General features: G+C 41.9%; 4 protein-coding genes, 1 long non-coding RNA gene and 4 other non-coding genes across 12 annotated transcripts; 2 read left to right on the plus strand and 7 right to left on the minus strand.

The window, feature by feature from the left end:
• Positions 1-17,305: 17,305 nt before the first annotated feature.
• On the plus strand, positions 17,306-81,972 carry gatad2b (GATA zinc finger domain containing 2B). 3 transcript variants are annotated; one of them, XM_078266996.1, is made up of 13 exons: positions 17,306-17,499; positions 20,464-20,516; positions 54,680-55,060; positions 58,894-59,023; positions 60,020-60,151; positions 65,249-65,377; positions 68,729-68,899; positions 70,327-70,512; positions 72,557-72,917; positions 73,011-73,213; positions 73,848-73,958; positions 74,485-74,692; positions 75,904-81,972. In XM_078266996.1, coding segments are annotated over exons 2-13 (2,151 nt in total). In that variant the 5' UTR covers positions 17,306-17,499; positions 20,464-20,514; the 3' UTR covers positions 76,041-81,972. The 3 variants fall into 3 exon arrangements, with proteins under 3 accessions (XP_078123122.1, XP_078123123.1, XP_078123125.1); XM_078266997.1 differs by lacking the exon at positions 20,464-20,516 and having other exon boundaries at positions 17,307-17,499; XM_078266999.1 differs by lacking the exon at positions 70,327-70,512 and having other exon boundaries at positions 17,309-17,499.
• Positions 81,973-99,305: 17,333 nt separating this feature from the next.
• Positions 99,306-103,227, minus strand: txnipa (thioredoxin interacting protein a). The gene is made up of 6 exons (XM_078267347.1): positions 102,848-103,227; positions 102,252-102,327; positions 101,988-102,135; positions 101,516-101,875; positions 101,112-101,414; positions 99,306-101,002 (listed from the first exon to the last, which is right to left on the minus strand). The coding sequence occupies exons 1-6, from the start codon at positions 103,101-103,103 to the stop codon at positions 100,955-100,957; spliced, it is 1,191 nt and encodes a 396-aa protein (XP_078123473.1). The 5' UTR covers positions 103,104-103,227; the 3' UTR covers positions 99,306-100,954.
• Positions 103,228-108,886: 5,659 nt separating this feature from the next.
• LOC144529014 (uncharacterized) lies at positions 108,887-114,907 on the minus strand. 2 transcript variants are annotated; one of them, XR_013502949.1, is made up of 8 exons: positions 114,819-114,907; positions 113,842-113,913; positions 112,532-112,556; positions 112,325-112,366; positions 111,400-111,462; positions 109,811-109,873; positions 109,401-109,447; positions 108,887-109,089 (listed from the first exon to the last, which is right to left on the minus strand). It is a non-coding gene; the product is annotated as an uncharacterized LOC144529014 (long non-coding RNA). The 2 variants fall into 2 exon arrangements; XR_013502950.1 differs by having other exon boundaries at positions 112,532-112,571.
• LOC144529499 (small nucleolar RNA SNORA18) lies at positions 109,641-109,774 on the minus strand. Its single transcript, XR_013503005.1, has one exon. It is a non-coding gene; the product is annotated as a small nucleolar RNA SNORA18 (small nucleolar RNA).
• Positions 110,361-110,486, minus strand: LOC144529490 (small nucleolar RNA SNORA8). The gene has a single exon (XR_013502997.1). It is a non-coding gene; the product is annotated as a small nucleolar RNA SNORA8 (small nucleolar RNA).
• On the minus strand, positions 112,015-112,152 carry LOC144529491 (small nucleolar RNA SNORA8). Its single transcript, XR_013502998.1, has one exon. It is a non-coding gene; the product is annotated as a small nucleolar RNA SNORA8 (small nucleolar RNA).
• Positions 112,430-112,500, minus strand: LOC144529488 (small nucleolar RNA Z40). The gene has a single exon (XR_013502995.1). It is a non-coding gene; the product is annotated as a small nucleolar RNA Z40 (small nucleolar RNA).
• Positions 114,908-128,388: 13,481 nt separating the features above from the next.
• chtopa (chromatin target of PRMT1a) lies at positions 128,389-137,736 on the minus strand. The gene is made up of 6 exons (XM_078267047.1): positions 137,459-137,736; positions 135,298-135,387; positions 134,096-134,246; positions 130,130-130,301; positions 129,844-129,993; positions 128,389-129,702 (listed from the first exon to the last, which is right to left on the minus strand). Exons 2-6 carry the CDS (start codon positions 135,360-135,362, stop codon positions 129,500-129,502), a joined length of 741 nt encoding a protein of 246 aa, XP_078123173.1. The 5' UTR covers positions 135,363-135,387; positions 137,459-137,736; the 3' UTR covers positions 128,389-129,499.
• Positions 137,737-137,812: 76 nt separating this feature from the next.
• Positions 137,813-141,781, plus strand: snapin (SNAP associated protein). Its single transcript, XM_078267048.1, has 4 exons — positions 137,813-137,982; positions 138,375-138,421; positions 138,613-138,731; positions 140,614-141,781. The coding sequence occupies exons 1-4, from the start codon at positions 137,867-137,869 to the stop codon at positions 140,719-140,721; spliced, it is 390 nt and encodes a 129-aa protein (XP_078123174.1). The 5' UTR covers positions 137,813-137,866; the 3' UTR covers positions 140,722-141,781.
• Positions 141,782-143,594: the final 1,813 nt, after the last annotated feature.

A 143,594-nucleotide genomic window follows, 5' to 3' on the forward strand; every position in this document is an offset into this window, starting at 1 on the left:
CAAATATTCCCCCCCGGAATGTTGTGTGGACTAGCCAGACCTTCCGCCGCAGCGCTGTGGAGATAGGTGTGGTAATACAAGACTATAACAGTATTAATAGTAGTAATAATTAAATCAAAGGTTATGATTTCAAATGAATTGCTTTTACAAGATGTGTTCTGCAAATAGCTGGATATATTTAGACAATGTGTTACAATTGTTAATTTCTGGTACTTTTTGAATGCAATTCAACATTTCAACTTCTCTGTTTTTTTGTTGTGGGCATTAGCGGGAAAAGGGGAGAGCAGTGGTGGCTGCAGCTGGAGTGAAAAACAGTGTCATTTTTACTTTTTCAATAATCATGGATAACAACTTCTGTTCAAGTGCTTGTGGATGCATTATTATGTTATGGTCCAAGTATGAAAAAGATGGTAAACTTGAAGGATAAATATTTTTATAATTTCCTACATCAGTATCCTGACGTGACTGCTTGCCTTCACCTCAGCTAAAAGTTTAGATGAGCTGCTAACCCTAACCCTAGGCTTTCACTACGCTTTATATACACAAAAACACAACCAAATGTAGAAAACAACCAAATAACCACCCTCTGAAGTAGGGATATACAATGTTAGTCATGTTTTAATGAGCCAGACTGGTGAACAAACAATGATTATTTCCATCAAGGGTCAGGGTGGCGCTGGTCTCTCCCTCTCCCCAAACTGATCAAGGCAGATGGCCTCCCACCAAGAGCCAGGGCCTGAGGTTTCTACCTGTTAAAAGGAAGTTTTTCCTTGCGACTGTTGCCCCAAATGCCTGCTCTTGGGGGGAATTGTTGGGTCTCTGTAAATTTGATGGCAGATCGATTACAGTACAAGTTGGTGTGATTTTTGTTTGTAACTTAAGTTACTGTAACAGTTAGAAGTTTTGGACCTATAAGTGAGTACAATATTCTAGTACTCTTTCCACCTCTGCCATTTGGTTACCTCATTCGGCGATAGCGACTTAACAGACAGTTGAGAACCTAACGTAGACAGAACAACCAAATACACACAACACAGCTTAATACAGACAACACAACCAAATATACAACCAAATACAGAAACATGCTGGAAAACAGAAGACCCTGCTTCATCCCACGCCCTCCCTTTACATTTTGTGGACATGTGCACAAGCGCACTTCCCAGTCACGCCTCATGGCCATTAACATATATAAAATGGACAGATCCTGTGTCTCTGGACGGAGACCAGTGAAGTCACTTCTCTGGTGATGGCTGAGCGTTACTGAGCAGCCTCCAACTGAGCTTGAAGACGTAGATGTGACGTGAGCAACCTGTCTGAAAGTTGGAAGTCTTCTGGTAGCTGTGCCAAGAGAAATCTCAATCATTCCCAATCTAGCAGAGACGGAGAGCGTAGGTATATGTAAGGAGATAACATAGACACAGGCTCATTATTGATCACTAAAATAATAGTTAACATTAGTCATTACACTTAAACAGCTGATGGAAGTCCAAACTGCCTGAGAGCTTCTCCTGTACTATACGGTAACTCCTCTACTATGAGACAGGAAGTCTCGTGGTTATGACCCAATCGTTAGCCTATTGTTATAAAAACGTCTGCTACGGAGCCATAACGTGAGCTACAAGGTAATGGAGCCTTTTATACATTGTCGTGTTTCTTTAGAAATAAACAACGGACAAATAGAGTCTTTAAACGCCTCAGATGTAAAGGTATTCTCTGTCAAAGTGACGTCAGAATGAATGGGAGTCAATGGGATGCTAACGGGAGGTGATGGCTTGGTAGCATCAAAATGGCGCAATAGGAGCTACGCTTTCCGACGAGAAGCTTACCCCCTTGCTCATGCCCCAGTCAAGCTCTTCTTCCTCTACAAATCAACCCATATCTCTATCTGTTTTCTTCAAGAGCGCCCCCTTCAGGCCCCTCTTGTCTGACTGCTCAAATAACTCTGCTAGCCCACAGACCCCCCCTATCATTCCAGTTGGAATCAATAATAGACCATAGAGAGTGGTGAAACCACTAAGTAATAAGAACCACTTAACTGCAAACACAGTCAATTTAGCATCCATTCCTTGTCAGCCACAGTCTGTCCCAAAAAATGAGAATGCTAATTATTTCAACACACTGACATTAGCCTTACTAAACGTCAGGTCTTTGGCGGGGAAATCATTTTTAATCAATGAGTTTATTATTAAGCACAATCTTGATGTTATGTTTTTAACTGAAACCTGGTTTGACTATAATAACAGTGATGCTGTTCTTATAGAATCAGCTCCTCCTAACAGTTTTATGAGTGAGAATAGAGCGAATAAGAAAGGAGGTGGAGTCGCCATTTTGTTTAATGACTCATTCCAATGTATGCAAATATTTCATAGCTTCTTTTGAATATGTGGCTCTTCAGCTATGGTCCTGCCCTTGAGCTATATTTCTAAATATCTACGGGCCACCTAAATACTGTGCCTCCTTCTTTGATGACTTCACTGAACTGCTGTCTATAATCTGTATTAACTTTGACTGTGTAGTTATTGCTGGTGATTTCAACATTCATGTTGACAACCCCCAGGATAGAGGGACCAAAGAACTGTGTTGTATTTTTGAGAACTATGGACTGACTCAGCATGTGACGGAGCCCACACACAACAAGGGGCACACTCTGTACTTGATTATCTCGAAGGGTCTGAACATTTCCAAGGTTGTGGTGACTGATGCTGCTCTCTCTGATCATTCCTGTGTTTTCTTTAACGGCACTATCTCTGTGCACAAAAGTGTCCAAACAAAGTTAATAAGAAAACGGTATATCACTGACAACACCAGTGAAACATTTATTCAGCTTTTCTCCTCCACACCCACCCTCTCAGGGGTCTCAGTCACTGAGCTTGTAGACAATTTCAACTGTAAAATTACAAATGTTATTGATGCCATTGCTCCCATTAAGGTAAAAACTGTCTCTGATAAGAAAAGATCTCCATGGAGAAATGCCATACTGGTAAGAACAGAAAAAAGAGAGTATCGAAAAGCAGAACGCAGGTGGCGAAAAAACTAATCTCCAGGTCCACTACAACACCTATAAAGAGAGACTTTGGAACAGAGGAATGCAAGGCGATCCTTCTTCTCGGACATTATTGCCAAAAACAATAATAATTCACGTGCTTTGTTTGCTACTGTCGATAGGTTAACAAACCCTCCAGTAGCAGTAGCATCTGAACTTTTATACACCAAGGCCTACAATGATTTTGCCACCTTCTTCAAAGACAAAATTCAGAAAATTAGACAGTCAGTGCTTCCATATCGAGTACAGGGTATGTGTTGTCACAGTGTCCAGGCAAAACATATGCCAATATGACCCAATTTCATATGATTAACCATAAAAACCTGGAGGACATTATACAACATCTGAAAACCTCCTCCTGCTGCCTTGATATTCTACCAACGGGCCTTTTCAAAAATGTTTCCAATTGTTTGGCTACAGATCTTCTACAGATTGTAAACACGTCTCTTCTCTCAGGTATCTTCCCACAGGCCCTGAAAACTGCAGTCATTAAGCCACTCTTAAAAAAGAACAATCTAGACACGTCACTAATGAGCAACTATAGGCCGATATCAAACCTTCCATTTTTAAGTAAAATCATTGAAAAAACAACTCAACCTTTTCTTGTCAGTAAACAACAGTTTTGATGCCTTCCAGTCGTGTTTTCGACCACACCACAGCACTGAGACGGCTCTTGTTAAAGTCTTTAATGACATCCACATGATTAAAAATCCCATATTTTATCAAACTAATAAGGTTTGTCTCTCAGTGCTGTAGAAAAGGCTGGATTAGGTATTAAACTAGTGTAGGAGACGTGTGTGCAAAAGGAATGGGGAAACTCCTCTTTAATACCCAGTATACATACCTTGAGGCAGCGCTATAAAGAGTTGCCACCTACTCCAGAAAGTCTTGATTTTCACTACGTTACCAAAGCAACATATCTAGACGTTGGTGTTAAGTGTAGTGGTGTTATGTCAAACATAGTTGCACAACACGTCATGAAGGCTTTCCTCTCAGATCTTTCCAGTTTACCTCCTCAACGGGAGTGCCGAACTCAGCTTCCTATAGTGCTCTAATGTATGTCATTTTGACATCCATAGCAAGTTTCAACTCTGTCAGTGTGTGGGGTTTGAACTGTTTTAATGTATAGAAGCTAATGACTGCTTCAGAGAACAAACTGAGAAAAATGAGGAAACAGACATTATGCTTTGTAAGGTGATAAGCGGTAATGTAAAGTATATTGCATTTAGCCACCACATGCACCAAATGCTGGTCTGGTCAGTGGAAGGCGGCGCAGGGGCGCCCTCTGCTGGTAGACCCCTGCACCTCTGCATGTGTCGTTGCACCAAAGAACTCAGTACAGGCAATGGCTCTGTCTTCTTTAAGCCCGCTCAAACGTACACGCATCCTAACACGAACACGATGTTAATGTCACGCAATAAAACCAACATAACTCTCCTGTTCTTTTTAGAATGACGTTGTGAGAGTATGCATTCTGCTCTTTCTTTCACTTTTTCCATATTCTCATCTCCTAGTTTAGACTGTATATCGAGATTGGGGGGAGACGCGCCCTCACCCCGTCCACGCCGGCCTGCACACACTCATGCTGACTTAAACGCACTAAATCATATTTATTAGCACGCTTTAGAACTTTGAACTACAAAGACACACGCAGCAGTATTCTTACCTGGAGAAGAATCGTGTCAGCCAGGCTACTGGTGATCAGATGCAGAGAGAAGCAGAGCAGAGCTGTCCAACGTGCTGAAGCATCACTTTGCCTGCGCTCTTTCCTCCGGCTGCTCCGCATGCACACTTTCAGTATCTGATTTAACGATTTAACCAGATCGGGGTTTTATCTATTTTACCGCATCCTTCTGCTCGCTCCATCAGCCCGCCTGGACGCGCACACGCTGCCTTCTACAGTGCACGTCTATACCGCGTTAACAAGGCGTGTGACGTGCAGGGTGTTGCAGAGGTAGCCACCTTTGTGTGAGAGACACGTCCTGGGAAATTTCCAGTACTACAATATAGGCTCTTGGTGCAGAGGTGAGGACAGGAGCGCTGCTAGGACATGCTTTACCTGCCTGCTTTGACTGACCTTAGTTCCTGTCAGTATTCTGAACTGTGTATGACTGTCCTTGTTATTATTATTTGACTTTTCAATTTCAAAAGAGCATATGCATAAAATATATAAATAGATAAATAAAAATCTGCATTGTATCCTTCCATTCTATAAATCCATAAAATCTAACTAAGTGCAACTTGCACAAACATAGGTTTTTACTTACATCTTCATGAATACTATTTAAGTAGTTATACATTTTTTTTGTATTCCTAACTTGTATATACGTTTGTACATTCTTTCCTTTGTATTTTTTTATCTTTATTTTTTGAATATATGTTCTTGTATTCTATCCTATTTATTATTTCTTGTATATTCTGTATGTATATTCTGTATATATGTGCTGTGATATTTTGCTGCTGTAGCACTAAAGTCTATCTAATCTAATCAATACAGCAATGGACATTCCAAATGTAAAACATCTTGTTCAAGATATAGCCCTATACTAGATAAAAGTACTACAGCCCATTGACATGCTCATACTTAGTAAGTGCTTACCAGATCAGGGTATATGGATTCCATTAGATGTGTTTTATGTGATATATAGACATATACATATAGGCTAGTGCAGTAGTTGATGGTTTGAGTACCTGCTTACATGTATTCATCAAAAGGACTGCATTTTGGGGCTCTTTGTTTCTGAATAGCAATGAACAGCACAACAACATGCCTTTATGAATGTATTTAGCTGTAGAAAATGAGATAGGTAGGAGGACTGGAAAGGCAGCCAGATATTTCTGGTCTGGGATCTGCTCTGCTCAGGACAGAGTGGCAATGAACTGTTCTAGCCTCTACGCTCTAACACCTCAAGTCCAACACACAGAAACTCAGAAAAAAGCTTCTCTCCTTTGCACCGCCTTTGTATATTTAACTTTGACATATATTTGTTATCTTGAATTTGTATCTGTTGTATGTCTTTTTACTAATCATTTTTACAGTCAGTGATAATTGAATTGAATTTCCTCACAATCAGACCATGTGTACTGTAACTGTTTTGTGGAAATATTTATTCTGTTTACTGTTAATGCTTGTAACATATATTTTTTAATTGTATTACTACACTCAAAAAACATTCAAAATAGTTAAAACAACCAAGTGTCTTCAGTAACAAGAGTTGATTAGTTGCACTTCCATCATTTAGGCTACAGGAATAAATACATGTAATAATGTAATGTAATTCCAGAAAATATATACTATGCTGTTTTTTTATTTTCAACATTATTTCCATGCAGGCACATCTCCTGGTTATCTACAGAGCATCCAGTGTTGATGCTATTTAGCCTAATAGATAAAAACCAGGACTTCTCTTCTTTTAATGTTCTCCCTTTCAGTTCCTTTTGTCTCCTTCTGTCTTTCTAACACGCTGTCAATTTCTTCTGCACAGTGCTCAGCCAATGAACGTTGATGTGTAACCAGTTGTGTGTGATGACAGGCAGAGATCATACCATCAGGTTAAAAGCAGACACTATTGTGGAGCGCTGCGTCCCGTCCGTTGGCTGTGTGGCTTAGTTGTCTTTGATTTAGAGCCCGCTTGAAACGCTGTAATGATCATAATTTCATTGGCCAGTTACTGTGCCACTTGCACACGTTAGTGCACGTCAGCGCACGTGTCCACTACGTGACAAACCCTATGGAGCGTACCACGTGTGTGCATATTTCGACAGAGTGACAGTGTAAGTGAAGAAATAGATAGATACAACAAAACGGAACAAATCAAAGAAGAGAAAGAAAAGTTGTGTCCTGTTCTCTTCATATTTATATTTTTTTATAATTAATTAAATTAATATCGATATCACAATATTCATAATCGATATCGCAATATCACATTTTGTCAATATCGTGCACCCTACAGCAAACTTAAAACCAGTGATGAACCTCAGAGATCCATGGTATACAGTGTCCACTGTCCAGTGCATGTACACTTTGAGATGAAGCATGCATGTATTAAACATCACCAAAGTCAAGTACAGACGTAAAACCGACCAGCCTCTTTCTAGATTCGAACCAAAGGCAGGGTTTGATCCTGAAATAAAAACCTAGATTAAGTTTTAATCTTTTTGCCAGCTTCTGAATATGCAGTGTTGGGGAGTAATGGAATACTTGTACCGGCGTTACGTATTTAGAATACAAATTATGAGTAACTGTATTCCGTTACAGTTACAAATGAAATACCTGCTGGTTGCTGTAAAGTGCTATATAAATAAATGTTGATTAAATTACATTGTTTAGGAATTTGTTTCTATCTTGGAAATTCAAACAGCATTTCACATTAAAGAAGAGAAGGGAGAACAAAATATATATATATATAACTGTGCAGTGCAGCCTCTGCTTGTCAGCAACCAACTTCCTTTCAGCGTCCAAATTCCTTCACTTCCAACCTGAAGAAGCATCTTAAAGTAAGTTGTTTTTAGCCCAGCGTAGTCGTCTGCTGTAGTGTTACTGGTCACCTTGCTGTTTTATAGTTGACATGTGACTTTACATTCTCCTACGTGCTGATTTACTAGCCCCAGAGCCGTTGAAAGACTAGCCCCGTTTGACATTTTAGCTAACGTTAGCTAAAATTAGCTCATGGTAGCTTAGACTGCGGTTAGATTTTTGTAGTATGCAGTTCGCGACTACAAATACAACTATCTATCTGCTTGTTCAGGTACTTGTTAGTAATGCTACTGTGGAATAAACAATATAACATTGTTTCATGTGGATAACATGATATTTGGTGGCATAGTTTAAAAAAATATTATTTTGCCATCATCACATTCAGTTTGAGTTTCTGTTTTATATTGATGGACCGTTATTAGTGTGTCATTCTTAATGAAAGAACATTCATTTGAATATAGGCAGCTGTAACAATCTTGACATTTTTTATGGAATGTTTCATATCATCCTTTTATGTTTTTATCCTGTAAAATCAGGAAAAGGGTAAGGGAAAATGCTAATGTTAGATGTAATAGCAATATATGTAATAGCAAATTCTGCACAGAAAGTCTAAAGTCTCAGTCTATTTTCCCACTTTTAACAGTGTAAATAAAGAAACTGAAAAGGGAAAATTGGTCAATTCTTCTCTTTTTTAACCAAGCAAAACATCTTTTGCATAAACATACCCTTATAGTCTTTGTTCATCTACAGCAAATTATAATATATTGCACTTACAGGGAGACTTGGGCCGAACACATTCAGCCAGTTGGAACAGCAGAACACACCAGAATAGGCCTGTTTAGTAAGCAGGATTTGAGTGCCGCATTCCTACACTTATAAAATGGAATTCAATGTGGAAGTAATCCAAGTATTCAGAATACGTTGGGTCTAAGACATTTTTTTCTTTTTTGGCATTCCATCATTAGACTCACACACTGTCTGTTAACGTTACCGATAGACTTCCAAACGTGACAAAGAATAAAAGAGGTGTTCGATGGCTTTACGTCATATCATTATTCATATTTCTGAAAATCCTAGACATGGTTGTGCCCGTTAGTGCTTTCTGATTAGCCTGGGTTTGTATTGAAATAAGAGGCTGCTGCGGCCCGTCGTACAGGTTGAGCAGAGGCTGCACAGTTTGACCAGCGGTCGGGAAGCAGCCGGGCAGCGGCAGGGAAGCGGCCGCACACCAGGCCGCCGGATGGTGTTGCTAAGAACTTGCAATGTATAACTATTATCAGACTGGCCCTCGCGGCCTCGAAACACTACCGGCCCACCAGAAAAAGTCCCGACTCTCCCGATTGCCACTCCACCTCTGGTACAGAGTCATCAACAAATGAAATTTGACATTAGACACGTTATGATCAATGTTTCTGATATATAGAGAATGAATAGCAGTGGCCCGAAGACTGACCCCTGAGGCACGCCTTTTGTTATTCAGAGAACTTTATTGTAATTTTTTTTTGTTTAAAGGTCCAATATGTAATACTGACAGCTAGTGTTTAAAATAGTTACTGCAGTACAAATTCTAAATACTGCAGAGAAAGAGTCGTCTCCCCCGCCCCCTCCTCCCAGACTCCAAGTTCACGTTGGTTGCCAGGCTGAGACCGCAGCATCCAACAATGTTGCTAGACGCTTGTCTCACATAGCCAGACATTACTCCACTGTACAGCGGAGTAGCTAACGTTAGATGCTGGCTATATTGACAGTCATAAAAGCCCGTGATCACACGGAGCTCTGTACCTAACTGACAGACACGCTTTTTCGGCTTAGAATTACCGTAGGAACTGCTAAAAATCCCACAACCTCGCCATCCTCTCCACACGCCAGACAGACACACTTCCTCGGCTTAGAATTACGATAGGAACCACTAAAAATACTACTACCTTGCCGTCCTTTTCCAACCCGACTGAACACACTTTATTGGGTTAGAATTACGGCAACAATCGCTAAACACACTGCAAACTCAGGGTCCTCTCTTTCCGATTTACAGCCCCCTCTCTTGGCTTCAAATAACTCACCGTTGTCAGCTACAGCCGCTGAACAGGCTACAGCCGTGGTTGCTTGCCTGGTCCTCCGGTAACGTTAGCATGATGGCGTTAGCCAGGACCAGTCGGGATCACTTCACTGGCTGTGTCTCAGTTGTTTTTGCGAGTAACCAACTCGGGTACTCTAGCTATATAATTCAATGTGAGTAGCTACACGAATGTTGAAATATAATATATGAAAAAATAATGTAAGACATTTTTGTGTATTTTAATGTTTAAATGCATCAATCTGGTGCACTTTGAAAAGAAATTCAGAGGTTAGACTTGATTATTCATATATCTATGGATGGACATATTTGTGCTGTAGCCTGAACTATTTTGCACTTCAGAATTTTAACCAAGCACACACAGGTGGAATAATTTTTTCTTCATATTTTTGCATTAATGTCACTAGGAAGCATACCAGTAGAAATATATATTTATATTTGAAAGTGGGATATATATAAGTAAGTGGGATTGTCTGGAATCTGGCAATATAATAACCATCATGGTGGAATACACTAGCTAAGCAATTTACAAAAAATATCTGTGCTGACATAAATAGTTTACATGAGAATACATTATAATTTGTACCCAAAGCTGGAGACCATGTAGAAATTTTGTTGCAATTTCAAAACCAGATTACCCGGGAACCGCTTGTTGTACTGATGCATGTGTTGAGTGAAGAGTTTTTTTACAGAGAGTAATGGGTGTGTAGAGATTTATGCAGAATGCAAATATGATAACATTTCATGTAAGTTCAATGTTAATTTTCTTGCAATTTGTCACAGCAATGGGGTTAAGACTTTTTCATGCGCCATATCCGTGTCACATTCTCATTAGGGGCTGAGCCCCCCTAAAGGTCTGATCCTAGAATCGCCCCTGCTGCTACTTCATACTTGTACTCCACTACACCTCAGAGGGAACTGTTGTAATGTTTACTGAACTACATTTATCTGACAGCTTTTGCTTTATTGCTTCACGCTGGGCTTGTTTCTGCAACAGCTCATTGAGTATCAGATACAATTAAAACTATTGAGGAAATATTTTCCTTTGACATTGGTCCAGTATTAAATGAGATCGCTGCAGTCGGCAACGCTGAAACAAGCTACAATGTAAGTTAGTAGGACGTCAATTGTCCAGCTTGTTTTTACGTTCATAAAAGTGCTCGTTTTGCCGCTGACAGGCTCAGATTAATATTCTAAGTGTCTGACAACATTATGGAAAGGATTTCTAAGGAGGTCGACCTTTCTGTTAAAGAGTAAGATCCTTTTTTTAAAACATAAAAAGTCCGCGAAATTGCGTTCGCTAAACCCACCAGACTCCATGTAAATAAACAGTGATTTTAGCATCATAAAATATGGGCATTCTAGAACATCTCTGAGCTCAGAGCAGTGCTTGCTCTGGCTGTCTTGAGCCTGTGCGTGTAGGGTGCACGACTATTTCATTCCAATTTCGGGTCTGTCAGTCACAGTGAAAACCGGGAACATTTCTGGGGACAGCTCCAGCCGGGGACAGGTCACCGAAACTGGGGACTGTCCCCGGAAACCGAGGACGTCTGGTCACCCTACTCTAAACTGTCTCCATCTTTCAAATACATCTCCAGTATTTACCCAGACGGGTTTGTTACGTCTCTGGTCACGCAACTATTAGAAACATGCCGTTTTTTTTAGGTTGGGTAGAATCTATCTCCGCTGATCCGTTAGTTTGTGTGCTGCTTTCATGGCTGTACTAACCCTACAGCTGTAGCGCGCTGGGTTTATGTGTTTACAGGTATATCTGGCTGTCAAACTGGGCAGTTGATACCAACACACAGGCCAAACCTCAAACAGACATTATGGACATTTCAAAAGGAGAAAATACTGGCATTAGCATTGTTGTCAGAAAAGATAGTATTTCAACTTAGCATGTTTCCTTAATATCTGATGACATATTGGGGTCATTTTTGGATTTATTACAGTAAATATATTACATATTGGACCTTTAATGTATGAAGGCTACCGAGGACTCCGCAGAAAGCAGGGTTGATACTGAGTGGCTGGTAAAATGAAAAGTTAATTTGCAGCACACATTTTTTTGGGAGGATTTTAAGTCATTCCAAGTCTAAGTCTAAGGCTAAAGTCCAAGTGAAGCCACAAGTCATTGGTCAAGTCATGTGACTCAAGTCCACACGTGCGCTCAACAGAAAATAAGGCGGAACTTCTGCTATGTTCTGCAGAGAACTCATTGTCATTTGTTTTTTATCTCCTCCTTTATTCTAAAAGCAGAGCCTCTTCCTTATTTTGAGGATAGCGTGTGATCCCTGGTCTCTTCATGTATTAGTTTTCTTTTTTCATTTAATTTGGAATTGAGACAGTGATTAGAAATCAACTACAACAAACTAATTATGAATGCTTAACTTAATTTATTGACATATATACGTATATATATATATATACATATATATACGTATATATGTATATATATATATACATATATATATATATGTATATATATACAGGTGCTGGTCATATAATTAGAATATCATGAAAAAGTTGATTTATTTCAGTAATTCCATTCAAAAAGTGAAACTTGTATAATGTATACATTCATTCCACACAGACTGATATATTTCAAGTGTTTATTTCTTTTAATTGTGATGATTATAACTGACAACTAATGAAAACCCCAAATTCAGTATCTCAGAAAATTTGAGGTTCAATATTGAAGACACCTGGTGCCACACTTTATCATAATATAATCAGCTGATCAGCTGATTAACTCAAAACACCTGCAAAGGCCTTTAAATGGTCCCTCAGTCTAGTTCTGTAGGCTACATAATCATGGGGAAGACTGCTGACTGGACAGCTGTCCAAAAGACGACCATTGACACCTTGCACAAGGAGGGCAAGACACAAAAGGTCATTGCTAAAGAGGCTGGCTGTTCACAGAGCTCTGTGTCCAAGCACATTAATAGAGAGGTGAAGGGAAGGAAAAGATGTGGTAGAAAAAAGTGTACAAGCAATAGGAATTACCGCACCCTGGAGAGGATGGTGAAACAAAACCCATTCAGAAATGTGGGGGAGATTCACAAAGAGTGGACTGCAGCTGGAGTCAGAGCTTCAAGAACCACCACGCACAGACGTATGCAAGACCTGGGTTTCAGCTGTCGCATTCCTTGTGTCAAGCCACTCCTGAACAAGACCCAGCGTCAGAAGTGTCTCGCCTGGGCTAAAGACAAAAAGGACTGGACTGCTGCTGAGTGGTCCAAAGTTATGTTCTCTGATGAAAGTACATTTAGCATTTCCTTTGGAAATCAAGGTCCCAGAGTCTGGAGGAAGAGAGGAGAGGCACAGAATCCACGTTGCTTGAAGTCCAGTGTAAAGTTTCCGCAGTCAGTGATGGTTTGGGGTGCCATGTCATCTGCTGGTGTTGGTCCACTGTGTTTTCTGAGGTCCAGGGTCAACGCAGCCGTCTACCAGGAAGTTTTAGAGCACTTCATGCTTCCTGCTGCAGTGAGACGACACTCAATTATACATACCTCTCTCATCGAGTGACTTTGCCCCCATAGACTCACTGGGTATATGCATTGCCCAAATCAGTGACTGGATGTGCCAATATTTCCTGCAACTCAACAAAGACTAAGATAATTGTCGTTTGCCTCTACTGTCTGGTAAACTCTGCCTTAATTGCAGCTGGTAAGTTGCACTAAAATGATGTGACCTATTGTTGTTTTTGTACCTTTTATACACTTTTTATTCTTTTCACTTTCTATGCTCTTCTTGTATATTTTTTTGTAACGCACTTTGAATTGCCTCTGTGTATGAAAATGTGCTATATGAATAGACTTGCCTCGCCTTACATAAAATGCAGTATCAACATGATTGCTGCTATTGAGCCACACACACTCCTGTTTTTAATATACTAGTACGGTGCCTGTTCTAAATGTGCCTGTTTGGAATGGGCCGATTGCTTGACCTGTGGTATTGCCGCTTGAAGCTTTCTCCTGAACCATTGTACCCCAAAATTACTTACAGAAGGACCTCAAAGCACTTAATATACAACTCCACTGTATAACCTACTACTGACTTACAGTGTAGGCCTACTCCTACTTCAGAGGAAAACACTGTAGGCTACTACTACATTTACCTGTTACAGAACGTTGAATGTACTCACAAAATATCACAATTAAAATGTGTAGCAATCGGGCGCCCGGATAGCCCATATATAGAGGTTTACTCCTCGAAGCAGCGGCCTGGGGTTCGACTCCAACCTGCGGCCCTTTATTGCATGTCATTCCCCCCCCTCCCCCCTTCGTGTCTTCAGCTGTCCTATAAAAACAAAGGCCTAAAATGCCCAAAAATAATCTTTAAAAATAAAAAAACAATAAAATGATCACAGACACTTGCCTCATGGACCGTGCGCCACCCAATCTGCCTAGTTATGAGAGCAATCAGCAAATATCTGCGTTAATCAACCACCAGAACCGGACCGATTAGAGAGACGGACTCACAAAAAAGTAGTCAGTCGGCTCCAGAATGTGAGTGTGTGTGTGCTGCTCGAGAGAGGGAGAACACATTAAAACTACATTTTACAGTAATATGGTCTTTTTCGTCAACAATATTGCATGTTGATATCGCCACAGTCAGCATTAAATGATGGCAGTGCTGTCTCGTCTCATCACATAGCCTATTGTTAATGAATTTAACACTTCCAAACAGGTTTAGTGGCTTAACGGTTAACGTTGATGTATGGAATTGATTTGCGGGGGTATTTTGCCGATGGTAATGTTATTAGTGTTATAAGTTAGCAGCACACTTAAACAACTGGACTCAGGGTGAGCATAGTGGGTGAGTCTGAGTGAAAAGGAAGAAGTGGTGAATTTACAGCTCACAGCAACTTAATAAGATATAGTTCCTATAAGATGTAGTGTTTGCAAAAATGCCTTTTTACTGAGTTTCCTCTAAGCAAAATGATCTGAGTGAATTTCAGCTGGGCTTTTACTGTGAGGGGTAGAAATGCCTTTATATTAGGTTTCCTCTTAACGAAATGCTGAGTGAACTTAAACTGGACCTTTATTGTGAAGGGTAGACACGGAAGAGCCAGCGTTATGGTCAACCTTTTTCCTCAACCTTTATTGTGCGGTCATTTAGTTTTTAGTTCTTAATATTCAATGCTGTCCAAAAACTGCTCCAAATTCAATTCACACACACACACACACACACACACACACACACACAGGCTTTTGTCGGGACTCTAAAATGTCCCGGTTTACACCAACCACTATGAAACTGTCCCGGTTGTCAGCGATTACATAGCTGACGTGGTCTTATTATAGTCTGATCATTAACTAAACCCATGTAGAAAGACTAATAAAGCGTCCAGTGTATGATTTTAACAATGTGTGTGTGTGTCAGTCAATCATAGCGGTCTGCATAATCTGTGCAGCCAGGGGGCTTAAACGTATTTAACCTTCTTACATGTAAATATATCCCAACAAATTCAACCTTGAACCTTGCAGCTCACAGTCCCTCCGTCTCCTTTCTGTCTCCGGGAAATGAAGCTGCCTCAAGTGTGGTCGGACATTTCGACATCTTTAAACGATCTGACGAAAAACAATAATTGTGTCTACCTGTGCTACATTGGGGGGTTAAAGAACACAACAGGAGCGTGAAAAAATAAAATAAAGATAGACTTATTTAGATTTAAAGATTAGTTAGTTTTAGTAACAGATTTGTTGTTAAGATGTACATGTGTGACGTGCACCAACAACACCAAAACAAATTCCTTGTATGTGTTCAAAAACGTACTTGGCAATAAAACCCATTCTGATTCTGATGATTCCTAAAAAAAAAAACATCCCGTGACACGTAATGATGATTTAAATGTGCAGAAAGTTTTGAACAATACAGATGAAGAATCATTTTCTTAACATAAAAAAGACATCTGCACCACAAAGTGTTGCAGAAAATGTTACCCAGAATGCAGGAAATGAAGTGCTTGACGATCTAAATTATCTGGGGGATGCCCCCCAGATATAATGTGCCCCCCCTACTGTTGAAACAAAACCTCCGCCCTTGTGTGTATGTATATTTGTGAGGCCCTGTTCAGACTGTGAAAACAAATTTTCCCAGTGGACAATAAAGACTATTTATCTATGAACAAAAGCAACACAATCCATGCTGTAGACCTTTCTAACAAGTGATGTTAAAACCTGTGAAGCCACTAGAGGGCTCAGTCTCCGTGGTAGTCAATATGAACAGTTGCTACAGCACATTCTAACTTCATTCAGTGTACAGCCTGAAACCAAGGTTATTAAAATGTGTATTATAGCATGGACTGACTGTGTCTCCAGATAATAATGTCCTACCTGCAGGTCACCAGATAGTGAAAACCATGGGGAATACACTGCTTTCTATTTCATAAATCAGCTGTGAATGATTTTGATCCTAATTAAGGCCTAAACAGAGCCATATATGAACCACATGACATGCACAAAAATATTATAATAGGCTACTGTAGGCCTACCAGTAACCTATCACAATCCCTGCTGCACGACAGGGCTAAAATAAAAAAAAAGCTAAATGATCACCTATAGTTGGCATTGCCTTTGCCTAGGTAGTAGGTGATGCAAAAAAAAAATGGGAGTAAAAAATGTCCGATGCCAAGTAAATGATAATTAACGTCATTGTCAATATGCAAAGTAGGTCAGCAAGTCCACCAACATCAACATGGCTTTCTATTGTTTCTTCACAAGTGGCAACATCTATGTAAAAACAAATCTCAAATTGACATTTCAATTTGTATCACGACATATCGAGACAATTGCTATCAGTGGATTTTAACGAGCGATAATTTTAAGAGAATTGACAATAGGTAGCCTATACCATTTTGAGAACGTCGGTCTGATTCTTTGCATGCCAAGTTGTTTAGATCGTTCACACGGTCTATGCGTACACAGAGCTGTATAGGAAGGTTAACGCAGGATAACGCATTTACTTGCACTGCAGTAAGCCATCTAGTAAAACCCGCAGTTGTGGACAGGACAGCTGATCAGTTATCACATTCCTCCCCTGGCAGTGGTTTTAAACCGTGGTCCGTGGTAGCCTACACTGGAAGTGCAACGACGCTGCAGGCTGAAGAGTTTTCTTTGTCAGAACATTTGGACTGTGCGGCGCACTCCGAGCTGACAGACTACAGCCATAGCCTGTATGAGACAGACAGTAGTCTACAGACGGCTGCTTTACAGCGCATTCGTTTTGATAGGACTAATGACGTTTCTTATCAGCCATCTGCACTGCTGTCACAGCTATGTTTGCCCTGTCTTGGGTCTTTGTCATGCACATGCGTGCATAGAAACCCACTAGGAACCAGGTATAACGAGAATTAAGGTTTAAAAATGTATGTAGCAACCACGCTTCTCTTAATTCCTGACTCCAGTCAAGGAAACCTTTACTCCACGTAAAATAATTCATGTCGAAATCATATAACGACCCGGTTACTTTGATGACGAACACATTGATTCTTAAATTCTGTAGCCCCATTGGAGTTAACATGGCTCTCCATCCAGACACAGACAACATTACTACCAACCAATCGGGTCTCTCTCTCTGTCGCCACCGCGGAAATAAACGACTAATCAGCTCTCTGAGTGCTTCCAGTGATAAGGGCCGGAGAACCAATCAGCTGGCTGTCTGGATCTGCTGGGGGAACGAACGGCCATTCAGCTGTCTGTCTGGGCTTCACGGAGTGACTGCCTGACCAATGAGCTGTCTGTCTGGCTGCACCGAGGGGGTGAGCGTCTGCCTAGGCCCAATCAGCGGATCAGTGCTGCCTGCCGGTGCCGGGGACTGGTGGTAAGGAGCCGCTGCAGCGCGTCAGGACCGGACCGTGAACCCGGAGACGGTACACACTGAGGCGAAAAGGAGACACAGGTGAGTCCGAGGATGTGCGCGAGGCCTGGCTCCGGCGGGAGATGTTTTGAAATGGCAGCGGCGGGATTCATGTCGCGGCAGGACGGCGAGTTGTTGTGTCGTTATCCTACCGGTGGATATGCTGATAGACAATAGAGCGGCTTTGCTTTGCTATTTATTGATGCAGGCTGACATGTTGACGACCAGTAGCCGTCGCCTCGAACTGTTCATTTACATTTAATGGTGTGGAGTCGCAGCAGAAACCTTTTTGGATATCTAAATCCTAGCCTGCTGTTTGTGTTTGGATGATAACCGAACTGTTGACGGAGATATTGTGATAACATTGTGATGGAAACCTTGTGCGGAATGCCTCCAATCCGTTTCATTGTTTGATCCAGAGTCTCTAGGGGTTAACAGACTGGAGAAAGAGCCAGGGTCCTCCAAATACTTGTTTACGCTCATTTAAAGAGCACCGGGATAAGATGAGACGTTAGATCGGTTTTATTGAAGCAAAACTGTATGAGGTGGCGGATAAAAAAGCGCTATGAGGAGGCCGGGGTCGCTGATGGCTCTCAGCAATTAGGTAGAAAAATTTGAAATGCATCAGCCATTTACGTAAAGACTCAACTGGCTCCATATGCACCTAAATGGCTGCCTGGCGCCTGACAGCATAACCAACATTTTACTGTAAGGGCAAGGCTTTATTCAGGCCAAGCGGCTGCTTGTTTCCTGAGCGGTGGATTAACGGAGGTAGATGTCAAGATGACGTTACAGACCAAACGGGAATCAATATTTAATGTGTGCTGCTTATTATTCTGCAGTATAAGGACCTCATTTTGTGTGTTGTTGATTAGAATTGGTCTTTCCTCAGTTGCTGCACCGCTCCTCGAGATTTACATGAGTCACATGCAGATGGATTCACATATGACTGCTATCACTGTCTTTGTGATTGTATTGCATAGTCCCTAACTAAATTGGAATAGCCTGTACAGTCTTTAAGATGGAGAGCGGTTATATCAGGTGAAGAGATAAGGTGTATGGCCAAATGATCTTCCAAGACAAATGCAGGAATGGTTCATTTTAAGTTTTTTTGGATACTAAAATCTTTGGCAATAAAAAGTTTTCACCACAGGAAAATGTGTCTGTTGAAATGAAAAATTGACAGACAGCAGGAAGTTGGTTGTCATTACTTCGTCATTTCTTGCCATGAAAACCTCCATTCCTTTTCACTTCCCTCAGTGTATCACTTTCAGCTGTTAGTTTCTAGTCCTGTCTTCTCTAGGCAGACCAGTACTTGTATAGCACATTTCCACAACAAAGCAATTCAGAGTGCTTTACATAGGAAACTCTGAATTTAGGACGTTGTGCTCACTTTACAAATCTCCATCTGAGCGTGGAAGTAAAGTAGCCCCACAGCCTTTGGTTCTGAGATAAAAGTTGGCAGACCTTGATACACTCAGCCCTCCACTCACATAGTGATAGTGGGTCTGTATGAATGAAAGGTCCCTGCTGTTGAAGCGTGTGAATGAACTGTAGTATTCTCAATGATGGAGTCCTTCCTCTTCCTATTTCCAGCTCAGAGTCCCATGGCAGCCCCAGTAGCATACAGATGAAAACTGCAATTCTGTTATGACAGACCTTTACAGTACCTTCTAGAGTATTGTAGCCTAGTTTTTGATGAATATACAATTAGGGTTCGATGTTTTTATATCACAATTTAGCAGGTCCTTATTGAAACAATGCCAATGATGATTAGCCTGATTTAGTTTATAACATGTACCAGGACTTTGAAATGGCTTGTGAAGGGGTTTTAAACTGGTTGTGCTCCTTTTTAATATAGTGTATCACCAGACCCAAATGGAATCTGCACATTTTTTAGTTTTTAGTGGTGAGCCAAAAAAAGTCTGTGTCTACTGTGTTTTTGCTCGGGGTGGAGATATGTTAACATTCAGAGTTTCATTTTTTTAATTTGTGTGAGATCTGCAGAAGATTCTGCATAATTTTGCAGCCCCAGTTTCCATGTGGCCCTGCACATCACCGATGTTGATAATGGGGATAATGAAAGATCAGCTGATGTTCATTTTAAAATATAAACACATACCATAAACAAATTTTTTTTTTTTTAAATAATCCTTAAAGTTATTAAAAAAGAATTGTGCTTAAAGATATGTGCTCAAGGGGACATTTTACCGTTGAAACAAACACGTTAATGTTAATGACAAAATATGTACTCAAGACACTTTTTCTGAAGAAAATATTGTTGGCAGTCAAACTGCAAAAAATGTGTTCAGTGAAATCAGCTGATGTAGTTTTGACTGTTGGACTTTCAAGGACTTAAAGTAGCTTAACATGAAATATTTATGACTAAACGAACAACAATGGCAGGTAAAGTTCAGAGAAAGAAAACCTCCTTAAGTAGTATAATTGTTCTTCTTTTCAGCATCATCTCTGCAGTGTTTATGTATGAGAGTGATGACGACTGCTACTTCAAATGAAAGTCTGTAGACCCAAACATCCCATTATGAATGATGTGATGCAATGGCAGTTTTTATGACATGTAACACACTGGTTTTTCACTGTGGACCATGTTTGTCTCAGCAAATCCTGGAAACAGCTTAGGGTTCAGGTCAAACAGTGTCTAATGTTGGACACATATAGCTGGTGTCAGGCTCGCCTCCCAACCAGATGGAAAACACTTTTTCACACACAGAGAAAAGTGGTAGAATGTGTTGAATGATTGACTGTGTACATGGTTCCACAGCTATAGTTTGTGTTTTTTACAGGAAATAGCTTGTGATGGAGAGTCAGTATCACGGACCCAGCCCCATATATGTTGTACAGACGTCTATACCAGGCATTAAGTTGTTTCTGCATTCAATTAGTAAAAGTAAATAAGGGAGCAAAGATGCATTTGTTTTGTTTGTTTTTATGACCAAAACATCCCAAAAAAAATGCATTTGTAAAATTAGTGTTTTTCCTAACTAGGTCCAGTATTAAGAGAGATCGCTGCAGTCGGCAGCGGAGAAACAAACTACAATGTTAGTTAATAGGACAATTGTGCAGCTTGTATTTACCTTCACAAAAGTGCTTGTTTGCTGCTCTCAGGCTCAGATTAATATTCTAAGTGTCTGACAACATTATGAAAGGATCCTACAGAGATAGACCTTTTAAACCTCTTTGAGACCTTTCTGTTTAACCAGAAACAGATCAGAAGTCACTAGCACTAAACCCACCAGACTCCATTCAAAGAAACAATAGTTTTAGCGTGTATAGAGCCAACATACTTTCACATGTAAATCTGTAAACTGTGTTTATTTCAACCAAAACACAGTTGTGATGGTTGTAAAAGTGGAAAGACTTCCCAAAACTGCTTTTTATAGTTTTATTTTGTGTCTGTCGACTTTGAATAAAGTGTATTTTATGATGCTAAAATTACTGTTTATTTACATGGAAATTATATGTCCCATACTTCATACAGCATCAGTAGCCCTTTCGTCGTTGCCCTTAGTTGCTTGCACTGGTCACATCAGTTGAAGTCAGTGAAGGTTCCCTGTAGAGCTGGTGGCATAGCCTACCATTTATATCACAGTATAATTTAAAGCACAGACGGAAATGGTATATAATATCAAATTATATTCATTTTTCTTCAAATTTCAATACAAATCCAAAAGGAGTAAAACACTGCAATGGCAAGCTATTACTGTAGCCTACTCTGAACTGTATTACTAGCATATTTCACATAGTACAGAGTAGGGCTGGACCCAAATATTGTTCGTTGGGCAGGTAGGCCTATTAGGTTTTTAATTTTGATATTCATTGTTGTTTTTTCTTCTAAACTGTAGAATAACAGAATCCGTAAAAATAAATACCTTTTTAATTGACCCAAAAGATGCATGTAGCGCAGCGTTTCCATTTTAGCTCAGTGTGAGAGTCTTTATTGCTTTATGCTGTCATTTACTGTCACGTTTCTCTTTTCTCCTAACACAAACACCATCACACAGTGGGCAACAGAGACGACTTGGCAATCCGCTAACTCGTTCCTGTCCCTACCAATGTTAGTTGCTCTGTTTCAACAATGTTGGGCTGAAAAAACATGCATGCAGGCCAAAATTCATTGTGGTGTTATGTCAGGGTTAAGTTATGAGCCCAAGTCCGCTAGCCCGAAACACTGCAGCACTATCTAGGACGCCAAGTGGCAGTTGCTAGTTGTTTTAGCCGCTACAGATCTCCGTCACAGAGCAGTTGTATCAAAGGCAGTTAATAGATGTGTTTAACTGCTACAGAGCTCTGAGACGCCGGATACGGTGCTCCGCATGGTGTATCTTCGGTAGTTTGGTGTTCAGTTTATCTGAGAAAAGGTGACTTTGAGCAGGGTACAGAGCACTGCGAGCTGCCTGTCGTTTCGGCGGACATTATGGTTAAGTTTTGGCCACAAAATGTGAGCGTTATGCAGCGACGAAAGTTACCAAAACGACCAAGTTTAGGAAAAGATATCTGGCTTGAAAGTCCTGTGTTTTAACGCCCAACCATCCACCCTGACCTCCTGCCTACGAGGCCAGCTGCGTTCTTATACAGCAGCAGTCAATGTAGTCAGTACACCATAAAAAATGTGGAATGCTTACGAATAACAGTGCTTAACCTTTCGTAGCTTTTTGAATGAATGGTTCATGAAAACAGGCAGTTTGTGAAGGTAAACACAGTGAACGGCACTGGTGTTTCTGTAGTTCAACAACTCACACAGAGTGAGACGTCTTTCTAGCTGATGGCATCACATCAGTTTCAGGAGTGGGACACTTCCAGTTTACCTTTCATTTATATCATTTCTAACATTATAATTTCCTGGCTATGGATCCTGGCCAAAAAACATGACGTGATTCCTCTAAATAATAGGTGATGGTTTTCTTTTTGATAGTTTTCTTTCATGTTTTTTTTTTTTTTTATCCATATGGACGTGATTATTATGTGATTATGTGGGAAAAGGGCTGGGTGATATGGCTAAAATCTTCCATCCCGATGTACTGTAGGTCAGGGCTCAGCAACCATAGGCACCCGTAGCTCAACCAATGGCACAATAGGAAGTATGTAAGAGAGTTTTTTGGAAATGTTCCAGTCTGCACGTCGAATGACGTCCATGACAGCCATTGGCAGGAGCGCAGCCTGTTATTTACGGTAGTTTGATTCACTTTTTCCCCATCGACATTCTGCGCAGAACCCGCCTTACTCTGCCTCCGATTGGCTAGTACTCGTTGCTTTATTCAGAGAACAAGCGCAAAGGAAAAAAAGTAACTCGACAGATGATGGCAGCCTTAATGCTGATACAACACACTGATTACCAAGAACATTTTAAAATGGCACAACATATTAGGGCTGGGCAATATATCTATTATATCAACATCAATATATGAGATTAAATTTAACTTAAATGTTGTTGTGTGTTGTCTTTTCCTGGTTTTAAAGGCTGTATTACAGTAAAGTGATGTCATTTTCTGAACTTTTGACTGTTCTAGCTGTTCATTTATTTGCCTTTACCCACTTAGTCATTATATCCACATTACTGATGATTATTTATCAAAAATCTCATTGTGTCAATAGTCAATCATAAAATATCGACATCGATGTATTTGGTCAAAAATATTGTGGTATTTAATTTTCTCCATATTGTCCAGCTTTACTTCATATTAAAAAGGTTGCCGACCCCTGCTGTAGGTCATTTTTGATATTTCATATCTCGATAACGATATATATTACGATACAGCATGATTTCTGGTAAGTCAATTAATAGTCTATATGAAATAAGCACATGGTAAAGTCTATTTTCTTATACTGCTGTGTGAATTAAGTACTTACGATATACAGTATATCGTCATAATGGCCAGCCCTATGTGGGAATGTATGGAATTTATAAGCATTTTTTTATAAAACTTGTAAATATGTTTTGATGTGTAACCAATCTGAAGACCTGCTGTGTCACAGTAAAGTTGGATTATAAAAGAGCTCAGAAGAGTCTATGCGTCTGTTTTTGAGGAGATAGAAATCTGCATAATCAACTCTTAATTAGAAAAACCCATTTTGGAGTGGGTGTGGGTTATACCTTAACTTGGCACTAATTGATGTCTGTGATTTTAATGAATGCATAATGCAGGGACTGGCGTGTGCTTACTGTAGTCAAATAAAAGGGAAGTGGGGAAATGTTTGTCGTAAAAAAAAAATAGCCCAGCAGTAAGTGGTAGTGCAGCTGTGACTAATTCAGCCAGTGAATAGGCATTGTGAAGATCATTGCTGCAATGCTGTGCTGCATTTAGCCAGGTGCTGCACAAGGTCACCCCAGTCAACTTGTCTGAATGCAATTGTCCCAATGCTCACTGTACACTACTTACGTCACTATTTTAATTTGATCCTGACAAAACACGCACAATCTGCTTTTATTTTATTTTTAATTAGTAAGATGGGATAGTGAAGAAACACCTGTTAGACAATGTCAGTGTTTCCCATAGGATTTTTTCCAGCAGAATGGACAACACCCCAAAACAAGTTCATGGCTATTTTAATGTACACATTGACAGGTCGCTACCATGATTGACAGATTGGCGTGTAGCCATGCCCTAAAGCATCCCCTACTATATAGTCCATTTTTTTAAATAAATGGGACCATAATTTACAAAATGAACATCATGGTTAGGGCTGAATATCAGGGTTTTTTTTCTCGATACCGGTGCTAAATCGAATGGCAGAATAGTACTTTACAATAACTTGAATGCACCATGACCTTACGAGGTGCAATTGAACGCACCATTAAGTCCTGTCAGTGTTGTTTCTCCAGCCATGGAGCAGCTAGTCTACTTTGTCTTTAGTTGCAGACTGTTGCACTTCCCAGGGTTGGAATCCTTTTGAGTAAAATACAGCCACATGTTAGCATTTTAACTGTGTTTAAGCCAGCTACTAGCTAACAGCATGCTAACGCAGTTTTCATTTTCACGTCCAGTTAGTTGAAATAAAGTATCAATAGAAAAGTGCACTTTAAAATGTAAGTATAATTCTTTTTTTAATGGTGCCTTTTGTGTGTTTAATTTGTTCAATAATATAATGTGGGAAATTATTTGCTTTCAGTTTTTTTAATTCAACAAGCACTTTGTTGTATTTAAGCAGTATACTAAAAGCAAAACTGATACATCTGTTTATTTATCACAAATAATTTCGTTATGATATTCAACGTTTTTGCATGTTTCCCCTTGTATAGCGCAGCCCTAGATTGTAGGTAGGTGAAATAATACATCATTAATGTGGGAAATATCAATTTAATTCTCTCAAATGTGAACACAGAGAGCTGAGCTTCCTGCAGTGCCATTACTGCATGCATGTAAACCTTTACAATTACAGCAGCCTCTCTAATAACTAAAGTAAATTGTTAAAGAAAACACTCCCATCAACACATCATTTAAAAAGCAATAGCCTACAGGGACTGGCAGAGAGGGGGTGAAAGTAATTCATTCAGGTGGATGATTTAAGTGTACAAGCGGGCTCGGATGGCGGGACGTCTGCTGCTTTGCACACGAGCAGATGTTTTCTCATCAGAAAACCGCTCACTTCTCCAAATTCTGGATTTCCGCCATTTAAATAGCAATGTAGGCACACCTAGCTTTTAAAGGGAACCCTGATAGGTTGAATTCAAAACACACCTATGATTAATTAAGAGACTAAATACAACCCCTTTGCCCCTTGCACCTTACTTTGAGTCCAGATTATGCCTAACTGTGCCCTAAAATCACCTGCGCTGTAGATCGTTTAAATAGGGCGTATAAGGTATAGTACTTGATTAAGCAACCTACAAGAATGTCAATGAATCAATGAAATCAAACTCCTGCTCGACATATTGACATATTCACATTTCACATACAGGAGACAGAATACTGCCTCCCCTTCTCTTTAATTTGATCCAACTAACCTCAGCTTCATCATGGCCATCATCAGCCTTTCTTTTCCTTACCAACCAGTTTACCAGACTCTAACATTTTTTATATATATATATATATATATATATATAAACTAACAAGCTATCTGTACAGAGATTTACAGTGATCACAACGTGTGCTATGACATTGGCCATGAATGATGTTCAATTATTCATTCTAAAATAAATAAGAAAAGTTGAAATATATTTGAATGTCTGTTAGATGTGTTGAAAAGGAAATTATTGATGTCGCTAATGTTACCTAATTGCTGAAGTAGCAATCACTATGAGCTGTTGCTACGTTAGTGAATCAAATCATAAAACCAAGCAGCGGTGCTGTGCTGCTGTTGAATGCATATAGGGAAACACTGGATGTGCTTCTAATCTGTACACTAAGTGAAGTCATTTATGTAGGATTACTAGCTGAAAGAGTCATTGTTTTTAGATATGAAAACGAGGGAAAAAAGACAGAGAAATGGAGCATGAGACATGCATTGGCATGCACTTTTTTTCTAGAGAAGAACTATTTGAAATGATGGAGCCCAGCAGGTGTCACCAGAAAGAAAAATAAAATCCTAGTTTGCGGTCTTGAATTAAAAGGAGCAGTGTGTAGGATTTAAGGGGATATTGAAAAATTGAATATAATATGGTTTTCTTAGTGTATACTCACATAACTAAGAGCCCAGAACAGTAGCCCAGATAGGACAAACCAAACGAGCCTGTTGCGTTTTTACGTAACTCAAAGACCACCGTAGGTTCTATCCAAACATGGAAAGGGAAGTGAAATGAATAAATTCATAAAGCACGCTCTCGACTGTCAACAGGAACTGAAGTTGGAGAATGTCGTGGCTACTCGTCATTTATGGAGGAGCACCCAGTTAACTATCAGTTGTTTAATGGCCCTTTATATTAATATTGTTGGGTTATCACATTTCTAACAGTTGTCAAGTTACTAATTTTTGCACCAGTTATGAATGCTGCATACGTTTTGTATAGAATTAGAACCGTGGCAGTGGCAAAGCCCACGACGTGAGACATATACAGGAAATGACTCTAAACCGTCTCTGGTTATAATAACCTCTTTGTTTTAGGTGTTTACACTTTGCCTCGTCTTTTTCAGCTCACTTCTTTCGTCGGCTTGAAATCCAAAATGTTTCTTCGGTGCAGTTTTAGTTTTTTAGACATTCTCCAACTTCAGTTCCTGTTGACAGTCGAGAGTGTGCCTGATGAATTTATTCATTTCACTTCCCTTTCCATGTTTGGATAGAACCTACGGTGGTCTTGGAGCTCATGCCTGTTTGGAATGGGCCGATTGCTTGGCCTCCTGTATTGCTGCATGTATCTCTAGAACCATTGTACGCCGAAATAACTTACAGAAGGCCCCCAAAGCACTTAATAACCCAACTGTAGGGTTATACTACTAACTTACTGTGTACTTTAGAGGAAAACGTACATTTACCTGACAGTAGGGCTGTCCCAAACGATTATTTTTTTAAACGATTAATTTAGCGATTCTTTTTTCGATTAGTCAACTAATCTAACGATTAATTTTTCAATTAGCGATTATTTTCCCATTGCTCAATTATTAACAATTTACACAAAACAAATTTCAATAAGGTTCAACTCTCTATTAAAATAGTTTAATTAAAGTATAATGAATTAGTAGTGTAACCTGAAGCCAGATGTAGGCTATCAGTCCAACCACCAAATAAAGTCACTTTCAGGAGGAATACAAAATAAAACTTAAAGTCAACAGAGCAAGTGCAAAAAGAGTAGCCTGTATTTGCTTTTTTTAACAGTAGTAGGTCAAATAATGAATATGCTCTTTTTAACATGCAAGCTCTTTTCTCTTACAGTAAAAAAAGTGCAATTTTAGCAACATATGAAATCAGATGTATCAAATAAATCCAACATAAGGCAAGTTGCAATCTTTTGTACCCTTCAGTTTGTTCAGAGTAGCCCCAAAACTGTGCTCAAGTAAAGTACTGTTACTTATTTAAAAACAAGTTAAGTAGTCAAGTAGAAGTACAAGTAGTCTTGAGTTCATTTTTACTGTATCAATTTGGAGAACTTCCAAAACTAAAGTCCCATATTTGTATTTGCTTACTTATTAGCTATTATTTCATTAAAATGTGTACCATGGGGGGGGGGGGACACTGAACGAGTAAAGTAAAAAGTAAGCTGCATGAAAACAAGTATGGTTATAGAGCAAATGTAACTTTTTACTACCCACCATCCATTTCGTTGTTGAAGTTTAATTTTCCAGTCACATATCTACTGTGTGTGTGTGATGTGTACCTAAAAATAGCATCTGTAGCATTTGCTCCGTATGTAAACAAACACCAGTATCCAACTATGATGCATTGGCCCCTGAAATCCGCGTAAATGAATGAATGAATGAATGAATGCGTGCGTAAAGTGTTGACTGTCAGGGATTTGTGTTGCTAAAGAGTGTTACCATGTAGTGTTGATTGATTCTCCTTGGGACTGCCACATTCAGCTCCATTTTAAGATGTCTGTGCTACCTCTGTGTGCCTCGCTCTGACTGGACGTCTCATGTTCCCGCTGCGTTTTTCTTTCTTCTCTTTCTCTCGTTTGGCTGGTGAAACAGTGTCTGCCCCACCCTGTGGTCTGAAGTTCTGCACTCAGTCTTTTCTTGTCAAAGTGCCAGCTCTTAAAGAAAGATATTTTCCTCTGTCTGCTCTGAAAACACCGGGGCTGCTCCTCCTCCTCACCTCCCACCCTGGCTCCCTTTCTCTGACTGTCTTACTGTGTGACGTCTTGGCCACTAAGGGCTACATATTAAGAGATAATTCCATGCCCTGAGGTTACAAACCGGTTCAGACTGGCTCAATGCGTTTTGACTGTGCTCTGTTCCCTGGGCAAATAAATAAATACATAAAAAACAGAGAATATTACGTCTGTGCCTTAAAGGAACATGACAGTAATTTGCAGCAGGAGTGTCACACCAACAACAACCAGAAACACACACCTCTGTCTGACAATAAGGAATAATTGGTGACATTTTCTAAAAAAAACCATTTCCATTTTTAGTGGGTAGTTCTTTTTTTACTTGCCTTTCAAATAGAGAATGCTTCTCTCTTAAATGAACACAAAGGATCACATTATTCCACCTGACTGCTTTATGAGCAACAGATCGATGGCTTTTTATGAAATAATCATTTTTTTATAAATGAAACTCGCGTTTGCATCAAGCATAATCACAATCTTTTTTACGAAATGAAAAATTCTTGGCCAAAGCCGAATATAATGAAAAACGTACTAACGATCGGACACGTTTTTTTTACTTTTCTTTCCATTTATTTTGTCAATTTGCATAAATTAAATAGTCAAATGTGCTTTTTACTATTTTATCTTGCTTTTTGAAGAGAAAATAAATTACAAAACCACAATTTAAAAATATTTATTTAACCCTGACATTTTTTTTTTTTAACATTCTAGCAGACATTATACCAACGAAGCACAATAAAACTTAAATAAATAAATTAGTAACATTAAAAATATTTTGATGAGGCCATCTTTGAGCCCCTCTTCTTGAATTGCCGATATTATGCCTATAACTGAGCTGAAAGAATGTAACGTATTCTGTACGCCTACAACTAAAAAGTGCATTGAAAGGGTGCAAAAAAGTTGATGGACCCACAACAAATGAATAATCATCTTAGACATAAGCCTGGCAGCTTCTGCTTTATGAAAAGTAGCTTCTCTGCTTCCTCACGTGAAAGTCGGTTCCTCGTTACGAGATGTGAGTTAGGCCTCATTCAGAATGACTGCGTAGGCTGTCAGTTGCTACGGTAGAAACGCAGGTCTTTCCATTCATTTTCAATGTGGGTAGTGCGTTTAGGCCACAGTGGGGTTTGCAGGGGGGGACACGCAAAAAAACAAAACAACGCAGCGGGCCTTTGGAGAAATGCAACCCCACGTCACACTGCGGTGGCCAGTCATGTAACCAGCAATCAGACTTGTCGGTGTGTTTTGCGCTATGGTTTGAGGCGGTGTGAGAGTCCCGTACAGGAAACATCACTGCCTCTATCGCTGCCACAATGAAGTTTTCAAACACTATGAGGGTAAAAGACGAAACACAAGCTGAGCACGACTTAGCGAGTCTGCAGTACAGATGGAGCGAGACTACGTCACCTCTGCAGCTTGTTCAGTCACTGGGAGCAACGGCAAGACCGATACAGCGGTCGCAAAACTCCACCCAGACGTTCGCGGTGCGCCTCCACTTCCTCAGGGACGGGCACAACAGTGTTCACTATGCCCTGGTGACAGACTGACAGGCTGCAGGTTCTAGGGCAGGTCAACTTTATTTCTATAGCACATGTCAGAAACAAGGCAATTCAAAACACTTTACATAAAACATCGAAAACCGTCATGAAGAGAGAGAATATAATACAGGCTAAAATAGAATAAGATACAAATACAAGAATAAAGGTTCTAGTGCAGTGTAAGAAATGAATAATTATTTGATTGAATAGGTTGTAGGGACGGGTTTGTGAGGGGAGAGGGATGTAGGGAGGGGTTTATGTTGAGTGGTGTGTAAAATGTTCTCAATAAATAGGAAAATTATTTTTACACTGAAATATTTTTTTGTTATTTAAGAGGGAATGCACAGAACAAAGGTAGCGTTGGGTACCGGCATTGGAGTTCAGGTACCATTATAGGTAGTGGTATAAATGTGAACGGTACCCAACCCTAACATTAACCAAAGAAAAAAGGAAAGTATACGATGCTATTGAAATGCCAGTAAAGTAATTTCATGTGTCATTGCCGATGTACCCTGAATTAATATTAGACCTGCCTTAACTTTCAGTCTGACTAATCCATAACAGAGATTTAAAGCAAACAACTTCAGAGCAAACTATAACTATACTTTACACTATGATAAAACCTTATTTTTGGCATGTGTAATAGTAGAACACGATCACACATTGCATCATATAAAACTCCACGTCGCAGAAGATTAACCAGGCATACGTATTCCATAAAGTTATTTATTATTCACCACGAATAGGCTACTTTGAATGAGTAAATGGTTCGTGGCATAAGCCATTACTAGTCTAACAATAGCCGTGTTAGCTGAGGCTAGTTCCAATAATAACTTTGGTTACATTGGCAAGGATATATGAAATTACAGAAACGGTATTTGCCATTGGAACACAAACGGCATACTACCCCAATGTTCCCACATGTGGCTGTAGTGAGCAACGTGCTACCAGGGGATCGGGGTCTTCAGCCCTACGGAGTGAAGGTCAGACAGTAACGGGGATGAAGACCTCTGCTGTGTGGAGTGTGTTGGTATGAGATGAATCCTCAACACTGTTTCTTTCTCTCACTTCTTTTGCCATGCTCTTTGTCTCCAATTCACCCCTCCTCCTCCCCTTTGCCCCCCAACCACTGCCCCCCTCTCCTCACATCACCCTCATGAACACAAGCGTACCCCCACCCCTACCCCTCAGGCGACAGCAGAACAGGAATTGATTAGAGGCACGGCTTAAAAATAGACGACTGGTTGTCATAGCAACGCCCACAATGAGCTGTTTAGTCTAGTTTAATAAAGAGCAGCGTTGTGTCTGAGCGTTAGGTGGAAGGTGTGCGTGTGTTGCCTTACATGCTGTGGTAAGGTAAGGTGTGTGTGTGGTATTATCACACTGGTCCTGCTGGATGTGGCCTGTGTACAGAGTCACTGCAACAAAACACCGCCACCTGAATCTGCATCACACAACCATCAACTCCTGAGCCTCTCCACACAGCCAATGACATCTCTGTTGCTATGAGCTCCATTCTGATTGCCCTCATTAGTGTCAAAAACTGGCCATATGCAAATGTTGATCCTATTCCCAACAGCCCTGTCATCAACATCCTTTACTGTGTGTGTGTGTGTGTGTGTGTGTGTGTGTGTGTGTGTGTGTGTGTGTGTGTAGCCACTGCCTCCTGTTGGCACAAGGAGTGGTTGTTGTTCCAGGAACATCTCTCCATCTCTTTTTAGCGCTGGCTAAAGAAGCCAGATGGTAGGGCTGGAAGATTAGTCGAAAATGTATCGACGTGATCATTTATTCCTTTATTAATAGGCCTACTTTCTCCTTAAAAACATTCTACCGTGTGTAGTCACGTGACTTGGCCCGGACCAGTCAGCTGCATGGAAAGCATAATGGAGGATAACTCAAACGCCGAGTCCGAGTCAACTGAGCAACTTGTGCCCCAAAAAAAATGCAGTGTCCTTCGTCTGGAAACATTTTGGCTTCAGAAAGATCATTTAGAACGGGATTAATTATTGTTCATTAACCATTATCGAGGTAAAATGTGCAATTAAATCGTGATTTAGATTTTAGGTCGTATGGTGCAACCCTAGCTGGTTTCCTGAGGGACTGTTGTGTTCATGATTAGCAACAAGGAGTTTCCACCACACACAGCTTTTTCTCTGCTGTGGACAGTCTTCAGCTGGTCAGGACTTTTAGGCATGAATGAAACAAAATAAAGGTGGAACTGTCAATGTGCTCCAGTGAGTCGTGTGTTGATGCTGTTAGACTGCTTTTTTGGTTTTTGTCATTCTTTAAGGCTTACGTAATGAGCTGCATGGATATCAACAAATAAATAATACATGAAGCTGAGGCTTATGGGTTTGCTTTAGTGCATAATATTTGATAACCACATGGGTCTGAGTGAATTACTGGACTGCTTATATGATGGATACTTGCCCAAGATGTAGTCTTCGGACCTGTTGCAATTGCTGTGGTGCTCCATCAGTTGCACCGTTTTGTATTTTTTAACCCTTTCTGAGGAGGTGAAGTTTTTGGTTGGTATCTTCATCCACATACTGAACCAAGAATATCCTAACATTACAAGATGGTACATTTCAATATTTCGCATGAACTAACACACATAATTGAATAGGAAATGTACCTCATGTAGTCTGTGAGTGTCTATCATTGTGCATTTTGATAAAGATGCAATTGAAACAGGTTTTGGGGGTGTATGTGTAACTGTGTTAACAGTTTGATGTAAGTCTGTGCACTATTTCAAAGTTGCCCCCTGCATAACATCATGCCAGAGAGACACTCTGCAGTTGATTGTTGTCAAACTGATTTAAAAGACATTTTTCTGTCCAAGCTGGTAGCTCTTGAACATTTTAAAAGAAGAATTTCAGCATAATTCTGATTATCTCTACTCTGTAAGACACATCTAACAATCGACAGGTTGGGCTTGATCTGTGTAAATAAATAAAACTTAAAAAAATCAACGTATAGCCATAACCAAAGCTTGCTAGTTTATGAATAAATCAAATGTTTTGGGAAATCCAGAATTCATTTAAGAGACTGCTATGCAAAGTTTAATGTTAAAGGCAACTATTATACTTTGGTTTTAATTGATTATAGCCTAGCCCTTTGCTATTATGTATTATTATTGTATTATTAATTATAGCAATGCTATGGAAATTGTGAATAGGCCTCTTGCATGAGGTTTACCATAATTCGCTCAGTCAGGTGGTAGGGGGACTTTCTTGAATTCCACCACTCGTGTGCAGTTTTCTCTCCTCACGAGATGTAAAGTGATGATTCCACACATGTTATCACTTTGCCCTCAAGCCCCAACTCTTTTACTGCTTCCTTTTAACTTTTAGTATTCCGGCCTGGCAAGGTGACTCGCCAGTCCTCTGTGATGTAGTGGCAAGTGATAGTCATGTAGCTCTCAGTCGCTAGGGCAGTCCAGCTATCTGTTGTCATTGCAGCCTTACTGGCAGCGCTAGCTCGCTGCGCTAGCATCACTGACTTGGCATCCTTGTACCTGTTCTCAATGCACGAGGTGATGGTGCCTCTGGAAGGGATATGGCATGCTTGTTCAAGCAGATGCATCATTATCTGAAATCCGTGGCCGTCAACTATATTGATCGGCATCATGTCTTTTTCCGTACAGATTGCAGAACAGCAGACTTTTGCTCTGTACACTCCGCTTCTTGTCACCTGGGGCGAGTGCCAGCTGCTGACTGCTTGAGTGACAAGCGAGCGTGCGCACGCGCCCCAAACCTCTTTCAATTAATCTTCTACACCCCTGCAGCAACACTTCAATGAGAAGCTACTCTTTTTATGTCTTTATGTTTTTATACAAAAGGAGATTGACACAACCTTATCACAGCTAAAATCACAGCTAAATATTTTATCACTGTAGTGATAAAATATTATATTTGTATATTAGAGGTGTGAATCTTCACTGATCTCCCGATTCGATTAGGATTATTATGTATGTTGTATGTTATGTAATATATATATATATATATATATATATATATATATATATATATATATATATATATATATATATATATATATATATATATTAGGGCTGTCAAACGATTACAAATTTTAATCGCTGAAGTTCTATAGTTAATCGCATGTTTTATTACAATTAAAATTCTATTATTTTGCATTTCAGAACAGTTTTTAAGTACATAATAACAATGGAAAGCAATTCTTACCAGTGTATCTTGACTGGGAATCACATGAATGCAAAGAAAGTGACTTTATGAACTTGACTATTATTTATTTACTATAAACAAATGTGTGAATCTGTCATTATTGCACAATTCCTCCAAGTACCTAACTAAAACACCACAGCAATTGACTGAGATGTAACACTAACACGTTGCTTATACAGTACAAACTAAATGGTCCAAAAACCAGATGCCACAGCAGGACATTTAACCTTTACATTTTTAGCAAGGATTGAGAACAATTGACTGAGATGTAACACTAACAACCACCGTTAAGGCAAACGAGTGTAAAGTCCAGCCAGAGTCAGTATAGTTTTTAGTAACTCCTAAGTAATGTTGATTCCTCACTGACGTCCAGTGATCACCGGTTAATGAGACAGAGTTTGGACTTGGCAGCAGTTCAGTTTAGTTTCTTCCCCCAATTCATACAGGCTGTGTATGGTGAAACTCCTCAACCCTCGATGGTAGTATATAAGATGGGTCAGAACATGCCAACCGTAGTCTTTAAGACCCGAGTCCTCTACATGCTGACAGGTCTGCAGTTAGTTGCCACCCATTTTGCAAGATCTGTAGTAATTTTTTTGGATTTGGTTTCATCCACAGGTCGACAAGTAGCACTCTCCAAAATACTGCTTTGCCTGAGCCCGCTAGCATCAAACTGCGTCACGTTAACATGCTTAGCTCGTAGCTGGTAGCTCCAGCTTGACGTGCTTCGTGATATTTTAATTCAGCTTTACACAACGTGCATATGGCTTTTAGACTTGTCTACTGAGCTGTCAGGAAGTTTTTTAAAAAGAAAAGCGCCATTCAGAAGTGTGTTGCTGCTGTCTTTCTCCGTGCCGGCAGCCTGCCTGTATTCTGCAGCAGAAGATGTGTTATGAAGAAGTACGGAAGCGCCAAAGGGTCAGAAAGTAGCCGTGAGGCACGACGCAAAGCCGAGGGAAGTGTAAAATAAATTTTTTTAATGCGATTTTTAACGAATCGCATTGCGTCGGCCCTTAATCGCATCGCGATTAACGCGTTAACGCTGACAGCCCTAATATAGATAGATAGATAGATATAGTTTTGTCCCGAACAGGCCAGTGACTGTCCAATCAACTTGCCTGACATACATTACGTTTGGGTGACAAAAAGTGAGCCTTGTGCGGCAACGACCATTAGGATTAGGCACCAAAACAACTAGTTAAGACTAGGAAAAAGATTGTGGTTTGGATTAAAACACTCCAAAGGAACAGGCATTTCAGAGGTTCAAGGCATTCGTTTCCCGGGGAAGTGAGCTCCGCTCGGCTTGAACGCGCTGTTTTATGACAGTTCTTTGAGTAATAAATGGAAAGCATAAAAAAAATAAAAAATGTGATGATCCTAAAATTGACTTGATCCGTGGCTCAAAACAGTGATCCGAACCATGGGTTTTGTGATCCCTGTGCACCCCTACTCTTACTGTACCTTTTATATTTTGGGTTGTCACCTGCCTCCTGAATCTTGTGTTTTCCTTCACAAAAACTAAAGATGTCTCCACCATCAACTTGTCCATACAATTCATCAGAATGCGGCAGCTGCCACAGCTGATTCTCTGTAATACATTGTTTGTTAATATACTCTGTATTACTTTAAACTATGTTTAAGGGCGTTTCTACATCCATTTGTGGCTGACTAGAATGGAAATGAGGCTTGTGTGCGCCAAGCTCCACAATGATTGCTTTATAAATTGAGTTTTATGCATTTGGTCTATTTCTTGCATAAAATTCACTTGTGAATATATAGAATTGCCTGAATTGGTTGGCAGTTAAATTAAAATATTGTGTTTATTAATGCATTTCATTTGTTTCTGACTTTGCCTCAACACATATACAACAAAACAACTTGTTTGTGTGTTTGAAGTTGTCGAGAGAAAGAATGTGAGGTCACTGTTTCACTCTGTTGTAATGCAGTACAAGTCACCAAACAGTTCTCGTTAACATGTGTATCTGTTTCTGTTCAGACAACTGAACCAGAATGAGACTAATAGTGCGTTCCATTTGTACTCGGAAGTCGGATTTTCCAAGGTCAAAGTCGGAAACGCCCTCAGATTTCTGAGCTCAAAATCCAACATGGCTGCTCAGTAGTGAAATCTGTAGTAACATACAGTTTATTATCACTTCTGTCTTATTTGCGTCTCACTAAATCAGTCGTACACATAGTCCTGTCCAACTTCTATCTGTGGTCATGTTGTTAAGCTGTTTGTATGCACACAAAACGGCGTAATGCGTTGTTATCAACTGGTATTGCTAACAATGGCTAACCTGGCTAGAGCTAACCCCACAATGAAATCTCCGACTTGTAAATGGAACACATTCAACTCGGATGTGATGTCATTCCCAGCTCCAGCTTCCGAGTTCTGAGGTAAATGGAACGCACTATGAGTACAGAGCTTCCTGTTGTTCACCCTGTATGACCTCAGAGCCTGAGAGTACGCACAGCCTAAAGCTCAGTGCTGCCACGATTAACATGACCTATATACCAGCAGTAAGAACTGCTGATGGCTGCCCTCATGCTGCTCTATATGATACCGAGGCATCATTCATCTTAGGGGCTCTTGCTGGGATTGTCCACGGCAACAATCTTTAAAACTCCTCTTGTCTGTAGTCACACTGTTTGATTGTACCAATGAAATGGATGGATGGATGGATGGATGGATGGATGGATAGATGGATAGATAGATTTTTATTAATCCCAAAATGGGAAATTTCGGTGCTACAGCAGCAAAATATCAGACGCACAGCACACATACAGAATATACAAGAAATAATAAATAGGATAGAATACAAGAACAAATATTCAAAAAATTTAGATAAATAAATACAAAGTGGAGAATGTACAATGTATATATATACAAGTTGGGAATAAACTACTTAAATGGTATTTACAAAGATGTAAGTAAAACCTATGTTTGTGCAAGGTGCACTATAGTACAGTATTGTGATGAATATGAGTCTTATCTAACACTCAGTGATAAAGTGTTAAGTTTTATTGGTTGTGGTAGGAATGGATAAAGGTACAGCATATATTCAATTTAATTTTCAATTCAATTTTATTTATAGTATCAAATCATAACAAGAGTTATCTCAAGACACTTTACAGATAGAGTAGGTCTAGACCACACTCTATAACATACAAGGACCCAACATTTCTAGTAATTCCCCATACGGGAAGAAAACCTGGGACAGACCCAGGCTCTTGGTAGGTGGTGTCTGACGGTGCCGGTTGGGGGGGTGATGAACAGTGGCAATAATAGTCACAATAAAGATAATGGAACTACGACTAGAAATAGTAGTTGTAGTAGTTCATAGCATAGCAGGGCACTGCAGGGCGTAGCAGAGATGTTCACAAGTCAATTTTTGGAAGTCCAAGTTCAAGTCTCAAGTCTTTGAGGGGCAAGTTCAAGTCAAGTCTCAAGTCTTTGAGGGGCAAGTTCAAGTCAAGTCTCAAGTCTTTGAGGGGCAAGTTCAAGTCAAGTCTCAAGTCTTTGAGGGGCAAGTTCAAGTCAAGTCTCAAGTCTTTGAGGGGCAAGTCCAAGTCAAGTCTCAAGTCTCTGGCCATCTGATCTGTCCCTAACACTGTATTGTTAAATCTTATGAATTGAAAGCATGTCCTTTAGCTCCCTCCCATGTACTGTATGTACAGCATCAACATCAGCTGTAGGAGAACTTTATGGGGTCTACTGCAATGCAATCTGAAGAAACACAAATTAAGAACTCTGTTTCAATTTCATAACTGTATTTTTCAACATTTTGGTATCTGCACCAAAAGAATACATGTTTGTCTGTGTTACTAACTGGCTGTAAAGCCCAACCTGATCATGCATTACATTTTTCAGTGTCTAAAGTTTGAGGGAAACATCTGTATTGAAAGTTAATACACCAACCATGGTGCAAACATGTGAGAACTGATATTTTGCATATTGCTATTTAACAACAACCTGGTGAAATATGAACCTAAGTCTGTCGCCATATGGATACAACTATAAAGATACTATTTCAGGGGTGTTATTCTTCCGGATAAATCCGGAAATCCGGCTTTTCCGACCTGAAAATGAAGCTCTCGTAAATCATGCAAATCCACCTTTTTTTTTTTTTTTTGGGGGGGGGTGGGGGTGGGGGGGGGTCGCAAGGCACGGGTCGGGGGTATTGGCAAAACATAATGACCGGTCACTGCTGTCAACGTTTTTTGTGCCTCTGATTCATGTCTTCATATCACTCCGCAAGTGGTCCATTCATTTGTCCCGATGTCACTTCATTCAGAGCAGAGCTCCACCAAAGAGCTTGCAATCGTTGCGGAAGGTTATCTGAATAAGAATTTTGGACGTGTGGGGGCAAACGATCTTCTTAGCTGAAGCCGACAACGACAATTTTTATTTTATGTTGGCAATGCGAGCTGAAGCGACGTAGCAGATGACGTTGAGAAGTTGCAGTGAGGAATATTTTAGGAGCACCATTTTCGGCAGTGCAGAGAGGTAGTGGCCCACACTGACTTAGTGTTGAGTCGGTAAACATGGCTAAAAGAGCTCTACAGTGAACAGATGTGCTGGGCAAGCCGTTAGTCGGTGGAAGCTAACAGAAGCTAGCTGGCGTAAGCTGACAGCTGACCAACACTACCAAATGATCGGCGGCGACAGGGAGTACATGTATTTGAAAGAGTCCGGCAGTTGTGGCAGACGAAAGTCCAGGCGGGAGTTTGGATGGAGAGTCCACTGAAGTCCACTGTGGTCTGAAGGGCTAATCCTCGCTAGATTGCTAGCTAGCTACCGTTACGGTTAGTCAGGAGGTTGACCGCTAACGTTAGCCGATCGATGGTGAGTAACGTCACGAGTCCAGAGGTGATACGTGTGGGGGGGGTAGAAAGGTGTTGAGAATGACCAACACCTAATCTTAAACTTAGGGTACTTCATTTACTACGACCCACTCAGAGGTTACTTAAATTGGGACGTTCAGTCAAAATCAAGCACCTTCAAACGGGATCTCTGTTTGCAGGGTTCAGGCTGGACCCCTCCAGTGATCATCCTGTCTGGAGGACCGGCTGCACAGTGAGAAGCTGCTGCTGACGGGCGCAGAGCTCTGCCGGAACTCCGACTGCTGTCTGTCCGTGCGGCCGTCTGACGGCATCAGTATTAAATTGAGACATTTTCATTACCGGTTAAAAACGTCTCGTTAAATAGTAGTCTAATTGGTACAGTTGGTTTCAACGCCTGATGCGAAGTGTAGGCCTATGGGAGTTAAGGCTGAGCAATTTTATCGATTCTGCGATATAAATCAATATTTTTTTCCCCCAAGAAAGTATTGATTTTTAAGCCGTGAGTATCGATACATAAGTCCCATTCAAATCCCCCGTGTTTACCCCCGTTCGCGTTGCAGGGCAGTCGGAAATGGCGAGCGGATGAGCCACGAAAATCTTTTAAACTGACCTTTGTCGATCTGAAATGAAGACCGATTCAGCAACTACATGGCCTATTTCTCGCTTAAAATGTTTTCAGAAACACGTTTCGGTGAACTATTTTAGTACAATATGAGAACATATTCTGAACGACTTGTAAGCTTTCAATAACTAATTTTCTCAACACATCTTTGATTCACTTTGTCCAGCATTTGCAAGCTGTAGACTCTCTGTCCAGTCAGAGATATATATTGTGTAATTGATGTTTTTAGTTTTCAGTTCAATTAATTAAATCCAAGTAAATGGAACACTCACAAGATGTCACCAAAATCACTGTCCCCTTTAAATCTTTCAGAAAATAATGTAAGTGTATTGAATTATATCAAATCGTATCGTTGGCAAAATATCGTGATATATATCGTATCGTGAGCTGAATATCGTGTATCGTATCGTGAGATTAGTGTATCGCTACAGCCCTAATGGGAGTACACATGAAAACCCTGAACAAGCAGCGTCTCTCTGCTCCGTCTTTCTGCTGTGCCCCATTCACGTAGTAGTTTTACACTATGTAGGTTAAACTCTGCAATTAATCCACGGTTCACATGTATGTATGAACTGTGGTGGTCTGTAACACTGTAGTCTACATTCAACATCACTGATTAAGTAGCCTAAGTCAATCCTACATTTTTCAACTTGGGAGCAAAACATGCTCCTTGGGGGGAAAAAAGTGACCATAAAGCCCTGTTCATGCTAAGTAAACAACTGGACTTTAGGGTCAAGTGTTGTTGTATCCGGCCCATGTCCCAGATGTGAAAGCCCCCTTACTGGACTACTGAATATAATAATATTCCATTATATTTTGTATTTTGAATTGTTACCTGCCACCATCATTTTGTGATTTCCTTGCAATAAATATTGACATTTTTACCATAAATTGGTGCCTAAAAATGTATCAGAATGCAGTAATTGAAGTCTTTTACCCTCAAAACCCCAGACCCCCTCCCCCCCTGCTTTGTGTGTTCCTGCAAAGACAAATTCTGAGCAAGGAAAAACCCTGAAGTATAATCACAGACAGACATAAAAAACATTTAAATTGCAGAGTTGGAGTTAAAACGGATGAAAAGATGGAGAACCAGACAGACAGTATGTACAGTGTCAACAGAGAGAAACACGACAATCAAACAGACAGACAGTGACAACATACATACTACATAGGCCTACCTACATACTGTAGAGAATGACAGTAACAGTATACAAACGGCATAAATAAAAAATTGTTATAAACGTGTGCTCTTTAAAAAGCAGAAAGCATTGTTTGCCAGTTACATTAAATGTTTAAAAATCTGTTATATAAGGTACTGCTTATATTATTTCACCATCTGTACACAAATGTAATTAGTGAATGCACGTGTCCGTGGGTGGGGCTGCATGGGCGTGGTTGTGTGTGTGTGTGTGTGTGTGTGTGTGTGTGTGTGTGTGTGTGTGGAGTAAAGAGAGAGAATGGGAGAAGGAAGTTTGTGTGAGGTGGACCTGGTCACCACAGACCCAAATCTTGTCAGCTGTTGCTACTGTCATATGCTGCACTGTCTCTTCATGTGGCACATTATTTATATTGTAACAAGGTAATGCAATGTGTAATCAAGTGATGACTGATTAACAGTAATGTAAATACCTGTTGATACTACAATAATGCAAAGTATAGGCTCTTAACCTTTGCAGTTTTGCACATATCATGTAGGACTCAATTTCTCCATTTCTTTGCACAAAACTCTCCAGAAAGTGCCATTTAATGGTTTATTTTTTCCAAAAATGTCCTGGGGGTGCATACCCCCGGACCCCCCTAAGGAGAGCCCCCCCCCCCCCACATAACAAATCCCAATTTAACCCCTGCATACAACATTCTATGCAAGTAATGTTAATGATTACTTTTGTTGAATTTTGGGTGTTTCATTCAATTTTATAGCATTTGAAAACAAATGGGGGGGGGGGGCCCTGTCGCAGCGTCATGGGTGCGGCGTATATTTTCCTGCTTTTTTTGTCCTTTGCCAATCACACCTATGTATTTGCCTGTTCCCAGCATTAGCACAACACTTTGCGATGGTTAGCTTGTTACCTGTGACGATATATGCTAAATGTAACGTCTCTTTCACATTATCCAGTGACTGACCTATCTGGGTGCGTTTGGAGATGCCTGATGAAGTCCGACCTTGTTGATCTGGCATCATTTACAGTGGGGAGAACAAGTATTTGATACACTGCCGATTTTGCAGGTTTTCCTACTTCCAAAGCATGTAGAGGTTTGTAATTGTTATCATAGGTACTCTTCAACTGTGAGAGACAGAATCTAAAACAACAATCCAGAAAATCTCATTGAATGATTTTTAAATAAATAATTTGCATTTTATTGCATGACATAAGTATTTGATCACCTACCAACCAGTAAGAATTCCGGCTCTCACAGACCTGTTAGTTTTTCTTAAGGAAGCCCTCCTGTTCTCCACTCATTACCTGTATTAACTGCACCTGTTTGAACTCGTTACCTGTATAAAAGACACACTCAAACTGACTCCAACCTCTCCACAATGGCCAAGACCAGAGAGCTGTGTAAGGACATCAGGGATAAAATTGTAGACCTGCACAAGGATGGGATGGGCTACAGGACAATAGGCAAGCAGCTTGGTGAGAAGGCAACAACTGTTGGCGCAATTATTAGAAAATGGAAGAAGTTCAAGATGATGGTCAATCTCCCTCGGTCTGGGGCTCCATGCAAGATCTCACCTCGTGGGGCATCAATGATCATGAGGAAGGTGAGGGATCAGCCCAGAACTACATGGCAGGACCTGGTCAATGACCTGAAGAGAGCTGGGACCACAGTCTCAAAGAAAACCATTAGTAACACACTACACCGTCATGGATTAAAATCCTGCAGCGCACGCAAGGTCCCCCTGCTCAAGCCAGCGCATGTCCAGGCCCGTCTGAAGTTTGCCAATGACCATCTGGATGATCCAGAGGAGGAATGGGAGAAGGTCATGTGGTCTGATGAGACAAAAATAGAGTTTTTTGGTCTAAACTCCACTCGCCGTGTTTGGAGGAAGAAGAAGGACGAGTACAACCCCAAGAACACCATCCCAACCGTGAAGCATGGAGGTGGAAACATCATTCTTTGGGGATGCCTTTCTGCAAAGGGGACAGGATGACTGCACCGTATTTAGGAGAGGATGGATGGGGTCATGTATCGCGAGACCTTGGCCAACAACCTCCTTCCCTCAGTAAGAGCATTGAAGATGGGTCGTGGCTGGGTCTTCCAGCATGACAACGACCCGAAACACACAGCCAGGGCAACTAAGGAGTGGCTCCGTAAGAAGCATCTCAAGGTCCTGTAGTGGCCTAGCCAGTCTCCAGACCTGAACCCAATAGAAAATCTTTGGAGGGAGCTGAAAGTCCGTATTGCCCAGCGACAGCCCCGAAACCTGAAGGATCTGGAGGAGGTCTGTATGGAGGAGTGGGCCAAAATCCCTGCTGCAGTGTGTGCAAACCTGGTCAAGAACTACAGGAAACATATGATCTCTGTAATTGCAAACAAAGGTTTCTGTACCAAATATTAAGTTGTGCTTTTCTGATGTATCAAATACTTATGTCATGCAATAAAATGCAAATTAATTACTTAAAAATCATACAATGAGATTTTCTGGATTTTTGTTTTAGATTCCGTCTCTCACAGTTGAAGAGTACCTATGATAAAAAGTACAGACTTCTACATGCTTTGTAAGTTGGAAAACCTGCAAAATCGGCAGTGTATCAAATACTTGTTCTCCCCACTGTATCTCGGTGCCACACACCTTGCATGTAGCTGTTGGCTTACTGCCACTGTTTACCAAGTTATTGAAAGCAAAACTAATGACAAAAGGCACTTCAAATTCAGTTATGGCAAAGGGGACATACAGCTCGTCATACGTTTCCCCAATGTATATGCGCCAATAAAAGAAAATTTAAAAAGCAATAATTGCATGAAAACAGGTTGTTGATGAGTCTCGAAGCTCGAGTCTGAGTCAAGTCTGAAGTCACTGTTTGTGCGACTTAAGTACGACCTGAGTCTGAGTCTCAGTCTCGAGTCCCCATCTCTGGGGTATGTATATTATAATAGCAATAAAGATAATCGAACTATGAAATAATACTAGTTGTAGCGTCGAGCAGGACGACAGCAGCAGCTGCCAGTGCAATCCTTTGAACCATCCAATTGTAGACAAGCTGATCTTTCTTTTGTACCACAGTTGCATTCATTACTGTAATGTATATAGTAAATTGACTAAAAAAGGAATGCACTATAGCAGTATATAAAAGGGTGTAACTTTGGTTTGAGAAGTGGGGGGGCACAAAACAGGGGGTCCTCCGTCAGAAAAATGTTATAGATTCGAATCCCATTTCCTGCATTTCTACATACATTTATAGGGTGACACATGGTGATACAACATTTTAGTATATAATTAAGTTTAAGTCATTTTTATAATGTGCCATAGTTTAGTATCATCTCAAATGTTATAATAGTAGTTGTAGTTCAAAGGATTAGTTGATTAATATATTAGTGGCCCAGCAGCAAATTAGTCCACAACAATATAGAAGACGTAACGTGGTCGTGAACTAAACACCCTTTGTGTTTGAACAAAAGTGTCAAATTACACTCTGGGCAATTGTAATGGGCTTTCTTCACAATCTTTTGATACTTTAAGTCTGACCTGCTGATTCTGATTGTCTTTCATTTTGAGAAACTATAAGCATACACAAACATTTGTGTCACTTTTCTTTAATGGAAAATTCAATTGTATATAAGTAGTATATACAATTGTTTGTGTGTGTGTGTATGTATGTATGTGTATATATATGTATATATATATATGTATATTATGTGTGTGTGTATATATGTATGTATGTGTGTATATATATATATATATATATATATATATATATATATATATATATATATATATATATATATGTATATGTGTATATATATATATATGTGTGTATATATATATATATATATATATATATATATATATATATATATATATATATATATGTATATGTGTGTGTATATATATGTGTATATATGTGTGTGTATATATGTGTGTGTGTGTATATATATATATATATATATATATGTGTGTGTATATATGTGTGTGTATATATGTGTGTATATATATATATATATATATATATATATATATATATATATATATATATATATATATGTGTGCGTGTGTGTATATATATGTATGTATATATATATATATATATATATCTATATATATCTTGGGTACCGATATTTGGCACCGATTGATTTAACACAAATGGGTACTCTGTAGTAGCGCTAGGGTTGGGCATCGAGAACTGATTCCTACTTGGAATCGTTTCAAAAATTACGATTCCAGTAGAATTGTTTTTTTATTGGAATCGTTTAGAAGATTTGGTTTCAAATCCGATCATCGCTTCCCAATTTAATATGCGCAAGTTTTGGTTTCCGTAGCGACCAGGCGCTTGTGTTGCAGCCATGGAGCTCAGTAAGCAGCGCTCTAGTGTGGCTTCATTTGACATTGAAAAAGCTGTAAAACTGCAAACCACCATTGACTCAAAACAAAACGGTCCTCTTATTTGTGAAATAAACATGTGACCCGTTTCAACTCCACCCCTCAAAGACTCGGAATCAAGAATCGATAAGAACCGGAATGGAAAGGAAGAATCAGACTCTTAACTACACGTCTTATTCTTACCATAGATTGCATTTTGTCGCTCTCTTCTACCTTTTGCCATTCTCTGAACTATATACATTGCTGTAATCTGTCTCTTCCTCCTCCTCTTCTCTCTCAGTGGTCACCTCTTTGAGCTGCATCAGTGTCCTTTGTCTTTCCTTTGATGGCTCTCTCTTCTCTCTTGTCTTCATGCTCTTTTTTTAAGCCTGTCCTCTCCGTCCACTCCATCTCTTTCCACTTCATAACAACTTAAAAAAATAAAAATAAAAACTTCTCTTGGGGAGGGCAAGCTTTGAAAATAGTTCACTAGATGATGATTTGAAATATTGACTGGTAAAGGGCACAGTGGCGTACATTTTAGAAGTTGAACAGCTCATTTCACTGTTGGTGTAAAACTTGTCTTTTGGCTCTTGCTTCTTAGTAACATTACAGTCTGATAAACGCTGTTGACACACTGCCGTTTCCACAAGTCCTATTCGTGTTCCGGTGTTTATTTTTTCTGAGCAGGTTCCACGTGTGGATGCAACGCTTCAGCAAGCCACCCTTGTTTGCATGTGTCCATTGATGCAGTGCGTTAGGGCAGTCATACACCGGTGCAAATGTTGGCTGAACATTGGGAGGCATCGCTGTGAAATTGTGCAGTAATGTCCCGCATTTGAAGTGCTAGATATGCAGCAATTTATGACATTACCTGCAATTCCGCATTTAAATTCAGGCCCTGCTATGATAGGAATAGGAGGTGGAGTTTACCAAACAGAGAGGGTCTAAAGAAAGATGCTACAGGTTGCATTGTGGGAAATGTAGGATCCAGTGTTTTTAAAGTCAGGATATTTCAGCTTCTGTTGGACAGATTTTGAACATTCATCCCTGAAGGACTTTGGTTTAGTTTTGTCTGTTTTGTTGACCTAATGAACTGAAACCAATCGAGTTTGTAAAAATGAGAAGAGGACCTAAGCAGAGCGAACGAGCTGGCCCAGCCACACAGTCAAGTGAGCAACACTGGAGAAGAAGTGTAATGACGGCCCTGACTAAAATGTTAGACAAGCTTGTTCTGGTTTCAGGTAGGGCCCCAAACCATTTTCTTGTTGACTGGTAGACGATGGAAACTCTCGCATGTATGCGTCCAGACCGAATGGAGCCCTGCCTGAGAAAATGCAGCCCTCTCATTCATTTGAATGCCAGTCCGTTGACCAACGCAGGAGACTCTGGCACAAAAAGGCATAAAAAATCATTTTACTAATACTCCGTGTTCCTTTTTGTCAACATACGACGTTACAAAGTGCTTCTCAAGGAAACGCAATAAGAAAATCCAGTGTGAAATTGTAAAAACAGATGATTTAAATCCCAAACGGTCTGATCAGAGAATTAGTAAAAATGTAGCCTTTGTAGCTTTACATGATATTGATTTTGGTTCAGGGTCCTTTTGTGCCATGGCAGCCATTTTGCACCCATCACCACCATTTTGACGATAGGATTAATGGCACAAATGGAGACGGTGGGTGATTCGCAGCACCGGATCAGTAATTGCAAATTTTTTCCCTTTTTCTTCTTCTTTGGGTAGAGATGGGAAGTCAGGGCTGACACATCTGGCTCCTGCACCTCAGCGATAAGCCTGACGTCCACCGATGAATCAAACTGTTGAAAAATGAAACCGAGAACGCTTCCCCGGTCGTGTGTAAAAAGCAGAGTCCAGGAGGAGGAGAAGGTGGAGGTGGTGGAGAGACAGAAGGCGGACTGGGAGGAGTGGAGTTGCATCAGCCAAATGAATTGTAATGATGCAGATTGTGCATGAGATGAGCAGCAGATTCCACAGTGCAGTTGCAAATGGCCTTATTATCATTACGCTCAGTCAGCTGGCAATAGGCACATTTGGCAAACGGTGTTTACCTGGTGTTGAGCCACACAGACCTGGGCAGGACCGACCAGGACAGGGAGGGTGGTCTCTGCTGTGGACAGCAAGAGTGTGCATTTGACAAGGGCCATTTGAGGAGGACATTTTAGCAGCAGCCATCTGATCGACAGCTCTGTGCATAAAGAACATGGTGCGTGCGTGTGTGTGGGGTGGGGGGTGGAAGGAGAGAATTAAGAGTTGGCATTACATCAGGAGAGAGCTGCCATCTCTGCCTCCTTTCTAGCCCTGTTCACACACGCACACACAGCCTACACAAAGACTTTTGCGAGGATAGCACAAGATGAAGAAAAAAATCCTTCTGCTCTCAGTGTATCTTGGCTGTGTCACTCCTTTATTACCCCCCCCCCCATACACACACACACACACACACACACACACATATGCACACATGCCTACACAGGCTCCATATCCACTTTTGATTGGCTGGTGTAATATTAACAAATGAAGCTCTCAGCTCTGGCTACATTTAAGGGGCCCCTGAAAGTAAGCATGTGTTTATTTTTACAGTAAAAAAAAAAAAGGGGGAGGGAAAGACTGAGGGTTTGAGGAATTGGGGGAGGGTAAAGGAGCAGGGAGGGGTTTCTTTGTGGTACTATACAGCTGGAGCAGGAGAGGGGGTTACAAAATCCTGCCTTCTGTTGGAATGTTGTGCTGTACGTGGATGTCTGTACACTTTGTATCTGCTGTTTTATGACAGAGGGCTGCTACTACTTCTCTACTTGGCACTCTACACTTAACACTGTGTTACCAGTATGAGGAGTCTTCCGTCAGATTTCGATTTTGATAAAGATGTCTACCTGCCCAGCTTTGTCGGTGGGATTTATAAAAAGTGTGTTTTTGGCTCTAGGTGGAGCTAGGTTTGCCCTCTCAGCTTCCACCCTGTCTCTTTGTGCCTCTCTCGCAATGTCTGCTTTTCTTTTCCTTTATTGCATTGGCCTGGCAGAGCGCCCAAAGCTAGAGGGGTGGGGTGGTAAGGAGGTAGTGGGAGGGATTAGGGGGGCGGGAGGTAAGGAGAGTGTGTGTGGCTTGTGTAGCAGCTGACTGAAACAGTCATTATATTATGTAAAGGAAGGCGGCGGCAGTGGCTGGGGGGAGGTGAAGGGTGTGAGGTGCCAGTTACTGACGCGCAGCACAAGGCCGACCCTGATTGGCTCATCAGCGCCATTCTCAGTGGTGCTTTCTGGCTCATTAAAGGTGGAGGCTCGGTGGAGGCTCGGCAGAGAGGTTGCAGGGGCTGCTTGTGCTTTTCTCCCAGCAAATGGAGGCGACGACTGGGCTCCACCGCTGCGTCACTAATTAATTAGAGAAGAAAAAAGTGGCAGGGAGGGCCGTACTGCACGATCATTAAGACTCCTCCCTGTGTTGAAGAGGCTGCTGTAGATGTGATGGATAACAGAGACGTTATGGACAGAATGAACAGATTAGAGCGGTGGCAGCCACAGCACCATGATACAATAGATGAGGGGAAACGATAGAACAACACCAGCAGGAACAATCTGCTAATAGGAAGCTGATTAAGTGATAACGGGCCAATTAACGGGTCTGAATTACAGTCACTGACGCTCTGCCGTACAGGACATTTTTGCCTAATTCAGTGTCGGTCCAGGTGTTGTTAATTCTGTGGTGCAGTGTTGGAAACTAAAGCATCCATTTGCATGTTGTCTGGCCACACACATGATGCACCGTCTGTCATAATGGAGGAGAAGCCTGCAGAGTTTTAGTTATTCACACCTAGAAAAACAACTCACTGCTACCACACAAACAAGGACAGAAAACACGCAGGATACAGGATATGTTCTTTCCATAACATAACTACTACATGTAAGCTCATTACTGCTGATTATTTCCGATGCATGCTGAAGAATCGTATCTGTATACAGTATGTAGACGCTTAACAGGCAGCCACTGGTTTCCATTCATTTGTTTCTTGGCAGACTCTTGAAACTTGAGTTTTGTAATACATCCCAGTGAACATCAGGTCTTTTTAAGTTCCATTGTCTTCACAAGTGCAGATTAATTTGAAAAGTCTTCACAGCAATACCGCACAACAGTGATGTTGAGTTCATAGTCAGCAGCAGTAATATTAACTCTTCATGATTTGTAGAAAATGGGCCAAAACATGCCAGACGTTCATGACTGGTGTGTTTGGCCCTTTAAGACCAGTCTCTATAAATCAATGAAAACAAGTTTGTTTCCTTGGAGGATTCTGTAGCCTGAGTGTTCAAATTGTCACTATTAAAATACAAATGTCTTAATAGGTGTTCAGGAAATGCTCCATTTGTCTTAAAGAATCGCTGTGGCACTGATGCTTAAACTGCCCTGTTAGGACTCTTCCTTGGTTTGAAGTTGGAACCCAGTGGGATGACCGTACTCCCCACTGGATTTATTGAGACGAGTCTCTTTGCTTGCCATAGATAGCAAGGGTTTTTTGGAAATACAAAGGGGAAGTGAAGCATTTCCAGTAAATCCTGGATTACTGGACCTTTAGGTGTTGACCACAGGTGGAACTCAGTCTGCTTATGACCAGTGGCTGCTAAAGGTGACACAGGAGTGGATTTCCAATCCTGTCCCATCCTACTCCCACAAAAACTCCTGTCCCATCCCAAGCCCATTTTTATTTCAAGCCACGAGGGCAGACAGAAGAGAGTCAAAAATAAAAAATAAAAAGACAACAGAACAACTTGCATTATGTTCAGAATAAAGAAAATGTAAACTTTTCTTGCACATAGCACTGGTGCTGTGAGTTTGCAGACTGCCTCTGCTAACAGTGACATACAGAGTGATGACTGAGTCATATCAACAGGTCCAGCTCGGCCCATTTACCCAAGGGGGTCAGCTTCTCCTCACAACACGTACCTCCTATGGCGCCATTTTGATGCTACCAAGCACTCACCTCTCGTTAGCATCCCATTGACTCCCATTCATCTTGACGTCACTTTGACAGAGAATACCTTTACATCTGAAGCGTTTAAAGACTCTATTTGTCCGTTGTTTATTTCTAAAGAAACACGACAATGTATAAAAGGCTCCATTACCTTGTAGCTCACGTTATGGCTCCGTAGCAGACGTTTTTATAACAATAGGCTAACGATTGTGTCATAACCACGAGACTTCCTGTCTCATAGTAGAGGAGTTACCGTATAGTACAGGAGAAGCTCTCAGGCAGTTTGGACTTCCATCAGCTGTTTAAGTGTAATTACTAATGTTAACTATCATTTTAGTTAACAATAATTAGCCTGTGTCTATGTTATCTCCTTACATATACCTACGCTCTCCGTCTCTGCTAGATTGGGAATGATTGAGATTTCTCTTGGCACAGCTACCAGAAGACTTCCAACTTTCAGACAGGTTGCTCACGTCACATCTACGTCTTCAAGCTCAGTTGGAGGCTCAGCCATCACCGGGAAAGAGCTTCTAATATCCTTCACTGGTCTCTGTCCAGAGACACAGGATCTGTTGGTCCATTCTTATATATGTCTATGCATTTACCCCCCCAGTCCTCATCCATATAGCGCCACGTGTTGCGTAGCTCTCCACTGAGCACCATAGAGCAGAGAGCCATGAGTAAACCAAAAGTGCATAACACGCAACTAGCAAGTTAACTAGCAGTTAAGAAATGGCTTTTTATCTTTAACAATGCAAAAAAACGTTATTGAATTTCTTTTGTTTAAATATTGTTGTTTGACTGATAGTATTAATCGGTCAAAATTGGCGGTTAAACTGTTAATCATTAACATCCCTAGTACCCAGTTTCCTGTTAGTCAGTTAGTGAGTCCAGATGAGACCCTGTTTCAGCCAGAGGTTACAGACTTTTCATAGACCCTGTAGGATCTACAACATCTGCAGTCAGAGAGTTTAAAAAAGTCATAGATTTGAAACTGGGCCAGTAGAAGTGAGTGAGCGTTTCTGCTTTGTCATTTCCTCCAGCCTTTGTTGGTTGGTGTACTGCTCTGTCAGCCCCCATGTTAATGCTCATAAGACTTTGCTTGTTGTTGTGTGTACAAAAGTCTACCTTGCTGGTATGTTGATGTTTGTCACCATCAAGTACAGAGATCCAGGCTATTCTTAGCCTGCTGTGTTTAACCCACTTCTATCTGAACTGTCCATATTGTCTGGTTATTTATTTATCCTTGTTGCATCCTGCCATTTCACTGCACTGATCCTCCCGTCACAGGGATTGTATTCAGGGATGAGATTTTTGAGATTGAGATTTGTTGATATCCAAGCCGATGCACAGGACAGGGGTACAATGTTCACGTCCTGCAAAAGCAATACATATTCATAAATAAATAAATATTTATAAATATAATTCTTTCCATCAAACATCCAGGTAGTATTAGGCGATGTGGAAGCAGGGGAGCCCGGCTCAGCCTGCTGAGGAGCCGCTACAGCGCACAGATCGGCTGGAGAAATGTGCGCAACCTCTGGCCACAAAACAATGTGCTGGAGCGCCCAAGAGCCTGGGCGTTTAACGTGTTTGTGTACCAACCCATTCTCATTACCAAGTTGTCAAATACTGATGCTTGTTCAGTTGCAAAATGCACCCTTTAGTGTCAGTATGAGACGCACCGGGCAGAGCAGCAGCTTGACCGCAGCGCTGTATGAAGAGCGACAACGGTAAAGAGTAGTGTTGGTGACCGAAAATCCACATGTAAGGAGGCAGACCGGGTTCATAGCAGAGCCGGTGAACCACAATCAATGAGCCTTCTAGGGATGTAGCAACTCCTCACCCCTGCTGCTGTACTGGGTTACACGGGAGACACACACACACACACACACACACACAGATTGCTTGATTTATACTTAGATACAGTGATTGATGTATACCTGGCACTAGTCAATTTATATTGAGGCTGCAACTAACGATAATTGTTTCGATTAATCTATCGATCATTTTCTGATTAGTCGATTATTCCTTTTAAATAACTTACTAATTACTAATAAATTACCATAACTTCCACCATTAATCTTAGACCACACTATAATTTACAAAAACCCAACAATTCCAACAATTTCCCCAAGATCAAGCATTTAGTGTGACAGTGGTGAGGAAAAACTTCTTTTTAGGGAGAAACCTGGGACAGACCCAGGCTCTTGGTGGACAGGCATCTGCTTCATCAGTTGGGACACAGGGACCCTGATACAGATATACAGAAATATGATTCATAATAATCATAGCAGTTGGTATGATGAACAGTGGCAGTTATAGTAACGATAAAGATAATAGAACTATGACTAAAAATGCTGGGTGAGAAAACATAAGGACTCTGGGGAATAAGCTCCCCAGAGCTAGGTTAGTAACGAGCATTACTGGGACATGGATGCACACAGATGGAAAGAGAGAGGAGAGAGGAGCTCAGTGTGTCAAAGGAAGGAATAGAGCTGGGCAATCTATCGATATTGTATCTATCGTAATATGAGACTAGATATTGACTTAGATTTTGGATATCGTAATATGGCATAAGTGTTGTCTTTTCCTGGTTTTAAAGGCTGCATTACACTCACACAAACTCACAAAAGCTAGAATTCTAAATCATTTACACTGTTCATAGATCGGTGCCTGCATGTCCCAGAGGACATTAGGTGCTTTCTTGTACTTATAAGTAAATATATAAGTAAAAGTACTTGTACTTTTTAGAGGAAAAGTACACTTCTAAGCAGTTCTAAGAACTACTCTCCCCCAAAATCTTTTTTTCCGTTTGCATTCCCACTGGCCCAGTGGCCATAGGGACTGGTAGGAGGGGTAAGGGAGTGACGCAAGCATGGCAACGGTCTTTATAGCATCGTCACTAGACCTTAGCGCCACATACAACAACAAAGCAGCATGGAGGAGGCCGGACATGGCCAGCAGTGCCTGCACCTCCGCATCAGTCCACTTTTCCAAGTTCTGCATTCCGTCCATTCTCGTAGTAATTCACGTAATGTTTTGCTCAACACAGACGGGCTTTATTATACTCGGAACAGACCCCGCCTCTGCCTGCTGCTGTGTGTGTGTGTGTGGTTTAACTCCGAAAAGACAGTTAACCACAGGTTCCCGTTAATCTTATGATGGACGTGATATTTAAACAAACGAACCGTCACGAGAGCGGTCTGAGAGACCTCCAGCTACAGCGAGGTGTCTGAGCGTGACTGGCCCAGTGACGAGCTAGAAGCCGGGTCAGGCGCCTGCTGGCTGTCGCCTCCCTTCATGGAGCTTCTCAACTCTACTCAACTCTAAGTTCTGAGTTGGCAGTGGGCGGGACTTATAAGTTTGACCAATCAAGTCCACCTAGGAAAAGGGAAAACACCCTGCTCTGGAGTAGGAGCTAAAAAAGTACGCTACTGCGGCCAGAGGAACTTAAAAATCCCCAAATTTTTCCTGTCAGAACACAACAACAAAAGTGTTCTAGGAACGTTTAGTTCTTAGAACTGCAGAAACCCCTCCGGTCGGAAAGCCCCTAGTGTGGCTATTCAGAAGGTTCATGTTTTGATACAGAGCGTATTGGATCTATCCCCAGTAACTGAATTTAATTCCAATAAGTAACCAGCATCATGTTCAATTCCTCACATGTATATCAAACCAAATTTCATGAAAATTGGTTGAGAATGAAGTGAGTAACTGTCCATTTTGTAGAGAAGCCAGCATCTCTCGATGCACTGTGTTTGTTTAGTAGTGGATCTTGAGCTTCAGAGATGGGGACTCGAGACTCAGACTCGAGTCGTACTTAAGTCACACAAACAGTGACTTCAGACTTGACTCAGACTCGAGCTTCAAGACTCGTCAACAACCTGTTTTCATGCAATTATTGCTTATTAAATCTAAATGTATTCATGTATTTCTATTTTCTTTTATTGGCGCATATACGTTGGGGAAACGTATGACGAGCTGTATGTCCCCTTTGCCATAATTGAATTTGAAGTTGTGCCTTTTGTCATTAGTTTTGCTTTCAATAACTTGGTAAACAGTGGCAGTAAGAGAACAGCTACATAAATGATGCCAGATCAACAACGTCGAACTTCATCAGGCATCTCCAAACGCACCCAGATAGGTCAGTCACTGGATAATGTGAAAGAGACGTTACATTTAGCATATATCGTCACAGGTAACAAGCTAACCATCGCAAAGTGTTGTGCTAATGCTGGGAACAGGCAAATAGTATCTTTATAGTTGTATCCATATGATGTGACAGACTTAGGTTCATATTTCACCAGGTCCGAGGGCTAGAGGGATTTGTTAAATAGACAGATCAGATGGCCAGAGACTTCACTTGGACTCGTTGCAAAAGACTTGAGACTCGACTTGGACTTCCAAAAAATGACTTGTGAACATCTCTGGCAGACTTTGAGACGCTCATCAAATCGCAAATGTGATATGTTATCTGTTGTTGCTTACTACGACTTACAGTGTTACATTAATGTTGATCTATGTTGTTTAGTTGTATAGGTCTATATGCGCATACACTAACTGCTTCCAACTTGCAAATGCGCTGGAATGCGTTGTTAATAAAGACTCATTTTCAGCATGCCCGGGAGCCCCCATTGGGCATGAACGTAAACACTGCCACACATCGACATATTCCACACAAATCATAATTAATTACGTTTATGCGTCGTTCCAACCCTAGTTTTTATAGTATGTATAGTTGAGATCCTGATTGTTAATATGGCTCTGCTAACCCCTCTTCTTTCTACTCAAGGATGGAGCGGATGTCTGAGGAGGCGCTAAGGCTCAACCTGCTAAAGCGAGGCCTGGAGTCACCCAGCGAGCGAGAGGAGGCACTGGCCAAGCGCCTTAAAATGGAGGGCCACGAGGCCATGGAGCGCCTGAAGATGCTGGCACTTCTTAAACGTAAGGACCTAGCTGACCTGGCGGCCCTTGAGGTTGCAGGGCCCCTGGGAGACGGGAAGGGTCCCGGAGCCAGCACCCTCCACCACCAGAGCCTAATGGGGGCTGCTTATGAGGAGAAGCTGAATGGGAGTCTGAGGCTGGGAGGCCACGGCAGCCATATTGGACCCAGTAAGAATGGGAAGGAAAACATCATGGATGAACCGGTGGATATGAGTGCTGGGAGAAGATGGTGAGAATAAGAACAGAACATTTACACATAAGAACCACAGTGGACTGGGGGTCTAAGAGAATAAATAAGAGCGGGGTAAGCAGACATTTTGACTTGTCATAGTAGGAAAAGTACAGATGTTACTAATTACAAGTATGGTGGCTCTGTTCTATTCAAGTGTCCCAGTAAACCATGACAATGGGCTAGCATGAACAATACCAGGACCCTAAAGCCATTATTTATCTACATTGTTTCCACCTGTGCTTTTCCTACTGTCGCATGTCAACATGTGTTGTGTAAAAAATAGTTCCCCTCTACCTGAAAGAGTACATACCAGTGGGTGGTGCTGTTTCAACAAGCTGGAATCAGATATTCTTTTACATTGTTTTCATAGAAAATGATTCAAACTGATTAATGGAGTATCAAAATCGTTGACTATTAATTTAATAGTTGACAACATCGAATAAGTGATTCATCTTTGCAGCTCTACTTGTGAATATCACTCCAGGCCAGCATGGGTGGTTAGCAAAGTATCAAACCGATTAACAACTTATTACCAAACAACAACAAAAATGCTGAGTCAGAGCGCCCGGATAGCTCAGTTGGTAGAGTGGGCGCCCATATATAGAGGTTTACTCCTTGACGCAGCAGCAGTGGGTTCGACTCCGACCTGCGGCCCTTTGCTGCATGTCATTCACCCCTCTCTTCCCCCTTTCATGTCTTCAGCAGTCCTGTCAAAATAAAGGCTGAAAATGGCCAAAAAATAATCTTTAAAAAACAAACAAATGCTAAGTCAAGTAATAGATCTGACGTGTGACTGATGACTCTTTATCTATCACTGAAGTTGCTTGAGCTAACACTAGCTTCACAGACAGAATGAGTTACTGCACAGCCCTGAATCATGTTCACTCTCGCCCAGCTGTTGTACCAAGCTAGCGCCTCACGAGCTGAAAATGATGTGACGCAATCAGCAAAATAGTTAAACCAAGAGACAGACTCGCGCGCTATGCTTTTGTATATCATCATGATACAGAGTGCTGGTTTTTCACAGGTGGATTTTTGGGTAACAGTACCTACACAGACGTAGTTTGGCCAACTGACAGACCTTAATTAGCTACAAATTGAATCATTTGCCAGTGAGAGTTCAGAGGCCAGACGCTGTGTTCAAAATCACAATTTAATAATTGTACTGTTGGAAATGAAAATGAATGGTTGATTCCTTATTATGGTCCTTGTTACTGTTTTTTTGAACACCTTGTTGAACGTGTATAGTTTTTTCTATCAAAAACTCTAATAGTTGTTGTGTGGATACAGAGCTGTGGGGCTGGGCATGGAGCTGCAGAGAGGATTTGATTTTGGGGTTGAGTATTTTTTTTTGCTCTATTCACCAGAGGCGTCGTTAGGCCTGGGCGTCCCTGGCTACAGCCCCGAATGTTTTATGACTAGCTCCGGATCTCTTGCTCTTTTCTTTATTTTTCTTTATTTTCTTTTTTTTTCTTTTACGAAAATAAGTATATTAGAATAAAAAGGCCCCAGAATGGCACATGCAAATAAAGAAAAGTATTTTCCAAGGCACTCACAGTTCTTACATTTTTTTTGTAGAACTCACTGTGTAACTGTAACTTTGTCCAGTATATTTTTCCGAGGCGAATAGAACGGGCAGCTATGGGCGGAGTCTGACCAGCATGATGTATTTGTTGCTGTCACCTAGCAACCGTCTCTAAGTGAGGAAAGCTGTGAAAAGTGTAATTTTCAGAGGAATCGTCGCCAAATCAGTCTAATACATTAATGCCATCAACACAAAGTTTAGGAGCGTAATACTAATGATTTGGTGTGAAGTTCCTGTGACGTGACCTTTCCAGTCTATGGGTCAGACTCAAACACACGGAGCTCTGAAGCAGACCTGTGCGTCCCTTAGTGTCCTCTCTCTCTGTAACAACAGAGACGAGCAGCGCGGCTTCCGTGGTCTGTGCAGCTTCAGGTTTATGGACGTGCTCTGCTGTCGACATGCTGCGGCAGATGTGACGCGTTTGTGCTCCGTGTATTTCTGCCGTAGTTTTGGTTTTCCACCCCCGATGTAAATAATAATGATAAACTTTGTCTCATTCAGAGACCAGAGACCCAAACTAGATCTACCGTATCAGCAGAGCAATCACGTAATGCACAGCAGCAGACTATGATGCAGGTAGATTATTTTCTGAAATATAGTGACTGTATTCTTGTATTAGTCTATTATCACTTTATTTTTTCTCAAAATATCACGACTCCTCCAAATCTCAGAGAACACAGATGAGATATATTTTGAATGTGCACAAAGTTTTCAACATGAAATGTTGCTCAAACACATCTGAAATATTACAGTCCAGGGGTTTATTAATTCATTAAAATAAATGAATGTATCATTGAGGTGAATAATTGTCATGTGCACATTTAAGGAGGTTACTTCCTCAACAAAAGACGAAGAGAAGGGAGGAGTAACTGATGCTAGGCTACATGTGTGCTGACTCAGATAGAATTAGTAAAGTCCATCTACAGGAGAAGAAATAGATGAAAGCAATACAGAATGCCTGAGAGCCTTACTGCAATATATTGTTAGACGTATACAGCTGCAAAACTTGTTAATAAAAAATACTCTAAAACAAATATCCTATATTAAATAAAGGTTTTCCTCTCCTGCTTAACAGTAAAACCTACACTGTACATTTACAACTTGACAACTTTACTGTTAATTCCTCCTCTGCTCCGATCGCCAACAGCTGTCTGCTCTCAGCGCACCCACCATCTCTCACTGTCTCTCTCTCGCCGACAGCAGGCTACACAATGAGCTATTCCCCAAAAAAGTTATGCATAACACGAGTCGTCATTTTGAACCCAGTCATATTTCCATCGGACAACTGGCTAGTCGTATTTACTTGGGCAAGAAACTGAACCCTGAATTGCCCCTGATGCTGCTTCAGCTAAATCAAATGTAATTTAAAAAGTCGACATACCGCCCAGCCCTACGTCATATCGCCCAGCCCTATTGGACATGAAATAGAAAGGCACACGTGTGTGTGTGTGTGTGTGTGGCATGTGTAAGGTCCCACAATTCACAGTTCTTGTGACACCAAAAACCAAGCCCTGAAGGCCAAGCAACTGTATGTAGACCTCCATGCTCAAACTGTGACCAAGACCCTTTCTCAAACAGAATTAGCATGTATATGCAGGTTTTACACCGGTAAACCTGCTAAAAATAGCCGATAGACTCCTTTCCTATTGCCAGTAGACGAGTATAACTGTCTGTTATTGTTCTGGTGTGTCACGAACGCGCCGGAGAAAACGGGTGTTGTTAACTTCTCCTGCTACAGCTTTCCGATAAAGTGCACAAAACTTCTAAACTTCGCTTAGACCGATTGCTCTGCAATCACCGTCACTTTCTCACCCGCTCCACCACACACTCCCCAGACACCGACACACACACACACACACACACGTGTTTTTTTTTGGTAGGAAACGGGTATAGCAGAACCTTACAAGTGTTCCAGAGATGGGAGAGCCTGCAGGAAGGACAAACCTCTCAGCAGTCAGTTAGGCTAAACGAGCCACTCTGGAAAAAGAAAACATGTGTGGAGAGACTTGTAGAGGAGCATTCACAGACCAGCCACCTTGACAGCCCTGCTAGCAGCACCTAGAGGCTATGGTGCTCCTCACATCCAACCCCTCCATAGTCGTGTGACCTGTCTGACAAACTGAGTCCAATGTCAGCCTCAAAGCTTGTCCAGATCAAGTTTTGAGAAACTGGCACATTTTTATAATGAACATGCATTTTAGATGTTAGAAAAGTTGACAGGACGTTTTCTTTTTCTCTCATGTAGTGATGCGGACCATGACAGACGAACTCCGTCTCCAGATGTTATCATCCTGTCAGACAACGAGGCATCCAGTCCCAGAACAACACCTCGCCCTGAGGAGCGCCTGCACCAGGCCAACCTGGACATGTTTAAGGTAAAACTTTAAGGAATACACTCAATGTATTGTACAGCTGTCTTCAACCTGAATAACTATCAGAGTCAGGAGCTGTCAAAATGAAGTCTCTATAGTCCTTGATTAATCCACGGTATGAATGCATTAGTATGAAATGAAATCTATAGAGCATGCTTTGCTATACAGGGCTACAGTATCTATCAGAATCAGAAAAGCTTTATTGCCAAGTACGTTTTTTACACATACAAGGAATTAGTTTTGGTGTTGTAGGTGCACGTCACACATTCTCTAAAATAAGTTAAACAAACAGGTTAAACAGAACAAACAATATAAGTCTATATATATATATATATATATATATATATATATATACACACACACACACACAGAATGTATTAAATGTATCTATGGCGCACATGGGAAATGATCAACAATGAAAAATATCAATTATAAAATACAGTTAAATTAAAATGAATTGTAGGGACTCACTAACTGAAACAAAACATACCTCAACACAAATAACTAATGAAATGCATCATTAGACCATAGAGCTGGGCAATATATCGATATGATATCGTGATGTGAGACTAAATATCGTCTTTTGGATATCGTAATATCGCAATATGACATAAGCAGTGTCTTTTCCTGGTTTTAAAGGCTGTATTACAGTAAAGTGATGTCATTTTCTGAACTTTTGACTGTTCTAGCTGTTCTGTTATTTGCCTTTACCCACTTAGTCGTCATATCCACATTACTGATGATTATTTATTATCATTGCGTAAATATTTTGTGAAAGCACCAATAGTCAACACTACAATATTGTTGCGGTATCGATATTGAGGTATTTGGTCAAAAATATCATGATATTTGATTTTCTCCATATCGCCCAGCCCTATTAGACCATTAGAATGAAAATAAAATTTCCTTTATTTAAAGGCGTATTTAGGCAGCTCAAAGGTGTGTAATAGGTTTCCTTAAATTTGCCATCTGGTTACCATGTGTCACTGTGATGTCCAGGGGAAGACAGGAGAAGAGAGGCAGCAGTTGATCAAAGCTCTGAGAGAGGAGCTGCGTCTGGAGGAGGCGCGCCTGGTCCTGCTCAAGAAGCTCCGACAGAGTCAGATGCAGAAGGAGAATGTGGTGCAGAAGGTCAGTGCTGCTGGTCACTCTGTTGCATCTGCCTGCTCCTGGAATATTCAGTGGTGGAATGTAATGGATTACCTTTTCTTTCAGTACTGTTCTTTAATACAATTGTGTGGTTTAAATGTACTTGAGTATTTCCATGTTATCCTACTCTAATATTCTACTACATTTCAGAGGGAAATATTGTACTTTGTACACTACATTTATTTATTTAAAGATATAATTAAATATTTACTAAAATGTGAGGGGTGTACTCACTTTTGTGAGATACTGTAACTGGTAGATTAAACTCTTAGCTACCAGAGGAGCTAACTGGTAGATTAAACTCTTAACTACCAGAGGAGCTAACTGGTAGATTAAACTCTTAGCTACCAGAGGAACTAACTGGTAGATTAAACTCTTAGCTACCAGAGGAGCTAACTGGTAGATTAAACTCTTAGCTACCAGAGGAGCTAACTGGTAGATTAAACTCTTAGCTACCAGAGGAACTAACTGGTAGATTAAACTCTTAACTACCCGAGGAGCTAACTGGTAGATTAAACTCTTAACTACCAGAGGAGCTAACTGGTAGATTAAACTCTTAACTACCAGAGGAGCTAACTGGTAGATTAAACTCTTAACTACCAGAGGAGCTAACTGGTAGATTAAACTCTTAACTACCAGAGGAGCTAACTGGTAGATTAAACTCTTAGCTACCAGAGGAGCTAACTGGTAGATTAAACTCTTAGCTACCAGAGGAGCTAACTGGTAGATTAAACTCTTAGCTACCAGAGGAGCTAACTGGTAGATTAAACTCTTAGTTACCAGCAGAACTAACTGGTAGATTAAACTCTTAACTACCAGTGGAGCTAACTGGTAGATTAAACTCTTAGCTACCAGCAGAACTAACTGGTAGATTAAACTCTTAGCTACCAGAGGAGCTAACTGGTAGATTAAACTCTTAGCTACCAGAGGAGCTAACTGGTAGATTAAACTCTTAGCTACCAGAGGAGCTAACTGGTAGATTAAACTCTTAGCTACCAGAGGAGCTAACTGGTAGATTAAACTCTTAACTACCAGTGGAGCTAACTGGTAGATTAAACTCTTAGCTACCAGAGGAGCTAACTGGTAGATTAAACTCTTAATTCAATTCAGTTTTATTTGTAGTATCAAATCATAACAAGAGTTATCTCGAGACACTTTACAGATAGAGTAGGACTAGACCACACTCTATAATTTACAAAGACCCAACAATTACAATAATTCCCTCAAGAGCAAGCATTAGCAGTAGCTAATGCGACAGTGGCGAGGAAAAACTCCCTTTCGGGAAGAAACCTCAGACCCAGACTCTTGGTAGGCGGTGTCTGACGGTGCCGGTTGGGGGTGTGATGAACAGTGGTAGTAATAGTCACAATAAAGATAATGGAACAGTGACTACAATGGTAGTCGTAGTATTTCAAGTCATAGTAGGGCACCGCAGGGCGTTACGGGGTGTAATGTGGGACAGCACAGCATGGGTGGATGCGGTAGGACGCAGCCGGACACCGCAGGGAATCGCAGAGCGTAGCAGGGTGTAGCAGGTCCCTAGCGACAGCTGCACCCAAGACCCAGGTCTTGGTGCCACCCTAATCCAAGGCGATATTCTGGGTGAAGAAGAAACATAAGGAGCTAGGTTAGTAACAAGCATTTCTGGGAGAAGGATGCACATAAAAGGAACAAATGAAAAGAGAGAAGAAAGAGCAGCTCATTGTGTCATAGGGAGGAAGGAACTTCCCCAGCAGTCTAGAATTATAATAGCATAACTAAGAGAGGCAGGCTAAAGAGAGGTGCCGGATCGGGCTTGAACTCTCCCCTGCCGGAACGGGCTGTACTTCCTGCCTCCCTCTACTCTCACTATATTATTGATTATATGATAGGTAGATCTGATGACTATGAGGAGAAGCAGAGGGAAGCTGGGGTGCTGTGTCTGTAGCTATACACCCTGCCCCGCCGGTCTAGGCATACGCTGCAACTCCTCACTCCCTAACTATAAGCGTTCGGTTGGGGAGATTGTTTTTGAGGAACGTTGTCGTTTGGCCGATCCAGGCAGTGTAGGCCACCGGACCGTCTGACTACTGCATCCCTCAGAAGCTTTCGCCGCGCGGTAGCAATTCTCTTCTGTGACGACGGCTGGTCAGTCGGTGTTGAAGGGGGGCGAGCCCAGCGAACCGCTTCGGCCGCTACCGGTTCCGACTACGGCAAGGATAACCGGTGTCGACCAAGAAGATGGACGTTGGCAGGCGGCTGAGTCCCATGGCGCAGTATCCTGGGAGGCCACCGGGAGAGATGAGATCCGGAGCGACTGATTATGAGCCACGTCCCTAACTATAAGCTTTATCAAAGAGGAGGGTTTTCAGTTTATTCTTAAATGTGGTGACAGTGTCTGCCCCCCAAACCCAGACTGGGAGCTGGTTCCACAGGAGAGGAGCCTGATAGCTAAATGCTCTGGCTCCCATTCTACTTTTAGAGACTCTAGGAACCACTAGTAGCTCTGAGTTCTGGGAGCGCAGTGCTCTAATGGGACAATAAGGTACTAAGAGCTCTTCTAGATATGATGGTGCTTGACCATTTAGAGCTTTGTAGGTCAGGAGAAGGATTTTAAATTCAATCCTGGATTTTACAGGAAGCCAATGCAGAGAAGCTAGTACAGGGGAAATATGGTCTCTTTTCTTAGTTCTTGTCAGAACACGTGCTGTAGCATTCTGGATCAGCTGGAGAGTCCTAAGGGACTTATTTGAGCATCCTGATAGTAAGGAATTACAGTAGTCCAGCCTGGAAGTAATGAATACATGGACTAGTTTTTCAGCATCGTTTTGAGATAGGATGTTCCTGATTTTGGCAATGTTACGAAGATTAAAAAAGGCTGTTCTTGAGGTTTGTTTTAAGTGGGCGTTAAAGGATAAGTCTTGATCAAAAATAACTCCTAGATTTCTGACAGTAGTGGTGTAGGCCAGGGCAATGCCATCTAAGGTAGCTATAGCTTGGGTCCCAGGACAATAACTTCAGTTTTGTTGGAGTTTAACATCAGAAAATTGTAGGTCATCCAGGTTGTTATAACTTTAATGCATGCTTGAAGTTTAGCTAACTGGCCGCTTTCGTCTGGCTTAATTGACAGATATAATTGGGTGTCGTCTGCGTAGCAGTGAAAGTTAATTGAGTGTTTCCTAATGATATTGCCTAGAGGAAGCATATATAAGGAGAATAGAATTGGTCCAAGCACCGAGCCTTGAGGAATGCCATGGTTAACTTTAGCGTACTTGGAGGATTTATCGTTGATATTAACAAATTGGGATCGCTCAGAGAAATAGGACTTAAACCAGCTTAGTGCGATTCCTTTAATACCAACTAAGTGTTCCAGTCTCTGTACCAGGATGGTATGGTCAATAGTGTTGAATGCAGCACTAAGGTCCAATAAGACAAGTATGGAAACAAGTCCTTTGTCAGCAGCAGTTAGAAGGTCGTTAGTGATTTTCACCAGTGCCGTCTCTGTGCTAGGATGCTTTCTAAATCCTGACTGAAAATCTTCAAATAGACTATTTCTATGTAGAAAGTCACATAACTGATTAGCGACTACTTTCTCAAGGATCTTGGAGAGAAAGGGAAGGTTAGATGTAGGTCTATAGTTGGCTAAGACCTAGGGATCGAGGGTGGGTTTTTTCAGAATAGGTTTTATCACAGCTACTTTAAATGACTGTGGTACATAACCTGTTAATATAGACATATTGATCGTGTCTAATAATGTGGTGTTTACCACGGATAGTACTTCTTTAAGTAGCCTCGTTGGAATGGGGTCTAGGAGACAGGTAGTTGGCTTAGCTGAAGAGACCTTTAACATTAGTTGTTGAAGGTCTATAGGAAAAAAGCAGTCTAAGTATGTATCGGGTCCTTTCGTTCTCTCCAGCCCCCCTGCGCCCAATAGTGAGCCGTTAAACTCTTCGCTATCAGAGGAGCTAACTGGTAGATTAAACTCTTAGCTACCAGAGGAGCTAACTGGTAGATTAAACTCTTAGCTACCAGAGGAGCTAACTGGTAGATTAAACTCTTAGCTACCAGAGGAGCTAACTGGTAGATTAAACTCTTAGCTACCAGAGGAGCTAACTGGTAGATTAAACTCTTAGCTACCAGAGGAGCTAACTGGTAGATTAAACTGTCGTCATCTGTTTAGCTCGCCTCTGGCCCGCCTATATCAGATACAGCGATGTGATTGGTGCAGCTCGGCTACCACGGCATAGTTAATGAGTTAATGAGTTAATGAGTTAATGAGCATCATTACTGAATGCCAGAGGGACTCGCTGAGCTAATTACAATTGTGCTCTCGCGAGAACTCTGGATTTCCAGGGTAATGTACTTGTACTTTAAGATTTTGAATGAAGGACTTTTACAGAGTTTTTTTTCTACACTGTGGTATTGCTACCTTTACTGAAAATGATCTGAGCACTTCTTACACCTTTGTGAATTATTTAAAAAAAAACAATATGCAGTGTTTTTATTTGGTAAAGCCTCTATACACCAATTCTTCTTTTCTAAGCATTGATTGATTTTCGTTTATCTCACTAAAATTTTCATGGAATTCTCTCTTATTCTCTTATGGTTTGTTAGAATTTCATGTGTGCCCTGGGTGTGCTCAATTAGTGATGTCTGAAGGTATTCACCAATTTATTGTGTGTATGACCAGCATTGTTTTCTAATCAACTGGACACTTAGCCAGCTTCACGGCATTCAAAACAAACATTGCATCACACAAGTCGTGAAAGACTGCAAGCTCTGATTGGTGGGGTCCAACAGTGTCCAGTGTCTTTAATTTAAGTCATGTAAGTCTGGAAGGAAGGGAATCTAATTACAAAATTTCGAACACTAGTTGTGCTTGGTACTATGGTAAGCAAATATATGATCAGTGTTAAATAGGCTAAACATGTAAAGTCATTGGTTGCTCATTTCAGATTGGCTGTTATGGTCACGCTGTAAATGGGTACTGTAATATGATCTAAAATGTATGTGAAGTAAAACCATCGGGTTACCAATACACATGTTCGTATTACATAAATCATATTGTCCTGTTAAAGCTTTGTTTATGGCTGCTTGCAGGTTCCAGTGGTTCAGAACGCTGCATCCTCTGTGCAGCCCCCTCCCATCCACAACTCTCCTGGCCTGGGCAAGCTGCCTGTGAGGCCGGGCCTGCACAACCCTGAGCCCCAGAACCTCCGCAATGCACAGGTCTGTGCGTGTGTGTTTGTGTGTTCTTATATATGCGAGTAACCATTTCTTTTCTACACCTCCAGAGATGTTATTTAATATTCTGCCCACTACTTTCACAATATTATTAGTCCTGAGTGAATCAAGTGGGGAAAACATAGCTCACTAAACTCTAGCTCATTAAACGGTCACCAATTGTACACCAACAGGTCAGTTTACTGGTCTTGGTTAGTGCTACTCAGAAAAAACAGTTATAGTATATATAGTTAGTAAAAGAATGTATTCAGTGTCTCTGGAGGAGCTTTGTCAAGTCTGAGAACTTGAGAACAAATTAATAACAGAGAACCTGTGAGGTGTGGAGTTTCAAAAGACATGGGTGTTTGCAAAGCAGGGAGGATCTAAGCAAAAGATGCCATCCCATTGCATTGTGGGAAATGTAGTATCCAGTGCTTTTGGAGCTTGGCCAATACTAGATTTTGACCATTCTTGTATAAAAATGTGTCGCTTGTGAGTCCCCTAACATAATTGAAATGCAATACTAAATCACTGAAGGACTCTTTTAACAGATTCAAAAGTCCTTCTTCAAGCTTTGTTTTAGGAGAGGACTTTGTCTGTTGACTATTTAACTGAAATTTGACTGTGCTTAGTCTTGTCTCGGACTTGACTTAAGTGGTCTTGACTACATCCCCACAGTTCCATTTTGGGGAATCCTAACAGAAATTGAAACACAGATGTCTTTTCCTCAGCCTCACGTCTCATCATCCAGACTTCTCTGAGTAAATCTGCTATATGAGGTCAGGGTAAAGGTTAAATTAGGATTGTGACGTTGGTGTTGACTGACATTAGGACTGGGTTTACTTTAGACAATGGATGGGTTAGAATGCTGGCAATGGTAGAACGTCCCACTTTGATTATGAGACATCCTCCTGCTGGAAGCCTTTGTTCTTGCATGACGTAGCCCTGCTCCTCCATTCCATGTTAAGTTGGTATTACTATTCAGCAGATTTGTGTGTGTGTGTGTGTGTGTGTGTGTGTGTGTGTGTGTGTGTGTGTGTGTGTGTGTGTGTGTGTGTGTGTGTGTGTGTGTGTGTGTGTGTGTGTGTGTGTGTGTGTGTGTGTGTGTGTGTGTGTGTGTGTGTGTGTGTGTGTGTGTGTGTGTTCAGCTTGCTTTGTATGGATAGTGATATTCTGCTGGTTTGTTGTTAGTTCACTCACCAAGCAGCTGCTGCCCTCTGCTGCCCACGCTGTATATATAATATTTGTCTAAACACTAGGTATACACTGGCTCTGTGTACATGAAGGGAGAACTCCTCCTTCAATATGGATGCTCACGTTCACACCAGCAAAGGTGGATCTGGCGATTATAGAGCTTGATATTTCCGACCGCACTTGAAGGCAGCTTCATTTCACAGAGAAAAAGACAGTCAGCTGTTACACCAAGAGGCAGTCATGTTTCCTGTTTACTGTATGGGACTCTCACACCGCCTCATAACGGACTCAAGTCTGATCCACGCTTCCATGATCGCCCACCGCAGCATGACATCTGGTTGTGTTTCTCCAAAAAATGTAATCGGTCTCAACTTTTGGCCATAGGACGCTGCGTTGTTTCTGCTCCCCCTGCGGCACCCGCCACCGCAGCCTAAACACACTACCCCCATTCAATATCAAAGGGCAGACCTGTGTTTTCGCCGGACAGCAGGCAGAAGGCAGGCTAAACCTGGTTTGTGTTAAAATATGTCTACATAAGTGCCATATACTGTGTATAATAAATAGATTTACACAATGTTATACACTCAGTTGTCAGTGTATTAGACTCACCTAGGTCAACTAATGCAGGCTAATACTATAAATCCTCTTTATGAAGGTTACAATACATTGCATTGTTATATTGTTAAAAAGAGGTTATCTTGCATACCTGTTGAATTGTATAGCATCATACTGACAGAAATATTATGTAAACATAATGTATATCAGTGAAGGTAGACTAAATATTAAAATCACCTCTCAATACAAATCAACGCCTCTAAAACAGTTTGAACAAAAGTTGAACATTATTATTGAATGCAGTAGTGTTAGACTAGACTGTTAGTTTTAGCTGGCCACTGGGTGTATTTAGGTGCATTAAAGCTAAGTTCACTCGCCACAACTTTCAAAATGGTCAGGTCTCTGTACTGTTCACACTACACAAGTAATGTTATTTATTGTCAGTTTCACAACAATTACAGAAGCAGAAGTTAATGAAAATCTTGGGTTTTGGGCTCCCTCCAACAATGCTAATGAAGTTAGTATGGAACAGAAAATCATATGTGAATAAATGAGAATCTAAGACATAAGACATTAAATGGTACAAGTTAAAATATAGGGATAAATATAACAATGACATGTGAAATAAGGTCATAGAAATTTGTGGGAGACAGTAATTACGAATTAATAAGCTAAGCGTAAACATGAATGCATATAGCATTTATAGCACACTGCTGTTAGCACATAACAGCAGTGTGTAAGATGCAGGCAGGTACGGCATACATGAAACAACATAACCAAGTGGCTGGCATGGTGCAAGGTAACATCTGTGCCCAGTATGGGCTGGAAGTCCCGAGGTTAGAGTGGAAGGCACCTCTAAAGGTGGCTGAGCATGACCGAGCTAAGATCCTGTGGGACTTCCAGGTCCAGACTGATAAAAGGATGGCTAACCAACAGGACATCATTGTTGGTTGACAATTAGAAGCAGAAGGCAGTTGTGGTAGTTGTAGCAAAGCTAAGCAACAGCAACATCAAGAAGAAGGAACACGAGAAGCTTGGAAAATACCAAGGCCTTAGAGAGGAGCTAAAAAAGATGTGGAAAGTGAAGGCAACAGTGGTTCCAGTGGTAATTGGAGGACTTGGGGCTGTAACCTCTATACTGGGACAGTGGCTAGGAACAGCTAAGATACTGCTCAGAACCCTCAGGCCTCTGGTAGGGGACCTGAGCTTGGAGGAAGGAAAAAGACTGCCCAGTATGGGGCAAATAGGGAAATGGTATATATGTTCATGTAATCGGCGATCGGACTTGTCAGTCTTTTTTTGAGGCAGTGTGAGAGTTCTGTACAGCAAACAGGAAACTTCACTGCCTCTATCGCAGCCACAAGGAAGTTTTCAACCGAAACACTGGAGCAAGCACTGAACTGGCCAGGAGTTTGTGCAACAACAAAGCACAGTCTTTTCTTTCTCTCTTTCTGCGAAATGATGCTGCCTTCAACTGCCGTCGGAAATGTCAAGCTCTATAAACGATCTATAAACAGTCCTAAATGAAATATTCAATGTCAATTACATTTTATTTGTGTTATGTTATATACTTTGATAAAACTTGTCTTTGTTTTTTCCTTTCTGTAGGGTCATACAGTCATCAGGTCAGCAGCCAATGCCAGCCTGCCCCCCATGCTGATGTCCCAGCGAGTAATAGCCCCTAACCCTTCCCAGCTGCAGGGCCAGAGGATTTCCTCTAAGACTGGGATGTCTCGCTCCAGCTCCAGCAGCATGGCCAATGCCGTGAGCTACCAGCAGGTATGGATTCGTACCGAGCCTGGCTAACTGCTCCAATAATGCATTCAATAATGTCATACACTGTGTTGACAGAGATGTACGCTTTTCTCTCTCTATTTATGCAACCGGAACATCTTGTTTAGGGATGATTGTTTCTCATATTGTGATCTTAATTTAATGTAACAAACATCCGTAACCGTTTAGAGAGTGGGAGAGAGCAGCACATTCAGTCAAGGAGTATCCACAGTATGCTTTACTTGGGGGGGTTAACAGCTCAATGGTGTTTTAAGCCCCCACCGTCGACTTCAAGGAACCTAACCCTAAAGGCTGTTTTACAGTTCTGTGGAGGCTTCACGCAGAGCTTTCTCCGTAGCCTACGTAAGTGGCCTGATGTTATACTTGTGTGCTGGTGTGTGCGTCGAGCCGGCGTGTGTGTGTGTGTGTGTGTGTGTGTGTGTGGGGGGGAGGAGTGTGAGAGTGACAGTGATTATCTTCAGAGTGAGTAGTCACTCTAGAGTCGCTACCAAGCCACGGCCGAGCGATGTGCATCACTGCGACGTGTAGTTACATTTTTCGAGAGGCGACATCAGGCTACGGCGTAGGGTCCGGCATAGACGCAGAGAGGTCTGCAGGGGTACGCCGTCAGTTCTACGCAGAAGCATAAAACAGCCTTAACCCTTGCCTAACCCTAACCCTAGTGCTTTCCATGCAGCGCTGCCTGGAAGACGACATTGGGGGCTTAAAACACCAAACACCGGGTTAATAGTCAAGTCAATTGTGAAGACTAGACAGATCCTGACAAAGAGAAAAATCTGTATAGTGTGCTTTTGTACTTTTGACGTCGTCATGCTAAAAAGCTGCGTTTCGACAAAAGTTAGGAACTAGAAGGTTCCTTCAGCCCATTGTTATGTGTTTCCACTGCGGTCTAAACACCTGTGAAGATTAGGCAAATTAGTATGCTGACATGTGAAAAAGCAACATAATGGGACGAGGGCTGCTGGTGGTTGCAGGGGTGAACACACTGCAGCCTGCAGTTCAGTGTGCCGGCCTGTTTCATCTAAAAAACACGTCTTACTGCTACGACATATACTGCTGCATAGTATTTACTGCTGCACATTGGATGGAATGAATGAAACGCAGAGGAGGAAAATGAAACTAAGAGGGTCTGTCTCCACAGTAAATCATCTGTTGAGTGTTTGATGGTTATTTATTTGTGCTTTAGAACGTAACTGCCTTGAAACAATCAGAAAGTAACATTTATTTCTCTCATTCACAGCACCGCCGTGCTGTTTCTCTCAGCTCGATCTCTCTCTCTCTCTCTCTCTTTTTCTCTGTCTTCTTTAGAATGAGTCAGGAACATGACAGCAAAGCCTAACTTTACTTTGAATGTTGTTAAACAAAGAGAAATGTTCTCCCCTCGTCCTAAAATGGTCATAAATCCATAATAGGTACATGTGTTGAAGCAGCAGCGCTGTATGGGTTTGACCAATCAGCAGCAGTCATCCCTGCAAACCCCACCCCGAAAGTTCCTGTACTTTCAGAAAGTACTACCCCACGAGCCAGGCGTGGACTGGGCCAAAAATTGGCCCTGGCATTTTGGCCCAGACCGGCCCACCACAATCGATCACACAAATGTAAGAGCACACAAATGTAAGTCATATATATATATTACATTGGGCGTAGGTTTTTTTCAACATTGTGGGGGACACATATTAAGCAACGGGGTCTGGAGGTTGTAAACACACACACACACACACACACACACACAAACCTACAGACCTGCATTTATTTTTACAGGCTGTTATGTTATGAAGACAGGCTAATAATGACCTGGCGACAATGATTTCCATAACCATAGTAACTCATTCCTGCCTGTGTGTGCAAGGCAAGAGAGAGACGACCTGCTGACTCCGAGCTAAGTGTGCTCTGAGCAGCCAGCAAGTCGCTAAAAGGGTCAGAAAAGGGGGGTAAAAAATGTTTTGGCCTGCAATTTCACCACGCCTCCCTTGCGTTTTGTCTGATCCATTTTGGCACATTTTGTAGCAGATGCTGTCTAATGAAGGCACTGAGCACAAAGGGGTTTCAAAGATATGATTAGGCCAGCCATGTGTCAATTAATAAAATAAATCAGTATGCTGATCTACCTGTTTTATGGGCTGGTCAGACAGCAACAAACACAACAACAAAAAAGTCGGCCCAAAAGGTACGTTGGTATGTCAGACGACCAGTCCACCTCTGCCTTAAGCATCCCCCTTTGGGGGCTATATTATTACCAGATCTCAATTTAGACCCTGGTCCCTGCAGTCGAAATGCAGTTCCTCAAAAGGTTTCTAGTCCCTGGGGAAAGTTCCTGCAGTTGAAAAGGGGCTATAAAGACTTAACCCAAAAGGGACCTGAGGACCATCAGACTCTTTCCCAATAGACCTGAAAGTAATTAGGCCTAGTGCAAAAAGAAGTCAACTCGAGGAGATACAAATAAAGACAAAACACCAACCATATAAATAGAGAGTATAACGGTCATTCCTATTTAAATCAACGTATCAGGATGGTCAGAGCGGCAGACATTTTTATGTGTACCGTTGTCATTGCAAAGAACTGTGACCATTGTGGCGGGCTAACTTTGACATAAACTTCCATATGAACGGACTTGCGACAAGTTGCGGACTCACTGAGGTGAGGTTTTGCGACAAATGAGCATTGTAGTATGAAGCATGGAGAGCCGTCTTTGGTGCACTATGTTCGTTGCCTTGCTGCAAGACGATTTAATTGTTTCATATTTCTGAGTCTTTTTTAAGTCCTCAAATTAAAATGGCGGTTTAGTGTGGACGGTAATCGTCCGTCTGACAGTCTGGCGAGGTCGGTGACTCGAGTCTGTTCCGTCGTCCGTCCGAGGAGTTTTCGGCCTTCATTTTTTTCGGATTTGACATGTTGAATCGGAAGGTGGGCACTGCCAGGCTCAAATGAGCCATCTGATTGGTGGAGAGCTAACCAGGAAACGGGGAGATGGATGAGCGTGACTAGAGTCTCTCAAAAGCTGACGAAAATCTTTTAAACTGACCTTTGTTGATCTGAAATGAAGACAGATTCAGCAGCTGCACGGCCTGTTTCTCTCTTCAGATGTTTTCAGAAACACGTTTCAGTGAACTATTTTAGTCCAATATGAGATCGGATTCTGAACGAGCCGCCATGACAGTCTGTCTTTGAATTTATGGAGAAATAAGATCCACGTGACGCGTTCGTCCAATCAGCTGCCGGTTTTCATTTTTACGATACAGATTAGCGCCGCCTGCTGTTATGGAGACGTATTACATCTCGTCTCTTTGGTGTGACCAACTCGGGGAGACTGATCAGTCCAACTGCCTTTTCTGCTGAGGGTCGGCCATCTGGTCGGCGTGTCGCGACCTTTACTCTGCAGTGGCCAACCACAAGCTGTGACAAGCTTCAAGAGTGGTCAGGGAGAACTTAAAAATGAATTTGATCAAACACTGATGTATAAATACTAACGCAGGACTTTGAAGGGCAAAAAGTAGCAACATTTCTCCTGACTTTACTTCGACAAGGCCAGGCAGCAAATGTTTTTAAAACATTTTGTTATTTTGTGGCAGCTAGTGACAAGTGTTCAAACCTTAAAAATGTGACTTTACTTTGCTAAGCAATTGAGAATGTGTTTCTCTGCAGGCCAGCCAGCAGGTGGCAGCTTCCCAGCGCTCAGGCTCCAGTGCCATGTACATGAACCTGGCCCACATGCAAGCGGCGGGGGCCGGCGGGGTGGCGGGCGGCCTGGGGGGAGCTTCAGCCGTCAGCCCATCCACCATGTCCAGCTCGGCTGGCGGAGGGGTGAGCTCCATGGCCGACCAGGCCAGCAGCCAGGCAGCGGCTAAGCTGGCCCTGAGAAAGCAGCTGGAGAAAACCCTGCTGGAGATCCCTCCACCCAAACCCCCCGCCCCACTCCTCCACTTCCTGCCCTCTGCCGCCAACAGCGAGTTCATCTACATGGTGGGCCTGGAGGAGGTGGTTCAGAGTGTGCTTGACAGTCAGGGTAAGCAGCTGACATTTAGAGGGGACAAACATCTGCATCAATTTTCAGATTATTCTCTTATAGTCAAACTGATGGATACATTCTTCTCTGTAGGTAAACTCAGAGGGCCGCTGGGCCGCATGGAGCCTTTCTTCTGCGCCCAATGCAGAACCGACTTCACCCCCCACTGGAAGCAAGAGAAGAGCGGGCGAATTCTCTGTGAGCAGTGCATGACTTCCAATCAGAAGAAAGCTCTGAAGGCGGAGCACACCAACAGGCTGAAGAACGCCTTTGTGAAGGCCCTGCAGCAGGAGCAGGTCAGCAGCACCACTGTCCCTCTGCATCAAGTTCTAGCACAACATCCTAATTCTACTGCTCAGCACTACATCCCAGTGAAATAATACATTTAGTTATTTAGTAAACTTTTTTTACCATGTTCCGTGAACATTTGCGCCTTTTTAAGGAATGGATATCGGTGCAATGGATGGAAGTGCAAACTATGAGTCTTTTAAAGTGTCTAAAAAGTCAGGACTCAGAAACATGAGCACAGCTGGTCTTTACTGTCGCCATCTAATTGGGGCTGGTGTAGACCTATGGTGCCAGGTGAACAGGTTTTTTTACACAGTGCAGTCACTCAAGAGAAACACCTCTTGGAATAAAATCACTATGGTCACACAGCACAAAGTACTCTATGCCCTAGTGTTTTTAGTGCACACTGGGTTTATCTGTCCGGTGCCTGAGACTAGCCTTTTTAGAACTTCAGTTTTTTACATTATCCTGCCAAAAACCCCCAAACAGCTTACCAGCTCCAGCCGTCTAGCTAGCGGTTGATACAAGCTGACTTTTCAGTACGACTGGTTTTTTTTGTTGCTATTGGTCACAAGGAGTAGATGAATGGATGTCCGTGAATCTGCTAATGTGTGTGTATTTCTAAATGTGCCTCCCTGTCAGGAGATTGAACAGAGGCTGCAGCAGCAGGCGGCCCTCTCTCCCAGCTCGGCCCCTACTGGCCCCAACGCCTCCAAAACTGACTCCATGATCCGACATCATGCACTCCGTCAGGTACACTGCAGCATGCCTTCTGATAGCACTGCCTTTCACGTGCCTTCATTTGTGTTATAGTATTCAGTTTGTCGTAGGCTTGGGATGATCTTAAAAATCCACAAGAAAAATGGCTCATGAATTTCTGATGAACAGTGCTCATGTGAATGTCTCTGTGTTGTGTGTGTTCTGTATTAAGCGGGGCTACCATTTACTTTTATATTCAATTTAAATCAGTGAATCTATTATTTTTTCCGTAGATTTATTATCAAGTTTGACAATTAAACGTCACAAATTACTCACAAGTTACTTGAGCCCCACATTCAATCGAATGATTTTATTAGAAGGATTAATAGCTGAAAATTCATTATGACATGAAACGGAGAAATGCCCTCTAACTAAGCATGTTTTAACACACAAATATCTGGTATTTGTACTTGATAATTGACTAAATGCAGTAATGCATGGTTTCTGCTACCCACCGCTGTGTAATTTGTGCGCTGTGGTGGTGATGGTGAAGGTAATGGGATGTCTGTGCTGTCCTCAGGCTCCCCAGCCTCAGGCCTCCCTGCAGCGAGGTCTGTCCAACTCGGCACGAGGCGTCCTGTCCAACTTCGCCCAGGCCTCCCAGCTGTCAGTGGCCAGCAGCCTCATGGGAATGACTAGTGCCAAGCACTGTGGCAGCGGTGGAGGCAGCAGCAGTAGCAGCAATAGACTGCAGCATGACAGCCGTCGCCAGATCTACAACATCCCAGGTACCTACTGTTCAGTATCTACTGTGTGTGTGCCTGAATCAGCTGTTGACCAGGGATGTCCCCATCAAGTCTTTTTGGCTCCCGATACCAATCCGTGTCCAGTCTCACACTTACATTTACTTACATCTTGATAAATATGCATCTGGCCAATTGAAATAACAGCTGTAGATTATTAAGCCGACAAATGTATGAGCTACTTGATCCAAATACCAATGGTCCTGTTTTGAAACAGTTGATCATCTTAAATTATTAATATGAATGAAAGTTTAACTGAAAAAATGTGACCCCTGAAACTGATGTGAATCATTCAGCTCGAGAGAAGACATCTCACTTTGTTCAAGTTGTTGAAACTACAGAGTCCACTGTGATTGTACAGTGGTGTTACAGAGTGGAGCTTCTTCCCTCACAAATGATCTTTGGCTGAGGACAGACACCGGCTGCTGAGATATTCAGTATTAACATTCATTAGTGACACCTGATATGATATGATATGATATGATATGAATGACAAGCTGCTCTTTGAGAGATTCATTAAAGCCAGAGTTGAACATTTTGCCAGCCGAATCATTTTTCACATTCAATCTAAGTTTCACTCACATATGCAGTGAAATGCTGCACTGTAGGCCGTGCTAAAGGACAGTAGAGTACAGTGAAGACAGGATCGGATTTTAGCCGAAACCAGTCCAATAAAGTAAGTCTAGATTGGCCCGGATACGGATCCTTACATTGGGCATGGCATGTTCACATTTAGTCCTTTTCCACTACACATACCTGCAAACTCTCCCTTTTTATTGTCAACCAGGTCATTCACGTGAATCGTGTAGATCCAAAGAGTTGTGTTAATGGGGGTGGGGGGCGCGACTCCTTGGGAAATGTGTCTATCAAAACTTATTAAGCTTTTATTTTCAAAGCAACGTTAACGTGCATTGTTACTCTTGTCATGTTTGGAGGCTACAGTGCAGCACTTTATTTGCTCAGGCTAAAGTGAAATATGCAAGAATGATTGTCCATAGCATGCAAGAGTTTGCCATGGAAACAAGAAACTAATGGCCTATCTCCAATAGAAGCCTTTTTTAAATAAAGAAATGATTATTTCTGCAGTTGGGGGTAAATCATTGTTTGGGGTTTTAGGAAACCCCAAAGCATAAAGTTTAAGTGAAGTGTTGGTGGACCTTACAGTATCCTCTTTGTGTGCTGTCTTGTTCCCACAGGGTTAAATATTGCCTATCTGAACCCAGCGGCAGTTGGAGCCCATAAGAGCTCCAGCTTAGCAGACCGGCAGAGAGAGTACCTGTTGGACATGATCCCACCTCGATCCATATCGCAGTCCATCACCGGACAGAAATGAGCCCTGCCCAGCTTTCCTGTTCCTCTGAAGCCCCCCCGCCATCCTGCCAACCCTACCCCATACTAAAGCACTCCTAGATTGACCAACATCCCCACCCCACACCCCCATCGCATGCAGTGCCTGTCCGTGTGCCTACCTTAAACCAACCCATGAAAACCCACCGGTCGGACAAAGACACTAAAGTTTCAGTGCATCTCAAATGTTCTTATTATAGTAAAAATCTTCTTCGTCAGCGTTGTTTAACAATTATAATTCCCATTATTATCGCTGTTGGTAGCACTATTATTATACCTGCAACTACCATTTTTGCTTCAGTTACGATTACTCATTATGCTTTTTTCTTTTATAAGTGTTTCTCTGCTGTTTCCTTTACTTTGAGCAGTGACAGTGAATCATTGTAGGGCCACTTTAGGCCATGATCATGTAGGATTTTATTTTTTCTCCATTCAATTATAAAGCTTAGATGTGACTATTGCTAGTAACAGAAGATCAACAGGGTGCATTCTGGTTGCTATGCAACATAAAGTTTAACAACTTTGAAGCTTTGTAAAAAGTGTTAGCTCGCTAACTTGGAGTAACAAAGTGGAAAACATAAATGGGAACCGAAACAGGCAGAGCACCCACACTTGCATCATCTTGTCGAAAGGGCCGGCTCTGACACGTTCAACCTGGAGTTCGGGGCAGCATCACCAATTCTGAGGGGACACCCTGCTACCATCAGAGCTCATTAACTGGAAATGACATGTGTACAAATGAGAATCCTATGTGATCAGAGTTTGGGAAACCTTTTCCTTTGTTAGTCAGTTCCCACCATTCCCCATCAAAAGGTCATCAGCCTCTCCTGCTACAGAGTTTAACAGCTACCATCTGGATGTAACTCTTCATTGTAGTTGTACTATCAGGGCTGACAGACACAGCTACGTCCTGACTGCACCTTCAGCGGACCAATAGTTGATATAAACTCCAGCAAGGAGGGAGCTGACAGGCCGGAGGACGTCATTGACAAACCCACCCAGTATTCACAGGGGGATGATGGTGTCCACTCAGAGAGAAGCAAGTTGGTTTTCCCTCCCATCTCACTACCTGCCCCCCATCCACCTAGATACCTTTGGTTATCCAGTATGCACAGACTGAACCCTTTTTACCCAGCAGCTCCTCTTGGCATCACGCGTTCTTTAAGAGAGTGAAAAAGAACTCAAATCTGAAGGCGGAAGCACATTTTATGCGTCCAAACCACAGATTCTGTACCTAGAAACCTAGAAATCTGGGTTCCTTTTCTTGTTATATTTGGGTTTTTAGATTGTTTTCTGATTGTTGAACCCCCCCACCCAACCTTTACTGCTTCTTTTTTGTCATTTGTTTGTTTGTTTTGCGGCGTCTCCTAATGAAATGGTGGCATACCTGAGAGGTATTAGTCCCCGGAGACGATAATAATCACCATAGCTTAAAAAAAACAGAAACTATTGAAATATCTGTATGGATTATGTATAGATACCTAGCTTCAGAGGGAGAAAAAAAGGATGTGGATTATATCTTTTATGGGAGAGACATGGATCAATCATTGTGTGCATGCTCTGCACACAACTTGCCTCACTCCAGAGGAGCACTTTGCATATTTCCAATTGGAAAAACATTTTTTTAAAAGAGAAAAAGAATGTTACAATTGAGAGTGGCTAAGGTCTGGATGCTGGCTGCTGGCTGCTGACCAGAGCGTCAAAGGAGAAGTCCTGAGATTGTGGATTGCATCAAGGTGTGTTTTAAGGGATGATAAATGGTTTTATACTAATTTACTTTGTCAGTGTTGATCTCTGTTAATGTTGGACCTTAAGTGTCAGTTTCCAAACCCCTGGTGCCCAGTGTGCTGGGATTAGACCCAGGCTTTATATAAGCTGCTTGAGTAGATGTACCAGCATCAGCACTGGGTTCCATTGACTCGCTGTCTGGAAAAACCCAGTTTAAGTAAAGTTATTTTCCTTTGCAGTGCATTCAATCAGTAGGACACCACCAGATGCTGCTGCTGCTGCTGCTGCTGCTGCTGTTGCTGCTGTTGCTGCGGCAACACATCCTCTTTACAGATCTGTGTCCCAGAGTTTCCTCAACATTTCCCACCAATGCATAGGATGCGTCACCCTGTCTTAAAGGATAAAAGTAGTTTAGAGCTCTAACCCATTTACTTCATCTAGTTGGCTATATATATATATATATAATATATATAATATGACACACAAACTACCCTAATGTAGAGTGTACTAACAAAAACTCAGGAGTGGTGGGCTCCCAGTTTTGTAGTAGCTCAGGCATTTCAAGCAGTGTTCAGTGATGGTGCAGTATTACTGGTGGAACACACAGAGGCTGGGATGAAGTCCGTCTGGGTTTGAGATATAGGGTTCTGAACTTAACATCCAACACATTTCAGTCTGAGTTAAATAATTGACTAAGAGGATAAAACCTCAGGTTAGAAACAAGTCTTACATTGTCAACTGTCTATATAATCTATTAAATCATTTGGATAAAATACCATGCAAAGACTGTTTCACGATGACACCTATGGAAAGTCCAATCATTCCAGGGCAGGTGCATTTAAACTGTCCAAGAGAACATCCAGATTGTTGAAACAAGGTTCATCATTGACATGAGACCGACACTGTCGCAGAGGTTTACAGGTGGCCAACACACGCTCTGGCAGCCATGTTGGATTCCTTCAGTTCTTGGGCAACAGCCGATGTGTTTCTAACAAAACATTTATCTTTCAGTTTCTGTGCAGTTAATGTGTGTGAATGGAACCGTATGTTTGGTTACGTTACACTCAGTTCACTCTGGTCTCACTCTTTAACTTTGAATCCTCTGTTAAGCGTTGTGCAGACATTCACTTTGTCAGGAACTTGGTTTATGACCAAACACCTGCAAACTCATCAGCTTCAGCTGTACTTTGTGTTCAGTGTGAATTAGCTATGCGATGCAAACATGTAAGCTGAAGCTAATAAGCAAGAGAAGTTAAGGTGGCAGTTAAAAACCCTTTCTAAAAGTATCACTTTTTAAAAAACAGCTCATACGTTTTAACTTTTCACTAAAAATGAAATGGGGGGAAAAAGTCACTATAGCACTTCATATCGAAGAGTGTGTGTGTGTGTGTGTGTGTGTGTGTGTGTGTGTGTGTGTGTGTGTCTGTCTGGAACTGGCCAGTCTGGTCAAGGCCTTTGATTGGAACATAACTACTGTCTGTACTGTAGTAGAAACTAGCAGTGTTGAATTAGTTCGCTAAGCTAGCTAACAAAGCTCTTGTCTTCATTGCACTGTTATTTCTTGAGACTTCCTTCGGTCTCGGAAGCTAACGCAGGAAACTGGTGCTTTCTGTCCATGTTCTAAATTCAGTTTGTATCAGCTTTTCAGATTGCTCGTAAAACCCCCCCCCTAAAAACTCAACTTTAACAAGGAAATAGAAGTACATTTTAACAAAGTGATTGTCCTTGGTTGTGCGATGAAGTGCTCGGTTTTCTCTAGCTAATGCAGTAGCACAATATGTTCTAGGTTAAGTCTGTTTTAAAAGACCAATGGAAGAAAGCCTTTATGGAACTCCCCCACTGTCTGGCCAATGATAGCAGAGCACAGGCTAGTACTTCAGTTCTCTCATTAGCTCCTTTTCTCAAGCCAAGACAATTTAGGACAAACCCAAGACACTACCACAGTAACATTAACTATAAATTTTCAGGTGTCTCTGATTCTGGAGCTTTGATTATATTTAATAACAGTCGTTTCTCCAATGAATGTCCTTGATGGAGCTCCAGACGGTTGAGAGGTTTGTGGTGCACATGCACATCTCCTGTTATTGTCATTTTGTACGTGAATCTGTGTCACTGTTACACTCACCCTCTGCATTGGTACACCTCCACTGTCCGTATATGCGCAGTGGTTGATGGTGTTTTTTTCCAGCCAGACCGTCAGATGGATGTGTTCTGGTTCAATCCAGACCTGCCCTCAGTGCGTTTGAACGAGCCGATGGTTATGCCCAGTGAAATGGAAGACTTATGAAACTACCTAGATTCTACCTAAATTCAGACATGTAAACGGAAGTTTATACTTGGAAAACATCCTTTTTGTTAATTATATTTAAAAAAAAAAAAAGAATCAATTAGTCCATTTTCCCTTTGGTGGAACACTTGAGATTGGATGTAGAGATATATTTTCATGAGGTTTTAATGTCTGGGATAATTTTTTACTGCCACTCGTGATTTGATTTTAGCAATGTTTTTGTCATACATCTCCTTTTGCTGCCAAGCTGAAGTTTAAGAAGAAAAAAGCTCCCGTCTCTTGCTCTTTTGCAGATGCATCCACATACTTTGTATTTGGACTGCAGATTCTTTCTTGAAATCTAAAAATTTAAATTTGAAGTCATTCTTTTTCTGTCTCAATTGAGTTTTTTTTTCTTTCTATTGCAGTTTAAAAAAAAAAAAATGTATTGACTATGAAATAAATGACACGATATTTGCTAGGTTTGAAGTAATAATGACTTATTGTACATAAGCATTTTCTCCTCCCTTGTACTGAAAAAAGAAATTAAATGGTTGTATATTGTGTAGAAAAGCAAACAAAAAGCCATGAATATTGTGAAGCTTGTCATTTCGTTTTGTGATCACTGTGTATTATTGTGTAACAAATGTGCAAAATGTTTGGGATTCTTTTTCCCCCCTCTGCTTCTCAAAGCGGCCTCCCTGGATGCATTGGCTTTGGTTGGGGACTAGTTCCAGTTTGCAGGAAGGTGCTCATTGGTTCAGACAGAGGGGACTGCAGTCTGGTTCACGTTAGACAACTACCACTTCTTTAGTTTCCTCTTGGAGCATTACAACTTGAAATAACTTTGTTTCTTACAAAATGGTTTCCTGAACTCGCTCTAGATAAAAGCACTTTGAATGTTTCACTGGGTGTGTTGGATTATATGGACAGAATGAAGGGACCCTCCTGAAATAATGGTTTGATCCAGGGCCAGACTGATGTACCAGTTGGCTGATACTGGCCTCCCACTAAATTACCAGACTAATGTTTTTGCATGTTCATACAAATTGTCTGCTGACCACTTTCAAATGTCCACGTATTTAGGCAGCTATAGGCTTTCTGTTAACAAGTGAGTCCTGAAATGTGCTGGGCTGGACAGTGGGCGCTCAAACATTTGTGCTCCTCACGGCGTTGGAAGATTACATTTAAAAAGTCAACATGGTTTCCAGTGTCTATTTAATATACAGCCTTTCCAGCTATTCACAGGGACTAAGGGGAACAGTGACATTGACTCTGGACCCTGGACAAATAACGCAAAGTTGCATTATCTGTATCCCTATATACTAGCTGGGCTAAGTGAGAGAACCAACCCTTAATATACAGTGTCCAAATTAAATCAGTGGCTGACTGGAGCATAGGCAAAACGTATTAATAAATAAAAATGTCACTGACTCGATAAGTGGACGATGATAAATGGTCTTAAACTTAAAAATGTTGGTATGATCCTAACCTGAGTCTGGAGAGGGTTCCTGCTTTTCACCATGGTTTACATGCTGTTAGGCCCAACAGCCAGCTACGGCCTGTCCTCTTAGTGGAGGCAACACTATTGGAATATTTGGCATAGAAGTACATTTTATACAATAGTTTGGCACTAAATATCCACATCTAGGTATACACACTTCCATCAGTGGAACCCTTGTCTGACCTTTCTAAGATGTTTTTTGTTCAATCTGAATCAGTGACCACTTTTCCTGCCAACACCAGCATACAACATGTATGGTCCTCTACTGTTGGGCTTTATCTTCTATTAGTTGTTGTTGTTGCTAATGCAGGGAAACATTTAATTTCAAAATCAGTTTTATCAATTTTCAGTTGTCTTTTTGTATAATGTTGACAATGTTGAAATAAAATCTGGGGAAGCAGAAACAGATGATGAAATCGACCGGAAACCAATTGAAGTCTTTTTTTCGTTTTGCTTACATCAATCCTGACCTTTTGCACATACTTGATATTTAACGGTCTTCAAAAAAGTAAAAGAAAATAATGCTGTTTGAATACTGCCAGTTGATTGACAATTATGCATTGATTGAAAAAATAAGCTAATTTTGGAGGAAATAACTTTGTAATATTTATCTCTTGCAAGCTATGTTTAATAAAGGTTGAAACAATTTGCTTCCAAGGGTGACTTTATTAACTCTTCTGTAAAAGGACTGGAAGACACCGTTCTGTCAGAAGCTCTGGACAGTCTCGTTACACAACTTTTAATTTCATAATGAAACGTATTTAACATTTTAAGAACTTCATCTTCAAGTCTTCCAAAAAATCCAACATTCCGTCCACTTAAGTCTACTCTCATTATTATAACTGCCTATTAGAACATTACAGTTCAGCAGCAGTGTCCATTATGACAATAGAGTTGGATGACCTCTGGAAAACACAGTGAACACAAAGGGAACATTAGAACCTTCATGACGGGATGATTTCATGCTGGGCATTCATTTAGAACCTTTCTTCAGTCTATGAAAGAGCAAACTAAATCACTGGAGTACACTCTAAATCTGTATGCATGTACAGACAACAGAATGAGTTTTCACATTGATTTTCAGAGTGATCAAAGATGAACTGTGACTGTGAGCAGCTCCTTAACACACTATTATCAAGCCTAAATTAATGAAAGTTGAGTTTTGAAGTTCATAGTAACAGCAGTTGACAAAGCAACGTCCTATATCAATCACTAGGTGGCAGGATCAAGCAACAATAGATTTTGGAGTCAGCTGTGTTGGAGGCTGCTTGGGTTTGACTTGCACAACTTTCTGAAGGTGTGAAGGAACATAACAAAGACATGGAAACCTCCAGTGAAACCAGGATTAACCACAATCTTTTTTTACATTTGAACATCGACGGTGTATCCCTCTCTGCGTCTACACCGGACCCTACGCTGTAGCCTGGTGTCACCTCTCGAAAAATGTAACTACACTACACGTCTCTCGGCCGTGGCTTGGTAGCGTTGCATTTCCCCCCCGACTCATCTCCTGGTTCTCCTTCTCCATCAACAAGATGACATCAAGGAGAGGGTTAACTTCTCCTGCTCCAGATTTCCCACCGTGGTCAGAAAGAACCGGGGAGACACTTTGGTTCTCTGTCTATTCATCTAGAGTCACTAGTCGCTCCGAAGCTTATCGCCGTCACTCTCTCACTTCTCCCTCGCTCTATCACCCACTCCCCCCACACGACGCACACACCAACGCACAAGTATAACATCAGGCCACTTACGTAGACTACGGCGAAAGCTCTGCGTGAAGCCTCCACAGAACCATAAAACGGCCTTTAGAAAGAGAAACGTCGTCACAGGGCTGTCACACAGAAACAACCAACCATTCACGCCCTTGGGCAGTTTAGAGTCTCCAATTGACCTGACTTCCAGCTCTGTGGGAGACTCAAAGACATCTAGTGAATGTCGTTGCTGCCTCAGCAACCCTCGAACACAACTAATATCTGGAAGCAGCACTTCTCACTTTGGGTTTTTAGGGTCAGAGTCTCCATCAGGGTCAAGAGCAGATCAGAGAGATGTCAATATGAAGTCTTAAAAGTATATAAGTAGAAAACATAAGTCTCACATAGAAATCTGTTTTCTTAGTTTGACAGCTGTCTTCTGCTGCATGTCCACTCTGATTCTCACAATTGCAGTCTTAAAAATAGACAGGATAGCCAACACACCCTGTCTACTTAGCAAAACACAGTCAGCAACAGCCACAAAGCTAACGTAGGATTAGATTATACATAAGGATGGCTTCCAATAAGTCCTTACAGCAAGCTAGTAACAATTCCATCCAAGAGTCTCCATGGTGTTTCTCAGATTTCCATCAGCTGCTGTTAGTGCTGTATATGGGAGGACAAACACCATCCTGGGAGATTAGTTTCACAGCCGTGCAACTCAAAGTTCTTTTTACTAATGGTTTGTAACTGACCTTTAAAGTATTAGCAAACACTTGATTAACCATTAATAAAACCAACAAATATTTCCAGAGCAACTATCAGCTGATCTTATGAAAATTGTAAGACTCAGTAAACACAGTGTATGGGAAAGAAGGAATCAGCTCCCAGCCACGAGGTGTGTATATTTAGCTGTTTTTGCACTTTGATGGAATTGTTCCTAATGCATTTTTGTCCTTCCAGTTAAACATGTTCTTCAGGCTCTCAACACTTTACAGAAACACAAGCAACTGCACTTCTGTCTCTCTGTGTGCACAGGCGGAAAACCCATTACACAACACAAAGGCTACGAAGGTTGGCTGTAAACAGCATGTCTGAGGACTGCTGTGTTATTGTGAGAGTGGGTGGGGCCTGCGCTCTGGAACATTTTGAACGTGTGGAACGTGTGAAATGTGAACTCCTTTGAGCGTTTACCCACAGGTCTGCCTCAAGGACAAGCACACAGCAGCTGGAAGAGAGGTGCATGCTGAACAACATTGGAAAATAAATGGCATTGCTGCAAATAACCACAGACTGCAGGTGACTCATCTATTCAAGGCCTCAGACTCAAACATGAGATTGTTTGAAGCAAACGTAGCTGTATGAAATAACTCCAGTGTGACCTTCCAGAAGCATTTCAAGGAACACAACTTCCCTGAAAGCAAATGAGCCCAACATTGTGTAACTGAGGCTGCAGCTGTCCCTACTGACTGTCTCATGTTCATTTGGTCCATGGTTTTTGCTTTTGTTTGTGCCATCTACTACACATTTACATTTTAACCCTCATATTGTCTTTCCGTTGGCCACATTTTGACAATTATCGACACTGTATTGACGCTTCTTTGTCGCTTTTGACTTTTTGACGGTTTTAATGCTTTTGATGCTTTTCTCTGACAATTTTGGCGTTTTTTGGATCGTTTTTTGGTGCTTTGGAGGCTTTCTTTGACACTTTCGAAGCACTTTCCTACGTACTCACATGCTGTCCTCTGGTTTGCCTGTTTGTAAAGCATAAAGTATAAATTATAACCCAATTCTGTGCTACATCTAGGCTTCTAGCCAACTTCATTCAGTTATTTTTGGGAAATTTGGTTGAAAGAAACCCAGATTTCTGATATAGAAACTTTGAAAACAGGTCAACCGAGGAAAACCAGAGGGTTAAAGGAGAATTTTTATTTTAATCTTGATCGCTATAGCTATGCGAGTGCATCAGTGCAGGCTACACGGAGAAGCTGCAGCTATGTACTACAAGCGTCCCCTGAGCTAAAACGGCAGTGGTCGGGGCAAGTTTTAGAGTGCCTTTGTGCCTCTTAACAGACACAAAATGCAACTAATATGTCTGTGCCACATGAACAGGGCCCTTACATGACAACAAGATGCGTTTTCAACTCAGACATTGTTTAAATTCACCTACCCTGGTCCTTGTCTTGATCCTGCCGGTAGCTGGCTTGCCCTGCTAGCTGATAGCCGTTAGCCGTTAGCTGCTAGCTGCCGTCCGGTGAGTGTATTCAGACAGGCTTCTGTGATAATCATCCCAATAACAATCCACGGAGCGGCGGTGGTGTTGCTATGTCCTCCAGAGCAGTGGTTCCCAACCTTTTTACTTGGCGCCCCCCCTACTTATGTCTAAGAAAAGCTGAGCCCCCCTCCGAAACCGAAGTTGAGGTAACTCTCGAGATAGAGCCTTACTTTCTTTTTTGATACAGAGCAGTTATCAGCACTTTTACGTTTCTCCGCCATGTTTCGTTCATAAAATAGTGATGCTGTGGCGACAGGACAAATGAGGATGATAACAGCTAGCAGCTGACCTGATGACAGCAGGGGTCCCAGGTTAAGAGGTCCCGGAGGCTACAATTTTAAGCGAGAACAAAAATATATAGTTTTTATACAGACTTTTGTATACATTATATATTCTAGTGTATTATCATAATTGTTTTTTTTTTACCTCAACCTCAAACCAGATAAAGACTTGTGCACCCCCCTGTGATCTTTGCCGCCCCCCTGAGGGGTCCCCGGACCCCAGGTTGGGAACCACTGCTCCAGAGGACAGGTCATTTCACGTCTTGAAGTTTATTCCCCCCTAAAAAAAACTGCACTGATTCGGGTCGGGTTTTTTTCTATCGAAAGTACTTGCATAGCTATAGCGATCAAGATTAACGTAAAAATTGGCCGGAATTCTCCTTTAAGTATGCACTTTGTAATAGTTCAAACTTTAAAGCATTAGTAAGCCACTGCTCCCCAATCTTTTTAGCCTCTGAACCCTTAGGGCCTGTGTCCATAAAGCGTTTTTCTCTGACAGAAAAGCACTGGCATAGGTTTGGTTTCTATGACACTAACATCACCTGCTAGCTGGGTAGCTAACCTAATGCTGGGTTGACTACCCAGCAAACAAGCTTACAATGCATATAGTAATAAAACCAGGGTGTGGAACAGATCAGTCCCAAGTTTTCAAAATACATCTGCCAACATCTCTGAAGCGCACTGATTAACCAGTATCTTGATTGTTTAATCCACCAGAAGGGTGAGCTTGGCCCCTCTTTCACAAAGTATTTATTGTTTACATACTGTACTTGTAACTGTGAAATACTCCAAGCAGCATTGAAGGAGAGATGCACATGACTACAGTGTTATATTATGCAGGACTTAAAAAGTACTTATGGGTTAACCTATTTCACGGTTACAATATGCTCCCAAGGTAAGGTAAGGAAAGGGGCTTTGGAAACTATAAATATAATACATGTTGGATTGTCATCGAGAGGGGGAAAAGGTATAACACAAATAACATAATTATATATGTGAATATATAATAATAACATACAGTGGTTGGTTGAAAGGAGAGGAACAGGGAGGTGGAAGTCCTATCCTTGTGGTGAACTTGTTTTGCAGTTGGTTTGCTGAAGGTGGAGCCAGACATTCCACTAGCCTGTTTACTCCTTCCTCACTTACTCACTCTCACCCCCCCCACACACACACACACACACACACACACACACACAGTCTGTTTTTTAGTCTGGGCATGCTTAGACTAGTAAGTGCTGTCTGTCTGTCTGTCTGTGGACAGATTTTTGTCACAACCATGCAAGATGTCACAAACCTTTACAGGTGTGTAGTTGAGATAAAGGAATGAATCCAAGAACTCCAAGTAAGTGGGCTGGACGTAAGGGGATAGGAAGTAGGGAAAGGGCCTTCCACCCACTTTACACCCCTGACCCAATTTGCCTTTGCAGCTGGTATGAAGCCATTGCAAGATGGTCTCTAGTTAATTCAATGCAATTGTGTTTGTAGTTAGCCTACTGTATACATCATAATGTGTCAACTGCATTATTACATAATAGTGTGGCCCTGTATTTTAGAGGGGTTCTGTATCTAACCTTTATTTCAGTACATGTTGTGCTTACATGGTGCTTTTTTTTTTTTTGTGCTGCTTTTGGATGTGCCAAAACTAAGTAGCCTAACATAGAATTACATTTCACGGATGAAAAAGGTGTTTTACAATATGTTATTGTTACAAACGTGTTGAATTTAATATCACAAGAGGCTAATCCTTCCTAAGTTAAGTAACTGTCCTGATACTGAATTAAGCTAATGCTATAGCTTGTGTCAGCTAAAATATTTTTTGTTTAAGTGTAGTAATATCTCAGTAAGATGCTGAGAATGATGTTTGTCATGTGTGTGTTTTTGAGTGGCAGCTCTGCAGCTGAACTGCAGTTCCTCGAATGGCTGTTTGAGGCATAGACCCCCATGTTAAAAAATCCTAACTTCACAGCCAAATTAAACATGCTTACAGCCTGGTACAAAAAACCTTGGTAGCTAATTTCCCCCTTCATGACAACTGTACGAGGGTTGAATTATTTTTTAACTCACCCGTTTAATTATATTACTGCTTAAAGTCACGTACTGTTACTATCTTACACATGATAAGGTATTTTGGTATGAAAGCCCGCATTTTACAAGTATCGTGTACAGTATCATAAATACATCTCTGGCACTTGTAGCAAACTGCTTAAAAATTGGTTGGAAATTTAGGGGGGAATGGCCCTGTAGTCCCATGCCGAAGTGTCCTTGGGCGCAACACTGAACCCTGAATTTCTCCCGATGCTGCACCATCAGTGTGTGAATGTGTGTGAATGTTTATCTGATGAGGAGGGGGCACCTTGTATGGCAGCCTCGGCCACCAGAATGGTTCCTGTACTAGGCTATGTAAAAGCCTGTGAGTAGTCGTTAAGACTAGAAAAGTGCTGTATAAATGCAGTCTATTTACATTAAGAATAGGGCTGCACGATTCATTTAATTGCAATCGCGATGTCACTTTGTGCAAAGACATGACTGCAAAAATTGTGAGATATTTAAGCAACAAACAATAAAGGTGTGCTGTGTGTGTGATACTCTCTAGTCTGTGTGCACGTTGTAAAGGCCCTGACACACCAAGCCGACAACCGGGAACTAGTGGAGACGAAGACCAACTGTGGCTTCACCTCATGTCGGCCTTCGCCTTACGCAAAGGAGCTCAGAAGAGTAAATACCTCCAAAACAGGTAATGTTTTTTTTAAAACGGGGCCACTGCCCCAGGACTAGACCTAGAGCTGCACGGGGGCACACAGGCACACAGAGAGTAATGGGTGTGCAGAGATTTATGCAGAATGCAAATATGATAACATTTCATGTAAGTTCAATGTTAATTTTCTTGCAAACCATTTGTCACAGCAACTGGAGCTGATATCATTGGAAATCTTAGATTCTGGTTGAGGTGGTTGTGCCAGACTCAGGCTGAGTCTCTATCTGTCAGAGGGAGAGCAGCAGTGTGGTTGTGAAGAAGTTGGTAATTTCATGGTGCAGATTAACACTTTTGCATGCACTATATCTGTATCACATTCTCATTAGGGGCTGAGCCCCCCTAAAGGTCTGATCCTAGAATCTCCCCTGCTGCTACTTCATACGTGTACTCCACTACACCTCAGAGGGAACTGTTGTAATGTTTACTGAACTACATTTATCTGACAGCTTTTGCTTTATTGCTTCACGCTGGGCTTGTTTCTGCAACAGCTCATTGAGTATCAGATACAATTAAAACTATTGAGGAAATATTTTCCTTTGACATTGGTCCAGTATTAAATGAGATCGCTGCAGTCGGCAACGCTGAAACAAGCTACAATGTAAGTTAGTAGGACGTCAATTGTCCAGCTTGTTTTTACGTTCATAAAAGTGCACTGACAGGCTCAGATTAATATTATAAGTGTCAGACAACATTATGGAAAGGATTTCTAAGGAGGTCGACCTTTCTGTTAAAGAGTAAGATCCTTTTTTAAAACATTAAAAGTCCGCGAAATTGCGTTCGCTAAACCCACCAGACTCCATGTAAATAAACAGTGATTTTAGCATCATAAAATATGGGCATTCTAGAACATCTCTGAGCTCAGAGCAGCGCTTGCTCTGGCTTGATCTTGCACGTGTAGGGTGCGTGAGTCAGCGCGACTGTACAATTTCGGGTCTGTCAGTCACAGTGAAAACCGGGGACATTTCCGGGGTCACCGAAACCGGAGACTATCCCCAAAAACTGGGACGTCTGGTCACCCTACCTTACGCCGCCTTCCCACTACACTTGAAATCAGCTCCGTAATACGCATTGCGCCCCCAGTGGATGTCGTACTACACCGTTGAAAGCATCGGAAGCGAGTAGAAAAAAAATGGCGGAGAAACTAGAACGACTGTTGTCCAATTCTCTATGACCCCTCATCTGAGGGCTTTAAGAGATATAAAAAGAAAGGCTGCTGCGTGGAGAAAAGTTGCCCAGGATGTTGACATGTCAGGTCAGTTAAATGTGATATAGCGGTATAATTTCAATAGTTCGATGTCTGTTGCTAACCAACTTTGCCATAGCAGGTATCCTATGCATTGTTTCTGCACTTTCTCAGAAACAGAGCCTATGGTCCCTCAACTTCACAACCCGAGATGGCTAACCAGACTGTCTCTCTCCCAGGCTGTCATCCGTTCTCTCTGCAAAGAATTCTCCCTACAGTGGGAGCGGAGCGGAGGGACTGAACGGCTCGCTGCTGGCTTGTTAGCTAACGTTAGCTTGCTAATTTCACACACCCAACATGCCTTTATCCTACACTGGTTACAGAAAATTAGCCATAAAAATTGTCAGTCATCTGGCGGTAGCATTGTGAAACTAAGTAGCTAAGTTGTTACATTTGACCAATTTAGAGGCTGGCCGGTTGGCAAGTAAGCTAGCTTGCTTGCTAGGGGGCTAATTGTTTAACAGCACATAGAGAGAGAGAGGTCTATTAGGTCTTTATATTAAATATCACAGTATAGGATACTAGTTTATTAACATGTAGGTATGTAGTATGTTATAGGGCTCTCAGCGTTAATGCGTTAATCGCGATGCGATTAAGGGCCGACGCGATTATTTTTTTTTTAATCGCATGCCGCCATTTATTCATTTATTTTACACTTCACTGGGCTTGGCGTGGTGCCTAACAGGCTACTATTTTGACCCTTTGCAGCACCGTTACTTATCATCAAGCTGCCACTTCCTCCTAACACATCCTGCTGCTGCAGGCTGCAGGATGATGGAGAAAGACAGCAGCAATGAAATCCTGAATGGAGCTTTTTATTTTCCAAAACTCCCGGACGGCTCGTAGACAAGTCGAAACCATATGCACGTTGTGTAAAGCCGAAATAAAATATCACTGAAGCACATCAAGCTTGAGCTACCACCTACAAGCTAAGCATAGTAGTACAGTTAACATGATGCTAAACCCCTGGCCCTCGGGGGGCGGGGGAGAGATAAATGTTCGGAAATAAGAGGTTGCTGTGGCTCGTCATACAGGTTAGTTTGACCAGCGGGCAGCAGCGGTGGCCGGAGCGAGCAGCAGCGGTGGCCAGAGCGGGCAGCTGCAGCGGCCGTAGCGAGCAGCGGCCGGAGCGGGCGATTACGGGGGGACATCCTTAGCGGTGAAACGCGAACGGAGGCTGGAGTATAACCTAGCTAGGTGGAAAGCTAACGCTAGCCGGCCACCTGTTTCATCAATCCTGCTTGCAAGTGTCCGCTCATTAGACAAAAACTGGACGACATCCAACTTCAACCAAACTCCCAACGCGAGTTCAGAGACTGCTGTGTTTTCATTGTTGTGGAAACAACAGTGTAGCGGACCATCCAGCCTGTTTCTCTGTCGCTGGGTAAGACTGGAGATGGGCTGTGTTAACACGGACTGGTGCAGAAATGAGCTGCTCATTAACCGCTGACTTTCTTTGCATTCATTTGATTCCCAATCAAGATACGCTGGTAAAAAATGGCTTTCGATTGTTAATATGTACTTAAAAACTGTTCTGAAATGCCAAATAATAGAATTTTAATCATGTGATAAAATATGCGATTAATCGCGATTAACTATAGAACTTCAGCGATTAATTGCGATTAAAAAAATGTATCATTTGACAGCCCTACATGTTATTGTTAAAGTAAATATACAAACACAAGTAGTTATGTATATCTCATTGTACGTTTGCGTACGTATGCAAATAATGTGAAAAATAGATATTTCAATCGTTCAAGCCTGTGTGTTTTCTAGAGGGAAGATTCAAATGTCATTGTTGACCAGTTTTGACTGCTCATATGTGTGTTTGTTTGATCAGATGAGATGAAAAATGAATGGAGCATTGTGTGTGCCTCTCACGTCGTTTGTTTGCTTTCATTACTCTCGTTTTCAAGCTGAACAGCCAATCAGATGACGTATGGTCAGGTCAGCGTCAGAAGTGTAGAGGGTTTCAGAGCATGCAGACTTTGAGAAGTTGTACAAAGTATATTTATTAACATAATCACTAGTTATTATATTACACCCATTCCTGAGAGTTTGAATTTACTTATTTATTGTTCGATTTATTTCATTTATACTGTTGAGCAAAGCCCAAATGTCTATTTTGAAAAGATTTTTAATTTCATTTTGTAAAATATTATATATATTGTTATTTAAAAAAAAGTATTGCACACACCCTAACCCTAACACATTTAAAAGAAAATTATTTTGTGCATTTCCCTTGATAATCAAGCAAGTGGACTATTATATTGCAATCGCAGTATTGTAAATCAAAATTGCAATATGACTTTTTCACCAAATCGTGCGGCCCTAATTAAGAGGTAGACTTGTTCATAGGCCCTGAAAATCTGAATGTGCACATCAAGTCATATTTGGTGCCTTTGCACTACATCGAGTCTGTGGTGAAATAAACTTTGATATATCAAATATCAGAAAGCTTATCCAATCCTGGTTTTGCTATCTGAGAAATATCTCCAAGACGTTTTTTTTGGTTCTACATACCTTTATTTCTTTGAGACTGGGATGTGAAACAACATAATCAATACACTGTATTTGTTTCTAGATTGTTTTTAAGATTTTATTACTGAATTTTTGATTGGTTTGGATTACTTTTAAGGCTCCTCATGGCTCAAGGTATTTCAGGGTTGCTCTCCCCTTAAAGTGGTCATATTATGCTCATTTTCAGGTTCATAATTGTATTTAGAGGTTATATCAGAAAAGGTTTACATGGTTTAATTTATGAAAGTGAGGCATCACAGTGAGGCATCACACTTCTGTTCCATCTTTGTTGGGAGTCGCACATGCTCAGTAGCTAGGTAAGGACTACTAGCCAGTCAGAAGCAGAGTATGAGGGCGTGCCCTGACAGTACCTAGGTAAGGACTACTAGCCAGTCAGAAGCAGAGTATGAGGGCGTGCCCTGACAGTACCTAGGTAAGGACTACTAGCCAGTCAGAAGCAGAGTATGAGGGCGTGCCCTGACAGTACCTAGGTAAGGACTACTAGCCAGTCAGAAGCAGAGTATGAGGGCGTGCCCTGACAGTACCTAGGTAAGGACTACTAGCCAGTCAGAAGCAGAGTATGAGGGCGTGCCCTGACAGTACCTAGGTAAGGACTACTAGCCAGTCAGAAGCAGAGTATGAGGGCGTGCCCTGACAGTACCTAGGTAAGGACTACTAGCCAGTCAGAAGCAGAGTATGAGGGCGTGCCCTGACAGTACCTAGGTAAGGACTACTAGCCAGTCAGAAGCAGAGTATGAGGGCGTGCCCTGACAGTACCCTAGGTAAGGACTACTAGCCAGTCAGAAGCAGAGTATGAGGGCGTGCCCTGACAGTACCTAGGTAAGGACTACTAGCCAGTCAGAAGCAGAGTATGAGGGCGTGCCCTGACAGTACCTAGGTAAGGACTACTAGCCAGTCAGAAGCAGAGTATGAGGGCGTGCCCTGACAGTACCTAGGTAAGGACTACTAGCCAGTCAGAAGCAGAGTATGAGGGCGTGCCCTGACAGTACCTAGGTAAGGACTACTAGCCAGTCAGAAGCAGAGTATGAGGGCGTGCCCTGACAGTACCTAGGTAAGGACTACTAGCCAGTCAGAAGCAGAGTATGAGGGCGTGCCCTGACAGTACCTAGGTAAGGACTACTAGCCAGTCAGAAGCAGAGTATGAGGGCGTGTCCCTGACAGTACCTAGGTAAGGACTACTAGCCAGTCAGAAGCAGAGTATGAGGGCGTGCCCTGACAGTACCTAGGTAAGGACTACTAGCCAGTCAGAAGCAGAGTATGAGGGCGTGCCCTGACAGTACCTAGGTAAGGACTACTAGCCAGTCAGAAGCAGAGTATGAGGGCGTGCCCTGACAGTACCTAGGTAAGGACTACTAGCCAGTCAGAAGCAGAGTATGAGGGCGTGTCCCTGACAGTACCTAGGTAAGGACTACTAGCCAGTCAGAAGCAGAGTATGAGGGCGTGCCCTGACAGTACCTAGGTAAGGACTACTAGCCAGTCAGAAGCAGAGTATGAGGGCGTGCCCTGACAGTACCTAGGTAAGGACTACTAGCCAGTCAGAAGCAGAGTATGAGGGCGTGCCCTGACAGTACCTAGGTAAGGACTACTAGCCAGTCAGAAGCAGAGTATGAGGGCGTGCCCTGACAGTACCTAGGTAAGGACTACTAGCCAGTCAGAAGCAGAGTATGAGGGCGTGCCCTGACAGTACCTAGGTAAGGACTACTAGCCAGTCAGAAGCAGAGTATGAGGGCGTGCCCTGACAGTACCTAGGTAAGGACTACTAGCCAGTCAGAAGCAGAGTATGAGGGCGTGCCCTGACAGTACCTAGGTAAGGACTACTAGCCAGTCAGAAGCAGAGTATGAGGGCGTGCCCTGACAGTACCTAGGTAAGGACTACTAGCCAGTCAGAAGCAGAGTATGAGGGCGTGCCCTGACAGTACCTAGGTAAGGACTACTAGCCAGTCAGAAGAAGAGTATGAGGGCGTGCCCTGACAGTACCTAGGTAAGGACTACTAGCCAGTCAGAAGCAGAGTATGAGGGCGTGCCATGCTAGCAGCTAGGCGAGCATTATAACGTGTGTTCCAAAGTGACCACGTTTGTCTCTGAAGTAAAGGCTGGACTACAATAGAGCTGTTTGGAGCAGTTTGTGAACAGTGTTTTCTGTTGGAGATGGTAAGTCCCTTTGGGGTGGACTTTGGGCTTTTTCACTTTGTAAACCTATAACATGCACAAAAGATATATAACACAATAAAGGAAAGGGGAAAAGCCAAAAAGCATAATATGAGCACTTTAACAGCCTGTGCCTGAAGTCCTCAGACAAGAACCTGCTAGCTGTTCCCACACTAGCTTTATGACCATGTGCTGTTGATATTTACTCTCTCAAAGTAAAAGTAACTTTACCATGAGTATGAAAACAAAAAGAGGTAACAGATGTAATTCTATAGAGACAGATGTGTAGCAGAACCAGTTAAGGACATAATGACCCGCCTTTCACAGAAACCACACTGGAATTCCAAAAGTGAAAGTAGCCTCAGCAGCATTGAGCAGAAAGTCCCTCCTGTGTGAACCCAAGGAGCAGCAGCACTATAAAAAAAACAGACTTCCTGTAGGGGATGCAGACATGATCTCCCTGCATGCCCCATGCATGCACAAGGATTTCAGCCAATCAACACATGGCAGCAGGTCCCAGCCAATGGGTGCTCTGCTGGTTTTCTCTCATGAAGAGAGGAGTTTGTTTTTCTGGATGGATGAAGTGAAGATCAAGAGTAGTGGGGAAACTTGTAAAAATTCAGAGAAGTAATGGCAATGTGACAAATGACTTATTTCATGTTCATGATACCATAAAGTTAGAGTTGTTTCATAATCCAACATGATCTGTATGAACTCTGCCCTACTTTTGGTTACATGGTGTAGCATACTGCTGTGAAACACGATTAGAAAAGAATTATCCAGCTCGACCACAATCCAGATTTTGTAATCATATGTGATTTTCACTTGAATAAGGTAATAATAACACTTCTCATGTATCAGGACACAAGTGATCTGAAATAGTATTTGTACTTTGTTACATTACAACACTGATCAGCACGCATGCATCAGCATGCTGGGGAAATATGCGAGCAAGGTAATAGTGCTTCTTTCAGCCTTTTTAGTGATATTCATTGAACTGTCATGATTTTACGTAAGACACTGACTGAGTCCATGTCTTGATCTCCTAACTTCTGAGATGGTTGTGAAATGTGTTCACTTACATTAAGTTACTTCATCTCACTAAATGGCAGCATGAGTTTCAAGTATACAAAAAAATATACATGATACAAATGGATGCTGCATGGTTGTAAGCATTATTCTACCTGGGTTATTCCAGAACATAATAATGTAAGACATTATCCTATTTTTTTTGTAAGAGTGCCTCCTCATGTTAATCGGAACTTCACTTGATGTTTACCAGCAGCATACTTTGTATCATAGTTAACCTCAAACACATGACCAGACCTGCTATGTAAGCACAATGGACTTGGAGGATGAGGAACTCAGTTCAGAGGCTGTGTGTATGTATGTGTATGTGTGTGTGTGTGTGTGTGTGTGTGTGTGTGTGTGTGTGTGTGTGTGTGTGTGTGTGTGTGTGTGTGTGTGTGTGTGTGTGTGTGTGTGTGTGTGTGTGTGTGTGTGTGTGTGTGTGTGTGTGTGTGTGTGTGTCTCGCTGCCTCAGCCAATCACAGTCTGAGGACAGAGCGAGGCATGCAACATGCTGGTACCGTGACATGATGGTACGCCAGTCTACATCAGTGCAGCTGAGGTAGAGCAAGTGAACAGTTTGAGGTTCATGGGAATGTTATAAATCAACTCAGAGTTTGTTAAACCTCCTTCCTGAAAGTGTGTTGTGGAAACATTCCTATGGGCGTACCGTGAGGGGCTGGAGGCTGCCCTATCAAAATACATCGTTGATTGGAGAGTGAAGTGGAGATTGGACTACCTATGTATGGGAAACACTGTCACATCTCCACACTGGTAAAGAAAGCTCAGAAACTTCTGGATTTCTTATGGAAACTCAAAATCAAAATGTTAACCTTGTTAGCATGTCAATATGGTTTTGTATGCTACAAAACATCATGAGCAAAATAAGCAACCAACTGAGCCGAGCATTTCCGCTTCGGAACTACAGTGTACCAATGACAACCTCAACAACACAGGTTCAGTCAGCCAGGGTTTCATATGTCACATAAGTAAGAAACAAATATCCTTAGCGTAATGCTACAGGAATACGAGGGGTATCAGAGGAGAAGCAAGGTGTAGCTCCTGTACGTTATCGGTAGTATTGTACGACTCACGACTCATTTGGTGTCAGTTACATGCTAACAAACAACATAAACAGATGCTAATTAAACTTACTTTAATTAAACAGACTCCTTTTTCATTTTTTATGTGGGAAAACATATTTTACATATTTTAAAACGTCTGGAGGGGTGCTGTAAGACGGAACGAAGAACGAAGTTCTGTCAACTTTTATAGAGGAGCAATAGAAAGCATCCTGACTGGAAACATTACAAACTGGCGTTGTTTGTGCACGGCCCAGGACAGGAGGGCTCTGCAGAGGGTGATTAAAACCGCCCAGAACATCATTGGTACCCATCTACCGAGCATCAGTGATACTGGTGAGGTTAGGTGCCTGCTCAAAGTCCAAAAGATACATAAAATCATTACCCACCCAGCAACAATCTGTTCATCCTGCTGCTGTCTGGCAAGAGATACAGAAGTGTCTGCTGTCATACCACCAGACTGCAGAACAGCTTCTTTCCTCAGGCTGTGAGACTCCTCAACTCCTCCTTACTCCATCATACATAATAGTTTTTCTTTTCTTTTCTTTTCTTGTGTAGCATAAAGGGACTACAACTTGCATTTCGTTGTGCTACCCTGTACTGCAGGATTATATTAAATTTAAACAAACTGTGTAACCCGTAACCATGTAAAGCGTGTTTTATGCAGAGAATGCATCAAACTTAGTATAAATATATATGAATATAAAATATAAAAGAGAAAAAATATAAATAGAATATAAAAATGTAGTATTCTTAGACCCCTAGTATGCAAATGTATATTTTACCCTGGGGGTTCATCCTCTGGGGAGCGGGAATGTGCTCAGTAAACGTCATGGTCTCCGGGGACCATAAATATCCATACTAACTTTCCTCATTCTTGGGCTGTGAAGCAGCCCTCCAGCCTACAGCAACAGCCCCTGTCACAGAGATAAACAGTACCCTTATCTGTTGCTCTCAGCAGTTACCAGACGTCAGAAGCACAGGGCCGAGAACGTACTTTGAAAATCAAAAAGCCTCTGGCTGCACGCCCCACAACAGGAATACTGGCTGGCACTATTCTACGGTATGCTCCTCTCTCTCAATGGTTCAATCTTACTGCTTGTGTGTCTTGGAGGGTGCCATTGTGCCCCCTGACAGGTTACAAGGCCCAATCTACTAGCTCTAATATTACAGAAGTAATTATCGTTTTGGCATCTTACTGAAAACCTCTGCAAAATGATTTCTAACTAGTATCTTTATTCACCCATCTTTCATAGTAATAATGTTTTGCTTTTTATTTCCTCAGTAGTTGCTACAATGGTGTTGATTGTATCCACTGTACAGATATGTATGAAACAAATTACACAGCCTACTGACAATTTAGTATTCTTAGACCCTTTCCAGTATGCAAATGTATATTTGATATGACACATGTGTTTTCTTTACAGAATTTTTCAGTTTTAAACTGCTTTCTGACTGACTTTGGACTTGACAGTGACAGGTGAAACAGGTTTTGGTGAAAGTGAATATAGCAGTGGACTGCCAGAGACTTGTCATTTCTAACTTTTACCAGAGGCACAATTCTTTTCACATCTCCAACAAGGGTCATCATTTACATTTCTATTACTGACCTCAACAGATTCTTTGCCAGGTTTGTAGCACGCAAAAGCATGCCCCACAGAAAACTACCTCCCCTCCCCACGACCAGGCTCTGTGCCTGACTGCAGCCAGCGTGAAGAGAACCCTCTCCAAGATCAACACCCGCAAGGCTGCAGGTCCAGACAACATCCCTGGTCGTGTACTGAAGGACTGTGCAGAGGAGGTCAAAGATGTCTTCACGGACATCTTCAACGCTTATCTGAGTTAGGCTGTCGTGCCGTAGTGTTTCAAAGCCACCACCATCATACCTGTTCCAAAGAAGCCCTTTCCATCCACTTTCAATGACTATCGCCCCGTTGCACTGACCCCCATCATCATGAAGTGCTTTGAATGGCTAGTCATAAAATCACATGGCTCACATAAAATCCTCCCCCCCCCCCCACCCTGGACCAGTTTGCATACCAATGTAACAGATCCACCGAGGATGCAATCAGTTCTGCTCTTCACCCAGCACTCACCCACCTGAATACTAAAAACGTATACGTCAGAATGCTGTTCATAGACTTTAGTTCAGCTTTCAACACCATCATCCCTCAGCAGCTGATCAGCAAACTGGACCAGCTGTGCTCAGCACTTCACTATGTAACTGGCTGCTGGACTTTCTTAGTGAGAGGCCTCAGGCAGTATGAGTCGGCAGCAGAACATCAAGAACCATCATTCTGAGCATGGGGGGCCCCCCAAGGTTGTGTGCTCAGCCCCCTGCACTTCACGCTGCTGACCCATGACTGCGCTCCATCCTTCAGCAGCAACTACATCGTAAAGTTTGGCAGGAAGTCAGCCAACTGATCACGTAGTGCAGCGGAAATAACCTCTTCCTGAATGTTGACAAGAACAAGGAAGTGGTTATTGATTTCTGGAGAGGTCCCACCCCTAAACCCCCACTGACCATCAACGGTGCTGCTGTGGAGAGAGTGAGCAGCACCAAATTCATGGGGGTGCACATCAGGTTATACAATATTTGATATTTGGCATATCTGGATCTTTGGCTGATCTGAAACCACAGTTACACACGAAAGAGCAGACACGCTGGATATTTTTCAACATTTCTTTAATAAAAAAGTAACCCAAAGGATTTCATACAAAAAATACTTTTAAGTATCAAGGACGCATTGCAAACTTACTTCATCACAAATCAGTCTTTAACAGTGATTTTCTTTTGAAGTTGTGAAACCACCACAATGAAATGTTGTCTATGACAACTGCAGCTCAGATACGATTATCCTCACAGGCGTTCAGGTGCGCTCCACGTTATCAGAGCGTGTTTGTTGTTTGGATCATGTCCCAGCCAATCACCAAGCTGGGATTTGGAAATCAAGGTGAGGTTCCAACAAGTTTAGACTGTTTTACCAGGAGAAAATTCACTCTCCATCATCAAACAAAACATAACAAACAAAAACTCTTTGAGGCAGTAGTAGAGCAAAATGCATCAATCAAAAAGTGCAATAAAATATAGGAACAAACCTCTTCTTTTTTTAAACACTGGTGCAAAAGAAAATATGGAAGATGCTTGATGTTCTATTAGCATCTGAGGAAGATTATGGACTCAACAAAAAGGATGATTCCTCAAGGGAAATCCCCCAAAAATAGGTTTGACAGGAATGACAAAGCATTACAGTGTTTCCCTTACATTAATTTAGTTGTGGCGGCCCACCACGATATAAACGTTGACTGCCAGATATTTACTGTGTCTTTCTTCACTTTTTAAAATGGGTAATATCTGATTTTATTGCAGAGCTGCGTGCAGCGCATTGATTCGCTCAGCCCTTCTGTTTCCCTCTCCCTCTCTCTCTCTCTGTGTTTACATTGGGACCCGTCTGAATAGCCCAGAGGCCGCCTCCTAACCGTGCACACTTTGACTGCTTTACTGCAGTAAGCCTCTGACTTTACCATACATCTGTGACAACAGCTTTCACAAGTTCACCTGAAACTCCCAGACTGTAAGTAAGTCCGTTTCTCTCTGCCGTTGTTTTTCTACGTCAAAAAACAACGGCAGAGAGAAACAGACTTAACATACGTGGTGTTTGGGACTTCCAGGTGAACTCGTGGAAGAATGACCATATGCTAGCTGTGTGGTGATGCCAGGCTTTAGAGCAGTGGGTTGTAGGGTCCAGGCGACTGACGTTCTCTTCAGATTACATGTAAATAAAACCCCTCATTTGAAAAACAAATCAGAATGCAAAAAATATATCAAAGGAATTTTTTTTTTTCACAACTTTTTTCAGTGCCACTACCACAAATACACTCTAATTCCGTGGGAAACACTGCATTATGGAGAAAAGACAAACCCCAAAAAAGCAAGATGTCACAGCTGGCTAAGGTCTGACTCATACAATGCTTGGCCCCAAAAACTAAGTCATAAAGTGTCTGTGAATGGACAGTGAGACCCTAAAAGTTTGAGTCTCTGGAAGGGACAGCTTATTCAGAAATGTAGAGCGCCACAGCCTCTGTGTCCATGACCTGAAGGACACCAGGTGGAAGACTCTAGATCAGCGTAAGTGATGAAGCGCGGTGAAGACAGCAGACAGAGCAGGCAAGCCTCTTTCTGTCCATTTCCACGTCCTGGCTATACTTCTGAATCCAACACATCTTCTCTGGAGTTTGGACCTTCTGCTCCTTTTCAAGTGCTTAAGATGAATGGTCCCTGAGAGCTGGACCACAGTTGTAGAATCCCTGCTGGACTTCAGCAGACCGGCAGCATGCGAGCGTTGCCATGGTACTCCTCCTCAGCCTGGAAAGAAATATAGTTTTATTAGATAGACTACCAGCAAAGGTAATTTCTTATCAGTTTGACAGAGAGGGTTATGCCCAATATTGTAATAACTAGGTGAAACACCTACCTCAGTGTATTTCGTTGTTGGCGGGAACTGAAAGGCTGAAGCGTTCATGAAGATGGGGCTATCGTCACCGTCAACGTCGTCCAGGAGCGGTGTGAGGGGCTGGTCCAGGCGGCAGTCGCGGGTGAGGTCACAGTAGCTGGAAGGCTCAGAGGACATCCTGAGGGACACCCAGCTCTGGGAGGAGTTGCTGACCGAACCCTCCTGGCTGCTTACACTGTTGCTGCGGCTGCCCAGACCAGCAGTACCAATGACCAGAGGCAGCTCCAGTATCAGCTTCTCACTACCAGGGATGTGGATGTAAATCTGGCAGAAGGATCATGAACACATACATTAACACCAATTTTCAATTCTCAAAATGTTAACAGCCAAAAATCTCTGGCCACATGCAGCAACTGAAGGCTTACCATTAGAGCGTACTCCACACGGATTATGTTGCAGCCCAGCATAGAGGGTTTGATCTTTGGCACCCTGATGGTCTTTCCTTGCCAGGCGTCACACATGCCGGAGATTATGTGGTTGCCGCGCACCGAAGACAACTTCTGGCGGAATACCTTGGTGCGGCCGTTGGCCTGGTAAGTGTGTTTGGCGATGATGGCGGCCTTGGGCACCACAATGCGAGAGCAGGTGTTCTCAAACTTTGCGTTGATGCAGATGTCTTCGCCTTCACAGAAGCCACGGCGGTCAATTTTTGCATTCAGTGACACCTGGCCATCAGGGATGAACATGCAGGTGACTTTCTTCTCCTTCATGCCACCTGAGGGAGACTGAGGAGATGCAGGAAGGTAAGACTTAACTCATCTGGAGACTCCATGTCAAAGTCATGCTATTTATGCTAGTTATCATAATTACATAACAAATGGACACAAAAGAGCTCACCAGCAGGTCTGGGGTGTTGACATCCAGGGGCTCCTCCACTTCAAAGGCTTTCCTACACTCAAAGGTGGGCTGCTGTGGCCTCTCCATCAGGGCCTTCACATAGTACTGGACATAGCCAAACTTCCCCTTATATGATGACACCAGCTGCCTGTGAGAACATGCGTGAAGAAAATTAAAGCCAAAAGTAGTCTACAAAGTACTCAATGAAGAGCCACACATCCAGAGAGGATGGACTATTATTTTAAGTAAGAAACACTGCCTTACCCTTGCTGGGGGAGCTCAAATCCAAAGATGTACTCATATTTGTTGCCAGGCCTCAAGACGACTGATCCATCAGAGTCTGGAAAGATCAAATTAAACATAGTTAAACATGTTGTCTTGACTGGGCTTGACTACTGTCTCTTGTGGCTGGATGACAGTGACAGCGGTTTGATTCAACATGGGAAACATCAACTCCAGGAGAACCCCTCTAGTCTGCTCTGACAAGGTGAAACCAGGGGAGTTCCAGGGGAGTCAACCCTCAACGCTAATGACTCACACAGGGGGCAATAGGCTAAAACCACTGAAAGGATGAGACCAGGACAGTAAGTGTTACGCTTGGCTAGCAATTCATTCATATTACACTGACAAATCTGGTTAATGAATCACTTCTACTTTCACTTTACTCTACAATTTTGTCCCCATATGTTCTTGTATAGTTTTTCTACTTTTATTTCTATTCTATTGTTACATTACATTACGTTAACTCATATTCTTTTACTTTCTCTATGTATCTGTATTATCCTGTGTGGTGCTGCTGGTTTATCTTATCCGAGGTGACATGTGACTGCAGAGGATGATATGTAAGATAGTAACCGTACCTGTGGGCTGGTCGTCCAGTACCAGTACCTCTTCATGTCTGAGGTACTCGGCCTCCTGTCGGCACCGCTGCTTGCCTTTAGCGTACTCCACCTTGGCGCGGCCCAGAGCCAGAACCTTAACTGCGGACACACGCGTCACTTCGTTCACTTCCACTTGTATCCGGCCAGACACCTTGTCCCCGCCGCAGTAAAAAGTCTTGCTGGGGTCCGAAAAGATTATTTGAAAGATTTTCACTCTCTTTGCCATAGCCACCATGACTGCTTATTTAGGATATCCAACAGCGATATATGAACTGCTGCTATTCCGCCGCTGAGAAGCGATTGGTCGTTAGCGGAGGCACAAGTTTCCACTTCACTCTGCTGTCAACAAAGAGAACACGGCTGGTTTTATGTGTCGAGCCTCAGCGAGACATGAGCAGCCGGAGTGAACAGCATGGCTCAGCGCGTGCACACTGCTCCCATTGGTGGAAAATCTTTGTTTGTGTCAGCTCTAGCCAATGGGCGCCCGAAACCGACGCGTGGACACCGCGTGGCTGGGGTAACGTAGAGCATGCTCAGCAGATGTGTGCACAGGAAGCTGAAGGCGGAGCCAGAGAGCAGGACATTAGTAGTAAACACATCCCAGCAGAGAACGGCTAGTCGATGTGACAATGATAAGCCATTCAAGGGAAGGGTTCCACTGATCCTGAAAACCCCTTAGTATCACCAGGGTTGGGCTGGAAATATGGTACAAAAACATAGAGAAAATATAACGTGGTTGTTGGCTATATGAAAATGGAGTTGGTTTTCAGTATGAATAATACACTAAATTATAATGAGTATATGCCTTTATTAGAGATTTGACAGTAGAGAGATGGGGGAGGTTTTTAGGACATTGATGTTTTATATTAGGAACACACAAGATGCATTTGTAAAGGGCTCCACACATTTTATACATTATTTGCTATATGTGTAAATGTTATTACATTTATTGACTGACTATTGACCAACTCTGTCTCACAGTTAACATTTTAGCCAACCTTATTGTGTTCATATGCAGCCGTAGTGCATTAGGCAAGGCAATGTAGCTTTGTTTATAGAGCACATTGTCTTACAATAACAAAAAGCAAGCATATGCAACATTACTAAAATACATTTTGTGGGAAATGCCAAGAATACATTTCAGTATTCAGATTCAGTATTAAGACAGAATGTTCAGCATGTTGTGATTTGGCATTATAAATAAAATTGAATTGTTCCTGAAATGTGCTGGTTGAATTATAAAAGTGTCGAGCTTGACGGTTGATACCTGACCTTGGAAACAGCAGTTGATGAAACAATCTTAACTCAGGCTCCACTTACTGACTGGATCTGGAGCGTTTGACTGTATCAGACAGTCAGCCTCATCATGCTGAGTATTCTCAGTTGGTATGGATGTATAATAAGACCTGGATATACGAGGCAGAGCCCTGTTCATTCCTATGAGAGTTGCTCAGTGGTGCATGAACATGGATGTATAATAATAACACATGAAGCCAAAAAAGTTCAACTCCCGTGTATAAAGTTACCCGGATGATCTGTGCTCCGTTAACTTAAATCAGGATTAAATGATTCAAATTGTGCGACTCTTCTAGATTTAGGACCGAATGGATCAAATTCTGATAGCGAAAAGAATCATTTCGCAGGGGTTGTGACGCTCAAAAAATGTATCCACTGATTTACAGATGTCTTTTTCACCATGTAAGTCTATTTGATAAAGTCTTTTTAGGCCCAATGGCATCACATGATGGACACAGAAGTTGTAATTCCACTATTTGGCCGCTATAACAAATTGGTTTCTAAGCCCAGCACCCTTCCTGGGGGCCTGGGTTGACTTTCCTTGATTCTACATCCATGCTGCCCTCAAAGTTGAGCTTGACAGTTCATTCATGACCTTGGAAACAGCATTTGAAAACATGACTAGTATTATATTATTTTATGTGTGAAAGGCTGCTGGTTCTATACCATCCACCCTGCTCCATTTGATCACCACACTTCTTGTATTGCGATGCTGAATACTCAACTGGCCGAAGCAGAAATCTGAACTCCAGGAGCCCAGAAAGCTCCAGGCTCACAGTGTGTCAACTGTTTGTGCTAATTGAGTTGAAAGTTTCTCTGGGAATAATATGCACCCCTAAAGCACAATAACAGCAAACACGACAATCTTTTATACAGCTTATCTGGGGTCATGCATAGAAAAACTGTACACACTGCACGGGTGGCAGGAATCGGGTGTTAATAGGGACAGAGCAGCTCATGTTTGCCCCAAACCCCCACAAAGAAAGAGGTGAATGGATATATTAGAAAACCTGATTGCAACTAAAGATTTGAGTTTGAAGTATAAAAGGCTGAGTGAAAAGATATGCATATTCATTTACAGTATATACAACCACGTACAAAGTACAATCGTTTAGGAACTATTTGGAAAGACAGAAAGAGGAGGGAGGATTGGCTTTGCTCTGCTGCTCCAGTCCTCACTAAGACCAAGAGACTGGATCACATCACTCCAGTTCTGAAGTCTCTACACTGGCTTCCAGTGCCTCAAAGAAATGATTTCAAAATACTTTTGCTGGTTTATAAACCGGTTTAGGGCCAAAATACATTTCTGATCTGCTATTACACTATGACCCACCCAGACCTCTCAGGTCGTCTGGGACAGGTCTACTTGTTGTCCCCAGAGTCAGAACTAAACAGGGGGAAGCAGCGTTTAGTTTTTATGCTCCACATATCTGGAACAAACTCCCAGAAAACTGCAGGTCAGCTGCAACTCTCAGCAGACCTCAGCAGACTCTCAGTTCTTTTAAATCAAGGCTGAAGACCTATCTTTAAGTAACTGTTCATTTATAAGTCCTCTGGGAGGCCAGGTTTGGAACCTGAGTTGCAACAGAAAACGTAAGTCCTCTGGGAGGCCAGAGTTGGACTTGGTTAACTTGTTCTTATACTGCACTGTACATTTTATTCTCGTCTTTTATCTGTTTTTAATTTCTTTAATTGTTTTTAACCGCTCTTTGTTTTCATTTTTTAATTGTTTTAACTGTTTAATGTTTCATGTAAAGCACTTTGATTTGCCTTGTTGCTGAAATGTGCTCTACAAATAAAGCTGCCTTGCCTTGCTAAACTATATGCATTACTACTGGGAAGCCAACCTCCACAAACTGACATACTGGGTTTTAGATCTTCTGGGTGCAGAAGCACTGCCATGGTCTCTTATGGAGCGACACTCGTGCAACCCAGTATCATATCATTGGCTCTTTAGACCCAGTATCATTGGCTCTTTAGACCCAGTATCATTGTGCTCTTTAGACCCAGTATCATTGGCTCTTTAAACCCAGTATCATTGGCTCTTTAGACCCAGTATCATTGGCTCTTTAAACCCAGTATCATTGGCTCTTTAGACCCAGTATCATTGGCTCTTTAAACCCAGTATCATTGGCTCTTTAGACCCAGTATCATTGGCTCTTTAAACCCAGTATCATTGGCTCTTTAGACCCAGTATCACTGGCTCTTTAGACCCAGTATCACTGGCTCTTTAGACCCAGTATCACTGGCTCTTTAGACCCAGTATCATTGGCTCTTTAGACCCAGTATCATTGGCTCTTTAGACCCAGTATCACTGGCTCTTTAGACCCAGTATCACTGGCTCTTTAGACCCAGTATCACTGGCTCTTTAGACCCAGTATCACTGGCTCTTTAGACCCAGTATCACTGGCTCTTTAGACCCAGTATCATTGGCTCTTTAGACCCAGTATCATTGGCTCTTTAGACCCAGTATCATTGGCTCTTTAGACCCAGTATCATTGGCTCTTTAGACCCAGTATCATTGTGCTCTTTAATTTGTACCGTTGTTATTCAGGGATCACTCTGGATTAGTGGTGTGCCAAACTGCAAAATGTGGTATCGATCCAATACCAAGTAAATCAGGGACAGTATCGCCGATATGATACGATACAATACCGATACTTTTTAATAATTAAGGTGGATTCATCATCAAGTTGCTAAATCTGAATGCATTGTCATGACCTTTAAGTGTTTTTGTGATTTTTCCTTTGGATTATTAATAAGTTAAAACCCAGGACAGAATTCCCATATGCTTGTATAAATTGTGTTAACACTGTATCTTACAGCCTTTTTACAAATTATACAGCTTGCCTTTTTGGCCTGAAAGTATAGTCACACGGCGCTCCTCTTCCTCTCTGCCATTCTTCTGCTCTGTCTCTGTCCTGCTTGTGTGTGCTTCTAGCCGCCACCGGGCCTGGCTACTTGCTTGTTAGTTTGCCCGGCGCCGCTGAGTCACGTGACGGTACAACATCAAATCACAAGAGGGGGGAGGAGGAGCAAAGTGACCTGCTCCTCGCTGTGACAGGAGCAGCACTGACACAGACAGCCAGGTCACCTCTTTGATGAAACTGCAGCGGTGCACACTGGAGAGAAACTAAAACTAAAGTATCCATCTCATTACACTGGTATTGATCAATATCAATACCAACGTTGGTATCGACATTATCGATATTTGGATCGATTCGCCCACCACTACTCGGGATATAGTCGCAGTTCAGGATCCACTCTAACATCAAACAAGCCCTTCCAACAGTTTAGTTTTTCATAGAATGTAAAAGTATGTTTAAGGGTTGCAAAGGCATGTGATTTTTGCAGTTCCTTAGAGGAATGAAGACAGCTTTTTTGTGTGGTTTAGGTTGAACAGACTGTGTATGGCTGCATCCCTGGTGTGTCTATGTGTTTGTTTGTATCTGTGCTGGATAACCAGTGTTGTCCTTTTGCGACTTTGTATTTTGTCAGAATGTCTTTAAAAAGTGAAAAACCAAGGTAGCAATAATTTAAGGTGAAAAGCTACATGTGTGAGCTGAACATTTAAAAGTTGTGTAAAGGTTGTATTTACTGAAGGGCTGTTGTTTTAGAATGCATTATACAGATACACATTTTTTTTATTTTGTACACACTTGATAGGAGGGTTGAGGGATGGCAGGACAACAAGACTCTTGAGGGAGTTCCTTTAGTAGGACTCTGTTGTTGCAATGTTCCAACATGGAGCCTCATGCAGTCCAGACTAAATGAACATCAGTCCCTCTGTGGCTTCCTCTGGCTGACCACACACACCAATAAAATGTTCATAAGACTTCATGTAGGTTTTGAATATATATTTGAGCTTATCAAGGATAGACTTTGAAAGTGACATTTACTTCCTAGTTTCACAGCTGCGTGTGTCATGTGACCTGTACAGCTCAGTGTTGTTGCTGGGGGATTGGACTAGAAGTTGTTTTGGATCTTGTGAGATCATATTGTTCCCTTTTGTGAACTTTCACCTACTTCTTTAAACATACAATCAGGAGAACCTCCCACCATAAACCCTTAATATTTCTTGTTGGAAAGTCAAAACAAAGTGATGCAAAACAATAAAAATACACTAAACAAAGATGCAAAACTACAGAGACACAAAAGAAGCCAGAGCTGAAATAAAAGACCAGACAAAACTATTAAGAGAAACTTCATTCTGCTCTCTGGTGGAGGAACTGTGCTACAGTCCAACACCCTCCTAACAGACAAATACAGCAGGCCTACATGTTTACATTTAAAATCATTTTTAAGTTCTAATTCTCAAATGTGGATTTATTCCAAAATGAGCCTCTACAGCAAAATGCAGATCCTTTCCCAATCATCAAGTAATGCTCATTTGACCAGCTTGTTCCATCCTGTACAATCATGAGTCATTACAGACATGGCTCAGTATGTAAAAATGCCATTTAAGCAACAATTTGTGTCAATAAAAGGGCCACCTCAGCAAAAGTCATGTCTGCAGTATTTGGTCTACAAATGATGCTTGCTTCCCAGAATCTTAACTGCTTCATAAAATGTCAAGCCACATTAAGATTTGAAGAAATAAGGCAGGTGGATGCCACGTGGTTAAACAATTAGCCACTTTGGATAAAAGCGTCAGCTGATTAAATTTGTCATTCAGGCACATTATATTCATAGATATGAGAAAATAAAGACAAGTGAGGAGAGTTTGGAGTTATTGGATTTATTGATATTTTGTGTTATTGATAACAGACCAAGGGAAAAGGCTAAATGTGATGCTGTGAACAAACATTGCCTTTAACAGTTCTGTCATTTATTAAATTTAAATAGTTACATTTTTAAAAAGTGAGTGACAGCAGATCAAGGTTCCGACGGTGCATCCAGCTGCTCAACGATGACTTGGCATCAATCTGAAAATGCAGAACGATTCAGTTGTTACTAGGTACAGTACAGATGTCCAAGGTGCTACAGTCATCCAACAAATGCATCACTTCCACTTGACAGTTTTACAGAACACCAAATATGTTCAGATGGCACCATAAGAGTGACAGAAAATGAAGCTAGTGTTCCCAACAGGTCTTCTGAGCAGGGTGCTGCAGAAGACCTGTGGGATGGTTTTTATTTTCTGGTCAATTCCACAGCAAGTCAGGAATGGAAAGTCCTGAAAGCCTTGGTATATGACCAAACCCAAACACTGAAAGCACATGTACTTACTACTTACAGTGAAAGGCTGCTGACACTCCCCTTCTCCAGGATTGTTTGAGGATTCTGAAACATTCACATTTATGTAATTAAGTCAATTACATCATTCAATAATTGAACATGTTCAACCTGTGATGTTAATGTAGACAAACAAAATGTGCCACTGTTTTACACTACAGTAGAGTTTGTGTGGAAAATTTGGATTGAGTTCTAAGAGGAACAGATTCCCAATTCACTCTGGTTATCATTTGACTTAAAAAAATGTTCTGCAGTAATATCCCACAAGGCTCATGGTAGTGAACATGTGGGTAAAGCGAAACCACAGATTTACTCTCTGAGGCATTTCCAACGACATGGCCCTACAGTTAAAGGCCTGTCGGGATAGACCTCAACACTTAGCCATCTCTTAACTTTCAGTTCAACACTCACCTTTGATGGTCTATCCCTGCTGGAGCCTGGGAGGAGGAGGCTATCCTTTGCTGCAGCAGAAACCTGAAACAATGAGGATTCATTGAAGAATGTCTAAGAAATGAAGACTAAGCAGCAAAGCAGCTTGGGAATGCCTGCTGGATTATGTGTACAATGTGCCACGATTAATCTTCCTTGTCAGACAGAAATGTGGAAATGATAACTGTTAATTTGGCTGCATTAAAAGAGTGACCACAGAAAACAGTCTGACACTGCAGAGTAAACCACTAATACAACTTGTCACTTATTTTCTGTGATCACATTTGAAATGCCAATAGAGCCAATCACAGCACACCGTCATTGACCTGGAGGTTTCTTTTAAAACGGCCGTCTATAACATGATCATTTGTTCAGCCTCACCAGATGTGGGCTGTGATGCAGTTTTGTTGTTTGCCAACTTAAGATCATTTTGTTCACGAGTCTAAAGCCACCTGGAAATTGTGGACGTTGCATACAAAAAAAACTGCTCTTTAAAATTCAGATGCATGTAAAAGGATAAGTGTGTTTCAACAAGTATACCAGGACTCCAAACACAGGCAGCATGGAGACCAACGATGCCACATGTTGAGTTTGTCTAGCACTGACTTATGAACATACCAGCTGATGAACCAACTGGCTGCAGATACCATACAGTGCTGTCACTATGTACAGTACCAGTTAAGTTTGGACATTAGGTATAAGTTGTATATGTTCTGTCCACCAGAGGGCAGTGTATCAGTCCATGTCAATAGGCAGGCAATTATGTTTTCAGAAGACAAACATTGCTGCAACTGTTTAATGAAAAGTCAGACCCTGGATTAAACAAACAGTATGCTTTCGACAGGAATTTCAGAGCTATCACCGTAGCCTACGCAAGTGGTCCGATGTTCATACTTGTGCGTTTGTGTGCATCGAGCCGGTGTGTGTGAGATTATCTTCAGAGTAATTAGTGAGTCTGGAGTCCTAGTGAGAGAACCAAAGTGTCTCCTCTGTTCTGACCACGGTGGGAAATCTGGAGCAGGAGAAGTTAACCCTCTCCTTGATGTCATCTTGTTTATGGAGAACCAGGAAATGCAACACCACCAAGCCACGGCCAAGCAACGTGTACCGTATTTTCCGGACTATAAGTAAGTCGTTTTCATACTTTCGCTGGTCCTGTGACTTATCAAAAATATTTTATACACATACATATATGTATGTACATATATATACACGTACATATGTATACATATATGTACATGTACACATACATATACAAACACACCTATATATACAGATTTCTTAATATCATTTGTCTAATGCCATCCTTTACATGCAATTCCATTGACAGGTATGTTTTAAAGGGGCATTAACTGCTTCTACTCTAATGAATCACAGCTCATGTCTCCTGCAGTAATATCCCAAGGATCATGGGAGTGACGTGTGATGTGGGTAAAGTGAACTCACAGATGAACAGTTTGAGACCTTTCCAACACAGCCCTACAGTTAAAGGTCTGCCGGGATAGACCCTGGCTTTCACTGCTAGACACCATTTATCCAAATCTCTAACAACTTTTAGGTCAGTACTTCACCTTTGACGGTCAATCCCTGCTGGAGCCTGGGAGAAGGAGGCCATCCTTTGCTGCAGCAGAAACCTGGAAGAAGGCAGGACATAATGACAAACTGGTTGTGTGGTCATGACATTGTGTTTGATTATATGGCAGGACAAAATGCAATCCAGTAGCCTTCATAATTATTGTTCATTAATTACACAAATTAATTTTATGCATTATCCATCCCATATTTTGATGCACATTTTGAAGTATCTCATTAGAAAAGCTGAATTGCAATGGCAGAAATTGATTCTCAATTGGACAAAAAAACGTAGTTTCTGCCTCATTGAAAATTTGCTAGCTAGGCAGGATATGATTACACCTTTGATGTAGTGAATATTTAACTGGCAGGATTGATTAGCTGTATCTGCTGTCAGCATCTTCCTGGATCACCAACACATCTTGTATCTGGACATTAAATAACTAGCCTATAGCTCCAACTTTTAACAAAACCAGCTGTAGCCTAGTTTATTTGCGCCAATGCAGTTGATGGAAATGCACCCAATTCCCTTTTGCGACACTGACAATTGAATAACTACTATTCACTATAATAGTCCTGTGTGTTAAGAATAGTACATATGCAGGGTCAAGACATTGTGTTTCAACAAGTATACCAGGACTCCAAACACAGGCAGCATGGAGACCAACGATGCCACATGTTGAGTTTGTCTAGCACTGACTTATGAACATACCAGCTGATGAACCAACTGGCTGCAGATACCATACAGTGCTGTCACTATGTACTAGTCTAACTGTCCTACAGATCAACTAGTTCTGGTGGGTTTTTTCCCCCCATCCTTGTATCACATCGTCCGTAACAGCCACCAGTTTGTTTAACCACTCGGTGGTGGCAATTATGGAAGAAAAAAAAAAAGCCATGTCAATGCATGATCTCTGTACTTACATGGTGCTGCATCAGTGCTGAAGGTGAGGGCAGTGAGGAAACCTGCAGGAGGAAGAACCAAGGTGACAATGTGTTCCAGAACCACAGTCAGTTATCAACACAGCATGTTGTTCAGAGAGGCATCTTTCACTCACACTTCAGAGCAGTTGAACATTTAGCCAATCATCATGACAGTCAAAGGTACATTTATCCTGTAATACAACTTACCCAGCTTGTATGAGGTCCTCAGCACCTGCAACAGATAGGACTGTTTAAATTCACTGATTAAAAGCAATTCTTTTTATGAATGTAAAAGCTGTCAGTTCTCATTAGTAACACTGCTGCAGAGTCCACAGCAGTGGGTTGCAAGAGAATGAATTGCTCTATGCACTGTAAGAGCTCTACGGCCCACGTGACAGGACCAGAGCTCATACTGTGCCAACAAACTGGGACTGTAATGAACCTTTCCCACTTCATGTAACCATTGTTAGGGTTCGCTTTACACCATTCTTAGTCTCGCATTGCCAGACCTTCCTCCAGTGCCAAGGAGGAGGGTCTGGCTAGTCTACAGCATTCTGGGATGGGAGAAAAACATGCTCTGGTTTATTGGCATTTCTGTAAACCAATCACAATCATCTTGGGTGGTGCTAAGCGCCGCACGGAGCAGCTGCACAACAGCCTTGTGAAGGAACTTGTTTTGGTGGAACATGTGTATGTTCAAAAGTAGTTTTAGTCATGCAACAGAAAACTCAGATTGGACAGATCTAGCTGTCTGGATTTACCCTGCAGAGATCTGAGGAGCAGGTAACCAGAGTCCTCATGAATCCACCAAAGTTTAAAATTACAACATAATGAAAGCGGAAGAAAATCGATATGCAAAATTTCCAACAGCACTGGAGCAATCCTGGAAGTGGAACGTCGTGAATATAGACCACACCATTCTCAACTCCCTTTGTTGATGAATTTGTTCCTAAATTGGGGCTCTGCATTGTACTACTGCATGTTAAGGACCAGAGTCTTGTTGGACAAACTAGCAGGCACTCATTGGTTTTTAACTACTGACTCAGCTCTCCCAGATACTAAACTGAGAAGTTAGGAAGTGGTTTGATCCACCAAGGTCGTTCCATCCCTGCACTGGATTCTCATTGCTGTACACGTCACATTCACATGAAGAAAAACAACGAAGCACCAACTTATCACTGCACTTGTCTACGATCAAACACCCATATCACTGACAACGTCTTCACCTACAGACTAGCATGTCTCAGGTTGCCATGCACTGGGAGCCATTGTCAACTTTGAGCCAAGACTGGCGTGCATGGCAACCTGATTCATGCTGGTCACTCGAGGTTTCTGCCTAAAAGAAGTTTTCCTCCCACTGCTGCACCAAATGCTTGCTCAAGGGAAACTGTACGGTCCACCTACTACTAATCTGTAAAGTGTAGTGAGATAACCCGTTGTTATTTGACACTATAAATACAATTGCATTTCTCTTCATTTGACTAGATTTTTAACCTATTCAGAGAACAACTACTTACCTCAAGTCAGAGGGGACGCACAAACTGTAGGACAACTTTTCCCCATCTCATTCAGCAATGAGATCACATTTCCTGCAAAAAAAGGGTTGGTTTTAATGTGGAGAAATTCCAATCTTACTATGCCTCTAAAGCACCATGTAACCCTAGTTAAGTGCTATACATTTTCATGCATTTCAGTAAACCGAGGGTCAATGTGCCAGGCCTCATTGTCACCGTTCTGCAACCAACAGTGCAGAGGTGAAAGCAAAACCTGAAGTTCTATAGCCACTGTGGTACTGGATCAGCCCACTGCACAGGACAGCCCCACTGACATGTCTGCACAGTGGCTAGGACAACATGACTGGTAGTGCAAACTGATGCAGTTATCTGGACTGATGAGCATTTCACTTTTAAACAAAACCAAAAACTCTTCATTGTCACATACATACAATGTAGTGAGATTTTATATCTGCAAATAAACATCCTGTGCGTGCGTGCGTTCGTGTGTGTAGCGTCTTGCTAAGGGACACACTGACATGTGGCAGAAGGAGCCTGGGATTGAACCGCCAGTTCTGGTTATTGGGCAACCAGACTACTACTACCACCGATCTTCGTTTGAGACCTTGTCGGTGCCCTATGTGTTGATTATTGCTTGTTTTGTTTTAATTAAAAATAATTGCTTGCGTTTTCGATTAACGACCTGCAATCACGAGTTAATTTGATTAGTTTAACACTTGACTCGTCATAACCAATGCCCTAACGTCTGCACATGTATTTTTACATACTTAGGGAAGGAGTTAGCCATTTTAGGATCATGCCAGCTAGCAGTTAGCTTTTTTAGGCTAACGCTGAGCTTAACGAGGACAACGTGATGCCAAAAATATGAGGACGTCACGTTTCACAAGATCAAAAATCACATTAACGTAACGCTACTTATCCACAGCAGTCGTGTGCAGTATATGTGAGCCGTGTATGATCGCTTAATGATTTATAGTTACCTCCGTGTTCTTCAGCTAGGCCCGCTAACACAGCCATGACTCCAACAGACAGAGGGTGCGCTGATGAAAGGACCTCGCGATGTGCCGCCAACGTATTTATAGGATGAGTTACGTCAGTTCAAACCGCCTTACGGCAGCCACTACTTTTTTTTCCTTCTTTATTTAAACAAAATTCAAAGACAGGCAGAACAACAATAAGAACATAAAGAACATACATGAACATGCATATTGCCAGAGAGATCACAAATATATCTTATAGTGGGTACATAGATTAATGGTTTTAATAGCTTTCTTATTTTTAGAATATTGAACTGATAAAAGTAATGTTTGAATTTATTTTCGAATATTAAAAATGATGGTTTGTGGTTGGCTAATTTAGAATTAATAATATGAAATTTAGCGAATAACATTATCAAATGAATGATGTAGCCTAATATTTCTTTGTTTTGATGGAAGTGTAAAAAAACCACAGCCTACACGTTGGTCTGACAGATTGAGTAGAATATAGTAATATTCATGTCGGTAGCCTTTAGAAACCTACTGACAGTACCACTTTAATAAAGGAGAAGTCCACATTCATGTCCGTTTAGTATCTTTGTAGAAATCGCAAAAAATTGATGATATTTAAAGAGACACCTTATTTGATATCAGATATTTTAAAGGTAAGCACCAGATTGTCTTCCAGTTCAAGTCTGAAGTAAAGCTAGTCCAGTAAGAGACCAGACTTGGAACAGAGACCTATATCTATTTAGTAATTGAGCGGCTATATTGTGGTTATTATTGCTCTTTTTTGAGGAGAAACAGATTTGACCAACAATAGTAGCAATAGCTGCTTTTGCAGTGATGTTTGTTCAAAAATAAGAAAACAGGACAGGCAGATGTCAAAATACCAAATAAATACTCATCAGACTGTCTCGCATGGAAATCAGCATTTCCTAAAAGTAATGTAGAGAACTGCAGGGGTAAATCAATGTTCATGCAATCAATGTTTTGTGAAGCTCGGTCCAGTAAGGTCTTATGACTGGGCACTCCCAAAATATATGCCAGTGCTTCTCCTCCTGAAATCCACACTGTCTCCAACATTTTGTATCTCCTCCATCAATATGTACCTTCTGTTTCGGTGTTATAAAAAATTGAATAAGACACAACCAAACTCCCGCCATATGTGGGAGTTGATACATTTCCACAGAAATGTACAAACATTAAGCCAGACCTCGTGTGATATAGTGAGATTACCCTCTTTTTCCCACCTGTCTTTAATGTATTCTGTGGATTTTTTTTGTCAGAAGGCTGTTAAAGAGTTTGGATGTGAGGCCCTTATTTGAATTTTTCTGGTAGGCACCAATAAATATCTTCAGTATGGCATCGTTAAAGTCTGTTCCATTTTTAATATTATGCTTGTTATGGTTACGTATCTGCAGGAATCTATAAAAATCTGGTTTTTCAAGGCCATATTCTTTCCTCAGGCTCTCAAAGTCCCAGTTGTCCCTTACTGTAAGAAAGTAAATTGTTGTTATTCCTTTTGAGATTCAAGATTTGAATCTATAATCCATTTTATTAGGATGGAAAACTAGGGACATAGGCACACCAATGAATTATTTTCAATCTGCAGCCCAGTCTATGCTCCCCTTTCAACATATTCCAGATTTTTGGTTGGGCTTTAATCCATGGGCTTTCCATCTCATCATTAAGTCTTCCCAGGGCAGCCGCCCGGGGCGACATTTTTTTAAGACACATGGGGGGCAGCACGAGCACTTTTCTATTATCTCTCATTTCACTGGCGCCCCCTGAAGCTGCAGGCGCCATGCACCGAAGCTGAGAAGGGGAAAGGAGAGGGGGGGGGCTGAAACAGACTCTGTGTTGAGAACTAAAAGTAGCTAGGCTAGATAGTAGAAGTTCACGAAAGCAATCCAACTTGATAAAAAAAAGACAATGCTGCTCTGCCAAATGTCTTCAAAGGAATGAAACGTTGATAATACAGAACAGTGATTTAATAGTGATAAAGGGATGGTGTAGGCTAGGCTACTCCCAGGCCTGTGGGCAGTTGGATCCGCGCTAACGGCTCCTATAGCGGTCTTTGCTCCAGTCTGGCACTGTACCAATGGGGTTACGTTACCTTGCGTTCTCACCTTGCGCGATGCCTGGCCAATAAATGCTATTGAAGGGCGGGTCTTGGCGTGTCCATATGGGATTCGTAATATCGCGCACCGGACACTCTGCGCATACACGGGACGTGAACACAGGCAGGCAGGGGCACAGGTGGATGTGTGTGTGTGTGTGTGTGTGTGTGTGTGTGTGTGTGTGTGTGTGTGTGTGTGTGTGGGCCCACCACCTGTGGGAGGAACCGCTGGGGTCGGGTGCGCTGCCACATGGGTGGCAGTGAAGGTCAGGGGCCTCGACGGACCAGACCTGGGCAGCAGAGGCTGGCTCTGGGGACGTGGAATGTCACCTCTCTGTGGGGGAAGGAGCCGGAACTTGTGCGGGAGGTGGAGCGCTACCGGTTAGATCTGGTGGGGCTTACCTCTACGCACAGTCTTGGTTCTGGAACCATACTCCTGGATAGGGGTTGGACTCTTTTCTTCTCCGGAGTTGCCCAGGGTGTGAGGCGCCGGGCGGGTGTGGGGATACTCACAAGCCCCCGGCTGAGCGCCGCTACGTTGGAGTTTAACCCGGTGGACGAGAGGGTCGCCTCCCTACGCCTGCGGGTTGTGGGGGGGAAAACTCTGACTGTTGTTTGTGCATATGCACCAAACAAGAGTTCGGAGTATTCGGCCTTCTTGGAGACCTTGAGTGGGGTCCTGCATGGGGCTCCAGTCGGGGACTCCATAGTTCTGCTGGGGGGACTTCAACGCGCACGTGGGTAATGATGGAGACACATGGAGAGGCGTGATTGGGAGGAACAGCCTCCCTGATCTAAACCAGAGTGGTTGTTTGTTGTTGACTTCTGTGCTAGTCATGGATTGTCTATAACGAACACCATGTTCGAACATAGGGATGCTCATAAGTGTACTTGGTACCAGAGCACCCTAGGCCAAAGGTCAATGATCGATTTTATAATCGTTTCATCTGATCTGAGGCCGTATGTTTTGGACACTCGGGTGAAGAGAGGGGCGGAGCTGTCAACCGATCACCATCTGGTGGTGAGTTGGGTCAGGGGTGGGGGAAGACTCTGGACAGACCTGGTAAGCCCAAACGGGTAGTGCGGGTAAATTGGGAACGTCTGGAGGAGGCCCTGTCCGACAGACTTTCAACTCACACCTCCGGTGGAGCTTTTCGTGCATCCCTGTGGAGGCTGGGGGGGGCATTGAACCCGAGTGGACAATGTTCAAAGTTTCCATTGCTGAAGCTGCGGTGAGGAGCTGTGGTCTTAGGGTCTTAGGTGCCTCAAGGGGCGGTAACCCATGAACACCGTGGTGGACACCGGTGGTCAGGGAAGCCGTCCGACTGAAGAAGGAGTCTTTCCGGGATATGTTATCCCAGACGACTCCGGAGGCAGTTGCAAGGTACCGAAGGGGGCTCGAAGGGCTGCAGCCTCTGCCGTGAAAGAGGCAAAGCAGCGTGTGTGGGAGAAGTTCGGAGAAGACATGGAGAAGGACTTTCAGTCGGCACCAAGGTACTTCTGGAAAACCGTTCGCCACCTCAGGAGGGGGAAGCGGGGGAACCATCCAAGCTGTGTACAGTAAGGATGGGACGCTGTTGACCTCAACTGAGGAGGTAATAGGGCGGTGGAAGGAGCACTTTGAGGAACTCCTAAATCCGACTAATACGCCTCTATGGTAGAGGCAGAGCTGGAGGATGAGGGGGGATTGGCATCAATTTCCCTGGTGGAGGTTGCTGAGGTAGTTAAACAACTCCACAGTGGCAAAGCCCCAGGAATTGATGAGATCCGTCCAGAAATGCTTAAAGCTCTGGGTGTGGAGGGGGTTGTCTTGGTTGACACGCCTCTTCAACATTGCGTGGAAGTCTGGGACGGTGCCTAAGGAGTGGCAGACCGGGGTGGTGGTTCCCTTTTAAAAAAAGGGGGGACCAGAGGGTGTGTGCCAATTACAGGGGTATCACACTTCTCAGCCTCCCCGGTAAAGTCTACTCCAAGGTGCTGGAAAGGAGGGTTCGGGTCGATAGTCGAATCTCAGGTTGAAGAGGAACAATGCGGATTCCGCCCTGGTCGTGGAACAACGGACCAGATCTTTACTCTCGCAAGGATCCTGGAGGGAGCCTGGGAGTATGCCCAACCAGTCTACATGTGTTTTGTGGATCTGGAGAAGGCGTATGACCGGGTGCCCCGGGAGATACTGTGGGAGGTGCTGCAGGGAGTACAGGGGTGAGGGGGTCCCTTCTCAGGGCCATCCACTCTCTGTACGACCAAAGCGAGAGCTGTGTCCGGGTTCTCGGCAGTAAGTCGGACTCGCTTTCAGGTGAGAGTTGGCCTCCGCCAGGGCTGCGCTTGTCACCAATCCTGTTTGTAGTATTTATGGACAGGATATCGAGGCGTAGTCGGGGTGGAGAGGGGTTGCAGTTCGGTGGGCTGGGGATCTCATCGCTGCTTTTTTGCAGATGATGTGGTCCTGATGGCATCATCGGCCTGTGACCTTCAGCACTCACTGGATCGGTTCGCAGCCGAGTGTGAAGCGGCTGGGATGAGGATCAGCACCTCTAAATCGGAGGCCATGGTTCTCAGCAGGAAACCGATGGAGTGCCTTCTCCAGGTAGGGAATGAGTCCTTACCCCAAGTGAAGGAGTTCAAGTACCTTGGGGTCTTGTTCATGAGTGAGGGACAATGGAGCGGGAGATTGGTCGGAGAATCGGCACAGCAGGTGCGGTATTACATTCAATTTATCGCACCGTTAGATGTAAAAGAGAGCTGAGCCAGAAGGCAAAGCTCTCAATCTACCGGTCAGTTTTTTGTTCCTACCTCACCTATGGTCATGAAGGCTGGGTCATGACCGAAAGAACAAGATCCAGGGTACAAGCGGTCGAAATGGGTTTCTCAGGAGGGTAGCTGACGCCTCCCTTAGAGATAGGGTGAGAAGCTCAGTTATCCGTGAGGAGCTCGAGAGAGCCGCTGCTCCTTTGCGTCGAAAGGAGCCAGTTGAGGTGGTTCGGGCATCTGGTAAGGATGCCCCCTGGGCGCCTCCCTAGGGAGGTGTTCCAGGCACGTCCAGCTGGGAGGAGGCCTCGGGGGAGACCCAGGACTAGGTGGAGGGATTATATCTCTAACCTGGCCTGGGAACGCCTCGGGATCCCCCAGTCGGAGCTGGTTAATGTGGCCCGGGAAAGGGAAGTTTGGGGTCCCCTGCTGGAGCTGCTACCCCCGCGACCCGACCCCGGATAAGTGGATGAAGATGGATGGATGGATGGATGGAAGGTGCATTTGTTTTAAGACTGACTTGTAAAATTAAAAATCAATTTTTGAACCCCCAGGCCGCCAACACACATCCTATAGGCATGTTAAAGATTGACGTTTTCAGTAGAAATAAATGGGCTTAGGAGGGGGTCTCGCCCAGGGTGTAATTTGATGTAGAACCACCACTGAGTCTTCCCACCCTTTTGTGGGCCAGTACTAGTGAATTGGGGGATCATTCATAATAGAGAGTTCAACATCTTTCCACCTAGCTTGAAATGTTGGGTTACATATATTAATTAAGGGTCTAATCGGGGGCTGCATAGAAATAATCTTTAACATTGGGTAATGCCATTCCTCCTTCCTGCTTCAAGAGTTGTGGGGTTTTTAACCCTAGGCTTCTTTCCTTGCCAGATAAACCTGGAAATCATCTTATTCAATTCAGAGAGTTGTTTAGGGGGGATTTCTACAGGAATTGCTTGGAAAACATAGAGATACCTTGGAAGGATTTTCATCTATACCGAGTCAATGCTATGACTGAGGCCAAGGAAAGAGATGGAATTCCATCTGTGTATGTCATCTTTAATTTTTGTTAAAAGAGGGCCATAATTCACCTCTGCCAGTGTAGAGATCTTTTTTTGGCAAATATATTCCTAAATATTGAGTTTTGAGGTGAAATTTCTCTCTAAACTGTTTTGAGGGTACACAATTAAAAGTCAGAGTTTGCATTTTTTTTGTATATTTAACTTGTATATTGCGTGTCTACCAAATGTTTCTAAAAGGTTCATTAATTGAGAAAATGAGTCAAGGGCTTCACTTAAATAGATCAAAATATCATCGGCATACAATTCCAGTTTGTGATCTTCTTCATTTATGTGAATGCCTTTAAAGCTTTCAGTCTGCCGTCCCCACTGTGGATATGAAAGTAAATATGGTGCAAAATGTGAGAGCTTGTAAAAAAATCTGAACAGTGAGCTCCAGGTCCTGCGACCAGGCTAATTAAGAAGGCTTCAAGTTTGTTTTGTTGGATATGGTTTATTATGTGCAGAGATCTTCTGATGTTGTCATGAGTTTGATCTCTGTGGGATGAATCCAATCTGGTCGTTATGTATAAATTGGGGAATAATCTTTTCTAATTCCTTGGCAAGGATAGCTGTATATATATTTTTATTTTATTTGATTTAACCTTTATTTAACCATGTAGGCCGTTAAGAACAGGTTCTCATTTACAACGGTGACCTGACCAAGAATAGCGTAAGCGTGCAAGACAACATATAGTTTCATATTCAAGTACAAGAAAACAGAAAACAATAGGCTACAAAGGTACAGATTAAGTAGGCAGTTCCAATCCGGCACAAAGTGAGGTGTAAGTAAGTCGATGGATATGCGAAAGTGGTATGGTGATAACATAATATGCATGAAGAGACAGTCTATAACACTGCTGAGATGTAGGAAAGAGTCAGAGTACAGTTAGTGCAAATTAAATTGTGGTCAAGATAGTGATGTGGATCCAGTGATCAGTTATAACGCAGTATATATAAATAGATAGTCTATATGAATGCTGAGAAGTAGTGAAATAACACAGTAAACATGAACAGTCTGTCTAAATGCTGAATATAGTAAGAGTCAATGTACAGTTAGTGCAAATATTTGTCTAGGTAAAGACTATAAGAATGATAACAGCTGGGATGAAGTTAAGAGTCAATGTGCAGTTTGTGCGAAGTGTGGACTAGATAGTGATGTTGCTCAGTCGTAGCACAATATACATGAATAGACAGAACTATCTAAAATGCTGTAATGTGGCAAAGAGTTAGTATACAGTAGTGCAGGTAGTGGTCTGAATAGTAAGGTACTTGTAGATATGAGTAGTAGATGTGCAACAAGCAGCGGCGGAGTGGGACCAAAACATCAACCGACCGGGTAGCGGGCAGCGGCCGGGTAAGGCAAGGCAAGGCAGCTTTATTTGTAGAGCACATTTCAGCAACAGGGCAATTCAAAGTGCTTTACATAAAAACAGATTAAAAAATCAAAAACAGATTTACATGAAAACAGATTAAAAGATAAAAAAAACAGATAAAATACGAGAAATAAAAAAGTTACAGTGCAGTATAAGAAATTAAACATTGAAGAGCAGTTAAAACAGTTCAATATGTAAAAGCAGATAAAATAACTCTCCTGGACTCAGTGATCCAGTTTTTGGAAAGCCAAATCTTTTTGACCAATATGAAAGATATCTCCAGCAGTCTGGTCAATATTTTCTAACCATCTCACCCACTTTGGGTCCAGAAGCTTCACACGGCTTTGAGGTTTCATTCCCCATAGTTACAGAAGCTTTTCCTTGAGTATACTCTTATCATTTTCGATGTGGTCGTCACCACAAAGCTTAGTTCTTTTCTTCTCAAACCTTGTAAAACCCGGTACAGCCCTGCAGTCCAGAACGTGTTCTTAAACTATTTTATTTCTTCTGCAGTCTGTCTCTAAATAGTCAAGAACTCGCTCAGAGTGTTTATAGACTATTTTTTTCTTTTTAGGCCTTCTGCCTAAATTAGTTAGTTACTTCGACTAACTTTTGACCAGCCCAACGTCTGTCTCTTCTGTCAACTATTGTCATGCCTGCATCAGAGAAATAATCAGAGATATGTCCGTTACTGCAAAAGAATGTCACCGGAATAATCATAAATTCAATTCTATTATTTGTTTTAGGAATTTCTCTTTATATGCGTATATAGATTGTTATACAGTGTCAACAATGCTTATTTAAAGAAAGGCAACATCAAAAAGATAGGTCTTCAGCCTTGATTTAAAAGAACTGAGAGTCTGCTGAGGTCTGCTGAGAGTTGCAGCTGACCTGCAGTTTTCTGGGAGTTTGTTCCAGATATGTGGAGCATAAAAACTAAACGCTGCTTCCCCCTGTTTAGTTCTGACTCTGGGGACAACAAGTCGACCTGTCCCAGATGACCTGAGAGGTCTGGGTGGTTCATAGTGTAGTAGCAGATCAGAAATGTATTTTGGCCCTAAACCGTTTAGTGATTTATAAACCAGCAAAAGTATTTTGAAATCAATTCTTTGAGGCACTGGAAGCCAGTGTAGAGACTTCAGAACTGGAGTGATGTGATCCAGTCTCTTGGTCTTAGTGAGGACTGGAGCAGCAGCGTTCTGAATCAGCTGCAGCTGTCTGATTGATTTTTTAGGGAGACCTGTAAAGACACCGTTACAGTAGTCAAGTCTACTGAAGATAAAAGCATGGACAAGTTTTTCCAGATCCTGCTGAGACAGAAGTCCTTTGACCCTTGATATATTTTTAAGGTGGTAATAGGCTGACTTTGTAATTGTCTTAATGTGGCTGTTAAAATTCAGGTCTGAGTCCATGACTACACCAAGATTTCTGGCTTTGTCTGTTGTTTTTAACATTATCCTTAGCTGAGTGCTGACTTTTAATCGTTCGGTAGCGGGCAGCGGCCGAGTAGCGGCTGCGGACAATCAGACTCATGGCCTCGAAACACTACCAGCCCACCGGGAAAAGTCCAGACTTTCCCAATTGCCATCCGCCTCGGACAACAAGGTATTGCAACAATGGTGGGGAGAAAATACAGGTGCTGGTCATATAATTAGAATATCATGAAAAAGTTGATTTATTTCAGTAATTACATTCAAAAAGTGAAATTTGTATATTATATTCATTCATCACAAACAGAGTGATATATTTCAAATGCTCATTTCATTTAATTGTGATGATTATAACTGACAAATAATGAAAATGCCAAATTCAATATCTCTGAAAATTAGAATATTACTTAAGACCAATACAAAAAAGGATTTTTAGAAATGTTGGCCAACTGAAAAGTATGAACATGAAAAGTATGAGCATGTACAGCACTCAATACTTAGTTGGGGCTCCTTTTGCCTGAATGACTGCAGCAATGCAGCGTGGCCCAGGTTGCTCTGATAGTGGCCTTCAGCTCTTCTGCTTTGTTGGGTCTGGAGCGTCGCATCATCCTCTTCACATTACCCCATAGATTTTCTATGGGGTTAAGGTCAGGCGAGTTTGCTGGCCAATTAACAGGGATACCATGGTCCTTAAACCAGGTACTGGTAGCTTTGGCACTGTGTGCAGGTGCCAAGTCCTGCTGGAAAATGAAATCTGCATCTCCATAAAGTTGGTCAGCAGCATGAAGTGCTCTAAAACTTCCTGGTAGACGGCTGCGTTGACCCTGGACCTCAGAAAACACAGTGGACCAACACCAGCAGATGACATGGCACCCCAAACCATCACTGACTGTGGAAACTTTACACTGGACTTCAAGCAACGTGGATTCTGTGCCTCTCCTCTCTTCCTCCAGACTCTGGGACCTTGATTTCCAAAGGAAATGCTAAATGTACTTTCATCAGAGAACATAACTTTGGACCACTCAGCAGCAGTCCAGTCCTTTTTGTCTTTAGCCCAGGCGAGACGCTTCTGACGCTGGGTCTTGTTCAGGAGTGGCTTGACACAAGGAATGTGACAGCTGAAACCCATGTCTTGCATACGTCTGTGCGTGGTGGTTTCTTGAAGCTCTGACTCCAGCTGCAGTCCACTCTTTGTGAATCTCCCCCACATTTCTGAATGGGTTTTGTTTCACAATCCTCTCCAGGGTGCGGTTATCCCTATTGCTTGAAAACTTTTTTTCTACCACATCTTTTCCTTCCCTTCACCTCTCTATTAATGTGCTTGGACACAGAGCTCTGTGAACAGCCAGCCTCTTTAGCAATGACCTTTTGTGTCTTGCCCTCCTTGTCCAAGGTGCCAATGGTCGTCTTTTGGACAGCTGTCCAGTCAGCAGTCTTCCCCATGATTATGTAGCCTACAGAACTAGACTGAGGGACCATTTAAAGGCCTTTGCAGGTGTTTTGAGTTAATCAGCTGATTAAAGTGGCACCAGGTGTCTTCAATATTGAACCTTGTCACAATATTCTAATTTTCTGAGATACTGAATTTGGGGTTTTCATTAGTTGTCAGTTCTAATCATCAAAATTAAAAGAAATTGAAAAAAAAAATATCAGTCTGTGTGGAATGAATGTATACATTATACAAGTTTCACTTTTTGAATGGAATTACTGAAATAAATCAACTTTTTCATGATATTCTAATTATATGACCAGCACCTGTACAGTTTTGCATGCCAGGGCAGATGCAAAGTGAAAAAGCGCGTAAACAGATATGTGCAAATGTGCAATGGGGCAATATACACATTCTAATGTATCTTTTCCATCCTTTGGGATGATTGAGATCACCGCTTTGCTTCAAGATGGAGGCATTTTAGTACCCTGAAAGGATAAACTGCAGGCCCGAAGAAGTCGAAAAGCCTTAAACCGCTGTGGTGGAACACCATCTGGGCCAGGCGACTATTTAACTCTTAGTCATCATAGCTGTTAATATTTGGATTGCTCCTCTGATAGAACAGGTAAGAGAATTAAGGAACTCCAATGTGTTGCTTATCAGCTAAACAAGGTTGTGTATATGGGGACTCGTAGTACTTTTTAAATGTTTTTTGAATTTCATCTTTTTTACATTGTATTTAGACTCTGGCTCCCTTATTTTATATATTGTGTTGGTCGTTGTTTTTGTAGCTTCCTTGCCAAATGTTTAGTTGATTTTGAGCCAGACTAGTAATTTTCTGTTTAGCAAATATCTTTTTTTTTTTTTTTTTTGTTTCATTTCAAATTTTCTTTATTCTTGTTTTCAGATTTATAATATAAGATGTATTAATGGTAATTGTTTTTCTTTCTTTTTCTGAGCACCAAATTATATTTCTTTTCCTGTGGCCCCAATCCTCAAATCAAATATATTTTCTATAAAAAGCACACTCACTTCCAGCGGAAGCATACATACTACACAATGTTATGACAGAATCATCCATTTTTCCCGAAAAACAGATATATCTCCCTTCCTTGTCTGAAACCTCAGAGTTTTTCTAATGGGACTATTTTGTATATTAAGATTGCTCCACCTCTCCTATGGCCTGATTTATAGGACCAATAATAGACCCTTGAAAATCCCATTCCTAGATCGTGAGATGTGTCTCTTACAAAAGCAACCTGTGCCTTTTTCTTTTTTCGTATCTTTGTGAGAACAGCCAGGAACAGCTGTTTCCAATGTTGGGGCTCGTTTCAAAAGAGCCCTGCTTTCTCAATACTGTGAAAAGGGTGCAACCACTTTCTTGGACATAATCGAGGTTAAACCTTTGACTTCACAAGAGATGACTGACTCCTTCAGTAGCCTAAAACATAACAAATGGAATCTGAGAATTTTATCAAGCTTTTGTAACATTTGGCCCCATTTCTATTGAAGGTTTTCACAGAAAGTAATTTATATGTAATGAATCTTTCACTCTAACATTAACTCAAGGCTTAATCCCACTTATTCCGAAACCTTAAAAAAGATGTACTACTTATTTATAATTGGTGTCCTATAGATGCAAGGTGTTAGCAGTTGTCTTTGCCAAATGGCTTAAGTCTGTTTTGGATACTATCATAGACGGTCCATATGCGTTGTGATAGTTTGTTTTTGCATTTGAACCAAGAAACGATCAAACAGAAATAGCATGTTTTTTTCGATTTTCGTTTCAATTCAAAAAGTAAAATAACTGTTACTTCAAGTTACTTTAAGACAGGAATTGACAATCTTATGTCATATAACACTGTATTGTCCCAAAGTCCCTCTGCCTGTGCAGTTGTCCTTCAAGTGCAAAATAACCCTTTTCTTTCCTTCTTCTGGGTCCCGGGATACAATAGTACACATGGAAACGATAAACCTGCATAACTTTATCAAATGTTTCTTGAGATGTTACTCCTCTGTCTCTGTTTGTCCAGAGGTCAAATTGTCCTTGCTGACCTCGGGCTGATGTGTGACAGATGTGTGCTTGTTGTTGAGGAGATGTCGTTAGTTGGGTCTAAGGGGTCTGTCTGCTGCTGGTTTCTATGTGGTAGCTTTGCGGGGTCTCTGCAGGTTGGATGACTGTTGCAGGTGTCCATCGTCCATCCTCCTGCTGGAAGTGGATGGGTGCTCCAGCGTGCAGTGTTGACAGAGGTCTAGCAGACTTGTAGTGCTGCTTTTTGGGGCGCTGGCATACCTCTCTCCTTGCTCGCACTGTGTTCAGAGGGGTTACCTGAGGTCACAGTTGTGCTGTTGTGGGTAAGATAGAGCACAGTCTGCGGCTCATGAGGATTGCTGAGGTAATCACATATGATGATGCAGTTCTCGGAGTTGCAGGAGAAGAGATCTGTTACCATTTTGCCATGGGTTTTTCTGGAATTGCTTTTGAGAGCATGGGCTCCTTTGTGTTGGCATTGCGGTGTTTGGCAAATGTCACATTTCATTACCGCTTCCTCTTTTTGTTGTCCCATGCCTGGCCAAAACATTACGTCCCTGGCCCTGTGTTTTCTGTTCTCCACCCCAAAGTGGCCTGTGTGTATGCATTCTAGCATGTCTGTTCTGAGCTTCTGCGGAATGATTATTTTTCTACCTTTTTCAAATCTACGTCTAGGGTTATGTATCCAGTTCTTTTTAACTGTCCTCCCCAGAGAAACACTCCCAGAAGTTGTTTGTTCAGACAGCAATTACAACCTATATTTACATTTACGACCTTTTTTTATAACCTATATTGTCACGTTTGGGAGGGCTTTTTTTAATTCCAACCATTCCTGGTCAATCTTACATCTGCTGGATTCAGGTCATTTTCTAGAATTATGTATTACTGATAGATTCAATGTAACAATTTGCAAAAACAATTCTCTGTGGTTATCAAGGCAATCCTCACCAGTAATGGTAAATATGGTAAAGGAGATGCTGCCTTATGATAGTCCCACAGATGTCTTAACTTTGTATTGGTGAATGCCATCAAACCATTCCAACTCTTGAGAGGTACCTGAAATAGTTTTCCTTTGCCATTAAAAAGATATGGGATATCTCACCAAAAACTAAAGAGACTCCCTTAGATTATAAATATGTATCCCTGTCACAACTTGATATAAGAATTCAACATTGATTACAAATAATTGTGTGGTTTTGGAGTTAGACATTAAAACTTTAGAGCAAATATTAGTTTGTATTTATTTGAGAACTTTTTGGGAAGTCTAAAAAATTGATTTCATTCACACAAACTGAAATTTAATGATATTAAATTTGGGACTATGGAGAACAAAAAAAAAAAGTCTAAGCCTTATACAAAATCTATGCTTATGTTCCACACATGCCTCAAATCTTTTTATTGCTTGTAAATTGCTGGATCATTTGACCTTTTCAGGCCTCTAAAATGATAGAAATAAAACAGAACAAAAAACACTCGTATGCAACCGAGAAGTCCCAAGTAGACAGATGGGGGTCAGTAACGTTGGGAATCATTTAAGAACTTCATCTCATCCTAACATTAAAGGCATCACCTATCCATGTCCACCGGTAAAGGATTAAAGTTTCTTTACTTTGCCATTACAGGGCCAATTTAATTATTCACTCTGATACATAACATTTCAACTCACTCCATTTTAGCTGTGGTCAACATTTTACACAAGGGCATTTAAAATGCATACAATTCACACAATTTGGGAAATCATTTCCATTTTAATTAAAACCTATTTTACTTGCTTTGGATAATGTCATACAAATGCTCTCAAGTAGAAGTTAACAATGTCAGCAGTCAACTGAAGAGTTCTGACAGGTGGAAGATACAGAGGAACAAAATACTCAAAAGTACTACATCTTTTAAATACAAAACAATGACAAATGGATACTTGGCTTAAAAGATCTGCTTACATTCTTTTAACAAATAATTTAGAAAAGGTTTGCATTGCTAATGTTTCCAAGTTAAGCCAATGAATTAATCGACAAAGGTCTGAGCACCCTAAGGTTAATCACATTTAAAATAAAAGTAAAAAAGAAAACAGGTTATTTTAAGATTGTTTTCAACAAAAGGTTAAACACATCACCTGGATCATTGACCATTACAGACAGACGTGGTTTTCAGGGGATATTTAAAAATAACAAGGTCATTTAAAAAAAAAGCAGACGTCTATAGACAGCAGGGTTTGTTAATGTCTAAAAAGGTCCCTTCACACAGTTATTCCAGATTTCAAAAGGGTTTGCAGGAGCAGGTTGACGCAGAATTGAGTAGTGGCCAAAGCCCATTCAAGGGAAACCTTGATGTCTTGCTGTTCCAAAGCCAAGAGTCCTGGATTGTCACCACTCTCATCTAGATTACAAACTCAAGTTATCAGCCCATGAATCTGGTGGAAAACTACACTGTGTGAGTTCAGCTGTACAGTTCTGCAGTGACTCTACATGTGTCTGCTTCAGAGTCCTGCAGTGTCACTCCATATTGTCTGGGTCTGCCTGGGCCATGTAGGCATCCAGCTCAGCATCCAGGTGACCTTTGGTCTTTGACATGTAGGCGTCCAGCTGGTTGTCCAGTTGTTCACGGGTCACAGCTTGTCGGCCAACACCTCGGCCCCGCCCGCGGCCACGACCACCTCTACCAGCAAAACCACCACGCCCACGCAGTCCACCACGGCCTGCCCACAAACACAGCAATAGTGACCACTAAGAAGGGTTAACAATTCAACTCAATGTCTATTTAAGATAATTCAGTTAGATGAAAAGTACAATCCTTTTCCCCACTTAAATAGAAAAGTAAAACATTGTCACCCCCTGACCTCTGGCTATTCCTCCTCGTGCTGCTCCTCGGGATGGAGCTCCTCCTCTGCCAGGAGCTCCTCCACGTTGGCGGCCTCCTCTACGCATTGCCAGACGGCCAGCAGAGCCACGACCTCTCATGGGACCACCTGTAGAAGACACTCGCTTCCCTGTGCAAGACAAAGTAATATCACTCAATGCACACCCGTGACAAGTGAAAATCTACAGCCATGAAAGTGAAGCCCTGCACTTGGAATCCGAGCCATATTCTTAGTTGAGATACTGTGCAAGGTTGTGGATACACACCTCTCAGGGACAGAGCTCCCCTCATTACTCCTCCTCTGGCTCGACCTCGAAGCCCACCCCTGGTCATCCCTCGCATTCCTCCTCTGCCTCCAGCTACTCCACGCATCAGAGTCCCGACAGGCCGGCCCAGCCTGGCCTGGATGTTGCTCTTCCCCAGGCGCTGCTTCAGGCTCTGACACAAGTTATTCAAGGATGCAATTATGACAAAACGAAATCGGACAAACAAGGTGGTGGTTACGGGCACTCAATCAAGGCAACGTTAACACGACAGTGGCCCTGTGTAAAAACAAAACAACGGTAAGATGCACCTCTATAGATTCACGACTAAAACAGTCACACGAAGACAGAAATATGCATACACACTATTCAGATTTATAAAAGTCGCACGTGCGTCTGATTCCATTTTGTAAATCTCAATTGTGGAGCTGGGCACATACGCACAAGCCTCATTTCCACTACAACAGTTGGCCACAAATAATGTAATAAGGCCCTTAAACATTGATTGCATATAGATAATTGTGCCTCCCTCCAGCCACTCAATAGTCTGTCTGCTATGCAATAATAGTCAATGACCATATCAAACCGCGTTTACGCCTGGTGGGAAGTCTGCGCACAGTCTCCCTCAGTTTGTGGGAAAAGCCACAGGGTTTTTGTGCAAAAAAACTGCTGCTCAGCTGGACGGATCCATTTACTGCCACTACATAACACGTTAGGGCTATTGGAACGAATACCGAAATCAAATATTTGAATAGTAAAAAAATAAATAAAATCAATACTATTTGAATCCTGAAATTACTATTTGAATGTGACCTTTTAATGAATATGTTGGCTAACATTAGCTAATCTCCCTCTTCTCGCCTTGGCCTACCCGCATGTGTCACTCACGTCACGTCTTATGAACAATAAGTTAGCGGGAGTGAGAAACAAGGCATTGTGAGGTCTAAGCTAACGTTACGTACCGAGTAACGCTAGTACAACATTATGGAGCTGACGTTACGTACTGAGTAACGTTAGTACAGGGGGGAGTAACATGCTGCAGCTGGAATTTGGAAGAAGGATGGGAAATAGTTGACTTTAAAATTGACATCCATCGAGCCAAAGTGCTTATGTTAACATGAGTCGTTCTTGTTTCCTAACTGCGTCACGAGTTAGAGGAGCTTCATGGAGACAGCTAAAGTTTATGTGTAGCTGCCCTACAGCTGTCAGAGTTAGAAGGTAATATATGACGTCAAAGCTAAGAGCTGGATTCTCAGTAACGTGACAATCTGCAAGAAACAGGTTGCTTATAAATCACTAAAATAGTAGGGACAGCACCGTTTGGCTTAGTTATTAATGTTGTTAGCATCGTTTGTTACTTAGTTTATGACAAATGGTTTCGGCTGTGCTTTCTGACATGATGTCATTGTGCTAACCGAGCACCGTTAGCCTTTACAACAGAACCACTTCACTACACTTGTTAGATAATGTTTCATTACACAGTTCTCTGCTGATTTGTGTTTGTCGCTGTGTGCTCGTGGTGGAAAATAATGTAAACAAAGCGGCGTGCAAGAAATGCAGTTCGCCATGACGTAGATCCCCTTCAAGGCCAGGCTGATGTTAGAAGTCCCTCTAGTGGACAGAAGTGTAACAACAACCACATGCTTATAGAGGCATTGGCAATGCATAAGCCTGAGTAGTGTAGTACATATTAATAACAGGCTGCATTTGAGCATTAAATATTCTAATATTTGATATATTTTGAATGGTATTATAGAGAGACTGACCGCTCTAATACATTTATACTCAGAGCATGAGTGTTCCTAACACAGTTAATCACTTGTGTTAATTTAGTTGGAAGCATGTGTAGTATGATCCTGCTGTCTGACACTCAGCTCCATGTTTACTGTCTGTATACATTTTATTAATTCAGGTCTTTTAGTGAGAAAATGCAAAGAACATTTGTTAGGAATTGTATTGATAGCAAGCCTTCAACCATCTGAATGACCTTACAGGGCTTGAAAAGCTATTGAATAGGCGTCCCCAGCCCCAACTCTACTACAGACAGGTGAAGGATCTATCAGATTTGTCATATGGGATGGTTGTGGGACGGTAGGCGAGTAACTAAAGCGTTATACGGGCCGTCCACAGGACAACGGAATGTTTTGAAAAGGGTTTCCTTTGCATTAAACTATCTTGCAAGTTATAGCCTAGGGATAGATGCTAATATTTTAAGCACTGGCCCCATCTAAGCCCCTACATTTGGTGGCCAAGTACATTTTTGGTGGTCCAAATGTAAACTTATTAAACCCATACAGAAGAGGCAATTTAATGCAACATAACACAGCCTTCATTAACTGTGACACTTCAATAAATTCAGACATTAACACAATGAAAATATATATTTATTCAAATCGAAAGCTTAAGTGTTTTGTAAATATATATTTGGAAAGTCTTTGATAAGTCTCATTTAAAAACAGACTGATCAAAATAAAATGCAAAGACGGTTTCTTCCCTGTTTGAAATTATACAGCTGCAAAACTTACCTAACCTATATTAAATAAAACCAGGCCAATCTCTGACAAACTATATAAGCGGAAGTGTCTCATCCAATATCGTTAAATGTAAATATATTGATTTGATAACTCGATATATATATATTTTATAATGGGAAATGAATGTGTTTACATTAAACGAACATTGACTATCAATCAGATTGAATTGTATCTCATCATATTGCACCCAATCGTTTCAACATTGAATCAAACTGAATCGTTTCATATTAAGATGTATTGTCCCTGAACCGTATGGAAGCCCATGTATCTAGATGCTTCTTGGATCGTCTTATAAAGGGAGATTTGCACACCCCTACCGCCCAGCCCTAACTGAAACATCAGGACTTTTAGACAAACCTAACCGTGGCGTTCCTGATAGTGCCATTGAGCTAAAAGACACTAGTACCAAATATTTTATTTAATAATTAGGTGTCGCAAAAGATATTCATGCTGTACCAAATAGTGTAATAGTTTGCAAAAGGTATCTTTATCCAACCAAATTCTCAGCTCACCACTGGCCGCCCAGCTCTCTAAATATTGGCATCGGCCACGTCCGTCCGACCGTTAGTAAAAACCAAAACATAAAAGACTGCAAGAGTTGGATAATGACACTGATTCATCCCTCTCTCAATGGAAGACATTTCATTGAGAAATATTGAGTCATGCAGGTGGAAGTAGCTACAATTAGAACTACTACTTCAGATTCATTTGGTCTAAAATTTCAATCAGGTTATGTAATTAAATTGAACCAAATTCCCATCACTAATCTTAGCATTACTGAGAAGACTTGTCTCACATATGTAACAGACACCTCTCTTCCATTAACTCTTACACACATAGTATTGGTGCAGGTCAGTCTACAGTTTACAACATAGCTCTACATGGTAAAAAGCTCCACTGACACTTATGGCGTTTTTCCACTACATGGTACCTGCTCGACTCGCCTTTTTTGGTTTTCCATTATGAAAAAAAGTACCTGCTAACAGGTACTTTTAGTATCAACTCCGTTGAGGTTCCAAGCGAGCTGAGGTGATACCAAAAGGCAACGTGAAAACCTGCAGACTCCCAATTGGTCGGAGAGAATTGTCACTAATCACTGCATCATCATTGCTAGCGACAGACGGGGGTGTTCTGAACAAACCCACCATTTTTAAATAGTTTAGCCAGCGGTGGTGTTTTTTTGCTGCCTCCAGCTTCTTTTGAAACTAAATGTGTCTTCTGGCAAACAGCCACATGCTGAGAATCAGAAACACACACCTTCCACGTTCTGTGTGTGTGTGTGTGTGTGTGTGGCTATGATGACTAGCCACGCTCAGCTCAGGCATGAGGCGGTACTAAATCTGCAATACAAAATGGAGGACGGGGCCCCGCAGCCGAGTCGAGCTGGTACTAGCAGTGGGTAGGCGCCATTAGCTTGTCTGATCTTTGCCCTCACCTGCTTGTGACTTAGAGCAGCTTGCACTGAGGGCCGGTTTTCCATCTGCTGGGCCAGCCGGCGATTGCGGGCACTGGCCAAATGCTGCTGTTGCATGGTGGCTCGAATGCTTACCGCAGTGGGCTGCTTGTTCTTCAGCATGTTAGTGAAGCTTTAGAGGTGGGAGGGAAAAAGAGGGAAGTAAAAGAAGGGGACAGGGGATATACAGAGGAGGAGGAAGCAGGGTTCCACATCAAGTAATTTCTCATATAATGGATGAAGCGCTCTTGCTATGCAAGACTTATGTTGCAGTTTTTGGCACTCATTTTCTCTCTCAACCATATGACAATCCAGAAAGATTTATACTTGAATTCCGCATGTTTTCAAACAAGCACAAAAAGTAGGCAAACTAAGATTAAAAAACTCACAGTGCAAAGACAGACCGAAGGACAGAAGCAGAGAGAAGGTGCCAGAAGAAGAGCGCAATTTGCCACTTACAGGCCTCCAGCTGACTGGCTGGGGTGTCATCATGCTGCAGCAGCAGAGGCCCTGGACGCGAGGACTGCCAGGTCACCCAGCCACTTACAGCATGGACCGTGACTTGTGGGTAAACCACAGAGAAGGGAAGGAAAGATGGGAGAGGGAAGGGGAGCTCTTTGTCACGTCCAAGCTAGGACTGAGTACCTGGTCTTTAATAGAATTGGAGCAGCGAGGAGAAAGAATGACAGAACAAGTAGATAGAGGAGGTGCTTCACTTCCACTGGTTTGCCCCATCTTCCTGGTTTAGCTTAAGCCTTACTCTCCCCTTTATAGGCATACACTTGATGTATCCTGTGCTGTTTAAGTAACAGGGAGCGGGAGTGCCAGGGCTTTTGTAGGACAGTGGTCTGGTCCAGCATAGGCTTACCAAGGCTTACCCAGTGTGACCACTACCCTCTCCCCTTGTCTATATGTTTGCACTGCTCACACAAGATATGTGGCCCGGGCCAGGCCCTTCTGCTCCATGTTACAATCACATTTATCTCTGCAAGTGCATCAAGAAATGTTGACAAGACCAACAAAGTTGAGTGAGCAGTGCACACACTGGGGACAGTCAGAATAGCCTCCATGTCGGGTCCAGTCCCAAACTGTAGCCTTCCGTAGGGACCACTAGAACCTTCACAAGCCAAGGCTGGCCCTTGCATCGGGTGTCTTAACTGCTGACAGGGTGCGTGGCGCCTCACCGCTCATTTAGGGACACTTTGGTGGTACTTTTCAGGACAACTTTTTGGGAGGAGGCTGTGCTCATTTTGATGGACTTCGCTTGAAGGCTCCTGGAAACAAAGGGAACACAAAATAAAACAAGGTCAACTGGCAGTCATGAGAAGGTAAGTAAGCTAAATTTAGACAGCAATCACATATGTATCAGCGAGAACATTTGACTTTACATTGCATTAAATGGATCACACTGAGATACGTTTATGGTTGGTATTATTTATTCTGAGTTTAACACTAATGCGCTAACAGGATTATTATTTATCCTTCCAATCACATGCTTTTTTCTTTAACCTTCAGGCTACCACTGCCCCCTGCGAGCCAGTGTTTGGACTCAGTCAAATATTAGGGGAAGTAACATCACTCTGAAACACTATGGACAGCGTATTTTTGTAGTTTAACAAGACCAAAAGAGATAAGTTGTCTCTTAAGAAATGACAGGCTGATCAGATCATGCAAATTTCAGGAGAGTCTCCTGGCTAACCTTAAATAAAATTATTTTAAGCTTTACAGCTTAAAAGGGTAACTACAATTTTTTCAACCTGGACCCTATTGTCCCATGTTCTTGTGTCTAAGTGACTGATGGGAACAACAATCTTTGACATTGGTCCAGTATTAAGAGAGATCACTGCAGCCGGCAGCAGAGAAAAAGCTACAATGTAAGTTAATAGGACAATTGTCCAGCTTGTATGTACCTTCACAAGAGTGCGCGTTTTGCCACTGGCAGACTCAGATTAATATTCTAAGTGTCCGACAACATTATGGAAAGGATCCTACAGAGAGACCTTTAAAACCTCTTTCTTTCTCAAGCTGGACAATTGTCCTATTAACTTACATTGTAGCTTGTTTCTCCACTGCCGACTGCAGCGATCTCTCTTAATACTGGACCAATGTCAAAGATTGCTGTTCCCATCAGTCACTTAGACACAAGAACATGGGACAATAGGGTCCAGGTTGAAAAAAAACTGTTGTTACCCTTTCACCTAATTCTAAACCATGCATTATTTGTAATTGGGCCACACGTGATTAATTTGAATGTGTCAGATACATTTAAATCAATATTACACATGTTCTGCTGCTTATCTAATTTTCAAGTAGCTTGACACTCAAAGCCGTTTCGCGTCATCAGACAACAAAGGCTGATTCAGATCTTGAAGGGTTAGTTATTTATATCTTTAGATAGTTGCAAATGTTGGAAGCAAAACTTAATTACTGAAGATTCTATAGGATTCAGATATGATAAAACACTGTCAATCTGACTGACAATTGTCAGTCAGAAATTAACTATTTTAAGTAGTCAAAAACCATTTTGAATAGTTTGGTTATTTCTCTATGCTGGTGATTTAAACACTGCATCCTATTCAGGAATGTTAGTACCCTTTTGGAGTAGCCAGTATACCTATATATTTACAGCCCCAATGCCAGTTTGGTTGTCTCACTCAGTTTAGGAAGGCTTACAAAACCCTTAAAAACTCCCTTCCAATTTCTATCGGACATTCTTAATCGCAATTTGATATCTTTTAATCAGACATTACATAAACCAACTCCTTCAATCAACCAAAATTATCAAATAAGTAATGTGAACCTATCACAAGATGGTGGCCTCTGAGCAATAATCATTCGTAAGGCCACTGGGGAGGTCAGGTGAAATGTTCCGAACAGCTGCCCATGTATCACGAAAAGATAAACATATGCAGCACAATATTCTCATGTGCCATCAAGTGACGGGAATATGCATTTTTGATTCCAACCTAACGAGCTCCTGTGCTCCTTCGTGTGTATATCGTCCGCTAGATGAAGCTAACGTTACTCAGCTCTGTGGTTGGAATGAATGTCTCGATGCCAGACAAGATGTCAGGAAAGTGCGACACCTTTAGCTATTTGGTAAAATAGTTTGGAGTCAAGAATACGTAGTTCCCTTTTCATATGTCCTTATTCGTGATCCCAAGAAATTGGCTTGACAAATAAAAATAAGTTAGCTGGGCGGACATAGCTAGATTTTAAATAGGTCCTACATTAGCAGCCAAATTTGTCAACTCTAAACGCAATTATTTGCGTTTTAACATTTAAGTAGCTTAATAACATTTCAGGGGCCTAAAATAATAATTTCCGGCATTTTTTTTTACTTACAGTGAATGTTGCGTCGGTCGAGAAAAGCCTTTCAGCCAGCTCGGGTTAGCTTTAGCTGGTAGTTAGCTAACGTTAGCTGGTACCGGTTGGCACGGAGTGGCCGTGTGGGGTGTCCTTGTATTCTTTTGTTTAAATAGAACCTGTAATCTGCTACCTTCCTTACTAAGCGCTGTAACAAATGAGCAAACTAGTTGGGATCGGGTCTTTATCAGAATATCTACAAAATGCTGGAGACAAGGTTTTGCTGCGTCTCCCTAAAATGGTGCTGCTAGCTCAACTGGCCGTCCACAGTAAGAAAATGGAGAGGTTCTTATGACGCCAACGTCACGAGGACGTAGCTTCCTGTCTGGCCGTGTTGCGGTAGATGCTCTTATATGCAGTCTATGGGTAGACTAGGGCTTTACTAAAATGGCGGCAGCGGCTTTAGTAGCAACTTCCTCAGGCAAAGATGCTTTAGCCGAGGGGTTGCTCGACCTCCTGAGACCAGCTATTCAGCAGCTCGACTTGCATGTACACTCAGTCAGGTAAATGCGGTTCCTTATCGAATCTGTTATTTAATTGTCGCCTACATCACACACCCTGCTGTCATCCGCCTTACAACCCCTTGGTAATACTTTAACGTTAACTGTCTCGTGACTTTCCAGAAAATGTCGACCCGGTGGTGTTTTATTATTTTATAATTCCCAATGTATTACTTTTTTAATACATATTAGTCAACTTTGCACACACGGTTGCACATGCCTTTATTGTTTGAGCACTGCTAATGTCACATTATGTGTTCATCTTGTGTTTGATGTGGGTTATCTTTGGCACTTGATAAATGTTTGTGCCAATATGATGAATAAACCTGCTCACATCGCGGTTTGTATCATCTGACCTTCCTCTGGATTAATGGGATTCTTTTTTTTCTTTGCAGAGAAAGCCAAGTAGAATTAAGAGAACATATAGACAATCTGGCCACAGGTAATTCATTTTATGTATATTGTATTTGTCTGTTAAATCCCTGACTCAGGTGTTATGTGAATTCTTAATTTAAATGCCTATACTATATAAAACATAATAAAAGCTTAAAAAAAGTATAAAGCACATTAAATAACTTGTGTTCACTAACCGTTGGTGTGGTCTTGTGTGTCATTAATGTGCATTATTTTCAGAATTATGCCGGATAAATGAACATCAGAAGGTGGCTCTGGACCTGGACCCTTATGTAAAGAAGCTGCTGAATGCAAGGCGAAGAGTAGTGCTAGTTAACAACATACTGCAGAATGCTCAGGTCAGTTAAGCTTTGCTGTGGAACTTCTTAAAGCGGCACTAATCAATATGTTCAACAATAATGTGAAAGTTGTCACTAGTAATGACAAACCCACGGAGAATTATCACAAACTCTGCAGTTCCCCTCAGCTTTACAGGTCTTTTTAGCAACTTGAACATGCTTTGGTTTTCTGGCCTTCAAACTCTGCTCTCATCACTGTGGTGAGGCAGCTGTTTTCAGAGAAACCGCTCTGATAAAGCTGCTGTACACTACCTGCTCAGCAGCAGACAGACACTGTCAAAGACTAGCTGGTGAACATAGTGGAACATTTAGTAGCTGAAGAGTCAAATGTTTTTCTCAGGAAACCAAACCAGAGCTAAAAGAGGAAGACTATCGGACTTACATTCATCAGTTGAACACAAACATCATTCCTAATGTCCGCCTGCCCCGTTTCATTGTTAATAATACAGCTTTAAATATTGTATACAGCTAGTGCTACTGCTAATACTGCCATCACTGCTAACTTTACTACTATAAGAACTACAGCTAATACTTGTAGTGTTAGTTGTAGTACTACAATTGCTGCATACTGCTACTCCTATAACAACTTTTGCTATTATTACCAATATTGTCTCGCATTGCCAGACCTTCCTCCACAGCGCAGCGTCCACACAGCATTCAGGGATGGTAGAAAAACGTGCTCTGGTTTATTGGCATTTCTTTAAAAAACCAATCACAATCATCTTGGGTGATGCTAAGACCCAGACACAATAACGGTGCCTCTGTTAAATAGCCTCAGGAAGGAACTTGTTTTGGTGGAACATGTGGACGTTCAAAAGTAGTTTTAGTCGTTCAACAGAAAACTCCGATTGGACAGATAGTCTAGCTAGCTGTCTGGATTTACCCTGCAGAGATCTGAGGAGCAGTTAACCATAGTCCTCACAAATCCACCAGAGGTTAGAACGCCAACACAAAGGAAGGGACATCTGGCTTAAAAAGAGGGACGTCTGGCGGAATTTCTTTTGACCCCGGAACAATCCTGGAAGTGAAACGTCGTCTATATAGACTATTACCAATTCAATTTCAATTTGTTTTATAGTGTCAAATCACAACAGGAGTTATCTCAGGAGACTTTACAGATAGGGTAGGTCTAGATCACACTATGATTTACAAAGAACCAACAATTTCCCACGAACAAGCATTTAGTGTGACAGTGGCGAGGAAAAACTTGCTTTTAGGGAGAAACCTGGGACAGACCCAGGCTCTTGGTAGGCGGCCATCTGGGACACAGAAACACTGATACAGATATACATGATATGATTCATAACAATTATAGCAGTTGGTATGATGCACCGTGGCACTTGATAGTAACAATAAAGATAATCGAACTATGACTAGAAATAATAGTCTAGTAGTTTTGTAATGTTTTGCACCTTAAGTAATAAAACCATCAAGTAAGAAGACATCTGTGTTGCACCGGCCATTTTTTGTTTCTTTATACCGTTTTTGTCCTGCCTTGGTTGCACCAGATTGTTGTGGTCTGCAGAAGCGCAGAGAACTTTCTCTTTTTTATCTAGAAATAATAGTATTTGTAGCAGTGCAGGGCTTCGAGCAGGACCACAGCAGCAGCTGCCAAAAACCAACCACCAGAACCACCAAGCTTACTCTTAAATGTGGGGACGGTGTATTACTGCTATTGATATTACTACTACCACTGTCGTTTCTACTACTACAAATACTCAAGTACTTCTAGTATTATATTACCATTACTACCCATAAAACCACTATACTGCTACAACTACTGCTATAACTACTAGTATCATCCCTGCAATTAACAACCAAGGCACACAAACAGTAACACAATATACAAAACAACCTCATGACCTGAATATTCTGTCCACAGGAACGTCTGAGGCGACTCAACCACAATGTGGCCAAAGAGACAGCACGAAGAAAGACTATGCTGGAGGCTTCAGGAGTGTTCCCCTCCCGCTCCCCCAGTAAACCCTGAGCCTCCTCCTCCTGCTCTGTCAACTGTCCTGACCAGGAGGGACACATCAATACTGGAAACTGTAACACAAGGACCACAAGTCTTCCTTTGACATTTAGTTAGCTGTTTGTCTAATGACATGCTGATATCCTGCACTGCTTTGTCATAATAAAAATCCTGGCTGCTATCTGTTTAATGTTAGGCAGCTGCAAAATACAACAGAATCGGCTCTACAGTACCACCAGATCATACATTGATTCTAAAAATAAGAAATACTTGTATGCATGAGCAAAATGTTTAAAAAAAAAAAAGACTGCAACTGTAATGTCACCTCATCATGCAGGAGAGATGAAGACACTTAGCCTGAGAAGTCTTGTGGACCAAAATAGCAGATCCTTGTTTTGCTGCTGGAAGCATTGCTTATTAAAATGTCAGTCAGTTATCATGCCTACTACTCTCTGGGTGTGGGAGATGGCTGTTCACAAATGTGATTTGGATAGCTCTCTATGAATTGAAAGGTAAAGGCTCTGTTACTCAGTCAGTTAGTATCCGACTTAGAACGGGTTAAACTCAACTGGCACTGGCAGGGGTTTAGAACACCTGGTTGTGGTGTCAAAATGAACACCACAACAATGGCAACATCATGTAGCACACTCATGGATGTATTAAGATAGCTTATAATACATACATGAGTGCATAGGAGTAGGCATGTCTGATGGCTAACCAACATGCACTGGGGAAAGGGGATTGTTATTTAATTGGCGTTGCTGCCTATTGGGATCTGCAATGTTTCCACTCTTGTTCCCATTCCACATTGACAATTAGTCAACACATGTAAATGCAAATACACTGAGTAATGTGTGTAGAATTATTGAGATTCTCAGCCTTGACAGCAATTTGATGACCCAATACAACATTGATGATGAATTTAGTTCCGCCTGTGTATCTCTGAGAAACCGTTTCAAAGTTTTTTCCAATCTGAAAACCTTATCTTGACAGAACATGTCTGCTTGCACTTGTGATAGATTATTAAGTAATGTTGTTATAAATATTTCAATCAAGTGTAAATCTTTTTGTAGCACATTTGCCCCTGTGTTTCCTTTCAATCTACTGCAGTATCACTATTCTGTCAGATATACAGTACAGTATTAGCTTACACTAAAACTGCAGCGGGAACTAGTCTGACAATACATATACGATAACTTGTTTCTGTGACTTCTACATTACTGGCTAACTGAGCACTCATCCTTCAGTCTCCGAGCTTGTACATTATTTAACAACGGTCGGTGTGTTTGTCAGATAATCAGTAAGCCTGTTTCTGGCATCAGAAGTAAATTGAGGAATAAGTGACACATTTAATTGTAATTACACAGTTCTATAAGTTTGACACGTGTGCCTTCAAAAGAACATAAATAGTAAAATATTCGAAATGTTTGACATTAATAAAATGAGGTGTATACATTTAAAGTACTTTAAATAGACAAAGAAAAGAATTCATTTTTTTAAACAGTAAAATATTGTTAAATCAGATTCTGAACATTTTTGTTGATAAAATGAAATAAAATACAAATTGAATAGACTTATAAGTTGTACGTTGCTCCAAATGCAACAAAGGAAATCAGAAACCAGTCAGGAGAACAGTGTTTTAATTTAGATTTGGAAATGACTAAGGTTATGGCCCAATCACCAGGAAGTTGGTTCTATCTGTGTGTAGCATCGTAGCTAATCGAGGTTCTACCAGTAGACTGCTACTTAATGATCTAAGGGAACATACATGTATTATGGCCTGCTGGACATAAAGCAGTGTTTGGCTGTGGATATACAGTAAGACCTATAATTCTTGTGTTTGAGATGTTAAAATGCTGATTTAGTTATTGCCCCCATGTGGCTGAGTCTAATTAAACTGTAACTTGGCTTTTCGTCTTTATTGCCCTGAAATTAAGCTGAGCAATAGTGTTCATTCTTTCCTCCTTGTTGCCGAATACAATGATTTCTGTCTCTTTAACTAAAGTAAATGTAATTGCATCGAGCTATTTACTTGCTAAAGCATTAATAGGGTGCGTCTAAGGGACCATAGTCATTTGGTAAGAGAGGTAAGTAAATCTGAGGGTCGTCTGCGTAGCTGTGATAAACAACGTTAATGTCATATGATCACCAATGGCAACAACATAGCCTCTGCTTTTGCGGCTATGTTTAAGGATCTGCAGCAGGTTTAAGTTAAACCCGGGCCCCAAGAAAGTGCACTCAGCCTTGCAGACAATTCTTCCAGTGGTCTTTTGCTGTATTGCAACGAAAAAAAACCTTTGGCCCAAAAGATATCAAAAGATTTTTCCATAGGTCTAAAAGAGATGTCTGTAAAACTCATGCCAGGACACCTCAAACTGCACATAAGGCCGGAATTTTTATACTTGTAAAACTTTCTTCAAGCTAAGAAAAGCGATTAAAAAACGTGACTGCAATGTCTACGGGCCGAGTGGGGCCAGCCGGAGGAACACTACTGAGCACATTCAGTGGGCCGCATCGCCGAAGCTTAGAAGATTTTTGGGTGAATGCGCCAGGCGAGCGACTCCGTTGAACCAAATAGGTGCCATTTTGGGATGCAGTATCCAGTAATTATTATACATCAATGGTTAAACCTCAGTTAAACCGGTTGTTAACCGGTTTAAGTTAAACTGGTTAAACCTTGGATAAACCGGGTCAGCTGCAGGTTTAAATTGAACCTTGGAAAAACTGGATCTGCAGCAGGTTTAATAATAATGCTTACATATTGCTTGTGCTTTTCAGTTTATGTATGATATGCATTGCTGTTTCTAAACAATGTCATTTTCTCACATTTTTGAGCTGCATAACTGTTTCTTACATAATAATTTGTCAACACGCTGATGAAGGCAAAG

Source organism: Sander vitreus, chromosome 14 (assembly GCF_031162955.1).
Source record: "Sander vitreus isolate 19-12246 chromosome 14, sanVit1, whole genome shotgun sequence".
NCBI lineage: Eukaryota > Metazoa > Chordata > Actinopteri > Perciformes > Percidae > Sander > Sander vitreus.

Coding starts and splice junctions, on each gene's coding strand:
- snapin (XM_078267048.1), top strand. CDS start 137,867: ATGGCGGCAGCGGCTTTAGTAGCAACTTCCTCAGGCAAAGATGCTTTA. Junction 138,422..138,612: donor TATAGACAATCTGGCCACAG/GTAATTCATTTT, acceptor CATTATTTTCAG/AATTATGCCGGATAAATGAA. Junction 138,732..140,613: donor ACATACTGCAGAATGCTCAG/GTCAGTTAAGCT, acceptor TTCTGTCCACAG/GAACGTCTGAGGCGACTCAA.
- chtopa (XM_078267047.1), bottom strand. CDS start 135,362: ATGAGCACAGCCTCCTCCCAAAAAGTTGTCCTGAAAAGTACCACCAAA. Junction 130,302..134,095: donor CTGCTCTAAGTCACAAGCAG/GTGAGGGCAAAG, acceptor AACTTGTGTCAG/AGCCTGAAGCAGCGCCTGGG. Junction 129,994..130,129: donor GGGAGCTCTGTCCCTGAGAG/GTGTGTATCCAC, acceptor TGTCTTGCACAG/GGAAGCGAGTGTCTTCTACA.
- gatad2b (XM_078266996.1), top strand. Junction 65,378..68,728: donor AGAACCTCCGCAATGCACAG/GTCTGTGCGTGT, acceptor TCCTTTCTGTAG/GGTCATACAGTCATCAGGTC. Junction 70,513..72,556: donor CCACAATCGATCACACAAAT/GTAAGAGCACAC, acceptor GTTTCTCTGCAG/GCCAGCCAGCAGGTGGCAGC.
- txnipa (XM_078267347.1), bottom strand. CDS start 103,103: ATGGTGGCTATGGCAAAGAGAGTGAAAATCTTTCAAATAATCTTTTCG. Junction 101,876..101,987: donor TCAACACCCCAGACCTGCTG/GTGAGCTCTTTT, acceptor GCATCTCCTCAG/TCTCCCTCAGGTGGCATGAA. Junction 101,415..101,515: donor GTGTGGAGTACGCTCTAATG/GTAAGCCTTCAG, acceptor TCCTTCTGCCAG/ATTTACATCCACATCCCTGG.